The 144,179-nt window shown below is 45.9% G+C and overlaps 2 protein-coding genes and 1 long non-coding RNA gene across 4 annotated transcripts in view; 1 reads left to right on the top strand and 2 right to left on the bottom strand.

The window, feature by feature from the left end:
* Positions 1-13,807: 13,807 nt before the first annotated feature.
* On the top strand, positions 13,808-23,281 carry IRF1 (interferon regulatory factor 1). Its single transcript, XM_054038587.1, has 10 exons — positions 13,808-13,913; positions 16,852-16,943; positions 17,905-18,004; positions 18,189-18,365; positions 18,838-18,887; positions 19,009-19,144; positions 19,381-19,503; positions 20,462-20,505; positions 21,310-21,439; positions 22,047-23,281. The coding sequence occupies exons 2-10, from the start codon at positions 16,857-16,859 to the stop codon at positions 22,151-22,153; spliced, it is 954 nt and encodes a 317-aa protein (XP_053894562.1). The 5' UTR covers positions 13,808-13,913; positions 16,852-16,856; the 3' UTR covers positions 22,154-23,281.
* Positions 23,282-49,361: 26,080 nt separating this feature from the next.
* LOC128841442 (uncharacterized) lies at positions 49,362-129,539 on the bottom strand. Of its 2 annotated transcripts, none has more exons than XR_008445840.1 (3): positions 129,260-129,539; positions 53,530-55,509; positions 49,362-52,412 (listed from the first exon to the last, which is right to left on the bottom strand). It is a non-coding gene; the product is annotated as an uncharacterized LOC128841442 (long non-coding RNA). The 2 variants fall into 2 exon arrangements; XR_008445839.1 differs by having other exon boundaries at positions 49,362-52,409.
* A 9,089-nt stretch (positions 129,540-138,628) lies between these two features.
* Positions 138,629-144,179, bottom strand: part of LOC128841408 (organic cation/carnitine transporter 2-like) — a 43,377-nt gene continuing 37,826 nt past the window's right edge. Inside the window, exon 10 of the mRNA XM_054036380.1 lies at positions 138,629-144,179. This exon is cut by the window's right edge and continues 262 nt beyond it. The gene's annotated coding sequence lies outside the window, so the exon portion shown is untranslated.

The following is a 144,179-nucleotide window of genomic DNA, read 5'->3' as shown; positions in this document are numbered from 1 at the left end:
TATTTAGAGACGAATCCAAAGTCAGTGAAAAGACTCTCATTGGCCTCAGAGAGCTTTGGTACAGGCTTTTAGCACTAAACAGCATTTCACCTCTTCAAAGCCCAGCACAAAGATAATTAACCCTCACAACCCCATAGAAGAGCATTCATTGTATATAAGAGCATAGGAGTCTTTGCATTAACTTCAATGGGCCTTGGATCAAACCCTTAGTGTCAATTTTCAAAAGATCTCAGGCCCAGATTTCCCAGTGCTCAGCAGCTAGAACAAGGGCCAGATTTTCAGAAGAGCTCAGCTCCCATTGAAGCACATGAATAAGGGGCAGATTTTCATAAGTATTCAACACCCAGCAGTTCCCAGGGCCAGATTTTTCAAAACAGCTAAACACCCAATGTGCATCCAACATGGTGAGCGGTTGAAAATCTGGCCTTTTATTGTGGTGCCTAAATGGGAACTGAGCTCATTTGAAAATCTGGGCCTGGCTAAGGGTGCGGAGCCCTTCTCAAATTTCTGTTGCGAATGCCCAAAGTGTGCTAGGCACTGCACAAGAAGCTGGCAGGATTGTTAGCCGTGTGCATATACCTTTAAATCAATATTGGGAAGTTTGCCACAAGCAATTTTATACCAAAGCCAAGTCCTGTTGGGTTGCATCTCTTTTTCCAACGTAAACTGACTGGGAATACAATGGCAATGAATAGCCATCGGCACCAGCTATACCAACTGGCATCGGCCCCATGTTTTGCTTTAGCAGCAAGCAATCATTCAAACAGTCAGGGCCGGCTCTAGGATTTTTGCCGCCCCAAGCAAAAACAATTTTTGCTGCCCCTTCCCCCCCCCCGTTTTTTTCTTACCCCACCCCCCGGCCCCGCCTCAACTCCGCCCCTTCCCCAAATCCCCAGCCCTGCCTCTTCCCCCCAGGCTCTCAAGCCTAGGAGGGAGAGAGGGAGAGGGAGAAGCTGCGCATGCGCTGCGGCCACTCGGGGTCTCCCCCTCCCTCCCAGGCTCTCAAACCTGGGAGGGAAGGGGAGATCCCTAGCGGCCGCGGCGCGCGAAACAGCTGATTCGTACGCCGCTGCTCGCCCTCCCTCCCAGGCTTTCAAACCCGGGAGGGAGGGGGAGATCCCGAGCGGCTGCGGAGCGCGAAACAGCTGATTTGCGCGCCGCTGCTCGCCCTCCCTCCCAGGCTCTCAAACCCGGGAGGGAGGGGGAGATCCCGAGGGGCCGCGGCGCACGAATCAACTGTTTCGTGCACCGCGGCTGCTCGGGATCTCCCCCTCCCTCCCGGGTTTGAGAGCCTGGGAGGGAGGGCGAGCAGCGGCGCGTGAGCTGCAGCAGCGGAGGTGAGTTAGGGCGGCCGGGGCACATTTTTAGGGGCGGCATGGCCCGCGCCAGAATGCCACCCCTAAAAATGTGCCGCCCCAAGCACCAGCTTGTTTTGCTGGTGCCTAGAGCCGGACCTGCAAACAGTTGTTTGCAAGCTCTCTGGTGTTCAGTTGCTTAGGTTATCCCCCCCAAGAGGTTTCCACTCTAGACAGGAGTCCCCTCACTGTACTGACTGAAGAATGATGTTTGTTTAGCAGCCACAACTGCAGATAGTTCGGCAGAACTGGGTTCATAACATATTGTGGACTGTCTTTGTGCACAGAGACCAAACTACATTCATCCCAGTGCAGAAACTAGTCAACAGATTTTAAAACATTGAATTAATACAGTCCCCATGAAGCCAGTCACACTGCATCATCAACTGGTTCTGCTCCAGGTTTGGTCCATGTTGAAGCATGTGTTCTGAGCCCAGCTGTTTGGGGTCAGAATCAAACAGCAAGTTAGTGGGAGAGCTGCACCACACTCCAATTTTTGTAATATGTAGTCCAGGGCTCTGTCATTTGGAGGCCAATCTCTTTACTGCACCCACATTCCCAGAGTTGCAGACATAAACCTTCTTGTTCCTTGGCACCCAGCTGCATTACAAAATCACCTTAACATTCTCGATGCAAATTTGCGCTAGCTGCCAGTCATGTCATGTCCTTGACACCATACATTTCCCTAATGCAGGCTAACAAAACTTAGGATTGAATAAGGACTGGGAATGGCTGAGCCATTACAAACACTGAATCTATCTCCCCTTGTAAGTATTCTCACACTTCTTATCAAACTGTCTATACTGGGCTATCTTGATTACCACTTCAAAAGTTTTTTTTCTCTTACTTAATTGGCCTCTCAGAGTTGGTAAGACAACTCCCACCTGTTCATGCTCTCTGTATGTGTGTATATATATCTCCTCAATATATGTTCCATTCTATATGCATCTGAAGAAGTGGGCTGTAGCCCACGAAAGCTTATGCTCTAATAAATTTGTTAGTCTCTAAGGTGCCACAAGTACTCCTGTTCTTTTTGCGGATACGGACTAACACGGCTGCTACTCTGAAAACGGTTGTGAAAATTTAACAGCCTAGATACCAAAGCTACTCATCTGTCCTTGACAATATAAATGATATTGTACCTACCCATCAAAAAGATTCACTCTCTGTGCAGCGAGTGGGTGAGTAGAATTTTGCAATGCGGTAAATACATCGGTCAGACTGTTTACCTAACACAGCGGTAAACTCCATTACGTAACAGCAACAGTAACATACAGGTTCTGCTCCCAGGGAATTTAATAGCAAAATTCCCTATGGGCCAGTACTGCACAAAGCATTTTGCGATCCTTGAACATAAGGCTCATTTATCTGTGACTACAAGGAGTGCACTCCAGACAGAGCCTTTCTCAGAGACCGTTCACTGCACTGGTCATGATTAAATTATACTCATTATTATTTCCAGCCCACCTCAGCTCTCCAAAGCTTGATTCTCTAGGCTATGCTGTGCTTCTTTCAAATCAGAAAGAGAGGGTGCGGGCAGTCGAGGGGATGCAATACAATAATCTCTTGATTTGAGCATATCTGCCTTTTGGACCCACAAAACCATGAGCTCCAAGTTGCTGAACCCTTTCTATGCTCTACTCTCGCATCCTATCACGTGCTTTTTCATTTGGGCCAGCTGTTCTTACAGCTAGCAAAAGCGAGCGCCCTCAGACTTGGGCTATGTCTACACTACAGACCGTACAGTGGCACAGCTGTACTGCTGCAGCTGCGCCACTGTAAGGTCTCCTGTGGAGCCGCTCTATGCCGACGGGAGAGAGCTCTCCTGCTGGCATAATTAAACCACCCCCAACGAGCGGCGGTAGCTATGTCGGCAGGAGAGCGACCCCTCCCTCCCCCGACGTAGCGCTGTCCACGCCGGCGCTTTTATCGGTGAAACTTACGGCAGTTGGGTGGGTTGTTATATCTTGAGATATTTAGAAATTGAGGGTGAGGTCATGACATACGAGTCGCTGCTTGTGGTTCGGGAGGAGCACTGGCCTAGCAGAAGGTCCTGGACACATTGCGTGGGCCTGGTTTTCCTCTTGCTTAGAGCAGTGTACATCAGGAGTAAGCTCGCTGAAGTCAAGAGGGTTACACTCTTGCAAAAGACGTGAAAGAGGAGAGCTCACAATGCCTGAATCAGGTGCAAAGACACCAGGAGCACAGGACTAGTGACACTCCTTTCTCAGCCAGCCTAGCTCCAAGAACCAGTGAGGAGGGACTGTGTCTCCCACAAAAAAGTTAGAACTGAAACTCGTGTAGAAACTCCGGGGAGAGGTGACCTTTGGTGCATTGTCTCCCTCACTACCCCCTTCTGCTCTGATGCAGGGATAACTACAGTCTTCCCCACCCCTGGCCCATTGTCCTCAATCAGCTAATGAGTAAGGATGTGGTTTTTAGGGTGGTGCAGATATAAGCAATAGGCCAATGACCTAGCCTTGTAAAAAATGTTAGAGACATAACAAGGCAGCTTTTTTGCAAACAGTAAGACAGACAGGCATGGCAGAGCCTGGTTCATGCCCTAAGTGAGCTCAAGCAGAATGGGAAGGATTCAAATTCAGACCTGGATCCCGAGCATGCAGATTGCCAAGATCCCTCAAACCACATGAGGAAAATGCCAGGACAGGGTACTCAGCACCTCCCAGGATCAGCCCCCTTGGCAAATTTCCCTTCCTGCTGCACAGGTTTGATAAGGGATCCAGCCCTTCCCGTGGAACAGCATTACAATGCAATAGAGGTGACATTTTGATGGAACTGGTAAAATTCTCTAATTTTTCCCCAAACAGGCAAAACAGCAATTTTGAAAATAAATAATAATAATACTTATTTGTGATTAAAGTAGGAGCCCGATCCAAAATCTATTGATGTCAATAGAGAGACTCTGGTAGATTTTAATAGACTATGCATCAGGCCCTAAGATAAGTCATTTGGATTCTGGGAAATTGTCACCACCCTCTCAAGGCATATTTATTATAGTCTGAATAGCTCAGCCCCCATGGATATCACCTAGTGCCAACTGGGCAGTACTTCAACATTCTTGGAGTTATTTTCCTACATGTGCTGCAGTCAAGCTTCTTCCTTGTACAAGAAGCATTTATAAGAAATGGAAACAGTTTAAAGCTACCTTGCGGCAATTCACCATCTGGACGATTGGAGGGAAATGATGACCCTTTGTTCTTTGTCTCATATAGAAGTCTGTGGACAAATTTTGCACTGATTTAACCCCACGCTGCTGTGTTAGCACCACGGGTGGGAAACGTACATTGCTGTGGGTGACATTGGATCCTAAATCTGGGAACAATTATTGGATGCTCAGTATTAGGGAATGGTGGGAGCTGTTCCATAGCTGAGATTGAAGGTAGCTTCCCATTTTTATATTCCCAGCCTAACTCCTCTAAATTGGGGGCAGGATGAAGGGAGGGAGAGAAGGAGAAATGCAGGAGAGCAGGAGGTTGGAGGGTGAAGAGATAATAGAAGAAGGGGACAAAGAACTCCCAAGTGGGGTAAGAACTGGGGGTGGGCACCATGTTCCCTGGACTCAGGATGGAGGGCTCTTGGGGAAGCAAGAAGAGGGGTGCACAGGGCAGGTGTAGGAGACTTGTTGAGCATGGAGAGAGTTAAAGGTGGTTCAAGGCACACCAGTGATGTGGGGGCACAGGCAGACGGAGGGCATGAAAAAGGTGCAGGGGAAAAAAGATATATGTTAAAGGGACTCGGGAACTGCAAAGGACCTGTGAGGAGCATGGAGAGGGGTGACAGGTGGGTGGACTGGGGAAGACAGACAGGTGCTTAGAAGGAGGGTGCGGGGAATGGAAAGCGGGATGTTGGGCATAGAAAGGGTCAGGTGATGTGTGTGTGGGGGGGAAGGAGATGAGATGCGTGATGATTTGGGGAAGCTGTGTATACTTTATGAATTCTGGTTGATATTAGGAAGTTCTTACCATGAAAACTACTTTGTCATCATGAATGCCCCTCTGTATCTGTAGGTTCCCCCATTGCTGAAAAGGCTGTGTCATGTCTTCTCCAGACCACGGACAATGGAGAGTGGTCAACCTTATGACTGTGCTCTGACCATACAATAGTTACTAAAAAAAGTGCCTGAGTAGGGAAAAAAGTTTGGCCAAGTGATCTGCAGTGGTGGGGCTTTGGAGAGTGGAAATTCTCCAGCAGGACAGAGATACATGACCAAAGCAGGAGGGAAGGCTCAGGGAGACATGCAGGAGAGGGCATGGGACAGACAGGCCAAGTCAGAGAAGAAGAGCTGGGAGGAGAAGGCGCGATGTTTCAGAACACAAACTATGCACTGGCAGAGAGGACTCTGGATGGTCCCAAAGGACCTCAGCCCAACGAGTGCTTCAGAGTGGTGAGGAAGTTGAGGCAGGGAGAGCTGGGTAGGGTTTATTATTTGTGTACAGATCTATGTATTTCTCTTGTGATTAAGTAAAGAACAATAATACTGTAGATTCCTGTGCAAAGACAGGGGCAGTGCCTGTTCAGATTCTGGAGGCTTAAAACAATCAGGATCCAGCTGCTAGGTCCCCTCACAGCAGTCTGGTGAGTGGCATGGAAGTTTTCCAAGTGGATAAAGCCTCTGTCCCTAACACTATCCTCTAACCCAGGGATCGGCAACCTTTGGCACGTGGCTTGCCAGGGTAAGCACCCTGGCGGGCCGGCCCGGTTTGTTTACCTGCCACGTCCGCAGGTTCGGCCGATCGCGGCTCCCACTGGCCGCAGTTCGCTGCTCCAGGCCAATGGGGGCTGCGGGAAGCAGTGCGGGCTGAGGTATGTGCTGGCTGCAGCTTCCCGCAGCCCCCATTGGCCTGGAGCGGCGAACCATGGCCAGTGCGAGCTATGATCGGCCAAACCTGCGGACACGGCAGGTAAACAAACCGGCTCGGCCCACCAGGGGGCTTACCCTGGCAGGCCATGTTCCAAAGGTTGCCAATCCCCGCTCTAACCCCATGTCCCACCCCACTGTATCTTATTATCCCCACCAAAATCACGCACTCAGGCCCCTTCTATGGGCTTGCTCCAGTTTGCAGGAGGGAAGCCCTGAACTGGCAGGCCTCATTCAACTGATCAGAGCAGGTGTCTCCTCTGCAGAACTTCTATGCCAACAAGATTCCAACTGTTGGTGCCATTAAAGAGGGAAGTCACAAGCAAAAAACGTCATCATATAGGGTTGAAATTAACAACGTGTTTCAGCGATGACAACTGAGATGCTGCCCGCCAAAAGAATCCTTTCCTTATCAAAAAATCAACACCTTCATTAAAAATAATATTAGAATACCGGGCTGTGCACTGATAAGGGATCCTGTTAGCTTGACAGAATCACGTAATCCTCCATTACTCATGATCATACCACCTGACTCATGCTCCCCTTCAGCCTTAGCTTTACTTCCTTGTTTTGTTCTGTCATTGAGATATGCTAGAGACAAGGTAGATTCATAGATTCTATGGTCAGAAGGGACCAATGTGATCATCTGGTCTGACCTCCTGTATAACACAGGCCATAGAACTTCCCCCAAAATAATTCCTAGAATATATTTTTTAGAAAAACACCCAATCTTGATTTTAAAATTAGAAGCGATGGAGAATCCATCACAACCCTTGGTAAATTGTTCCAATGGTTACTTACCCTTACTATCAAAAATTTACACCTTATTTCCAGTCTGAATTTGTCCATCTTCAACTTCCAGCCTTGGATCATGTTATACCTGTCACTGCTAGACTGAGGAGCTCATTATTAAATATTTGTTCCCTATGTAGATACATATAGACTGTATGAGGCAATATCTTTTATTGGACCAACGTCTGTTGGTGGCCGGGACAAGCTCTCCAGCTTTGCAGAGCTCTTTCTCGGGTCTGGAGAAGGTAACCAGAGTGTCTGAATGAAATACAAGATGGGCCAGATTGTTAAGCAGAAGAGGTTCACGTGGGCTGTAGAACAGTGGTTCTCAAAGCCGGTCCACCGCTTGTTCAGGGAAAGCCCCTGGCGGGCCGAGCCGGTTTGTTTACCTGCCGCGTCCACAGGTTTGGCCGATCGCAGCTCCCACTGGCCGCAGTTCACCGCTCCGGGCCAGTGGGGGCTACGGGAAGCGGCGCAGGCCGAGGGATGTGCTGGGCACCCTTCCTGCAGCCCCTATTGGCCTCGAGCAGCAAACTGCGCCCAGTGGGAGCCGCGATCGACCGAACCTGCAGACGTGGCAGGTAAACAAACCGGCTCAGCCCGCCAGGGGCTTTCCCTGAACAAGCGGCGGACCGGCTGAAACCACTGCTGTAGAAGACCATTTACAATGAAGTGGGCAGTTAAGGATTAGCAGCCAGTAGGGTGTGTTACAAGTTGTTGTAGTGAGCCATAAAACCAGTGTCTCTGTTAAATCTAATGTCTAGCAGAGTTAGGAATTTAAATTCCCAGGCTCATCTTTTGAAGGTGGTGTGCAGGCATCCTTTGCGGATGAGGACTGAAGTATGCTGTTGATTATTTACTTAAGAGGATGGCCCAGTGGTAGGGTTACCATATTTTGAGTGTCCAAAAAGAGGACACTCCACGGGGCCCCGGCCCTGCCCCCAGCCCAGCCCCGCCCACGCCCCAATTCCACCCCTTCCCCAAAGTGCCCGCCCCAACTCCGCCCCCTCCCCTGCTTCCCGCAAACATTTGATTCGCGGGAAGCCTGAAGCAGGTAAGGGGAGGGGGTGGGGTGGGGAGAGGAGGCGCGGCCCAGTCTGGCCCCCCTGCCATCTCCAGCCTGGGTCGGCTCGGGCCCTGGGGTGCTGGCCCCGGGCCAGCCCCCGGCCGAGTCCCCCGGCCCGCCCAGCACCGCCTGCCCCGGCCCCAGCCCCCGGCCCAGCACCGTCGGCCCGGCCCCGGCCCCCGGCCCAGCACCGCCGGCCCCAGCCCCCGGCCCCCGCCCAGCACCGCCGGCCCCACATGTCCCGATTTTCCCGGACATGTCCGGCTTTTTGGGATTTCCCCCCGGACGGGGATTTGAGGCCCAAAAAGCCGGACATGTCCGGGAAAATCCGGACGTATGGTAACCCTACCCAGTGGTTAAGGCAATAGCCTGCAACTTAGAAGAGCTGAGGTCAATTCCCTTCTCTGCTACAGACTGCTTGTGTGACGTTGGGTGAGTCATTTAGGGCTAGACTTTTAAAGGTATTTTGCACCTGCTTTTAAAAAATTGGCCTTTAGTCTCTCTGGGCCTCAATTCTGCATCTCTAAAGTGAGGATAATAGGTCTACCCTACCTCACAGAGGTGCGTGCAGATAAATACATTCAAGATTATGAGGTGCCCAGATACTACAGTAATGGGGCCATACAGGTACCTAAGATAATTCAATATCAAATAAAGTAGGACAAAGGAATGTAGTTCCTGGGTACATTAAGGAATGTGTGAATTCATAGTTCTCAGTATACACAACATGTGCTACTCCACTACGTGGAGCAGAGTACTTTTTTATGACTGATCCATCTGTTTCTCGAAGTGTGTTGATTACACCGTGTTTGCTGGTTTGTGTAAATATAGTGTGTCCACATTTGTAATTTTTACTGTGTTAACTATATTGTTCAGTAATTACCCTAAGCAGTTTTGTTTGTTTGTTTTTTGTACTGAGTAGGGTTGTTAGTATTACTGAGTAGGGTTGTTTTAGTATTGTCGGAGAATAACAGAGTTCTCACTTTTTGTGCTTCCACAGTATATAAATGGGAACAGGAAATAGGATTTTAGTTCTCGCTGAGTCTAATTAGAACATAGCATACAAAAGTTTTTTTATCTGATTTTTTATTTCTTGGTCCCACGCAAGAAGCAAACAAATGAAACAAAACAAGCACCACTCTGATTTGGGTAAAATCCTTTACAGGTCACTCTGAGTGGGATTCTGCAGCAGAATGTGGATCTATGGGCCAAATCCTGCTCTCACTTAAATTGCATTGCACTGAGTGGAGTTACTGCTGATTTAACTCTTTATAAACAAGAGCAAAGTTGGGATCAAGGTGTTACTCTCCCTTTGTGCATTCCTACTCTGCATTTATTTTGATTCCCAGTGTAAATGCCTACTCACAGCTCTATAAGCACCTATAAAGGTGATTTTATAGATTTAAATACATAGCAAGGAAGCTTACATTATGCACCCCACATCCCACACAGCACAGCTGCTCAAAACACAGTAACATTAACACTGAAGAATACTGGTCCACCAGACCTGAAAGGCCCAGAATAGCCATTCTTAAATTGACCTGCAAAAAGGAGGGGGGGGGGGGGGAACCAATTTGTGCCCTTTTTCCCCAATCTTTATTATGTATAAAGAAGCTTGTAATGTTTTCCTATATGAATTTTGCATTAAATCATCAGATCATAGCTACTGCCCCCCCCACCCTCGAAAGATTATTGGATGACTGGACATACATAGGATGACGTAAAACCCACTATGCAAATGAACCCTAATTAGTTCAGCTAATAAGTGATCTATATTTACCCTGTTTACAGGTCTTGTTTTGCATGCCTGCTTTTGTTAGCACCTGTTAAATTCAAATGCCTAAGAAACAACTGGGAGAAAAGATGTTTTCATTCAAAGTTCAGCATCTTCAGCCTCTCTGTTCAGAGATGAGAAAAACGATACAATCATAAGAATTTTAAAAAATAGTTTTTGGAAGCAATATAAGCATTCATGCTTCAAGGCAAAAAACAAACCTCTAATGCAGTAGTTCTCAACCTGTGGTCTGTGAACCACTGGGAGTCTGCAGACTAAGCTCTGGTCTACACTGGGGCAGGGGAGAATCGATCTAAGTCATGCAACTTCAGCTACGTGAATAACGTAGCTGATGTCGACGTACTTAGATCGACTTACCGTGGTGTCTTTACCGCAGTGAGTCGACTGCTGCCGCTCCTCCGTTGACTCCGCCTGCGCCTCTCGTGGCGCTGGAGTACAGGAGTCGACGGGAGAGGCCTCAGGGGTCGATTTATCGTGTCTAGACTAGACGCAATAAATCGATCCCCGCTGGATCGATCGCTGCCCGCCGATCCGGCGGGTAGTGTAGACATACCCTAATTCTAAATTTTCCAAAGGGGTCTGCATTTCCATTCAAAAATTTTTAGGGGTCTGCAAATGAGAAAAAGATTGAGAACCACTGCTCTAATGCAACCTTTAGGAAGAAATTTTCCCTGTGGGCAGATTATTGCATAACTACCGCCTGTAGGTTTCTTGTAACCTCCTCTGAAGCAGATGGTACTGGCCACTATCAGTGGTGATAGGATACTGTCCTAATCTAGAATGTCAATTCCTATATACCTAAAACTCATGATCTCTCTCTCTCTCTCTCTCTCTCTCTCTCTCTCAAGACCTCCAACACCTCCAACAAAGCCAGAGAAGGTCATACTCCACATTCTGGAACTTCTAAAGTTTACAAGCGAGCAGAAAACAGGGCTTTAGAATAAAACAAACAAATCTTTCAGGCCAGCTTTACATAACACAAGTCAGTGAAAAAAGGTAACTAAACTTCCTCCTCCTTTGCAGGTCACCTTTAGAATTGAATGTTACAGCATTTCAGATCCATTGTAGCTCATTGTTTGGAAGTGGAAAATGTGTTTGTTGCCCCTGATTGGGGAAGAATTGCACATAACCTCTCATTTTTGCTGCCTTGTCTCCATAATGACCTGCTTATTTGTCTCATCTACCGGTTAGGCCTGGTCTTTTAGAATGTAAGCTCGTTGGAGCAGGGACTGTCATTTTCTGTGTGTTTGTACAGCATTTTGCACAACAGGCTCTGATGAAGGTTCTACCATAGCATAAATGTTAAACAATATATACTAATACAATTATAGGCTAAAAAATTAAGAAAATTTGAGAGATTTTTGATTTTTGCTTCTTTCTTTAGACTCTAAGCTTTACTTTTTTAAAGAGCGTGTTTGTGTTTTTCATCATGAAAAACAGCAGGCAGATGCTGTTAACCTAGATTTGCAAAAAAAAACCCAAACCTACCTTCCTCTTAGATGTGAACTTCATACCTTACTTGAGGACCATTCAAATGCTAGCATGAAATGACTAATGACATTTCAAAATTACCTCACTCTTTGCTAGACTCAAGTCACCAGTAAAAACAGCAGTACCCAGTTCTGCTCTCAGGGCCCAATCCAATTCTCTCAAAATAATTGGGAGTCTTTCTGTTGACTTCAGTGGTGTGGATCAAGCCCTCGCTTACCCCTGTGCCTGCCCAGAGGCATACAGGAGGACAAAAAATGGTTACCCTTCTTTCTTTAGGATAGTTATTTCAAAGCAACACATCCCTGACACACTGCCGAAGCTGGAGAGACCGGGGGATGCTTTCTTTCCCAGTGTTTGCAAAGTGTCCTTGTTTCCCAGTCCCCTCCCCTCCATAGTGATCGCTTTGGAGGGCAGATACATAGGATAAATTTTAAAATTGCTGCTACAAGCAACTGTACGTACCACCTGGCAGAGGGATGCTGTGGAAGTAAAAAGTGTCTTGGGACTCACTGGAGAACTAAGCAATGTTCTATAACCGTATGGGAGTGAGAGACTGAGACCAGATCTCAACTAAGAGCTTTATGAACAGAGACACCAAAGTAAGACCCCATCTATGTTACAACTATAATCAAATTAAAGGACCCAATTAAGATTGTCCAGGTTTTTAACCTGGCCACAGAGCATGGTCAAGTTTTGTCTACACTACCACTTTTCACCACAGTGAAACCAGATGGGGACTATGTTATCAGCAGCTCCCCTGACTTAATTATTTTTATAGTATACACAGAGACTTGTTTGGTGCCTGCATTCACAGAGGCCCCTACCTGCTTCTTTTAGACCCAAATGTGCATTCCCCGAACATTCAACCCTGCTAGATTTTGAGTTCTCAGTTAGTGCAGGATCAGACCCTTACTAAGATGGATTGATGTACCTGCTTGTCATTTTAAAGACACACCAGTAACTTCACATTACTTTGACTCAAGAAACTGAGCAAACAGGCTCTTAACTATCACTACATGCTGCAAAAGTTTAAAAAGAAAAAAGGAAATCAGGAACATTCCCCACACACTCCTTTTTCCTGCTATTTTCCTCTGGCTTGATTTCCGGGTCATCATAGCTGCTTTTTATTCCAGCTGCTGCTACATACTTTCTTATGTAACTCTAATATCAACTAAATATATTCATAGTTGCAAGGTCCACCTTAGGACTCATGAACTGTGTTATCGGTGAGTCTTTCTTTCTAGTTTGTACTAAACTGATGCCCTAGAACAGTGTTAAGGGGCAATCTTTTCAATTCGATGTCAAAACAGCATCAATCCTTGCCAGTTGGTTATGATCCCACAACCCTTTTTTGTAAGAGTTTGGAATGTTAACCCTGAAGTCCTGGCCAAATAGGGTTTTTTGCCATTTCATCTGCATGCAGTATTGTCATTCATTTCCTGTTCTAAATTGTTAGTGTTGTTATGTGCTTTCAGACAAGCTGCTGCTCTCCCCTGCCACCCCCACTGCCATATTTCAGGGGTGGATTCAACAAGCTTTGTGTGTAGCATCCTAGTCGGTCTGTTAAGCACTTTAAGAGCCGTTAGAATGAAAGCTAATTATTAGCATGCAAGATTTTATGCAGAGGGAGCTGGTCTAGTGGTCTGAGCATGGGACTAGGAGCCAAGTTCTCTTGATTTCCAGCTGTGCCTCTCTGACCTTGCACAAGTCATCTAACCTTTTATGCCTTGATTTCTCTCTCTGTAAGATGGACATAATACCTGGCACACACAGAGGTTATGAGGCTTAGTTCATTAGTGTTCATGTAGTGCTTGGAGATCCTCAGATGGAAGGCACCCAGAGCACCGAGTATCACTAGTAATGCCAACACACCTTGCACTGCATAAAGGTGCGCAAGAGACAAGATCCCTGCCCCAAAGACCATGCAAAAGGGGCCCAGAACTGACAGCGGGACACAGCACCCAGATCCATAGTTGGATTCAAGCCCCTCAGAAGTACAGGGATAGATCTGACCAGTTGGAGAAACTGGGACAGTGGGACCCAGAACATGTCTGCCCCCCAGGGATGGGACCCAGCTGCAATGGGACAGGACCCAGGGGTCACCTGCTCCTGTGACACTGGTGGGTGTCCGGTGGGTGGGGAGGCAGTTTCAGAGGGCTCCCAAGGAACCTCTCACTTCTCCTCCTCACCCTATCCCTCTGCTCCCACACCCAGGGAGCAGCAGGGAGACGGGCGGGGGAGGGGGAGCCGTACTTCCCCTTCAGCCGCTAGTGCTACAACAGCCTGATTTCCCCGAAATGATGCTCGCCAGCCAGCCAATGAGCGAGGGCGGAGCATAGCCCGGCCTCTGGGCGAATGCTGATTGGTCGGCACGAGACGTTCATCTAGGCAAGTGGGGAATCCCGACTAGTGTAAGGATATACCGAGACCACCTCGCTTCGCAGCCTGCAGAAGTCACGGCTCGTTCACCGGAGGCGGATCTGCTGGCTCACTGGGCACCTTTGCAAGGCAGTGCACTGGGGACCGGAGAACAAGGTGGGTCACGCCTGGTGCAGCTAGCAGCCGCCGAGTCAGAGGTCTGCTTCCGCCTCCAGCCAGGAGCACTCGGTGCAGGACAGCTTCGGAACTGGAGTTGCAGGACTTTGCAGGACTCTTAGCAAACAGCACTCGGTCCTGTAACCAGAGTGGCCAACAAGGAAATAATAGGAAAGCAGCTTGTGTACGGAGGCTTGGCAAGACAAGGGATGCCAGGGGACAGAGAGCAAAGACCAGTCGCAAGAAGTTTGCACGGCAAGTAGGATGCAATAAATGGCCTTAGCCCTGCAAATCAACTTCTGAACTGGTAAACGAGGAGTTTAGTGAATTTGCAGACACTTAAGCTGCTGTGCACGTTAGAGGTTCAGTCACATTCTGGTGACAGAATTTATCTTGTTAGGGAGGAAAGGGTGTGTTGTTGTTTTAACTTGTATATACAATTATGTGTAATGCAAAGACACAGGAAGGAGCGCCTCTAATTCTGTGCTTGGGCATCAGATTGCTTTCTGAGGTGATGGTGGGGGAAAAGAGTAAGACAAATACGGGCAACTGTGTGACAACAAAGGGTGCTGTTGCTGCTCGCTGATACACAGGAAGTAAAGGCTGAAAATAAAGTCATGCTTTTGGCTTCAACACCGGAGAGCAGCGTTCATAGGCAACAGAGAGAATTAAAGCATTTGAATGCAGATGAGGTTGGGAAAAGCTGAAAATAGTCAAGGTTTATGGGGAAAGGTCGGTGGGACCAACAAATAAAGAGTCAAATCTTCAGGCATTTGCAGAACTGACCACAAAAGAGATGATTCCTGTATTTTATGATTTTGTGAATTTGAGGATTATTTGTTCAGATGAGCCATGTTGCAAATTAACATTTAAGTATGTGAAATTCAGGTGTATACTTACAAGCTAGAGAAATATAAGATCACGGGATGTATTTTGAAAAGTATTTTGTACTTTGGAAATATATATTGTATAAATATCCATATAAATACAACTTTAAACAAAAAAATCACAAAAAAAATTTTGGAGCTAGCACAGTTGATGGCATCCTTTTAGTCTCACAAAAGCAATAGTGAGTAAAATGAACTCTCACAAACGGTGCAAAATTAATGGCAAAACTCTAACTTTACACCTAACAGTGCAAGGAAATGCTGAACTCATGCGTGCTTAAGTCACCCACCTGAATCTGAGTAACAGAAGGGTCTTGGAGAAAAGTATAACATTCTGTATTAGAATTTGCCCAACAGGGTGAGATAGTGAGAGTGGAAGTCAGAAACCTTAGTGTATTGGCTGCTTAGGAATCAAAATTGTTGCAGAACATTTCTTCATGTTAGCATAATCTATTGTGTCAATACATCCCTGAGGAACAGTAAGCATACAGTGACAGGACCCATGCCTTTCTGTGTCTGTGTGCACAGGGCCTGATTGTGATGCTATTATCAGACACCCTACCTCATAAATATAATTTGCTGTTCAGGATTGCTTGCCAGTGTTTAGTAATGCTATTCTCAGTCACAAACATTGCATTCCTGTTTCAGTTTATATACTTGTCATTAAGTACGAAGGAGCTACATAAAGGTGAAAATAATGTCAATTGAGGCTTTTTTAGTCAAAGTCAAGAACCACTACTAGCTTGAAATTGTCTAATTAACTGTGTTTTACAATAGGACTCCAAGCATCATTCCTTGAGTTCAGTTTTGCAGCCCTTCTTTAAGCCTATCCTAGCACCAAAGCTAAATGCTAATGTCCACATGGAGGCCATACAGGCAGGAATGTGTTACAGGAAAAGAGAAGGAGCCCAGTAGAAAAGCTTCATGGTAACTTGGAGAAAGTAATTGATCTCCTCTCCCATTATAAAGGGGGGTTGGGTTATGTAAGCCTAATCCTACTGCCAGCTCACTGAAGCTGTCGAGGAGGGTCTATTATTTGTAAAACGGTGAATTCTGTTGTTTTGGAAATGCTGATATTTCCATATAAAAACCAAGGCAAGAAATATATTTATGCCAGTAGGTCTTAGTGCAAGGAAAACTTTGTAGCAGAGTGCAACATTTATAGACTAATCTACTGCACTGTTTTTTTTTAAAAAGGTAAACATTAATGAGAGGGGAAACTTGGCACTGAAATAAGTGGCAACGAAAAGACAAGTAACAAAGACACTCCCTCAGAAAGAATTTTTTTGCTAGTCTATAATTCCTCTGGAGCCTAACACTCACGCTTCACACACACACGCCCCCTCAGTCACTTACAAAGATTTTAAGAATTTTTTTAAATTTAGTGTTCATGGGCCGCACGGGCGTGATAGCCCTGGAGACTGACGTCCATCCTTTGGTATGGCACAGGACAAGTTCAACACAGGACTTAGCAGTTCACACTGCCCTGCCAGTGTGCCTTGGCCACAACCCGGAGTGACTAATATTGTGGGTGCAAAGAGAGAGTTCAGAGTCCATGAACCTTTGACTTCTTGGCTTCTGCACCAAGTCTGGGATGCAGAGTACCAGAGGTGTTGGTGGCTCATGAGATGTGGCAATTTTGCTCACTGGTTAAAGGTCTGAGACTAAACTCTTTTCATGTAAGCCACCAAACTGCACCTGACAGTAATACGTCTCTCTCACTACAGGGCTGAGTTCTGAATGGTATCGTGGGGGGGAAGAGCTCTGCATCCCAGTACCAACCTCCAGAGCCATCCAGTTTCCCAAATTCTATAATTTGACTTCTCTATTTGAGGGATAATGTAGCCAGATTAGAACAAAAATTGCCATTCAGAAACTGCCAAGATGTTGGAAGAGAAATGGTTTATTGATTCTGGACCAAGTTTGGGTTTTGTTGAAAGCATACTGCCCATGAGTAGTAGTGTTAAGAGTAAGCAGCGAGGGATGTCATTACAAAATGACCAGCATATTTACTCTTTTGCTTACCTATATTTATTCTTTTCCTTTCACAGACAACATGCCAGTAACAAGAATGCGCATGAGGCCTTGGCTGGAGTTGCAGATTAATTCCAATCAAATACCAGGATTGGTGTGGATCAACAAGGTGGGTTTCTTTGTCATTACTTTTGTATCTTTAATCATCCTCATCCTTGTATTCTTAGCTGATGTTATATAAAAATCAAGATCACATCAATAGATTAAAAAAAAAATGGAAAGAGTTTATACACACTACATAAAACAGCATTTTTTGTTTTCAGAAAACAGTAGCTGTAATTGATCATGATAAATGGAGTAGACCTGACTTTTATTGGGGAAGTACTAGGAAGGAAAAAAAAATGAGAGCAGTCAGACCATAACCTTGGGAGCCAAGACCATCTGAGGTCTGCCTCTAACTTGGGTCAAGTCATTTATCTCAGTTAAGGAATCAGTGTTATAGTCTCAACCACTGAATGGGACTTTAGGCCAAATCTTGAGAGATACTGAGCATCTGAACTTCAATACTGTATTCCCATCACTTCACTGAGAATTACAACCATACGAAACTCACCCACAATAAGATTATTTAGGTTTATCGTAATTGATTCCGGATTTTTTGCTCATTGAATATTTTAAACTGTAAAGTGTCTTGAAGTGCGTATGAAAGGAGCTATCTGAGCTAAATTAATGTTGCACTGTAAGAAATAGGTTTCTTATGGTGTACATAGGTCCTTACTGTTAATATTTAAAAAGATTCTGTGCAGAGAAAGACACCTAAGAATTTTATGATAAACATAAGGATCAGAGACAAACCAACAGACCAAGGTAGTTCTGAGATGAGGCTGGCAGTGTCCCTCATATCTATTATATCTTGTTATACAGCTCTCTGAAACTCAGAACCCTGGGGAACGTTACATGGGATGTAGAACATAGATGGTACTAAGTGAATGCTACATTAGGAATCTGGTGGTAGCCTTAATGCAGAGTTCCCTTGGTGTGGCTGAGTTATCTTGGATTAAGTCCATATTTAGTCATGAATGGCTGTATGTTATATTCCCTGTATTCAAAACTGCATTGTTTAACTACAGGATAAGATGATGTTCCAGATCCCATGGAAACATGCAGCTAAACATGGCTGGGATATAGATAAAGATGCCTGCCTTTTCCGAAGCTGGGCCATTCATACTGGTACGTGCTGGTTTTAAAATTCTGTCTATCACATAAACAGGTAGAGCCTAATTCTGCCCTAGTCTACATCCCGTGTGACTATATTGACTGCCTTATATGACTGAAGAATGGAACACAAATTAGTTCTTTTGGGAACAATGTCTGCAGAATCTCTGAATACTTACGCACCATCTCTTATTTATAGGGAGATACAAGGTAGGCGAGAAAGAGCCGGATCCCAAAACTTGGAAGGCAAATTTCCGCTGTGCCATGAATTCACTGCCTGATATTGAGGAAGTGAAGGACAAAAGTATCAACAAAGGCTGCAGCGCAGTCCGGGTTTACAGGATGCTACCACCCTTAACAAAGCTTCAGAAAAAAGGTAGGTGTATTACGGCCAATCCTCAACATAATTTGCCTTAAGGGGACCATTAGTGCAGTTAATAGTCTGTTTACGTTTCCTGTTCTGCTTGTGAATAGGTACAGTATAAATTCCTTGATAGAAGTAGAGTATTGCTGTGAATAGGCAGTATTATTACTATTGCTAAATATTACTTCGGATGTATAGCTCCTTTCATCCCAAGATCTCATAGCAATTTTTTGAAAATTAATTCATTCTCACAATACCACTAACGGGATCACTTCATCAGGCACAGAAGTGCGCTCCCCTCAAGGGTGGGAAGAATACAGCAGTCACTGCTGTCACTGAAATCAATGGCAAAACTCCCAGAGTATGATCATGCCCTTGCAGCGCAAAGCATCACTACACAGAGCAATTGCGGTCATGTAAGATTGGAGCCATCAGAAGTGGCTGCAGGCTTTTTCTCACTGTCACCTTGTTTTTGCTTTCACAGAAAGGAAGTCAAAGTCATCTAGAGAGTCAAAAAGCAGGAGTAAGAGAAAGGTATGTATTAACTCTAGCAGCTAAAGGAATCAGAGGTTTGCTTTGAAGTTTTGACATATGGGAACAAATAGATCACATCTTGGTCTAATAGATCTTTCATTCAATGCATGTGTCTTTATAGTCATATGAAGACCAGAGGATGGATGAGGCAGTAGAAGCACTGAACAGCAGCAGTCTACCAGATGACCACAGTGGTTATACAGTTCACAGCTATGCAGAACAGGAAGTGGAGCTTGAGAACGCCTCCATCACTCTAGGTGAGATTCAATTTTAGTTCTTCAAACTTAGCAGAATGTGCTGCACTTACCAAACCCCAGTATATGAGATCTCAGCATTATAAGCAGAGGAAACAGTGGCTTTTCCTGGGCATCTATATAATGAGATATATGCAATGTGCTGTAGCGTGGACGGTGAGGGATTGGAGGCTATTCTGAATCAGAAAGCCTTTGCATTTCCTAAAAATTCTAACTCTTCCTTTCTGCGCATTCCACAGATCTCTCACCGTGTGATATGAACGCACTGACAGATTGGAGGAGTCCAATGGAAATAGCAATGGCTGACAGCACAAATGACCTTTACCAGCTTCAAGTGTCACCTTTGGCTTCATCTTCTGAAGGTTGGTATTTTATTGGTTTAAACCTCAGGTCAGCCAGATGGAAATAATCCTACCATTGCTGGTTTCAGGGGGACATGCAGCTGTATGGGGTGCCAGAAAAAACAATAGGCCCTTCAAGTACAAGTGGCAAGATCTAGCATGCGTTCCAGGGTTAATGGGATCTACTCATCTGTAGTCAAATTTATTACAAAAACAAAAAGCTTTCGTTTGTTAAAATTGAGGGGCCTTATGTTGCAGCTCTTATATGTGCAAAACGCCTGCTGAAGTCATTGGCAGTTTTGCATGCACAAGGACTGAAGGTTTGGATGCATAATATTTTCATTAGCTGCCTGAACTGTGCTGGGATATTACATGTCTCAGACTCCTCACTTCCAGGTATAAAAGTGTCACCCTCAGGGGTAAGGAAGAGATCTCTGATCTTGATGCATTGTTGCACAGTGCTTTGTACTTGAGAGTTCCAGGGGGAAAGAGTTCTTCCCCCAACCTGCTGGGAGGGTGTAGAACAGATGCACAGCCAGCCTACAATTGTCACTGAAGTTCATGACCTCTAACAGTAACTGAGTTTATAAGAGGGCAGGGGAAGCTTGAGAGTGATGGAAGCATCTAGTTGTGGATCAACTGTCCACTCCTCTGATGTGATCTACCCCCAAAAACCATGTCATGTCACTGCAGGAGGAGGGGTACACAAGGGGCTCAGAGTTTCCTAGAGTGGTGACCTCTATAGCCTGCAGAAATTCCTAGGGCTTCCTGTTACTCATAGAGGTGGCAGAAGTGACCCTGAATCTGCTGGCGTATAAGATGTTTTAGTGCTATTATGTCGCTAGAAAACGTGAAGTAATCTCTGGTGATAACGGAGTGGAAAAGCAGGGAAGCTGATCTGTGATTTTTGCCAATGAGGACACCGAGTTAATGGAAACATGTTTTTTTCTTTTCCCTATGTCTTTATAAAACCTAACAGTAACAGATGATGATGCAGAAGAAATGAAAGAGCAACTTTACAAGGTAAAAAGATGATGTCTTCTTTTCAGAATAATATTGAATAAGTTGCTATTTGTATCAAGGGAGGAGGAGAAAACAAAGCATATAAACAGAGTTAGGTGCACTGAGAACTTGTAAATAAAAATCCTTTGTACAGCTAGGATATGGAGAACACACACAGGTGGAAATACTTAATATTCTTCTGTCACTTTGAGAGCACATGTACCATTTTAGAGACAAACACTGAAAAGCTGAGTGATGGATCAGAGACTGAGAAGACATTTACACTCTAGAAGGAATCTCTTCTATATCCCCAACTAATGTGGTGCATTTAAATCGATTTAGCTATACGTCTAGGCACGTAACACATTTATAAGCACCTTCCTTCTTGGGGTGTGCTCTTGGCATGTGTTCTGCATTAGCTTGATCCTTACTTAAATTAATAGGAATTTTACATATATGAGCAAGGAGGGAAGTGAGTTTAGCATTTATGAAAGTGAGGGGCTATTAGCAGTAAGCATAGTGTGGATCTGCTTTGTGCAAGCTTCCCTACAGGGGTCCTCAGTACTGAACTGCAGTACTTATGCTAGTCCAGTGAAAATTGACAATGCCAGCAAATTGTGAGGTGGTTTTATGATGTGTATTCATAGTTAGTTATCTACATCATGATGAAATCTGCCCTTAGATTTAACTGCAATGCCAGCTGGCATCATCAGCCCTATGTAGGAAATATTATTGTTGCTGATCTGTTTGTCCAATGAGGTTTGATTTGTTCTCTTGAACATTGTAAGGCCACACATTTCAAACCTTCCCCTTTGTCTCTTACAGCTGTTTGAACAAGACTGGCATGCAACCAGTGTCGGTGGGAAAGGATATCTTACCAATGAGCCCGGCACACAAAACATCTGCAGCAACTTCAGCTACAAGGAGCAAGATTCTGAAATAGATACAACCTCAGGTACAACTCCCTTAATTTCTGAAGCAAAGTTACTTAGAATACAACCAGAGGCAGAGGGAGAAGCAGATTAAGCTCTTTATGCAAAATGGCTTTAAGTCGGGTGAAAAACCAAAAAGGATAGAGTAGTTCATGCATTACTGTGCTTTATTTTAGATTTCTGGCCAGCACATTCATTTCAAATTGAAGGAGTTTGTTGGGGATTTTTTTTAAAGACAATTTGTACTAGAAAATGTACCACAGATTTGTGTTTAAAAGTTATATTTATATGCAGCCTTGGCCTTATTAGTGGGAATTCAGCACCGAAATATGTGCTTAACTCAATTTCCATTTTAGCCTTACAGATTACTTTTAATCTGTGTCAGTTTCCAGAGTTAAAGTTACCTAGCTGTAGCATCAGTGAGAATGGTTAAAAAAAATGGAAGTTGTAATAAGGATTTCAGCAAATTTAAAGCATTTTTAAGATAAAAATCTTGCCGATATATTCAATTTTAGTCAGAGCTCATTTGAATAACGTTTGCATTTCACTATAGTATTATTAGTATACATTAACTATTTTGCTGCTGCTGCCACACATAGTACATTTCTTTTCATTTCTATTTTTTTTTAGGGGAAATAGAGTTCAGATTTTGTACTGATCTGAAAAGCAGTCTAGAATTCTCTTGGCTGGACACCGTTCGATCTACTGGTATACAAGCCATTCCATGTAGCTTGTAAACCTCTCTTGCTTCCTCAGACTGTGAACTGCTTTACTTCTCCTGTTCCTCATGGATGTGAACAGAGTGGGAGGCATTGTTTGTTACTGACTGTGTGAGAAGAAAGAACCTGTACTTTCCGTTTAGCTTATGGGACTGAAGAGATTGAGCCATCAAAACTCCATTATTAAAAAACCTTCTTAGCAGAACTGTGTGCATTGAAGTTGGTTGACTAAGCCATTGTCCTATAAAACATAAAATTGCTTCCGATGTGAAGCTGTTCCTACATTAATGTGAAATGGGGTTCTGGCCTTTTTGTTGGGATACAAGTGACAGGTGCTGTGAGTCAGTAGAAGCTGGGCTAGGATCCCCATTTCTCTCTCATGTCTTTTATATTATAACTTAAAAGCACGGCTTTTGGAGGAGATCATCTACAGTTTCATTTACTCTCCTTTACTAATCCGGTGCTTAGGGCACCCAGGGCAAATTTGCCTATTCAGGTTAGCTCTGTTGATGCCTACCTGGTGAAGTACTTCTGAGCTTGATGACAATCATTACAGATTTTTGGATTCAACAAAAATTGCACTAATTGACCCTCTTTCCTGTGATCATTCCAGCAAACATTTGACCGACAAATCAAATTCCTCATGTTTGTAAATATGTTTAGGCCAAGAAAATGTGACAATCAGCTACATGCTTTGCTTCTGCATATTACAGTTATTCAGAAGATCTGCTCATAGGACATTCTATTCTGTTGTCATTATGCATGACATATACCAATTTTCCATTTAATAATTATGAAAGAGTTACCACACTTTGGGACCCATACTTTTTTGCACTGATGGGCATAACACTTTATTTATACAGTGCCTTTTATGGCAGCCAACGTAATGCTCTTCACTGCAATAGAGAACATAGACTACCACGTCCAGTATATACCCGATGAACTGTGTAGAGAAGATCTTTAGAGAACCAAAAGATATAAGCCTATGCAGAGCAGTACAAAGTACAAAAAGGAGGGAGGTCTTTTTGATTTACGCCTAAGTGTCCGGAAATACATCAAATCACTAATTGTAACTGAGCATTTTCCTGTACATAGTTGTGTATATAAAAAGTGTTGTACATTTGTTTTAATAAAAGTGTTTTATATATGAAATGTATTTGATTTATTTGAAAGCTAATGAGAAAGTGTATTCTGGGTTGTTTGGGCATTTCCTGAGAGTCAGATTGCTGGCAGAAATACTCATAGTGTCACCAGGTTTAAATATGGGGTCTATTGTGATCCTATTTGGTATCCAACAGAACACTCATTGACTTAAATGGGATTCCTTCCATCACTTTCAACGAGAGTCAACTCGGAGCCGCAGGCCTGGTCTGCGTTGGAGACATTTTTAAAAATTCCCCATCATTGGAACCAGTGGCTTATCTTTATCAGGATTAGCAACATTGAGAAACCCTTTTTTAGGTGGGCCACTTGCTGTCACTGATGCTTTAAGTACTATGCCATTTAGACCTGCTCTGAGAAGCACTAGAGGGCATGGTACTTAAAAGCACCCATGGCCTGTCTGTGCTCTGGCTCCCAATATTGCTAATTCCAGTGGAGTCAAGCTGGTATCAGTGAAGATGAGACTTTTTAGACGTGTCCTGACTGTAGATATAGCTGGACAGGCTAGACTACTTGAAGTAGAAAAGCAAATAGACATTTAGCTGCAAAAAAGAAGCGTAACTTTGTACTTGGTTTTGTTTTTCCACATGCTGGATTGCAGTAAGCGCTATGCTGCATTAGAAAACACTCCTTCTGGGGCGGGTGGAGAGAAGGGGCGGATGGGGCAGCACACGTAGCCTGAGTTAGAGACACTGAAATCCGATACTGCTTACAACATGGTGTGTGGTACTATTGCTTACAGCACGGGGGTGCAGCCAAGTTTGGGACAATGCAAATTTAAGCTCCAGCTGAGGAAGACGCTGGGTCAGATCAGTCTCTGGGGTCGGTGACATGTTTGAGGAATAACACCCTTAGCCTGAAGTGAGACAAGAGATTGGAGAAGTCAGAAGACAGTTGGCAAGGATGCACACACAGACACAGCCAGTAAATAATGCTTCTATCCCATGGCAACTGGCCTTGATATGCAGTGGGACTAAGGTCATGGAAAATGCTGAACAAATATCAGCACATTTAGAGAAATTACTCCCTTGCTAAGACTTGATGCTTCATTCCTTGCTTACTCAGGCAAGATCCTTATGGACTCAAATGGAAAGTTTGGCTTAAAAAAAAAAAAAAAAAATACTGCGGCATCAAGCCCTTAAAGAAACACCAGGAAAGGAAGTTCAGGCTAAGAAAGACCAAGATCTAAACACTCAGGGCCTGATCCAAAGCCTACTGAGGTCAATGGAAAGATTCCTATTGACTTCAGTGGAGTTTGGCTCAGGCCCTTATTGGGCATGAAACAGAATGTAAAGCAACATGGGGAAGTATACCCCAATGGTCAAAAGTGGGTCATGTAACTCACCACTAATGGGGATACAGAGGAAAATAGAGAAATAAAAGTGAGGCCATAAAAATTAGGGGTTTACTGAAAACTAGCATATTTGTGCAAGATTGATGGCATCTGGAAGCACAGGGAATGAAGTGGTAAAGAAGATTATTTCATTATCACCAACCCATACATTAACTTTTATGCAACTCAAAGTGGCAGACAACTGTGGGCAGTGGAGAAAAGCACCTTTCCCCCAGCCAAGTATCAAAAATGTTGCAAAAGGCTTTCCCCATCATCCTGGCATTGCTTGTGGTGTAGCTGCAGGAGGGGATATTGCTGTTAACCCATTATGGCGATCAGCCTCTGTGCTTGCTGATGCCCAGTAGTAAAGGTAAGAATTTGAATGGTGCCAAGATGGATGTTCAGTAATTAGGTGGAATCAGTTGATCCATGTGAAGGGTTTTGCTCAGATGCAGAGTACAAGTCCTTTAAGTACTGGGTTCATTTACGTGGTCTTACATGCCGTTGCTGCTCATAGCAGATAGCTTCTTACCTGCCTGATGTGAACTGTATCTACTAAATAGATATTGGTGACTAAGACGTGTTCTCCGATGTTCCCCACGAAAGGGGCTATTTCCACTTGCATGGTAACGAAGCACTCCCACAAGGCGCACTACGGAATCTTCATGGAAGCCGCCTAAGAGAACACGCTGGCTGTCCTCTGGCTTAGATCACAAGTAGGACTGGAAGTGAGGAAAACATTTTTGCTAAGTGTAGCGCAGCATCGATATAAACCTAGAGAGAGATTAGGCTTCAGCGTGTAGCAGCGGAAGGAAATCAACTTCGTTTAAAAACCTAAAAGCCTCATTACAATTTCTTATGTAGCAGGGAAAATGAACTAGATTAATGCAGATTTTCTTCAGCCCATAACAGTTTATTCAGTTGGGTAACTTCATCTACACATTAAAGGCGAGAAAGTTTCTACAGGTTACACTATGCTATAGGAGGATGGGCACTTGGGAAAATTTTTTGGAGCTTACAGGCTGGAGACATAGATTTGGGGACAAAGTGGGCAAGGCTGAAAGGGGGACACTACCTTGCAGCTGTGAGTCACAAAAAAGACCTTCTAAAATATCCTGTGATTGTCTCTAACGAGTTCCCACCTTCCTTAGTGACTTCCTAAATTATGGTATAATATAGCTCAATGCAGCTTTTTTAGGTGCTGTTTTGCCAGTCAAATCAGCTTGCATGTCAAAGAGCTGGAATTGGATGTGGTGACTATGAAACGGGGAATATTTTCGGGCAATAACCTCGGATGGAAATAAACTGAGCTCTGACCTCAGAGGAGGCTATGTCGGAGAACAGCTCTGGCTGGAGTAGTATTAAAATAGAACCCTAGAACAGTGCCACAGGAACTGAACCCTCCGGAGGGTGCCATGCACTGCTATGCCACTTGTTTAGCTAGGCCATCATTTCCAGTATTTCACTGCCCTTCCTGGGTCTTTAGCAGATCTCTCCTGGAAAACATTTCCTTTGATGTCACCAGTTTCTTCCCAGTACATTTTTAGGAAAGATCCCTTGCTGCTTGAGAAGCATCCTGAGCCCTTTGCGTTGGACAAACTTCATGCCACTAATATAAAATGACATTAATTCAAGAAGCTTGACCCTTGGAGCAGCTGGCAAGGCTCAGAAGCTGCACTCCTGAAAGATAAATGCAGAACTTGCCTCGCCTGAAGATTAGATCTATAATCTAATATAGATCTAATGTGCATTAAAATATTTAATATTATTTGTATTGCAGTAGAGCCTAAGAGGTTCAGACATGGACCCACTGTGCTAGGAGATGTATAAAAACAGAACAAAAAGATGGTCCCTGCCCCAAGGAGTTTGCAATCTAATAAGGCTCCATGTGACTTGCCCTAACTAAATGAGAGCCATTTTGTGGCTGTGAAGTTGTCATAGGAGTTTGCACTGTGCATATATTTGGCATGGGGAAATTCCCACACATCATTGCAGTGAATCCAATTCCGCTCTGATCTCAGCCGAAGTAGCTAGATGGACATCTTTGGATGACATGAGAATACCTCCCTCTCATTTTGCATAATTTGCAGCAGTGGAGTTTGCTCTCTTTGTTCCCCAATAATGTCACCATTTAAAATAAACAGAACCCCTCCCCACCCTCTTTCCCCCAAAGGATAAATCAGTGTCTAAAGTGTTCGGTACCAACTGCCCCACTGTAATCAATGGGAGTTTTGCCACTGCCTTCTATGGGAGCAGAATCAGGCCCTCTCTTTCATTCATCTTCATCTGCAGTTGTTTTTATTCAGGTGTTTACTGTAGTTCCCCTCCTCCCCCCAATCAGTTCATTTGCTGGAGAAGGAACAACAAAATCTACTGGAAACAAATTCCGATGGACTCCCGTAGATAGTCCCACAACATGACACCTCATGACATAACGTTGAACAACAAACATATACACCTTGTTGCAGGGCCTACAGAGACTTTGTGACTTTAAAGGCAGAATTTCTGGGGCATTATATCCAAAGGTTTTCGTTGCTGAGGATACACTGCCATGCAAAGATTTTAGAGAACCGCCTTTGGATATTATTGCATTTTCTAGAGATACCTGTAAAATAATACAGTAAAAGGGTGCTGCTTTTCCCTGTGTTTTAACCCAAGCTGCTCACACAACTGTACCTGCCGTGATTAAAAAAATGGCATGTGAAGCCTTGTTAATCTGAAGGGTTTGGTGAGAATTGTACAGCCTACGAGACTGATCCTCCCCTGCCTGGCTCCTTGGGCACTCAGTTACACCTATGCAAAGGGAGTGGAAAGTGTTATCACCCACTTTGCATAGGAGTAACTGCACCAGGCAGTAGAGACTGTAAATAACTCTGTTTGCAGTATCCTGAATGCTTTTCCAGTTAATCACGTGACTTGCCATATCAGCTCCTATAATGGCTTATGATTCTTCAGACTAAAGGTGTAAATGTACAATGGGGAAAACAAAAGGGACATATTTTAACTTGGAGCTGCAAGACAAGCGATTTAAATAGCAACGTGTTGAATAAGAGGGCAAACACTGATTTTCTTTACAGTGATGGACCTTCCCCCCCAGCTGATGTAATCTGATAATTTTGTAGTGAATCATTGCTTTTTGCTCCTTCTCCAGAATGATACCCTATGTTCCTATGTGTTATTGCTTTCACCAGGAAAACCAACTTAAATGCCTTTATGCCTTAGTTACTTAGATTGGAAGCTCTTTGGGGCAGGGACCAGTTTTTGGTTCTGTGTACAGCACCTAGCACAATCAGGTCCTGGTCCATGCCAGAGGCATCATAATAAAAATAAATACATAATGTGTAAAATAGAATTCTGCAAAGTGGATTACAGAGATTTATTTTAAATAAAGCCACTTTATACAGAAGTCTCATTCAACATCTCCTGACCAATGCAAAGAGAAACCACAATATTAGTTTGATCAGATTCCCAATGGTTGGATTTTTAAGTGCATCAACTGTCTGGATATTAATCATTAATTTCGCAGAAGAAAGTGATGGGCAGAACAGAGTGAGGATAGGGAGGCGCTAGAACTCCTGGATTCCAATCAAAGTGCTGCCTCTGACTCATTCTGCCTCAGTTTATCCACCTGCAAAATGGGGATAATATTAACTCCCTTCACAGGAGTGTTGTGGTGGGCTATAAAATTAATAGTCTAAAAATGCTAATTAGTTGTCTCCAAAGTGCTATAGAAGTCATAGGGGTTTTTTTTACTATTGCAAATAATTTCAGAGTACAGGGGCAAGTTCCCATAAGCACCATGTCATAGCTACTCTGATGAAATTAACTGTATGGGACAAATTCATTGTAACTGCAAGCACTTGAAAAAGTTATTCAGCTGTGATAAGTTATGTTAAATCACATTCATATTGCGGGCAAGATCCCCAGCTTGTGTAAGTTGGCATTCAAGCTGAGCGGGAGCTGGATTTTCCGTTTTGTGGGAAATACCACCATTTTGAATTTTTTTCCCCATTCCAAAATTGAACAAAACCTAAAAGTTTTGAAATTTCCCACGTAACAAAATTCTGAAAAAAATTATTTTGGATCAACTGAAAAGTTTTGTTCTGATAAAGTCAAATCATTTCATTCCAATTTTGACTTGTATAGTATAAATGTTTTATCAAAATTAAAAAATTAAAACAAAAAGTTGCTTCGGAACGAAACATTCCATTTGGAAAAAGGTCAAAATGGAATGTTTTGATTTGATGGGAACGTTTTGTTCTGATTTTTTTCCATAGTGGAATTTCATCAAAATTGGTGTTTCCACCAAACATTTCGATTTTGACGACTCAGCGTTTTTGACAGGAAAAACGGTCTGTTGGAAAATTTCTGACCAGCTTTAATTGGTATAGCTTTGCCATTTAAACCCACTGAAGATCTGACCATTCATGTCACCATAATGGTTACATTCAAGCAAGCAAAGAAGCTGAGAAATAAGGCTGCCACGGTGCCCTAATACCTACCTGGGATCCCATCTCCAAGAGACCCACAATACAAGACACAAGTCCCACAGCACATGACAGAGAGGAGTCCAAACTGTAAAGTTTGGTTCAGGATCTGGATTCAAACTTTTCCTAAATGCCAATGATTTTGCTTTAGGGATTATTTTTAGTTACATTCCAGGACAGGTTCATGGCGTTTGTACATTCATGCCAGAGGAATACACCATTGATATAGAATCATAGAATAGCAGGGTTGGAAGGGACCTCAGAAGGTCATCTAGTCCAACCCCTGCTCAAAGCAGGACCAATCCCCAAATATAAATCCTACCATTTGAGGTGAGTTCAGATAAAAACAGAATAAAAACAATTTCATTTTAGAAACAATTCTTCATGCTTCATTCCAAGTATGGGGAGGCGAAGCACTTCTTAATGAGCTTTCAGGTTACAGCGCTGAACAAGCTGTGATGTCTGCCAAAATGATTTAGTCCCAACTTCACGACTTCACCGTTATGTACTTAGGAGGCTGATGTTTTGTGTGCCTCTTTGCTGAGAAAGCCCATCCATGTGCATACTCAGCCTGTGCACACAAACAGGGGATTGGGCTGGGGAAATATGGGCATATACACAAAATAGATGCATCCTTTCTCTGCTGATTGGCTGTTTGCTCCACCTCCCTCCCATCCCCTTCTTCACAGTCCCTTACCTCAGCCTCACTTCACACCTGCCTTCCACCCTCCGGTGCCTTCTCCCTTTTTCAGTCCTTTCTTCCCTTCAACGTCCCACTCTTTTCCTTTGTCAGCTTTGCTAATTCCTTCCCAACAAGGCTTCACCCAAACAAACAGAAAAGAAACAAGCCAACAACAACAGAAGATGGTGGAGCTAGCCTGACATTTGCGATCATCACACTGTTCACTCTGCTTGTATGTTATATCCCTTTCGCAACCTTGGTCTGTCTTTTCTGTTTTGCTAGCAAGCTCATGTGGGCTCTAAGTTTGTACAGTGTCTAGCACAATGGGGTCATGATCTTGGTTGGGTCCTTCGGGGCTACCGTAATACAAACAATAACACGGGGATGGGGGATCCTAAAAGCATAGCTCCCATTTCCAACTGCAGGTCAGAATATCTGCTCTCTGGCTTCACTGTAGTTAAACTTGGCTTTAACAGACCAAAAAATAAACCCAAGAAGACTGAAACCATAAAGCATCCAGCAAGCAAACAAAGAGTTCGTCCCCTGCCAAACCTCATGACTGCCTAGTCACTGAATCCCAGAATGCCCTAAATCAGTGGTTTTCAAACTTTTATTCTGGCGACCCAGTTGAAGAAAATTGCTGATGCCCACGACCGAACGGAGCTGGGGATGAGGGTTTGGGGTGTGGGAGGGGCTCAGGGCTGGAGCAGAAGAATGGGGTGCGGGGGTGAGGGCTGCGGGGTGGGGCCGGGAATGAGGGGTTTAGGGTGTGTGAGGGGGCTCTGGGCTGGGGCAGGGGGCTGGGGTGCAGGAGGGGTCAGGCTCTGGGGTGGGGCCAGGGATGAGGGGTTTGGGGTGCAGGAAGGGGCTTCGGGTTTGGGGGGAGCTCGGGCAGGGGATTGGAGCAGCTTTCAGTCAGCGGCACAGCAGGGGTGCTAAGGCCGGCTTCCTGCCTGTCCTGGCACCATGGACCGCGCTGCGCCCCAGAAGCAGCCAGCAGCAGGTCCAGCTCCTAGGCAGAGGCATGCAAGCAGCTCCGCGTGGCTCTCGCCCACAGGCACCACCCCCCTCCAGCTCCCATTAGCCGGTTCCCAGCCAACGGGAGTGCAGAACCAGTGCTCGGGGCGGGGGCAGCGCACGGAGTCCTGTGACCCCCCTGCCAAGGAGCTGGACCTGCTGCTGGCCTCTTCCAGGGCACAGCGCGGTGTTAGAACAGGTAGGGACTATCCTGCTTTAGCCAGGCACCACCGCTGATGGGACTGTTAACAGCCTGGTCGGCAGTGCTGACCAGAGCCGCCGTGACCTAGTGCCTTCCATTCTGCGACCCAGTTTGAAAACCACGGCACTAAGTGTTTCAGAGTCATTTCTAACTGTTGGCAGGAGGCATGCCCAGTCCCTAATTGGTGTATGCAGATGCCAGATAGTGGTTGGCACCCATAAATGTGTACAACTACTAGCAATCAGCTGTGCTCACTCCCCTATCAAAGGCATCCGCGATGACACAATTCCAAATGATCTAACGTTTGGTGTGTGCAACAAAGCTGACCCTTAGCTATGTGGACAAAGAGTGACGACGACTGAAAGTTACACTGTGCCATGGGATAGCTGGGGAAGTGCAGACAACTAAACAACTGATCTTGTCAATGTAGTGATTGTCACCAGCAATAACCATCTAAAAACCTCTACCACTACGGGATTTGGAGGGTATGAATCACAGGGACCAATGACTACAAAGCGAGCTGATAATGATCCCTTACCCAGCCTTTTGCTGCATAAGTGCCAGTGAAATACCCAGGTTGAAACCATTTTTATGCTGCCCACATGCAGTGGAGAGATTAATAGGAGTTTCTCTCGAAAAATGACAAGTTCTGCTGGCACGCGCTGTCCTTCTCGCCTCCTCCCATTCTGCAGGAACTAGGGTGAAATGTGCTTAAAGCAAAGACAGAAAACAACATGAACTGCCTTGGTAGAGATTTTCCTTTCAGAATCCTGGGTATGTCTACACTGCAGTTAAACACCCAGGGCTGGTCCATGCCAGTTGACTCAGGGTCGCAGGGCTCAGGTTAATGGGCTGTTTAACTGTGGCATAGACATTCGGGCTCAGGCTGGAGCCCTGGTTCTAGGACCCTGCGAGTTGGGAAGGTCCCAGAGCTCAGGCTGCAGCCCGAGCCCAAATGTCTACACCTCAGTTAAACAGCTCCTTACCCCAAGCCCCACAAGACTGAGTCAGCTGGCATGGGCCAGCTGCAGGTGTTTAATTGCAGTGGTAGACATACCTGAGAGCTAAGAAAAGTAACTGAAAATGATGGGGTTATCTTCACCCTGACAGCCAGGCTTGCTCTAGGCAGTCTCCTCCCAGAAGAAGAGTGAAATGTGCTGATACACGCTCTTCATTTTACTCATGATTCATAGAGAAACTTCTTTATGAAACTTAAGGAAACCCACATAAAATCAGCACCCTGGCACAAAGTCAGGGCAGGCAATGGCATCTGCACATCCCAGCTTAACTAACCTGCATGCCCATCCTTTGAGGAAAGCTCCAGATTTTCACAAGGACTGAGACGATCCTGAGTGGAGTTAAACAGCCGGGCACTGCAGCATGGAGTTACACCAGCAAAGAATTTGGCCTCAGAAGTCCAGAGTCTCCACTAACTGTCTTTTTTAGTTATAGGAACACTTGTTCGAAGAAATTACAGGCAGGGCACTTTTCACATGCACCTGATGTGTGTCTCAACTATCAATACCATAGTTTTTGGATTCTTCACCAGTGGGATGGAATTAGTTTCAAAAGGGCTTCCCTCCCCCCCCCCCCCCCCCCCAAAAAAAAAAAAATTACCAAAAAACAATCAAAGAATCTCTGCCAATATTGATACAGTATAAAGCATCAGTTATTAACTTCTGCAGGCAGCATATTCGATTATACAGACCAACAACCTGCTCTGGTATGGCAAATCCTACATCCCTACTGTCTGGCTCCAATGCATTGTGTTCAATATTTGTTCATTCAAGAAATTATTAATCTGTCGTAAGTGACAGGCTATACATTGCCATATGCACAGAACCTTGGTAGCAAGCCATGAAATATGCACCTCCCCTTAGGGATTTTAGGGGAAATCCAGATGTTTTCATATAACTGTTTGATCAGAGGCTGCTGCTTCTTCTACTACTGCTGATAATGACAGCCTTTGCTTCCTTTGTTGCAACTTATCCTGTGAGAGAACACGTGAGTCAGTGGTCAGAGTGTGAGTTTCAGTGCTCAAAAAAAAAAAGGGGGGGGGGGGCTATAATTGGCTGTATAGCTTTGAATTTGAGCAACAGGAGAAGACAGAGCTGTTGCTCATTTCAAATCAAATATTTCTCCAAAGGACACAGCGTGGGAGACAAGACTGGGCAAAGAGCAGGCTGAGTCCGGCCATCATTCAAAGTTCAACAACCAGCATCTCACAAAGTTACTTGCAAGCCGGTGTGTTCAGCAGGAGTCCCGTTGTTTTATAGAAACCTGAGCATTCGAACTTCCCGTGTTCTACCATGCAGATAATGACAAAGGTATATTTCATTCTGTTCGTTCTGTCAACCACCAATGGATACTATCAACAGGGGTGAAAGTAACTTAAAGGACTTACCGGTATGCAAGGCAAGGGGGGGGAAGGATCTCTGGGGCCCCAGAAGGGGCGGGGCCTCAGGCGGAGGGGGCGGGTCTGGGGCCAGACTCCCCCAGCCAGCTCTTCAACACTGCCCGGCCCGTGCTGCCCAGGGTTCCGACGGTGATTTAAAGGGCCTGGGACTCCGACCGCTGCCAGGAGCTCCGGGCCCTTTTAAAATCGCAGAGCCCCAGGGCAGCTGCCCCTTTCACCCCCGCCCATCAGCGGCCTGCCAGTATGGTCCTTAAAGCATAGTCGTGACAGCGCTTTAATGTTGGCTGTGTACCAGCCTGTACCGGCTTACTTTCACCTCTGACTATCAAGGTCCTTAATCCACAGAATCCTTAATCTTTTTAATAGCATACTGTGTAGGGGGCTACGTGTCAACTCAATTGTCAAGCCCAGTCAGGGGGCATCTGTGTTCCAAGATGTTTTTTGTTTATACTGTGGGCAGGACAACTGTCCGAAAACAGCACCAGGGAACAGACAGGAATGGAGCTACCACAGAGTAGCTATACAGAGGCCTGCTCCCGGATACGTCTACACTGCCCACCGGATCAGCGGGTAGCGATTGATCTATCGGGGATCGATTTATCGCATGTAGTGTAGACATGATAAATCGATCCCTGATCGCTCTCCTGTTGACTGCTGAACTCCAGCTCGGCGAGAGGCGGAAGCAAAGTTGACGGGGGAGCCACGGCGCACCGCGAGGACGCAAAGCAAGTAATTTTAATTCGATCTAAGATACATCGACTTCAGCTACGCTATTCTCGTAGCTGAAGTTGCATATCTTAGATCGATCCCCCTGTCCCCCCCCAGTGTAGACCAGGCCTACAGTCTCACAGACAGCTGCTGTGAGTCTCAGAACAGCTGGTTGTTTAAGATAGAATTTTTCAAATAAAAAACAAATTAAAATTATTTAAATATACATCATCCATGGAGGGGATGGGGAGAGGGAAAGAATTTACATATCAATATCAATTTGTGGATGACAGAAATTGAGACTGGCAAACAAACCATATTTGCAAGTCTACATATCATATTCCACCTGGAATCAAGAAGCTCACCCCCATGTAAATGTTCATTTAGACCTTTAAAAAAACCCAAAACATTATTTTAGTGCCATTAGATAGACTATGTAGCATTTACGCCGCGCCGTTCGTTTCCTCTTCAAAGCTCTGCACAAACAATAACCTTCTGTAGACTATAGGCACGTTACTATAAATGGGCTTTACTGCTCTGTTGTGAGCAATTAGGTTAACACTCAACAACTAGCAGAGTTTTGGGTCACATTCATCCCTCCCTAATGTAAGTCCATTTGCTTCAATAGTTTTACACCAGGGTTGGATTTGACCCAATGTAATAATTGACCCAACCACTTTCTCCACCAGGTTTTATCATTCCATGATTCCATCAAACCATACCATGGTTTACTCATCATGAATCTATAGAGTATCTTCTGTATTAACCCTTCCCATTCCAGGACGATACTTTGCTCATTCTGAGCATCGCAGACTGTAATTACTATCTAACAAGGCAAACAGTACAATGACCTAAACAAAGTTGTTTGCCACGATACAATGGCTCACCCAGCTCTCATTACAAAGCGCACAGCACCGCAGCAGGTCTCGCATTGTGCACTGTAACTTGCTGTGTATCCTACAGTGAATACAAGTTCCAGCTAGTGTGTGTGAAGGAAAAGGAATTTCCTCTCAGTGTTTATTTCCAGCGTGCTTAGCCTTTTCTGAGAAAGCCCCCTTCAAAACCCACTTCAAGTGAGCCATGTAGAAGAGAGGGAATGAGACGGAGGGCTCAGATAGCACTACAAAACTGTGTTTAGATCAAGGAAAAAGCATCTTAAATGTTGCCTACAGAATATTACTTATAAAACAGGGAGTGTTAATGCTTCATGACAGCCACTAATGCCGGACACATAGAGGACCCCTTGCAAAACGGTCCCACATTATTTGGCAGCAGTGGTCCAAACCACTACAGCTTGTATGGGTATTTTGCAAGTGTAGTAAGATCCCCTCCATGTGTGCACACATGAGTTGTTCAGATCAGGAAATACGGATTCCCCAAATCATCGTGTTAAAACAATGAGTGAGCAAGGTCACTACCCTGGACTACACTTACTTTGTAGTATCATGTTGTACATGCCATTATTCAACTCCATTGACCCAGGGGTATGTCTGCACAGGCGGCTAGCCCGTACCAGCCGACTCAGGTTCACGGGGCTCGGCTGTGGGACTTTCATTGCTGTGTAGACTTCTGGACTCATGCTGCAGCCAGGCTCTGAGTCCATCCCGCCTCGCAGGGTCCCTGAGCCCAGGAGTCTACACAGCAATGACACAGCCCGAGCCCCAGGACCCCAAGTCCCCCATGGGCAGGGTTTTCTTTGCTGTGTAGACATACTCCAAGAGACTTTGGAGGGACAGAGAGAGAGAAAAAAAGAAATACTTTGTTTTAAAAATATCTAGGAACCATCCCTGCTACATAGCGACAGTGGCTCTTATGGGCTTGATCCTACAGTGTGCTGAAAGCCCCCCTACTGCTACTGATGTCAACTGCACCAGGTCCTTACTTCCCATCAGTCAGTGTGGCTCTACTGGCTTCAGCAGAGCTGTACCAGTTTACAGTAGTGAGGATCTGGCCCAACTGGCTTCAGTGGGAGCTGAACGCACTCTCCCCAGCTGCTCACCACCTTCTGATAGCAATAGGTACCCAGGAGTTGCATGCAATGCGCACATCACAGGGCATCTTTGCAGGACATAAACCTTAAAGAAATGTTGTCAGCAGAAAAGGCCCTAATCTGTCTGACTTGCTTTTTTTTTAAATGAACAATTGTTTGCGTGTAACACAGAAGAATTACTATAAATGAAACAAATTAAGTGCGGGGGAGAGTCTGTGTTACGTTTCACAGCATACAAACAGAGAAGTTAGATAAAGCAAAGTACTCTTGTTGGAAGGTTGCAACATAACTCTATTTCTTCAATTCAGAAGGATAAACACACAAGAACCCCAAAACAGAGAGAGAGAGAGAAAAAGAGCAGGCTACTTCCTAAAACAGAGAGGCACATCTCACGCCACCACCTTACTCTAGACTGGCTGTGTGCAGACTGACAGCTAGCAGACCCAGATCGCAGCACGCTTCCCAGCAGAGCGCCCTAATCTGCAAGCAGGACTAGGAAACTCCTCTAAGCATTTAAAGTGACAGCCCACAAGTTTCAATGCATCACATTCTTTTTAATTTGGTTTGTTTACTTTGACATTCAACAGCACACTGTGTATAATCAGTTTCAGTGGTTTCCCTTATATAGTCAGTCCATTTCCCTTGCTCTGTATGTGTGTATCTTTCACTCCATAACAGAGGCAAGAAAATAAGTTCTTGCAATAGAAAACAGGGCCGGCTCCAGGAAAACCAAGGAAGCAGGTACCTGGGGCGGCACATTCTGAGGGGCGGCATTCCGGCTATTCAGGGGACGGCCGTTTGTTGGCCGGCTTTTTTTTTTTTTTTTTTTTGCTTGGGGTGGCAAAAAAGATAGACCCGGCCCTGATAGAAAAGATTTCAAATTGATGTTTTCCCTTTATTTAGAAGCCACTGCTATGACTTGTAGCATCCTTTCTTAGCTGATTAAGTGTTATCTTCACCTGTGATCTGAACCAGAGTCCACTGAAGTCAATGGGAATCTTTTAATTGGCTTTTAATAGACTTTGGATCAAGCCACTAGAACCTGCTCCCACTTCCTTTAGGGGGCATCTTCACTGTAGAAGTAACTTTAAATTCTATTCTTGGTCCAAAAATCACATTCTTTGCAGACTTCACATTGGAGATACACCAGAACTTTGGTGTCAGCTCTGGCCAGCTGGCTGCATGCTGGGAAGATTTCCTCTTGGTCACCATTCCAAATAGATGGAGTTCTGTACTGGAGCTGGAGAAGTGCAGTTACTGGTCCTGGAAGCCAGGTGTGAACGTGGGGTTCGAACTATAACATATTTTTGCAGCGATTTCCTCCGCATTCTGTCTGAGTTAAACCAGGTGTGGAGCTGTCAATTAATCTGAATGCAACTCATCGTGGAGTAAGCAATGACTCAGAGTTTTTTGATTGTTTGTGGTTTTTATTTCCACCCTCCACCCCCAATCATCACCTTTTACAGGTTATCTTGCCATGCTGTTCGTTATTAATAGCATTCTGCGTGATAGGTTTTTAGAATCTGAGACAAGTAAAGGCAAAGGCAAAATTCCCATTGATTTCAGTGGAAGCAGGATAAGTGTTCTGAGGCTTTGGGTAGCCACCTAGACACACTTTGGGCCTGGTTTTCAGAAATGCATCCATAGCCCCAGCTGAAGTCAGAAGGAGTTGCAAGTGATCAGCACCTCTGAAAAATCAGGCCCCAAGTTTAGCGCCTAAGAACTGAGACACCTAAAAACCAGAGGTCACTTTTGAAGTGACTTGTTTAAGGTGGCACAGTGAAATTGAAGAGCAAAATTATAGTTACCACCTCACTTCTCTAGTTCAGAGGCTCTCATTCTTTTACTAACTGGATCATGTCTCATGGACAAAGCCCCAGCCATTCGTGATCACATAATACCCTTGAGCCAACTGTTTACATGGAAACATGGAAGAATAGCGTTAGGAAAGTAATGTGTTTTAGCTTCTCTTAATGCATTTTGGCAGCTGAAAATAAGGAAGAGAACTCAGCTCCCAACAGGCCACAGTTTGAGAACCTCTTCTCTAGAGCATGCTGCCCTTGAAGGAAGTGTTCATTTAACGAGAGTCAGTCCACGTTTTTGAGTACGATTCTTTGAAGAAACTGCCTCTGAATTTCCCAGCAGGAGAAAAACTAACTTCCTCTCTGTCCTATCAAGAGATCCCATAAGTTGGAGCGGCACATGAAGTAATACCTTCTTGGCAAAGGAAACAGTGAGGGAATCTTGGATGGTTAGTGAAGAGGTAACAACTAGGGTGACCAGATGTCCCAATTTTATAGGGACAGTCCCAATTTTTGGGTCTTTTTCTTATACAGGCTCCTTATTACCCCCCACCCCCGTCCCGATTTTTCACATTTGCTGTCTGGTCACCCTAGTAACAATTGAAAACAGGTGATATCTGCTGTGATAGCTCAGGGAAAACACCCACTAGGTTTAACCATCTGTAACACATGGAGTGTAAATACGTATCTCCTTCTTTTATAAAGTGCTTGACATTTTTAGAGCCCTGTAGAGACACTGGGCACTTAACTCTTGTGACTTCCTATGAAGGAGGCATGTTCTATAGATAGGAAAAACATGGCACAGACAGGAGAAGTAATTTACTCCAGGGCACCCAGCAAGGCAGTGGCAGGGCCTGGATTAACTCTTGAACTACTGAGTCTCCTCTCTGCGCTCATTCTTCCAGATCACGCTGCCAGAAATAGCTCAGCTGTGGCCTACGTCAGATGAATTTGTGGCCTACCCTAAAGTTCCTAGTTGTGATGTGCTTTCCCCAAAGAGTGCGGGATGTTGCACGCCGGGTAATCGCCACACCAAGACAAGCATTGTCAGATGAAGTCCCACCCCATCTAGACTGAGGTTTCACAGAAAGAAACTGGCCAGTGCAACACACACACCAAATACCTGATAAATCTCAAAACGTTCACCAAACCCATAGGCACAGTCATAGAAACGAGCAAGTGCATAACTCCTTGGCTCCGTTGGGCAGTCTCAGCAGAGAGAATAAGGCCCGACCTGAACGAGAGGTAGTTTTTAAACAGCAGGGGCACACCAGGGGGCAGCAAATGTGGGAAGCTGGCACTGCATCTACTGGATGATCAGATGTCCTCAGTCTCATGGGACCCCTAACGAAGCAGGGGAGGAGGAAGGAGTCTCTCTCTTTTGTTAAGTGGGAAAGCAGCACGGGACGAGACTTTGGGCATGTCTAAACTGCCATAAAAGTCCTGCGGCACCAAGTCTCGGAGCCTGAGTCAACTGACCCGGGCTTGTGGGGGGCTTGGGCAGCAGGGCTAAAAAGAGCAGTTTAGATGTTCAGGCTTGGGCCAGAGCCCCAGCTCTGAAACCCCAGGAGGGTGGAGGGTTTCAGAGCCTGGGCTCCAGCCCAAGCCCGAATATCTACCCAGCTATTTTTAGCCCTGCAATCCCAAGTCAGTTGACCTGGGCTCCGAGACTTGGTTCCATGCTTCTTTTATGGCATTGTAGACGTACACCACCCCGCCCCAAATTCAGGTTCTGACAAGTGTTTCTCAGTTTTCCCAGCAGTGACGTAATCAGGTAAGAAACACGTAACTTTAATGTTAGCAGCTGAGAAACCAGACTATCATATCAGCTAGCAAGCCACAATACCTGGCCAAGAAACATGTGGGCTCAAGCCCTAAATAGGTCTCTCCACTACCTATAGCCTGCAGTCACCTGCTTCATCTGATTTTCCAGTAACTGTCTGAAAGGAAGTTTCCTTCAACCTGCAGCTAGTCAGTCAGCTGGAGTTAGGTTTTCACCACTGTTTCACAATGAATTAGTTGTGGTTTGCCACTCTCACATTACAGGCACCTCATGTTTTATACAGAGGAATAAGAACCCCCAGATGATTTAATTCACCAAGACATAATTAATGAGTGCCTAAGCCAGGCTGTTTGCAGTACTCAGTTTATCCACCTCCATAACAATAAAAATAGAAGAAACTTTAACTAGAAGTTCACCTCCTTATAGATCTTTCTAGCTCTCAGTAAAGTATGTGGCAGATGGGATTCTATTCAGATTTCTTAGCATTTCCTCTAATATCAGACTTTTGTGAACCGGAAGTTTCCTCGTCACAAGGATCGTGTTTCCCTCAGTGTCTCCCCGCAGATCCCAGCGCAGCTCTTTGCTTTGGAGGAGACAGACTTAGCAAATGGTGGAGGAGTCATGAGAAGGCCAGTGTGACTTTTGAGAACACTTACTGCCTTCTGTACCTCTGCTGAGCAAACCACAGTGTTTCCTGAGCTGAGGTGTGAAGCATAAAATACTTGACATAGGCACAGCAGAGCAACCGTCACTGGTAACGAACAGAACAGTGATCGTTTCCTGGTATTTACTGTATAAATCAGGGAGCACCTATGTATCTGTTTGCCAGTGCATGATCCTTGTTATCACTTAAGGAGGGATGTTCAAGGAGTTTTACTCCCTATGGGTTTGTCTAATCCCTTTTTAACCTATTTCCTACCTAGGCATTTCTAGTGTGGCCATTACCATGGCATCTAGGCTCAAGGAGCCTGAAGCCAGCAGGAGTCTTTCCCGTGACTCCAATGGGCATTGGATCAGACCCTAAATACAGAATTAAGAATCACCTAATTAAGAATCACCTATCAAACTGTCTACAGTGGCATCCTCCTCTTCCCTACCTCTTGTGAGGTTGTGATGCAGGTGCTTAGGTGCCAGCTCATGCCAGGGCCCCTAGGCATAGGTGCCATCTTCCTCCAGACCCTGGAGGTGCTCAACTCCCCACTCCACCTCAGGCCCTGACTCCTCCCGACCCCTTCCCCCCATGCCTCCACCTCTGCTCCGCCCCGGGTTCTGCCCCCACTCTATCCCTTCCCCCAAGTCCCCAGTCGGAGCTGGGAGGGCGGGGGAAGCACTGATGGGTGGGGCAGCAGGCAGGAAGCAAGTGCTGATGGGAGGGGGGAGCCAGTGGGTGCTGAGCATCCACTAATTTTTTTCTGTAGGTGCTCCAGGCCTGGAGCACCCGTGGAGTCGGCGCCTATGCCCCTAGGCCTCAATGAACACTGACAAATGCATAGCTGGAAACTAGTCTGGCTCCCCTGTGTGTTAGCATTGTTAAAATAGATGTTAAGTTGATAAGAATGTGTTTAGACTTTATGAAAGAGCAGGGAAAAAATTTTTTTAATCATCATCTGGCAATGCCCAGGGATGAATAACCCTTTTTTCTACAGAGCTCCTGATACTACCACAACACAGCAATAATATATGTAGATCCCTTGTAATCCTCCAAAACGCTTCACGGCTATTCATTGATTAATTCCCACTACAGCTTTGTGAGGTAGGGCATTGGTACTTTACAGGAAGTATGGCAGAAAGCTTAATTGAGTCAACTGCTCAACACCTCAGAGGGAGTCAGTGTCAGAATAAAAACAACAAGGAGTCCTTGTGGCACCTTAGAGATTAACAAAATTTATTTGGGCATAAGCTTTCGTGGGCTAGACCCCACTTCCTCAGATGCAGGGAGTGGAAAATACAGATTAGGGATGAAATCCTGGTCCCATTGAAGTCAATGTGAGTTTTGCAATTGACTTCAATGGGTCCAAGATTTTACCCTAGAATTCAAAACTTCCTTTGTCCTGGTCCTGTTCTCAGAACACCTTTCAGCAGAACTCATTAACAAGTGTGAACTAAAGAGAACAGGACTAATCTCTTCAGAACCCAGCATGAAGACTTCTAGAAGACATTCTACTGCATTCTTCCAGTTACAGTGGGGAAATTACCACAGGTAAGGTGGTTCATGAGAAACTATCCTGCTTTCTCTTCTTGGTTACAGTGTTATCATCTTTTGAGGTTGGCTTCTACATCAAAGATGGTGTAGAAGAAGGATCCATTTCCTTGTAAAACCTTGATTTTATTTTGAGCAAAAGCTGGGCAAGGCCTCTCCTGTCTCCTCACATTTTAATATCCAAGGGCTATATTTATCAACAGGAATTTGTTCCCCGTGGGATGCATAAGCCAGATGCAAAGCATCGCTGTTGCAAAGCACAGAACAGTACATATTTTGAAATAGAACAAGACATTACATTGAGGCGTGAGTTTGGTTTTTGAGGGAGCCTCTGGGGCCCATACAAAACCACCTGTATAAGTTATAACAACTGATGTGAGTCATTGCTGGATTTCAGACAAACAGCTTTTCTATCAAAAGCTTTCATGCTTAGCGAAGGCGTTTGTGAAACAGAGACACTATTTTAAACATGACACGTGTTGTTGTTATCAAGTATCAGGCAAAAGAAAACTCCAAATCCATCATCCAAAAAGTCAATGAAAGATGCAGCAGCATTAACAGGAGTCCACATCTTCCCTCCGGTTAGGATATTCCAAGGTGGTAGTTCCCCATAAATCACAAGCAATGTCTCAGTTATGGGTTTACCTTCTCCATACTGCTGGAATGTAGAGGAATAAGACTGTCAATTGAAATTGAAATTTCCCTGTTATTGGCACGTGTGTTTGGGGAAGGTATAGCTAGAGATTTTGCCACGTTGCAGCCTCTACTTATTAATACCTCTAATGCATTTGGCCTGTATTTGCAGTGCACCCGCTCACTAAGCATAGGTTTTCTGAAGCAGAAACCCTAAGAGTTAAATGACCCAGATACCAGAAAATTAAAGTTCAGAAGAAAATGTGCTGTCTGCAGCTGGAGGGTGCTGAACATGGGTCTTGTCTACAGATCCATCTTGCCTATTTTGAGCCAGATAAAGGGGCCTAATCCTCCAAGGTTCTCAGAGTCTTCAGTTCCCATTGAAATCTATGGGAGTTGAAGACAATCAACCTGTGGAAGTGGAGAGATGGGGAGACATTCAGGGCCGGCATATTCTCTGCCCATTTGCGTACATTGGCTTTGCCTAGCCGCAGCAGAACTTAATTGCAGAGTTCATTTTTTCCTATCAGATCAAATTATGTTACAAGCCAAACATGTAATTTTAAACCTAATGGTGGTTAATTAAAAGGTGAATAAATCTGAAAATCTATGGCTCGGCAGCACTAATAATTGGTAAAAGACTAGTACTACAAATACAGAAATCCAAAAAGCAACCAAAAATTGAAGACTGGAGCACAGACATTGTTAGCTTGGCCACCATGGAAAGAAGCTGTATACCATAACAGAAATGCCCAAGAAAAGCTCTCAGAAATATGCAATGTCTTCCTGGAAGAATCTGAATGATCTTATTGAATACATGGGGCCCCCCTTACCCTCTCCTCCTCTTTACCCAGTTCCTTCCCTCCCTTTCTCTATTCCCCTCCTCTGAATTTTGCTTCTATTCTTTATCTTATTTTAATATTTTTAAACAGTTGGATTTTTATAAAAAATTTTGTCTGTAAATTGTTTCATATAAATACATTATTTGTATTTTAACTATTCACATTAGGTTTCAAGTACAGCTAAGTTTAGGTAGCAAATGGTTAATATAGGAAAAGTTTATGTATTTTGAGACGTTTACATATAGTTTGTTTTTTCGGTATATATATATTTTTAAAAAATTAAAAGTTAATAGGATTTTTTTTGCCTTGTCTGTCAGATGTCACCAGCCTCCATTGTTCTGCCACCATTCAGGGCAATGCAACAAGGGGCCCAACACACACAAGAGAAATAGGCTTGTAGGGGGATGGGCACTAAGTGCAGCATAAGGGGTGGAAAACCAAGGCCCAGGGCTGAAAAAGTAGCCTGCAGAGAAACAAGCAGAGCAAACACCAGCTCTGGCAAGCGTTGGGCACCTCTGTGCAAGGCCTCACATACCACTGGGAGGAGGGAAAAGGCAGCTTCTTCCCCTGGCTATGTTACAATGCAATGTTTTGCATGGGAAAGACACACCACAGGGTATAGCTACCTTATGCAGTTTTTACCCCTCTCTCTTGTGCAAGGCACTCCATAAAATTCTCCTCCCAGAATGGTTAACAGCACAGTATTTCATAGCACTTCAGCTTATCAGTCGGTGCTCTAAGGTCAGCCACCATTCTGCCAGATAGCTATTGCTACAGGCTGTTTCCTACCAAGCCCATACATCTGCGATTTATTAGTTATCTGTAACTGCTACTCAGGGAAGCAGAATTAAACCCACATTGCAATGTTATTGGTCATTTAAACTACAGACAATTATAATTAAAAATATGAACATTTACTAGACACCATGTTATAAAAACACCAACATAGCCAATTAAAAAACAAACAAATAGAATCAACTGTCACTCTGAAACCAGGGCTGAGACATAACCAGGTGAGTGTTTTTCTGCCTGTAGGTGATTGAAAACCATGGGACAAATCTTGAAATAGCAACTTGCAGGAAGAAACATTTCTGACCCAGGGTCTTGAAATTTCCCCTACCCCTTTACTGCTCTTGTTGCCTTCCCTGTGCCCCTCATGCCTCCACCCCCCCAAGCATGGGAAACACTTCTGTAGTGCATTCAGTACACCAAGGTTACATTTCTAGTTATATGCGACAGTTTGTATCCTCAGTGAGCAGGTAATTATGTAACACATTCAGCGTTTAAGTGATGTCAGAGTACTTGCCATGAACTGGAGCATACAGGCCCTTCTGGTCTGTCTTTGTAGAGGCCACCATCAAAATCCCAAGAGAGCGTTTCTCAGTAATCTCTCAAGGGAGTAGTACATAGATTATTAAGGAAATACAAAAGTGGGTATTTTTTGAGGGGTAAACTGTTGAGGGTAAACTGTTGTTTTTTGGCCATACACAGCAAGGACAAGCTCTCACCAAATTGAATAGCTTTATTGCTGTGGCCTTATATAGCTGACTCAGCTATCCCAGAATCCCCTGCATTAGGCTAACTCAAACTGCTGGTTCATGCCTATCCCTACTTAGTGCTATGGAGCATCAAACTGAAGCCCCTACTGATGATAAGAAACAAAAACCCCTGAGGACTCTCCATTACCAAAACATACAGAATCTGTAGCTAGTGAGAGTGTGCTGGATTAACACTGAAGGTAAAGAGACTCACACATCCACTGATTACATCATTCATATAGGAATGGAGAGAAGGAAAACCCTAGCATAAACAGCAACATATTTTAACACACAGTGCTCTGGCCCCAGGTAAGACTTTCTCATAGCATTCTCCCTCTGGTGACAGCCTCCTCTTCCTTGCAACTTTAAGAAGAAAAAGAAACATGACCTTCAGTCATGCTTGAGTGTTGACATGGTAGTGCCCAGAAAGGGACTGCTTGGGAACAACCAAACTCTTTCTTCTAACTATTTTTTAATATTTATGTTAAGGTAGAGCCCAAAGGCCCCAACCAGAATCACGACCCCATTGTGTTAGGTGCTGGACAAACTTAGGGTTAGATGTGGTCTGTGTCCCAAACAGCTTTTAGTCCAACCCCCCAGTCTCTTACCAGTCAGTGGAAGTGGTACTCCACTGAAGGGATACTCAGATCTAGCAAATGCAATGAGTTCAAATCAAGACACACATTTCCCTTGTGTTCAGCAGCACTGTATTCCCGAATTATTTGGCATCTTCATTTATGGAAAATCAGGCCGAGAGTCGTGTATTGTAGACCAGTATAACTGAAACCATCTGACAAGCCATGTGCTTGGGCAATAAGAGGCACAGAGGGTGATGCTGCAATAGTATAATCAAATCCCTTGAACTCCGAATTAACTTTATTGCCAATCTCTGAACAGTTTTCTAATGCTCTGGGACTTACTGTTTGTACTGGCTGTTTGGGGTGGGAGTCACCATCACAGCCTAACTTTAAACAGAGGGTGGGAGGAGAGACACAAGAGCCTCCGAGGCAGGACAGAAAGAGCAGAGAGAGGATGCTGACAGCAGAGACAGAGCACAACAATTGGGGGTGGGGCCTGGCCAGGTAGGGAGAAAGGTGGGGTTTTATTTGCCTTGCTGGAGAGACGCAACTGTAATATCCTGGTGTAACTATCTCCCTCGGTCTAATGTTTGTACAGCTGATCCAGCACTTGTCAAAAATAAACTGCCCACTTGAAGCCGGGATGGAGCTTAACCAAGAATGGAAGGACTGCAGTTAAAACGACTGAAATGCACTTCAGTCCAGTGCTCAGAAAGCAAGTGACAAGCAAGCGAGTGAGAGAGAGAGAGGATGAGCTGAAACAGCCAGTGCCAGGAAAAGAGAACTGAAGCAACCACCGTTGTTGGGAATAGAGAAGTCCTTGGGCCTGATTCTGATGTTTCTTAGCCAAATTTGAATCAGCATCAGTGGGTGAGTTGGAGGGCAAGCCCGCCCCACGCTGACCTCACATCAATGGCTACTGTCCTGCAGGGCTGGGCCTGGTTCCCTGTGTCAGGCGTTATGACCCACTGCACAGGGTTGCAGTGCCTCACGGGTTTGGCCTAGCTGTTCCAGGCCCAATTTGAGTGAGTGGCCAGACCTGAGTGGTGCTGTGACCCCCATGCACCAGACTGCAATGCTACTCATTCAAATTTGGCCCAGCTGCCTCTCTGTCATGAGGAAGAGGTGGCTCACTCTCCATCCAGCATGCCATGGCCTCCTCTCTGCACTGGGACCAGGACCCTGTAGAACCTTCCTGCAACCCACTGTTTGGAAATCACTGACTTGGACGACTCTTTGTGCCTTCCCATCCCTACAGTCTTCCATAACACAGATCTTCCAAACGACTGCAGGCCCCTTTCTCACACCCGAATCATTTAAACATGTTAGTAAAATGTACAGAAGAAGTGACAAGATCACTGAACTTATATTCACCTTTGAGAAGCCTGGGAAATGCTAACCACAAACGTGAAGCGTACATCTCTAAAGCCACAACCTCTCTCATCAGCAGTCATGTCATTTTATTTGAGCTTATTACATTACAGAAAAGAAGAAGTGAAAAGCTCAAAGGTCCATTTTAACACAGATTGAAATATAATCTCCCTCCAGGTTCACAGTTTGTTAGTTAGGCCTTTTGTTCATTCCTATGTGATATTTAGATCCAGGGAAGCTCTCAGATAATGTGAATGAATCCAATGTGCAAGGGACGAATAAATCCATCCCAGCAGTTTTAACATGACAGATGGTCAGAACATTTTTGAAGAGTTCAAAACTTCAGTGAAAACATGGGGGAAAAAATTGTGGAATTTGTTGTCAAATTCTAATTAGCATGTCTAGTTTCACCTTTAAAATGGAGTTGTCATATTTTTATACACTCATATAGCAGTTTTCATCTACCAAGTGCTTTGCGAACATTAGCTAATTATGAAGAAGCATAGTCTATTGGTTAGGGCTACGTCTACACTACCACTTATGTTGGTATAACGTATGTCGCTCAGGGGTGTGAATAAGTCACCCTGAGAGACATACGTTTTACACCGACCTAGGCTTCTCCTACTGACATAGCTGCCGTTGCTCGTTGGGGGTGGATTAATTAAGAACATAAGAACATAAGAAAGGCCGTACCGGGTCAGACCAAAGGTCCATCTAGCCCAGTATCCTGTCTACCGACAGTGGCCAATGCCAGGTGCCCCAGAGGGAGTGAACCTAACAGGCAATGATCAAGTGATCTCTCTCCTGCCATCCATCTCCATCCTCTGACAGACAGAGGCTAGGGACACCATTCCTTACCCGTCCTGGCTAATAGCCATTAATGGACTTAACCACCATGAATTTATCCAGTTCTCTTTTAAACGCTGTTATAGTCCTAGCCTTCACAACCTTCTCAGGTAAGGAGTTCCACAAGTTGACTGTGCGCTGCATGAAGAAGAACTTCCTTTTATTTGTTTTAAACCTGCTGCCTATTAATTTCATTTGATGACCCCTAGTTCTTGTATTATGGGAATAAGTAAATAACTTTTCCTTATCCACTTTCTCCACATCACTCATGATTTTATATACCTCTATCATATCCCCCCTTAGTCTCCTCTTTTCCAAGCTGAAGAGTCCTAGCCTCTTTAATCTCTCCTCATATGGGACCCGTTCCAAACCCTTAATCACTTTAGTTGCCCTTTTCTGAACCTTTTCTAGTGTCAGTATATCTTTTTTGAGATGAGGAGACCACATCTGTACGCAGTATTCGAGATGAGGGCGTACCGTCGATTTATATAAGGGCAATAATATATTCTCAGTCTTATTCTCTATCCCCTTTTTAATGATTCCTAACATCCTGTTTGCTTTTTTGACCGCCTCTGCACGCTGCGTGGACATTTTCAGAGAACTATCCACGATGACTCCAATTGTTGACAGGAGAGTTCTCTCCCATCGGTTTAGAGCAGCTCCACTGGAGAATTTACATCAGTGCAGCTGCATCGGTTCAGGTATGCCGCTGTACGTGCTCTGGTATATCCTAAGCTTCAGATTTGGGTTTCACCATCAGTTCTGGGGCAGAGTTCCTGTGTGATCTCAGCTTCCCCCTTTGTCAACTGGGGATAATACTTCCTTAAATCACTAGATGTTGGTGTGGAGTAAATCATCATTGTTTGTAATAATCGTGGGATCCAGTAGGAAGGCGCTGTATAAATTCAAAGGATTACAATATTATTGAGGAATTTCATACTCACTCTATTAACAATTTAGGACCTAAAACAGCTTACATTGTTTTCCAAAACACATTTCAAGTGAAAAACAAAAAGCTGAGAATCAATGTTTTACAAATCCCCATATTCCCAAATCCACTTCCATTGTTCATGCTGCAATGTGTTCTGTTCTAGAATCCTCGCAAGGGAAACAACCGAATAGAACCTGGGTGAGCGAGGGGCCCACTTTAACAGGCTGTCACCCAAATGTGATTAAAAAGGTCTCCTTTCACCCAGCCTTTCACCTTGTTACACAAAAACACACTAGTGATCACTAGGAAAGGAAACTCAGAAAAGGAGCAGGAGCCTGTATGGAGCTTTGCGAACATATTATTGCCAGAGCATTTTAGGGTTTTTCCATGTCCCTGCTATGCTCAGTCTGGGCTGTAACCTTAGCTGGTATAAACTGGAGGTGATTGACACCACCTGAAGACCTGGCCCTCAATGTGTAGCTAAAAGGAAGGCTTCATCAAGCTTTGATGGCAGCAGCCAGGGGTGTTGGGAAGTCTCTCAAATTGTTCTGTGTCCCCTAACATTTCTCTCAGTGGTTAAGGTCTTGTGGGAGTGATGGTCCCCCAGTGTTTTAACGCCTGTGGGGTCTATCCCTGGGATTGTAATAATCTCAATAATCTTGTGACAGTGCAAGACACAAACAGAGAGCCCACACTCACAAAGGTGTGTTTGTAAGATAATTAACTTTATTTCCTAGGCCTAATCATACCAAACAGATCAGGGACCACTGTGGCTACCGTTACCATTATGAGCTAGATCCTCAGATGGTATAAATTAGCATAGCTTCATTACAGTTAATAGAGCTGCATCGATTTGCATGATATGAGGATCTGGCCAGTTACATCTACATCTACAAGAATTACCTAAAGTCACTATGGGGAGCTCTTCTTTCTATGGTTTGCATTCACTCAACAGCCAGGTGTCTCATTAACAAGGTGGATCACTGAAGGCAAAAGCCATTCCATAGAAGAACAAACATGGGAATATTTAATTTAGCACAGGTCTTTACTTTGTTTTGGGCAGGGAAAGGCCTTGCTAAGTGCCATTGCTTTTGCCAACGCTTTCCTAAGGCCAAATCTACACACTACAAAGTTACGTCGGCATACAGCCGCCAACGTTTGTATATTGCTCGGTCACATGGCTACTTGTGTCAGCACTGTGACTACTCACCAGGCATGCTTGTGTTAATGCAAAGTGCAGTGCACTACGGGAGCATATTCCAAAGTGCCATGCTCTGCCATCTGGCACCATGCCATATTGGCCATTTTTGCAATGTGTTGTGAGATAGTAATGACTCATCCGGGGATCTCTGGGAGCTAGGGGTTACGTTCCCAGCAGATAACTTTCTCCATCCCATCATGCCATCCAGAGCCCATAATTTTCAAACCTTTTTAAACGCCCCCCTCCCAAACTTGCATGACACTTTTCAGTCTCTGCCATCTCTGGCTGAAGCCCAGAGTCTGCAAAGCTCTATAATGTTCTTGTGAATGACACACACTTCTCCTGTATTCAGGGCCGGTGCAACCCATTAGGCGACCTAGGCGGGTGCCTAGGGCCCTACAATTTGGGAGGCGGCGACCGTGGCGGTATTTCGGCGGCGGGACCTTCCGCTGCCTCTGTGGGGGGTGGCATTTCGGGGCGGGATTTTCCGCTGCCTAGGGCGGAAGAAAAGCTGGTGGCGCTCCTGCCTGTATTTGAAGACCTCCAGGAAGCACAATAACCAGGAACATGATAATTTCTTTGAGGACAGTTTGCTGAGGGACATAGTGAAAAACAATTCAAGGTTGTTGGTGACTTTCACAGAGCAGCTGCAGATGATGGAGTGCTGCTTCTGGACCCGAGCAAAAAGCACTGACTGGCAGAATCGTATCATAATGCAGGTTTGGGACAATGCACAGTGGCGGTAGAACTTTTGGCTGCACAAGGCCATATGACTGGATCTGTGCACTGAGTTCTCCCCAGCCCTTCAGTGCATGGACAGCAGAATGAGAGCTGCATCAGCAATGGAGAAGTGAGTGGTGATCACACTCTGAAAGCTTGCAATACCAGATTGCTGCTGGTCAGTGAGAAATCATTTTAGAGTTGGAAAATACACAGTGGGGCCATTGTTATGCAAGTGCATAGAACCATTAATTATCTCCTGCTATGCAGGCCTGTAACTCTTGGCAATGTGCAGGACATAGTGGGTGGATTTGCAGCAGTGAGCGTTCCTGAACAGTGGTGGGGCGATAGGCAGCATGCAACTCTCTATTCTGGCACCAGCCTATCTTGCCACAGAGTACAACAGAAAAGGAAACTTTTCTATGGTTATGCACGTCTAGGTGAATCACTGGGGTGGCTTCACCGACATCAGTGTCGGTTGGTCAGAGAAGATGCATGACACTCGTATCTTTAAGAACACACGGTTGTTCAGAAATCTGCAAGTAGGGACATTCTTTCCTGACCAGTGAATTACCACTGGTGATATTGAAATGCCAATAATGATGCTAGAGGACCCAGCCTAACCCTTGCTCTTGAAGCTATACACTGGCTACCTGGACAGCACCAAGGAAAGATTCAATTACCAGCTCAGCAGGTGCAGAATGACAGTTGAATGTGCTTTTGGTAGATTGAAGGGATGCTGGCAGTGTCTACTCACTAGTTTGGAGCTCAGTGAGAAAAATATCCCAATGTTTATAGCTGCCTCTTGTGTCCTGCATAATATCTATGAGGCCATGGGGGAAAAGCTGCCACCAGGGTGGAGGGCAGACGTGAAGCAGCTGCTGACTGACTCTGAACAGCCAGACTCATGGTTCATAACAAGACCCCACTATGGAAATATGCAGTTGAGAGCAGCTTTGAAACAGCACTTGAACTGTCAGCCACAGTACTGGTCTGTGGGCCTAGATCTTTACGGGTTGCTTGAAGTGCTTACTGTACATTTATGAATATAACTGGGTGTTTTTCTGTAGCTATGAATTCTATGATGCTTGGCGTGTATTTACAAATACTGTCTGCTTTGTGTACCACTATGCATTCTGCAATGTTTGTTGAGAACTAATAGAGGTGATTTGATTCTCCAAAAAACGCAAGTTGAGTGGGAAAAAAGAAACAATGCTGCAGAAAATCAATGTGCAAAAACCAGAAAACACATAGGCCCTGTTACACAAGTTTTTAACATAACGGGGTGAAAGTTTAAAATTATAAACATGTGTGTCCTGTTGAGGAAACAAGCATAGTCCAGTGTGGCTACACATACACCTGCCGTGGTTCTCACAGGTCAGTGTATGTAAAGCTGTGGTTTTCCTTACTGTCCCTGGCATGGAGTGGAAGGGGTAAGGATGTGCCCTGTGATGCCATGTGGTATATTAGGAGTTGCAAGGAGCAGCGACCATGGAATTCTCCAAGGACTGCAAAAGATGGACAGGTCTGGGATTTCTGGACCCGTAGGTCAATCAGGGCCTGCAGCACTTGAATTTGCTGACTGAGAAGACCTACTACATTCTGCTACATTTCCTGCTGCAACTCCTGGAGCCTTTTACTTGTTCTCTCTTTCCTTCTCCATGCTGTTCGTCACGCTGGCTCTCCAAGCCCTTTGTTCATGGTCTGATGCCTCACTGGCTTGCAGGATCTCACAAATCATGTCCTCCCTCATTCTCTTCTTTCTCCTCCTCTTCAGGGTCAGGTGTTCTGCTGGCAAGGAGGGGGCATCCCTCAAGGCCACCCTGCCGAAAGCTGCTGATAAAAACAGACAGATGTGCCACTGGATTTACGGTCACAAGAGAAAGGGAAAGATAAATTTCAAAACTCTTCCCATATACACTTTTAATAAGCTATGCTTATCGACACTTCAGCTTTGGAGTGCCTCTGCACAGCACTGCTCTCCAATCCCAGACGTGGTGAGTACAGCCTGTCAGGGATGTGGGGGGCTGGAGGAGAGGAAGGATTTTGTGTGTCCTTAAGGTATAAAAAAGACACTTACTTTTTTCCATAACTGGTGTTCTTCGAGATGTGTTGCTCATGTCCATTCCATATTAGGTGTGTGTGCTCACCACATGCACTGGTACCGGAAGTTTTTCCCTCAGCAGGATCCGTAGGGGACCAGCTCTGGCACCCTCTGGAGTGGTGCCCACATGGCGTGGTATAAGGGGCACCGCCGGCTCTCCCCACTCTCAGTTCCTTCTTGCCGGAAACTCCAACAGTGGGGAAGGAGGGCGGGTTGTGGAATGAGCATGAGCAACACATCTCGAAGAACACCAGTTACGGAAAAGGTAACTGTTTTTTCTCTAACCCTCTTGCTTCTGTGCTTCTCTGTCATGACTGACACTCATCTCCTATGCCTGAGCACGGCCTGCCATTGGCACCCAGCAGTGCAAGGGTATTGATTGGCAGTTTTCCACAGGCTGTGGGGATTCTAGCTAATATCCAACTCCCCAGGGTCACAAAGGCACAGAGAACACAGCTGCTGATGGACCATATGATGCTAGTCTGTTTACTGCAATGGTGCCAGCTAAATTTATCACACATGGTGTGGGAAAGTCTCTTACCATGGGGGAAGAAATAAGGCTGCCATCACTAGAAACTTATGGAAGAGGATTACAGAGTATCTCTCAGGAGGATAAAAGAGACATCCCTATGTACATAAACACAGTGCTCTGCGTGTCCCCTTTCTCCACCTAACCCAACAAGAAAATGAAAAGCAGATGCCAACTCTACCTCTGTTGTACCTCTGTCTCTTCTTATACAAGTAAAACAATGAAAAGTCGATACCTTTGTCTTGTTAACTTGGGGCCTGGCCGGGTGCCATCTTTAAAAGTAAACATTGTAAGGGAAAAAAATGTATGCGTACACTTACCTGAGTTCTCTTCCCCCTTCATTAGGCTCATCTGTGCTCGCCTGGTAGGACTTGGTAGACTTTGGTGGAGCCTCAAACAGCTCCTGGCTCACAGCATGGCTGGAGTCCCCTGCTATGTCTCCCCCATCCCATCCTCCTCCTCGCCATTCACAGCTGGGGTCTTGGGCTCCCATGAGGAATCCACAGTGGTCTGTGGGTTGCTGGTGAGGTCTCTACCATGGATGGCATGCAGTTCCTTGTAGAAGTGGTAGGTCTGTGGCGCAGCACCAGATCCATCATTGGCCTCCCTGGCCTTGTGATATTCCTGGCAAAGTTCCTTCGCGTTTACACAGCACTGCTGCTGATCCCTGTCATAACCCTTTCCCTGCACCCCCCCATGCAATCTGCTCAGGGATGTCCACATTTCTACAGCTGGTCCGTGCCCAGGAAATCCAATACTTTCTGTCTACTCCAGGCAGGACTGTGTCTAGTACGTCTGTGTGCATGGAGCTGGCATGGTCAGTTAGGCAAGGCAACTGCATGTAACAAAGGTGAGCTGTGTGTGCTCGCCAAGCTGGGCAATCAGGAAGAGGCATTTCGAAAGCACACAGGGGGAGTTAAGTGGGGAGCAGGGCCGGCTCCAGGACTTTTGCCACCCCAAGCGGCGGCGGGGGGCGGAGGGGGGGAGTCGCGATCACAATCAGCAGCAGCTTCACCACGCCGCTTCATTCTTCGGCGGCAGGTCCTTCCTTCTGAGAGGGACTGAGGGATTCGCTGCCGAATTGCCGCCAAAGAGCTGGACGTGCCGCTCCTTCCCGTTGGCCGCCCCAAGCACCTGCTTGCTGCGCTGGTGCCTGGAGCCGGCCCTGGTGTGTGTGTTTGTGTGTGTGTGTGTGTGTGTGTGGTTTCCAGTCTCTGTGACTCATAGGCAGCGGAGTTTAAAAATATAACCAGGGTGGTCACTGTCCATTGGGACAGCTGGTGGAGGTTGTTGGAATTGACACATGTCATGCAGTGGCTACACTCGCTCTGCATTGACCTCAGTAGGTCAACCATGGCTCTCTGCAGTTCGGGCAGGTGTTTTTACTGTGTCGCTGTACTGGGGCATTTACATCAGCCAGTGACAAATTTGAGTGTAGACACATGCGCAAATAGGCTGATCCAAGATGACTTGCATTGAACTAACTTTTTCGCGTAGACCAGGCCTAAGCACTCAGTACCAGACAAGCAAATTCAGCATGACCCTGAAGTCACAAGAAGTTCTTACTTTGGTTTTGATGTATCAGGATTTGGCTGTTAATGAAGTCATAGGAACAAGCCTGCCAGCAGAGTTAAAACAAAAGATGTCAGAAGGTCCAAGGTGAAGAAACTTTTTCAGCTCTTTTGTAATTTAGCTGCTTACAGGGGTCTATACCAAGTTGTTCAGAAATCATTCATCACGGCATGCAACCTAACAAATCCAGGACACCTGGCATTAGCCTGTCAGTTTCCAGTCAAACCTTTTGTTCAAAGCATAGTATGGAAGCCTGGTTATTCTTTGGCTGGAGAAGGCACAAAGTCATGGCAACAATAAGCACATGGGATTTTTACCAGGTCTGAGGAGATAAATACCACTTGGGTGAATTAGTGGAGATTATAATTCACCATAGAGTGTTAACTGTCAAGACAAAGTCGAGGGCCCTCTGAAAATAAGGCACCCAACAGATGTTTGTTTGCCCTCTGTATCTAGTTTTTAATTGTAGTTATCCAAGTGAGAGCCTGAGCCAAACTGATTCATCCAGTTTCCAGCATAAGGGTTGTTCTAGATGATTGACACGTGGGAGTTTAGAAATACAGGAGCAGAAGGGGGGGGATCATATTTTCCCTTATAGCTCCCAAATGGTGAATTATTCAGCTCCATTGCAAATGTGCTCTGCATCCGTGGTCCCACGAGGGCAAATTCTCAGGCCTACGTCTCCCCCCGTTTACTCTTCTGGATATACTTGAATTTTGTACTGAGCACTGTAAGAAAATGAGACAAAGTTAGTGTCTAATGGCACCCAGGAAATTGTACTGTTTCCAGCTCCTCCAGTGAAAACAATACTCTTGCTATTTCTTTCTCTGTTATGATGCATTCACTTCTTCACATGCTGGTTTCTGTTCTCCCCGCACAGTACAAATGCAGCCCCATTTGTTTTCTGTACTGTAGATTAGAGCTCTGGGTTTATTAATCATCTTGGGGACGTTTCATGTTTCTGCCTAGGTACTTCTATATCCCTCCAATTCCTATAATAACTGAAATCAGTGGGCGTTAGGCACCTACATACCTTTGAGGATCTGGGCTGAGTGCCTCCCCAAGATTAATACATTCATTCTGACACCATCCCCTGAGGGAGGCCAGTTCTATTGTCCCCAAGAGTCAAAAATCCCATGGGAGAGTATATACAGCAAGGAGCATGTTGCAGATTGGATCTGAATAGCCTGGGATGGCAGGCTACTCAGGTGGGGGCTAGCACTTTTCAAATGGCACTACATTTGAACAGGTTTTCTAAAGCAACACAGTCTTCCCTCTCCCCACCCCAGCTGGAGGCTGAAGTCTGTGGGAGAGCAGCCCTATGGCCTGAACTGCCTATGACCCCCAGCAATAGGGCAGGGATCATGAGTATTCAGATAGCAGCTCCCCGAGCTTTCTCCAGCTCCCCATATTCAGCTGTCAAAGGAGATTTGCTTTCCCTGTGATAAAGTTTCAAATACAGAAAAGAAATGGAGGAGTTTCAAACACTATCTAGCTTGTAAATAAAAACCAGCCAGCAGCGTCAGACTCTATCTCCTCCGCTTCCCACCAAGCTTGTCCCGGCTAACAGCTTGGAGTGTCATGAGGTGATTAATGGAGAGTTCAATGGAGGGGGGAGGTGTCTGAAGCACCAGAGCCTGGCTTTACAAGTACCGCTTCCACCTACAGCAGGGGTGGGCAAACTTTTTGGCCTGAGGGCCACACTGGGTTTCGGAAATTGTATGGAGGGCCGGGTAGGGGAGGCTGGGCCTCCCCAAACAGCCAGGCATGTCCTGGCCCCCACCCCGTATCCAGCCCCCTCTGCTTCTCGCCCCAATGCTCCCCGCAGACTCCTACCCCATCCAACCCCCTGTTGCCTGTCCCCTGATAGCCCCCAGAACCCCCACCCCTGACTGCCCCCCGCCACCCCATTCAACCCCTCCTCTCCTTCCTTACTGCCCCCCCCCGGGGCCCCTGCCCCCATTCAACCCCTGTTCCCTGCCCTCTGACCTCCACGACCCCTATCCACATCCCCGCCCCCTGACCACCACCCTGAACTCCCCTGTCCTCTATCCAACCCCCCCGCTCCCTGCTCCTTTACCGCGCTGCCTGGAGCACCGGTGGCTGGTGGCACTACAGCCATGCCTCACAGCACAAAGCACCAGATCAGGCCGGGCTCTGCAGCTGCGCTGCCCCAGGAGCTCACAGCCCCACCACCCAGAGCATTGCGCCAGTGGTGGGATGAGCTGAGGCTGCAGGGGAGGGGGAACAGCAGGGGAGGGGCCGGGGGCTAGCCTCCCAGGCCAGGAGCTCAGGGGCTGGGCAGGAGGGTCCCGTGGGTCAGATGTGGCCTGCGGGCCGTAGCTTTCCCACCTCTGATCTACAGTGATGTAGGCCATGAAGCCCATGCATCTCTATGTCAAGGGGAACATGAACCCACTAGGGGGGATTCTTCACTTTCTTAAGATCTGAGCCAGAGAGAAGCTGCACTGGCATCCCCACTCCCAGCTGGGGCAGTCCCCCTGACATAAGGGGCCTCTGACAGCTTTTCAACCCCTCCCTCCCTGCCTGTAAGGGCCCTGATGTAGGAGCCATTCTAGGGGCCAGAGGGACTATGTCTGTATCTCAGCCCTAATGACCTGCTGCAGCAGGAGCACAAGTCAGAGTACCACTCAGAGCTACTTTCACCAGTGCCAAAGGTTGAACCAGCTCCAGGCTAGGGGAGGCACGTTGCCACCCTGAACCAGGCTCTGCCCTGGTGCAGGGATACATTTAGGCCTCTGACTGCATGTGTGTCAGCGCTTGCTCAGATGCAGTTGCCCAGATTCTTTACGAGACGGTACCAGTACAAAAGCACATTTCAAACAGAAGGCGCCAGCGTGACAGGATGTCGCATTATGAGAGGAAGGTATATCCTAGGTCCTGACTCCCGCACAGGAAACCTCATCTGGCAGGAAAACAACACACGATGGGGCTTTCTGAAGCCTTCCTCTCAATAGCTCTGGCGGTTTCTTGCAGTTGTACATTGCAGGAACCCCACCTCTAACCTTCTACCGAGGCTGCTGCAGCTCTTCGGCGACAAGAGCGATTCTCTAGCTGCTCACACCTTTCCCACAAGCATCTCGAGGAGCCCTTCAATTAACAGCCTGCGCAGAGTTCAGCTTCCGCTTTCAACCCACCACAGAACTATCACATTCCCTTCACCACACACCATGAATTAGGTGTCTATTATTATCCCAGATAATCCTGATGGGATGGGTGTCGAAATGCAGAGAGGTTCAGCAGCTTGGCCGAAGTCACAGGATGTCAGTCTGTGGTAGAACCGGGAACACAACCAAGATCGCCTGACGACTCAGCTCATATTTCCGGTCTCTACAAGTCATTACCAATCTGATAACGGTACATACAGCCAGAAGAAAACACTAAGCTTGAATAAACATCCCAAATTAAGAAAAAAGTGCATCTTCAGGAGCCCAGAGCACCCCAACAAATCTGTTGTAGGAGCAAAAAGGACAAAAATAGTATGTTCCTGAAGAGTAGTAACTCTGAATCCATCCAAAGCAAACCGTTCTACGTTGTTGTTATTACTTATCTGTTTATGCTACTTGCAAGCCTGCCACGCAGAGCTGGTTGGGGGGAAAAAAAAAACCTCAACAAAATCAATTTGTTTGTGTCCATTTTCAGTGGAAAATTTTAACAATAAAAAAACCAAATAAACAATTTTTTTTAAGTTTTTGTTTGCTGAAGACTGAAAAAAATTGAAGAAAAGCCAATAAAAATAAATCATGGAAAGCAAAACAGTTTCCACACAAAAAAAAATAGTTTAGTTTAAAATTCAGTTCTCCATTGGAATTTTTTTTCCAGCCAGCCCTACTGCAAAGTACTTTTTGGGGAACACAGATCAAATCGTTGCTCCGAGGAGCTTACAGTCTGAATGGTTTTAACTCTGATCGGTTCATGATGAACCACACAATATGCAAAAATTATGCAAAAATAATGTGGAGATACAGGATAGCTAATCGGCCAAAAAAATTAACCAACCAAGACAATGACCCATTTGGAAAATCCTACATCAAAGACTGCAGCAATGTTTGATGTCTGAGCCATGCTCCATCCCAAATATAATCAGAAAAGACTGATATGCAACCACTGATTATTAATTGACTAACAATAGCCCAACAATCAACACACTCACCCCTACTCGGAGATGATACAGCTGCTACAGCGAGAGAATAGGTGGTTCTAGCAAGCAGTGAAAACTAATGATGTCCTCTCATCTCTGCCTGCTAGAAGCTAAAAGAATCCTTCCTGAAACACCCATTACTTTTGGATTGCTGATCCTTGGGCCACTAGAATGACTGTGGAGCCCAGAGTGAAATATTAGTAACTGAAGTTCAGGTCTGTACTTTCCCTGAGAGTCCTTGAGTTATATAAAGGCGATTAAAATAACATATATGTTGGCCAGTTTAACATTTATGTTACAGTGTCTGATCTTAAAACTGGGATGACAGTGTCACAGATTAAAATTTGGGCATTCCTCATTCCTGCTCCAACTACTAAACCACAACTCTCTCAAACTGGGAATTACCTATTGAAGGTAAATTTTGAAACAAAATATTTTTTAAAAATACAGACTATCAGCATAAGCCACACTTCTTCTTGATGTTGCTGAATCTTCCAAAGAAAAATTAGAATCAGTTAGAAATGCAAAAGGCCTGCTAGGTCATTGAATCCTTTCACACCAAAAGCAGGATATAGTCCATGAGAGATTGTACCAGAAACTCAATTGATACTATAACTTTGATCTTAACCACAATAACCAGCTCTTCCGTACACAATGCCTCCCAAAATATTACACAAAGGATGGATGAAATGATTTGGATAAAAATGATCCAAACCTTCCTCAGACCTCAACTAACCTTTCATTGAACCTGTATGGGGACACAACAAAGAGAGACATTACAGCAGACATGTCTAACCCGCGAAAAAAACACAGAAATTGGGCTTGTTTTGGCTTAATTGGCTTGTGAGTTGCTTGTTGGCTAGTTTTTGGCTTGTGGCTTGTTTGGCTTGTAGCTTGTTGCTTCTTCTTTTTGATCGGCTCCCGCCAAGAAGGGGCAAGGGGAGGAGGAGAGAGAGTCAGGGGTGCACAGCGGGCCCACCACAGTCCCAGACTGCAGGCTGTGGGGATCTAGTCACAGAGTGTTGGGGTTCTTAGGGATTGGTTTGTTTTGAAATGGGATTAGCTGGATTCTTGTCTTATTGTGAAAGTCAGGGTGCTTATTTACTCACGTGAAAGTTGGAAACTGTGCATTAGAGACGCACCTCTGTTCTGGTCCTGACCAGAAAAGTCGTTAAGAAATACTATCCCCACCCCACATTAGTCCCAGTTCCAGCCTAAATAGACAGTAAATACCCAAAACTCCCATCCTTGTTTTACAGACCAGAGATGATGAGGCTCAGATAAGCATCTGATCTTTAATGTCTATATCCATTCCAAGCCTCCGAACCATTCGATGTTTGCTTATGCCCCAAAAGTGACCATTTAATAAATGAGCTCAAGATGCAACATTCAACATCCAGCTCTGGGTTCAGATTTCAAACAGCTCCCTTTGGCCATCTATCTCTGAGGGTAAATATTTTTGGCAACTAGCCTGATCTCACTACTGCTCAGACAATCGGAAGCCTTTTTTTGTGTAAAACACTAACTTGCACTTCGTCCTTTATGGTCATTGCAGAGCTCAAGTCTTTGAAACTCAGATATGAAGATGTTAAAAGTTATTCCATAAATCACAGGCCATGTAAATTCTGCCTTCTCACGGCATGCCAGAGTCTAGCCAGGGTCTCTTGGGGTCTCTTAGGGGATTATCCTGTGCCTCGTAATCAAAATGTCTTCTTCTTCGGTGACTCTTGTATTCTTGAATGGGTGGGAAAATAGCTTCAGTGTGAAGTTCCTCTGCCAACTTCTGTGCACTCTTCAGAACGTTTTGAAATCCCTCATTTGACCGGTAAGACTGTAAGTATGACTTTGCTTTGTCCAGTTGTTCCATTGCTCCAGATATATCAAAGTCAACACCTTGGAGTCTCTTGCTTACAACATTTATTTCAAACAGTATGTCATGCCACAATACTAAGCCACACAGAAATTTGAAGTTATGTATGTTTCTGGTGATTCCATTTCCCTCTGCCACTGTTCTCCCACGAACAGTTCCTGTCATAGCATTATCCTCCATAATGACAACGATGGCATTATCTATCTTCCCAATTTGGTGTTTGATAGGCTTTATCGCCTCCACTTGACTTTCCCATCGTGTGGCACTCAGTGGTTTCAGTGTCAGAGAGGATGTTCCCAGTTGTTGCTTCAAAATTGGCCATCGATGAGTTGATGCAGGGAAAAATACATAGATGCTTTGAATTATATTAAAAAATTCAGCAGCCTCACTAGAAGCTGATGCTGCATCACTGACACCAAGTTCAATGAATGAGAACTGCATGGGACAAAAAAAGCTCAAGGGTTTAACTCTCAGATCCGTGTCTGCACTCCTCTGTTCTTTCCTCTCATGTTGGCACCATTATCGTAGCCCTGACCTCTCATGTCGGCTATCACAATTCCCATATCTTCCAGCTTTTTAAGAAGCACATTTGTCATACCGACAGGTTTCAGAGTAGCAGCCATGTTAGTCTGTATCCGCAAAAAGAACAGGAGTACTTGTGGAACCTTAGAGACTAACAAATTTATTTAAGCATAAGCTTTCGTGGGCTACAGCCTACTTCATCAGATGCATAGAATGGAACATATAGTATCTGATGAAATGGGCTGTAGCCCATGAAAGCTTATGCTCTAATAAATTTGTTAGTCTCTAAGGTGCCACAAGTACTCCTGTTCTATTTGTCATACCAGCTCCTGTAGTATCATCAATGTCAATAAATTCTAGAAAATGCTCTCTGACAGTCACCATTGCAGGGACATTTTCACTAGGTTCTGTTGTTGTTACAAAATGCACCATTAAAGTAATTTGTTCTGTATGGCTGATGTCAGGTGTGTTTGACTTTGTTGCCAGTAACTGTATGATCTCATTTTGAATTGTTTTTCCAAGGTAGTGGCCTGTGTACATTTCTTGGGTGGTGACTCTTTTTAGATGCTCCTGGAGTACAGCATCAAACTCAGCCATCAGCTCCACAATTTTAAGGAAGTTTCCATTGTTTGGCACATACAGCTGATCTGAAGTGCCACACAGTGCTAGGTTTTGGGTAGCAAGCATTCTCACAATGGCAATGAGCCTTTTCAGAACATTTTGCCAGTAAAGAGACTCTGATGCAATCTTCTCTTGATGGTGATCATCTATTGTGGCCTTTAACCTTAGTCTCATCTCAAGCTCTTTCCACCAATGGAATGCTCTCTGGTGATTTGCTGCCTTCTCATGACATGCCAGATTTCTAGCCAGATTTTTCCAGTTTGTTCCTGTAGAACCCAATGTGGCTGGAACATTAGACTGGAAGAGTTTGCAACAAAAACACTATGCAGCATTCTGGGTTTTTGAATACGTAAGCCATGGCCTCTCCATTTTGTCACCATTGGGGATTTCATGCCAGTAATGCATTGAATGGAAACTTTTATTTTCATTGTCTTTGGGGAACATGAAGTTTTTCACTTGCTGTGGCCCATGGAGTACAAGGAAGTCCCTCAAGCTACTGCTCAAGTGGGTCCTCAGTCCTGGATCATCTAGACTTCAAGAACTAAACTCAGCAGCAGCTGTTTCTTGCGCCTCCACCGCACTCTTCTCTGATCTACACTTTTCTTCAGGAATGTGCACGGTTACATCCATTTGAGATGGAGATATGGATGCTGCAGTAGCTGCCAGGTCACCTGCACTCTGACTAACTGGAAGATCAGACATCTCCTCACCACTCTCATTCTCACTGGGGCCGGAAGGCTCACCATGAACATTTGTGTCTATGTATCTCAGGACAGCTCCTTCCTGCTTAGATAGAAAAGCTTCCTTTGCTTTCTTTCTTTTTCTGAATGTTGCCCCAGAGGGGTGTTTTCTTCTTTCACTCATGACTGCTGTTCTGTGCCAGCTGTAGTGGCTCTCAACACTCAATTGAAGGGGACAATAAGCAGGCTGGTAGCAGGGCCTGGGTGAGGGAAGATATCACCATCTTAAGGGCCTAACCGGCTCCTACTACTTCAGTTGACTGCCTGTACTCCTCAAGTGGGTTCATGGAAGCAGCAGGAAACAGGAAGCTCCCTGAGAAGCTGATGTTAATCAGTCCAGGCTCCTGGGGGTGCTAGAGAGGTCCATAAGAGTCTCCTCCTCCTGTCTCTCCCTGCAGCTCCTGCTGCTTTCTGTTATCCCTCTCACCTTTTCTCCTACCTGCCTGTTATGTCTCTTGTGCCCTCCTTCCTCCAGTACAGCACTCCACCATCTCTCTGCATCTAGAGCAGAGAGAATACATATGCACCAGCAGCAGACACAATTTTCTACACTCTGGGTCCTAGTGGCGCGTCTCCCCCTCCCCCCCCCACACACAGTCTGGCACCTGAGGTGGCCGCCTCAGTTCACCTCATGTTAAGGCCAGCCCTGAGCTGATCCTGAGCAGAAGTGAACAGTATTGTGGGAAAGACATAATACAACTTGGTTCACATAATTGCCTGCATGCTCTTTGTGATACAATATTAATGTATCATTGGTATGGCCTAACATTGGTATGGCCTAACACCATCTTTCAAGCACTGCACCTCTAACAGAGGTCATTGTGCTTTTTTGCTGCAGCTGGGAGCAGTCTGCTCTCGGAAAGATACCAAGATTCTAATGCTACTCTGAGACCAGTTCCCAGGAAACTCTAGGTGTTGAGCAGCCATTGCTGTCTCAAACACAAACACATTCACATTCACACACCAGCTACTAACTATACCTGCACTACTTCAGCCCAAGGAATGAAAAGCCCATTATCAGTCTCAGCCTCTGGTCTCCTATGTCACATCTCATGGTGCTGTAGCCAAAGAATCAGGCCAGCAAATCAGATCCTTTCAGATCGCAGTATCAGCATATTAAAGTGGATTGATGCAGTTCTGAGCATTCCTAATTGACCAAACTAAGCAATTAAAGCATCATTTCAGTCTGCAGAAAAATACAATGGGCATACTTCTGTCCTCATTTACGCGGGTGCAAATCAGGAATAATTCCACTGATGTCAACGATGTTCCACTGGTGTAAGCCAGTGGAAGTGAATCAGAACAGATCAGAGTTCCCTTGTGACTCAGCATTTCATATCCACTCCTGTGATGACTGATGACCAATGGAAGCACATTTTCCTAGTGCAGAACTTCTAAACTCTGTAGAAGAAAGCCAAGCCATGGAGGTCTTCTGTTTCATAAGAAAAGTCTCATACTTCAAAGAACTGGTGTGTGAAATATAGCAAGAAAACTATTCAGATATGAAGAGCTGTAACTGAACAAAGAAAGAATTAAAGATCAGTGGGAAAGCAGTATATAATAGCGATGCTTCTCTCACCTTATTCTTAGCTGACTTGCCTAAACTCTATGTGCTCTGTGAGAGATGTCTGGTGCTTTTAGGAAACTAAAATATTTTTTCTTCATTAATGAGAACCCGCTAGCATAGGACAAGAGTTCCATGGTGGGAGAACAAGTTGGGAGCTATCCAGAGAGATGCTTTCAGCTTGTTCCAAAATCCTAGCATTTGCTCTAGCACTCCGCTGTAAATCCAGGAAGCTACAGTACAGACCGACAGGGCTGACGAAACATGTCTTAATTATCCCCTCAGAATGGTTAACCAGCTTTGTAACAGCTGCTGGGCCAACTGCACAGACATCTGTTAAAGAAGCATAAATCTCCCGCAACAAAGCCTTCCCTATAGGATTTAATGCTAACCTTCTTCTCATGAGGGTTTGGTATCAAGCAACCAAGGAAAAGAAAGTCATGTGTTTTTTTTATATATTCAGTAAAGCAAGGTGTCTTTTTGGTGCTTTTAATATTAGGGTGGAAGGAGGAGTGTTTGATGGGACAAATCTTGCACAATTAGAAAGGCTTAGACAGCACACGGGAGGGCTGCTACGTGTGAAGAGTACTGAAAACCACAGACTGGCTGTGGGCAATGAGACATTACATTAAGAGGTTCACATTACCTTCAATGTGAATCTCATGAGTGGGACTGAGGGCACAATTTGACCCTAAAAGGAGAATGGAATTTGAACACTGGGGCCACTTACATGACTGTATCACTTATATATTTGTGTGGGGAAAGCAAACTTGACAGTTTGACCATGCTCCCAATCTCTTACAAAGACAGAATTAACTGAGTCACTGGAAAAACAGAATTGCCTGTGATTCCAAAGAAATATGAAAGCTATGGTCTATGGGTCTGTAAAATTAGGCTTCTCAAAACAGTTCAACGGTATGTGCTCTAGAAACCATCAACAGTCCACTACACCACATGTCCAGGCACTTCCTGGAAGAAATGAAATGTGTCCTATAGTTCATACTGTAGTCAGTGCAGAAGTTGCTTTAAAATTCTTACTGGTGTGGAAGTCTTATGTTTGTGCATTCTCCTGAATAGGGGGTCTTTTGGCATAACGAAGATAGCTGAATGAGATGAAGCACCTTACTTGCCTTCATTAAACCCCAAACTGTGCACTCTCAGTCCTGGTCTACACTATGAATTTAGGTCAAATTTAGCAACATTAGACTGATTTAACCCTGCACCCGTCCACACGACGAAGCCATTTTTGTTGACTTAAAGGGCTCTTAAAATCGATTTCTGTACTCCTCCCCACTGAGGGGATTAGTGCTGAAATCTACATTGCTTGGTCGAATTTGGGGTCGTGTGGATGCAATTCAACGGTATTGGCCACCGGGAGCTATCCCAGAGTGCTCCATTGTGACCACTCTGGACAGCACTTTCAACTCAGATGTACTAGCCAGGTACACAGCAAAAGCCCCAGAAACTTTTGAATTTCATTTCCTGTCTGGCCAGCATGGCGAGCTCATCAGCATAGGTGACCATGCAGTCCCAGAATCGCAAAAGAGCTCCAGCATGGACCGAATGGGAGGTACTGGATCTGATCGCTGTTTGGGGAGACGAATCCATGCTATCAAAACTCCATTCCAAAAGACGAAATGCCAAAATATTTGAAAAAATCTCTAAGGGCATGATGGACAGAGGCTACAACAGGGATCCGCAGCAGTGCTGTGTGAAAATTAAGGAGCTCAAGCAAGCCTACCAAAAAACCAAAGAGGCAAACGGCTGCTCCGGGTCAGAGCCCCAGACATGACGCTTCTATGATGAGCTGCATGCAATTCTAGGGGGGGCCCCTACCACTATCCCACCCCGTCCGTGGACACCTGCAAGGGGGGAGTCTCATGCAACAGGGATGAGGATTTTGGGGACGAGGAAGATGAGAAGGTGGAGGAGGATGAGGATACTGCACAGCACGCAAGCGGAGAAACCATTCTCCCCGACAGCCAAGAACTGTTTATTACCCTGGAGCCAATACCCTCCAAACCCTCCCAAGGCAGGCTCACAGACCATGAAGCCAGAGAAGCCACCTCTGGTGAGTGTACCTTTGTAAATATAATGCATGGTTTAAAAGCAAGTGTGTTTAATGATTAATTTGTCCTGAAAACTTGGGATGCATTTGCGGCCAATACAGCCCCTCCTTTTAAATGGCCAATACAACGGGTGCTTGGTATGGGAAAGGAGGGCGCTGCTGTTTGAAACCATTCCCACAAGTTATGAAGGTTGAAGAAGCCAAAAGACTGTGGCTTACCATGGCTGCATGGAAGCCAAATTCTGTTTCCCGGCCCTGCGTGTGTGATCTCTCACACCAAACCAGCAGGCCCTCAATATAAGAGGCAAAATTCGACCTTGTACCGAAAGCACATGTGCTATTTAATGTTAACAGCTTGGTTCACCATGAAAGAGTCTACCCATTGTTCTCTAAAATGTGTCTTTTTAAATACTCCTCTCCCTTTTTTTCCTCCCGCTGCTGCAAATGTTTCAACGCTCCCCCTATCATCTCTGTCCCAGAGGTTGGCGCAGATAAGAAGGCGAAAAAAACGTACTCGCGATTAAATGTTCTCTGAGCTCACGCAGTCCTCCAGCACTGAAAGAGCTCAGCAGAATGCATGGAGGCAAACAATGTCAGAGTCCAGGAAAGCAGAAAATGAATGTGAGGACAGGAGGGATGAGAGAGATGAGAGGTGGCAGGAGCAAGATGAGAGGTGGTGGCAGTGCGATGAGAGGAGGCAGGATGCAATGCTGAGGCTACTGGGGAATCAAACAGATATGCTCCAGCATCTGGTGGAGCTGCAGGAAAGGCAGCAGGAGCACAGGACGCCACTGCTGCCCCTGTGTAACCGCCCGCCCTCCTCCCCAAGTTCCATAGTCTCCTCACCCAGATGCGCAAGAACGCAGCGGGGGGGTGGGGGGAGGAAGCTCCGGGCCCCCAACCACTTCACCCCAGAGGACTGCCCAAGCAACAGAAGGCTGGCATTCAATAAGTTTTGAAGTGCAGTGTGGCCTTGTCCTTCCCTCCTCCCCTCATCCACCACCCCACCTGGTGCTTCCCTCCTCCCCCACCCCTCCCGGGCTACCTTGGCAGTTATCCCCCTATTTGTGTGATGAATTAATAAAGAATGCATGATTTTGAAACAATAATGAATTTATTGCCTTTGCAAGCGGTGACCAAAGGGGGGAGGGCAGTTGGCTTACAGGGAAGTAGAATGAACCAAGGGGGCGGGTTTTCATCAAGGAGAAACAAACAGAACTGTCACACCATAGCCTGGCCAGCCATGAAACTGGTTTTCAAAGCTTCTCTGATTCGCAGCGCGCACTGCTGTGCTCTTCTAATCGCCCTGGTGTCTGGCTGCGCGTAATCAGTGGCCAGGCAATTTGTCTCAACCTCCCACCCCGCCATAAACCTCTCCCCCTTACTCTCACAGATATTGTGGAGCACACAGCAAGCAGCAATAACAATTGGAATATTGGTTTCACTGAGGTCTAATTGAGTCAGTAAACTGCGCCAGCGCGCTTTTAAATGTCCAAATGCACATTCTACCACCATTCTGCACTTGCTCAGCCTATAGTTGAACAGCTCCTTACTACTGTTCAGGGTGCCTGTGTATGGCTTCATGAGCCATGGCATTAAGGGGTAGGCTGGGTCCCCAAGAATAACTATAGGCATTTCAAGTCCCCAGCAGTTATTTTCTGGTCTGGGAAGTAAGTCCCTTCCTGCAGCTGTTCAAACAGAGCAGAGTTCCTGAAGATGCGAGCGTCATGTACCGTTCCCAGCCATCCCACATTGATGTCTGTGAAATGTCCCTGATGATCCACCAGTGCTTGCAGCACCATTGAAAAGTACCCCTTGCGGTTTATGTACTGGCTGCCAAGGTGATCCGGTCCCAAGATAGGGATATGCGTTCCGTCTATCGCCCCACCACAGTTAGGGAATCCCATTGCAGCAAAGCCATCTACTATGACCTGCACATTTCCCAGAGTCACTACCCTTGATAGCAGCAGCTCAGTGATTGCGTTGGGGCTACTTGGATCACAGCAGCCTCCACAGTAGATTTACCCACTCCAAATTGATTCTTGACTGACCAGTAGCTGTCTGGCGTTGCAAGCTTCCAGAGGGCTATCGCCACTCGCTTGTGAACTGTGAGGGCTGCTCTCATCTTGGTATTCTTGCGCTTCAGGGCAGGGGAAAGCAAGTCACAAAGTTCCATGAAAGTGCCCTTACGCATGCGAAAATTTTGCAGCCACTGAGAATCATACCAGACCTGCAACACTATGCGGTCCCACCAGTCTGTGCTTGTTTCCCGGGCCCAGAATTGGCATTCCATAGCATGAACCTGCCCCATTACCACCATGATGTCCAAATTGCCAGGGCCCGTGCTTTGAGAGAAGTCTGTGTCCATGTCCGCATCACTGTCGTGATCACGCTGTCATCGCCTCCTTGCCTGCTTTTGCAGGTTCTGGTTCTGCACATACTGCAGGATAATGCGCGAGGTGTTTACAATGCTCACAACAGCAGCGGTGAGCTGAGTGGGCTCCATGCTTGCCATGGTATGGCGTCTGCAGGAGAGCAGAGTTGCAGTGGAAGCGGTGGATGATGACGGATGCTATGAGAATAGATGCTTATACCGAACGACGAGAGGACCTGCGAGGTAGATTCATCGCACGGGGAGAGCAGGAGAGCAGAGTTGCAGTGGAAGCCGTGGTTGGATGATGACGGTTAGCAGTCCTACTGCACCGTCTGCTGAAAGCAATATGGCGTCTGCATGGAAAAAGGCATGAAACGATTGTCTGCCATTGCTTTCACGGAGGGAGGGGCGACTGACGACATGTACCCAAAACCATCCGCGACAATGTTTTTGCCCCATCAGGCATTGGGACCTCAACCCAGAATTCTAATGGGCAGCGGAGACTGCGGGAACTGTGGGATAGCTACCCACAAAGCAACGCTCCGGAAGTTGACGCTAGCCACGGTACTGTGGACGCACTTTGCCAACTTAATGCGCTTAGTGGGAACACACACAATCGACTGTATAAAATTGCTTCCTAAAAATCCACTTCTATAAATTCAACCTAATTTCGTAGTGTAGACATACCTTTAGACTCAGTTCAGGAGCTCTGATTTGGTTTGGCAAAACCTCACTAGTCAGGGTTTGGTTTCACAAAACAAAATCCCACAACAGGCATTTTTGGGGTTCTGAGTCACCAGAGTGTGAAGGCTTTTCAAGAAAATGACTTGCTGGTTGTCAAAGGCATGAGCCAACTCAGGAGACATACTAGAGCTTCCTCTGAGACTCAGAGTTTCCCCATCATTTTTTTTTTTTATAAGAACAAGCAAAATGCCAAAAGGTCAGAATTTGAGCTTGGGTAAGCAAAGCTCTGAAGTTTACATTTAAAACTGAGCCAGACAATGCACAGTAAAATGCAAGGAACAATCCAGCACTGGCCTAGAGGATGTACTAGATGTCACAAGATCTGGACCATCTCCAATTTCTAGGGTTATCTGAATTTTTAACTTGAGGCTGAAAAACTAAGCTGAAATCTCCCAAGAACCACCTCTCTTGGGGTATTCTGGCATTTCCACTCTCTACCCTCGCCAGAACCAAGATATGGAGAGGGACGTGGCTATGACAAATAATAGGTTTGGGGAGGGAGGCGGGAATAAACCTACTGTGAGCCTCCACAACTCTTGGATTTGGTACCAGTTTTGGGGTTTTGTTTTATCCGGCCCAGCCTCACTCTTTGGACGAATGTGCCCTGTTTCAGTTAACAAGGCAAAACCTGAAGCTATCCTGGCAATGGTCACACTGACCCAGTTACTCTAACACTCAACACGTCCTTCAACCGATGGAAAATTCATTCAACAACATTAAAAAGCGACACCCGCCACACAAAACCTTGTAGGTAAAGAAAGAACAACTTCCTGCAATACCCGCAGGCAGTGATGTTGGGACAATCTGAGAGGTGAACGGCACAGAAGGGCAAAACCTTGCTCTGCATCAAATTTCACAGCCAGGACTCGGCTTCTTGGCCTCGGTCCCAGTTTACCTCAGGCAGAACAGCGTGGAAACAGTTTCATTCATTCTGTTTTGCTGATAGTGGCACACTGGGAGCTGAAACTTTGGCACTGGCCATGTCTGCCATTAAGATCAGCTCAAAGAAATTCAGTGCTGTGTCAATTCAGTCTAATGGGAGAAATATTTTATCCTCATGCAGGGGGCAGGACTCCTCTAACTAGATCTTGGTGGAAATATTTTAATCAAAAACTAATTTAGATGAAAAATGGCTTATTGTGAACAACAAAACAAAAAATGTGGAAAAATTGCTTTTTGACATTTTCCCAAAAGAAAAATTTTTGGATCAAAAACACTTTTCAAAAATTGAAAATTTTTACTGAAACCCAAAGTCCGAAAACAGTTTTTTGAAAATCAAAACATTTTTAGTTTTCAAAAACAACCCTAAAATATTTTCATGCGGGGAAAAGGAAAGAAAATAATTCCCCTCCCCACAAAAAAAATCCTATGAAAAATAATTGCTATTTTCCGACGAGCTCTACCTCTCACCGGTAAAACAGGAAAAGGGGTGGTCCCCTTACTGATGCACCACTGTTATCTTGTGTCTTCTACATTGTGAAAGCATTTCCCAACTAGGGTGAACAGACAGCAAGTGTGAAAAATCGGGACAGGGGGTGGGGGATAATAGGAGCCTATATAAGAAAAAGACCCAAACATTTGGACTGTCCCTATAAAATCGGGACATCTGGTCACCCTATTCCCAACACTCAGCGTGATTGGTTTCACCACAGAAATGTAGGACAGGACTGGAAGGGACTGTGAGAAGACAGCCAAGATAGTAATAGCCAGGAGTTAGACCATGAGCCCAGTCCAAGGACCCCTGTAGTTCACTGAGTGTTTCCCAGAACAGTAGAGCTAACTGATCATGGAGGCTGCTTTATCCCAATTCAGCAGATTCAAACACCAGCAATGCTGAATCAGCCCTTCATTCTTTGCAGGAACCTATGATGGGCAGAATGTTAAAATCCAAAGCTTTGGGCACACTTGCATCACAGCATCTTACGTATCTGCCGCTGGGGTGGGAGGCTGGGGAACAGAAGATCCCATAAAGCCTGTGTTTTCCCTTTGCCAAGATTTCTTTTCCCATCTACTATCGTGAAGGCTGCCACCTTCCACCCCCACGCTGGCTGTACTTCATGGGTTAGTACTTTGAGACGGAAGAGAAGATAAGATTAACGTTACTGCAAATAATCATGTCCCTCAAGTTCAAGGTTAACAGTTATAAAAGCAAAAGTTTATATTAATTTTATTTCTTGGCTCATTTTTGTTCAAGTAGTTGCTTCCTGTGTGTGTTGGGAATGGATGATCTGTGCTGGGGAAGAGGTTAATAGAGAGTTTAAAATTATGATGAAATTGATGCTTCGCATTAGTGATGCTTAATTGTTGAATGCTTTTGCCAGAAACCAAAGACACAGTTACCCCCACTGTAAGGTAGTACCAACTTACATACTGCAGGACAGGCGCTTTTAGAAGCTTGATCTCAATTCAAACCATTTGTATATGACTGGGATTGAACCATGAAGCCTGTGGGGAAGACAGTTGTATTTATATTGGTTATTTATTGGGTATCAAATTATGTTTGGGCTGAGTTATCATACACAGTACTAATGGCTGGTGGGTTTCTCCTTGTTTATGCAGCTAATGGAGAGTCATGTAAACTGTCACAGCTCTGATTTCTTCCATCAGCTGACACAGACAGAACACAGGGGACACCTGGGGGAATTTACAGGGACTAAATTGCAGGGATTGACAGTAAACCAGGCCTTCATGCTCCAGCTAAGGCAACTCACACCACCAAATACAACAGGGTTATTCAGATACAGTTAAGATCAAAACCAATGCCTGTGCATTCCAAGTATCATTTGCGTTACCAGCCTCACACCCCTGATTGTCTAGAACAAATGCTCAGTTTAGAACTAATTGGGAACTATCTCTCAATCTTTTTTTATGTGGTTTCCACACAATCAAAATTTTCTGGGGGTAATTTTTTATTTTGATGAAATTTTTTGATTTGCCATTGGGAAAAATCAAAAGGTAATGTTTTGTTTCCCAACTTGAAACAGTTTGGTTGGTTCAACTGTTTTTAAATGTTTTGTGTCAGGTCAGTTAGACATTAATCTGGGTCCCCCACAAGTACTCCTATTCATATTGCCTCATGGGAGTTGTAATTCAAGTGCCTTATGACCCTATTCATCTGTTGGCCAGCTTCCCTGACAAGACAACATCTTTCATAATGCACTCCCGTCTCACTTCTGGCTGAGCCATCATAGGAGTCTGATGGCCATGGTGCATCTAGTCTGGCCAGGGAGCCTCACCCATAGAGGAGAATATGGGCATGCAGCACCTGAACTACAACTCCCATGAAGCAATGCAGCAGCTTAGGCAGATGCTGTTCAATGTCAAATTGAGCCAAAATGCAATGTTTTGATTTGGGAATGTAACAAATTTTCATTTCAATAAAAAAGGTGTTGAAACAAAACATTCTGAAAATTTTCTTTTCACAACTTTTTGTTCCACAAAACATTTTATTTTCTCTACTTTTAGTCCTGATTTGGGATGAAAAATGTCAAAGTACAGGAATTGCCCATGGGATGGAAATTCCAATTCATGCTGAGCTCTAAACAGGACAAAGTGTCAAGCTACCAAAGAAGTTCCACAACAGATCACAGCCAGCTAGGAGTGCATTATACACCAGAGAGAGCCATATGCAATATTTTCTGACTGATCAATCAACTAGATCTACTGAGAACTGCGCTTTTAATGCTCCCTTACTGTTCTGCAACATTCACCTTTATCTACATGAATTTCTTTGTTCCCATGTAAATGTAACATGTTTATAAGACAAGCAAAAAAAAAAAAGTTATGGCCTACAGTTATCTAACTAGGACCCAATATTAACAAGTAGAGGAGGCTGAAAAGTAAAAAAAGAAAAGAACAATAATTTTGTCAAAACTTTTTATGTGGGTCTCTTTTTTTTTTTTTCCAAAATGTTGATGAACAACTGAATACACGAACAACCTGATCAATGCAGCTCTAAAGTGAAGTATTGAATGTGCTACAGTCAATCATTTTGGGCAGTTGTCAGAGATGGTGGATTGGAATAACGTACTCATCTCCTGGGCCAATTCTTTGCTTAGCCCATACATTAAGCATTAGAAATGCTGCAGCTAGATCTTGTCAAGTACTGAGCATCTTTATCTCCCACTGGCTTCAAGAGGCAGTGAGTGTGCTGACCGCCATATTGCAGTCTGAACCTGCAAGGTACTGAAATCAGACTTCTAAGGTACCTCAGCTATTAAACCATATACTGTTTTTTTTTTTAAATGAAGTGTGGCAAAACCTGCCAGTTTCTTTATTTATTGCCTCCTAGACTGAGGGAAAAGTTGCAGTGACCCCTGATAAAAACATGCTTCCTACACAGGAGACAATGGCTGCTCAGTTTCTCAGCTATTTTCAGCACCTCCGCCTCTGTGTGCGAGTCATGTTCTGAGACATGTTTATGTGGTTTAACACTTTCAAATAGTTCTTGTTCCATGCCAGGCCCAGCAGTTCTGCAGTTCCTAGGTCAGTGACTAGGCATCTTATTTCTGGCACCAAGCCTATCTGTCCAGCCCAGTTGCAGAAGGTTTCTAGAAAAGGGACCATCTCACATAAAGTGTTAAGGAAGGGTTTTTTTCTGGATTACTTGCTTAGAGACTGTCAAAAGTTCTCTCTTTACATCAGATTCAGATCCTTAAGTAGCTAAATGGGCAGAGATTTTTCTGCCTCTCCAACAATGGGTATCATTGGAGAGGCAAAAATGTTTATGTAAACCCTGGGAATTAAATCCCATTCTTCATTTATCATTGTACCATAATAAAATAATAATAATTAAAGATCTTTAAAGAACAATGGAGGTAGTAATGTAATATTTGAACACAGAAAGTTTGTGTTGCTAAGGTACTGGTATCGGACTCTGGGTTCAAGTCCCACCTCTGCAACAGGATTTCCTATGTGACCTTGGGCAAGTCACTTGATTGCTCTGTGCCTGGATTTCCCAGTCTGTACAATGGAGATAATTATTCCATACCTCACAGGGGTACTGCGAGGAGAAATTCACTAATGCTTGTGAGGTGTTTAGATACCATGGTGATGGAGGCTATCACATACGTACCTTTATAGAGTAAGGTCTTGTCTACGCTATGGGGGTAAGTCGACTTAAGTTAAGCAACTCATGAATAACATGAATAATATAGCTGGAGTCTATGTAGCTTAGGTTGACTTACTGCAGTGTCTACACCACGCTGGGTCGATGGGAGACACTCTCCTGTTGACTTCCTTTACTCATCTTGTTTTGGTGGAGTACCGGAGTCGACTATAGAGCGATCTGTGGTCGATTTAGCAGGCCTTCACTAGACCCGCTAAATCGACCCTTGGTGCATCGATCGCCGCAGCGTCGATCCCCGGTAAGTGTAGACATGCCCTAAGCCTAAAATGTGTTGTAGGTAAATAGAATACACTTGTCACCAATAGTCCATCAGTTAAGCCAAGAACTAAACGGGCCATGGAGACTGAAGTAGCCTCTTACCCTGACATGGTGCTTCCAGGACAGCTTTGTGGCAGCAGCATGAAGGAAACTGGCTGCCATCTGCACTGTCAGAAGGGGTCTCTAGGGTTGTATAAATACACTTTTAAAGAGCATCACATTCACTTATAGTACTTCCTGAAATTTGACATGCCTGAGTAATGCCTGTGATCAGTGACTAGCTGCCAACCAGCACCTCTGTCATGCCATAAGATGCCAGCACTCCTCCATTTTCTCATACACCCACCTTCGTAATGGGCTGGTGGGCAGCACTCTCTTTGGAGTTATCCAGCTCTGCATAAGGAGAAGCTGGGATGAGAGGGATGGAGGCTAAAGCTCTCCCATAATTGTTTAGACTGACTCTAATAAAGAGGTTGTTGAGGCTCCTTACATACGAGCCGGCATTGAGCAATGCCTCCCCGGTTTGCCTTGCTTTGCAGTGATCATGATTAAAAGACTGTTAGAAAACTAGATACTACAATCTAGATAAGGTTACTTCAGGAGTCCCTGGAAAATACTGCCACTACTGAAGTACCACAACCAGCAGAGAACTGCCTCAGGGCTCTGTGTATTATGAGCTTATGCAGCTGCACAAATGGTCATGTAATTGGATTATTTTTAAACTATCACATAATTTTGCACAGATCCTCAGCTGCAAATTAAGGTGGCTTTCTTCACTTGAGTGCAGCTATTGTCTGAGAACTACACCAGATAACAATCGGACCCTTTAATTCTCTAGCCCTTTAGATGGCGAAGAAAACCTTCAAAATAGGAACTCAATGTACCCAGACACATGTTTGCAGTCAAATGTTCTGGTTCATCTCTATGGGGTCCTTCTCTGTAACCCAGAGATGAACAATTCAAATGGCCACATTATTTCACTGCTGATCAGTTTAGGAGAAACGTAGAATTGATGTGCTTATTTGTTAGTTTTGGATCCCTGCCCTGAAAACCTTGCTGTCTAGTTTAAGGTAAGTGGTAATTAATATAACAAACAATAGGAGGAGTGAGGGAAGAATCATGAGAGCACGCAGTTAAATCAGACTAGGAGGGGCATAACCTGAATGCCCAAACACTATTAATCATTTTACTTTTTTAAAACTCTCTGCCTACTTCTTTTCTTTTTTGAACACTGCGTTGATTCCCTGACTCATCCCATTTCTTTTACATTTCAATTTTAGTTTAACACATTCCTGTTTCTAGGTCAGGGGAGTCTCATAGCAAAATTATCGATAAGCTTTTAAACTGTCCCAACCTCCACTCAACAGGTAGATGCTGGACAGCTCACTCCTCCACTGCTGGGCTGATGACCCTGAAGGTAAGAAACCTCTTTTCAAAGATAGGTACTAGATACAAATCCAACCACACTCGCTAGGTGCTGTATCCTTTATCATCTGCTACTAATTACATTCAAGCACAAGAGAGTACGCCCTGGAAATCCACTAACCTGGCCAACCCTTGGGCCTGCTCTGCTTCTTCCCCCAGTGCAGAACACCCACAGGCTTCATAGAGCCGGATGTGGCTTCTTGTTTTTGAGGTAGGTGGTGAAAGTGTCCAGAGCTCTCAGTTCAGTTAACAGCGTTGCCTGCTTCACATGCACATTAATCAGTTTGCCAGCTGCAAGCAATGTGTCCTTACTTGACTAAAATATCTAACAGTTATTCCCCAAAGGGCTACCCAGCACACACACAAAACCAAACACACACACACACTTTCCAGTTCAGCAGTGCAGAGACTGGCTCATTCACACAGTCTTGCCCTTGGCCACAGTTCTCATAAACCTTCATTGCTTTACAGCGTGCCCACTCTCACCTCTTGGCTCTTCCGACACAGATGGTTTTAAAATCCCTTATTTGCCCTTCTCCCTTCCCTATTTGTCACCCATTTGCACCTTTGGACGCTGGAGGGTTTGGTGCATTTGTAAAACACTCTGGGTGGGGAATAAGAAATAGGAAGCAAGCACTGAGGAGAGACATGTGCAGATGATTAGATTCTCTTTCCTCATATTACACCACCAGTGCTTGTTTGTTGCAGATATCTGACCCAGCTTTAATACCACCAACAATCTTCAGGGCACCCAAGATACTGCTATTACTATTTACCCCTTATTATATGTAATCAACCAACACCACCATGGGAGTAGGGAAGTATTATTATCTCCATTTTACAGATGGGGAAACTGAAGCAGGAGTGTTACGTGACTTGTCCAGTGCAAGGGCAGGAGTCATTGTTAGGGCATGTTAGAACTTTGTGGTTCCTGTTTCCCAGTCCTCTACTCAGGGCCAGATCACTAGAGCACATTCTGTAGTGACCCTACTAATGCCTAAGCACAGTCATGGCATAATTATGACTAGAAGCTTAAAGAGTAGCCACTTGTGGGGAATGAAGATGACACCCTTCTGTATGGCCACTGGTCATACAACCAATACCTAGTGCAAGGGAAAACAAAGCAACATGGATTCAAACCAAGGGAGACGTGAAGCAGACTCCCTAGCAATAAGCCAGAATAAACCAAGAGGAGCCAAGAATAAAACTACATCTGCTACAATGCCAAGCAGCACTCTCTGGCATCCCTTCCAACACGGGCTGTGGATATGAGAAACTGGCAAGCAATGCTGCACAGCTCCCAGCACACTAGGAGCACATTCCTGGCCTGCCGTGAATGTACCTCTTTTCAAAAATAATTTATCCATGTCTCTCCCTCTCTCTCCCCTCATTTCTTTCTGCCAGGTGGGCTAAGGCTAACAGAACCTAGGTCCCTGGGTGGAGAAGGAGTGAGTTAAGAGTAGTATATTTTAATAAATACCATATATCCCTCAGGTTCCGTTTGCCTGGCAGTCAGACAGGTTAAATCAAGAGGCTGTTAAAGGAGGAAGCAAACAGGAAAAGACAAAATGGCAAAGATAAGGCTCCTTAAAGGAGCAATGGGGAGACGCTGAGCTTGGCTCCCACTAGGCTGGCATGGTTTATTCTTCCCTAAAGCCTCTGAAAGTCTAGGATCAAAGGGGAACCTAAGCCTTAAAGCAGCTGGCCTCGGGAAGGAGGGGTGGAGGTGCCCAGGGAGCATCAGCAAGGGCACCCAACTGGCAAGGAGACACACAAAGAGGCCATGCTGCAAACAGGACAGTCGCTCAACCCAGCCAGAGATGAGGGTGAGCTGGGATGAGGGGAAACTTACAACCGAATTCAAGATAAGACTTGGGGCAAGTCTACACTACAAAATTAAGTTGACTAAGTTACATTGACATGCAGCCAACCACAGCAATTAAATTGCTTTTGCACGTGCACACGATGTTCCTTGTGTCGGCGGGCGCGTCCTCACCAGGAGCGCTTGCACTGATTTAACCATCGTCGTGAGGCATTGTGGGACGGCTTCTGAAAGGCAGCAACAGTCGAGGTAAGCAACGCAGTGTCTGCACTGACACTGACTTCACCTAACTACATCAACCTAAGCGCTACACCCCTTGCAGAGGTGGAGTTATTAAGTCGGTGTAGTGGGCGAGTTACATCAGTGGGAGTGACATTTTAGTGTAGATGCTTATGGAGTTAGGTCTACATAAGCTGCCTTACGTGGACCTAACTCTGTAGTGCAGGCCAGGTCTAAGTGTAGGTAAGGGGAAGTGTGTATAGAACTTTATTGTTTAATCCTTTGCTCTGCGTACAATGTACCTTTGGGTGAAAGAATAAATCCTGCCTTGCTGTGAAGAAGCTGTTTCTGAGTCACTTTACGCAGGTGCTGTCACAAATCTCTGGAGGTAAAGGCCTTTAGGGGCCAAACTCAGTTGGGCCTGTTGGGTTAACCTGGCTGGGAAATAGAGAATGCGGCCACCCAGAGATCCAGTTCAAGAGTGGTTGGACCACAGGAGTCTATCCTGAGGGAAGTGTAGGAAGCCATGGCCTGTCACCCAAGGAGTGCGCTCACGAGGGACAAAGGGGAGTCTGGAGTGCAGCTCACCCTATAACCAATACACACTGAAATAACACCGCCCGGGATGGAGTCTTGTTCTCATCTTACTTGTGAGCCTTGCCTTTCTTCTTAACTGAGGCAATCCAGTTGGCTTAAACCCGTCCCAGAAGGTAGCCTTCTAACAGCAAACAGCTGTGAGGCATCTTCCCCCTTTGACCACATCTCCCCGATTTATTCTATCCTACTCCTTCCTTGCACCACTGATTTTTTGTCTCTTTCACCTCTCCCTCCACACTTGCACCACTGGAGTCGCAAATATGTGCGTAACCTTACTACATTACACACAAACATAGATCATTGTCACCCATAAAACAACCCTGGATGCTGGCAGGCCACATTAATGCATGGACTCACAGTCAAGCTGGCTGCAGAGAGCCAAACTCAGAGGTGATGTAAAATACCCAACATTAAGGGGTGTGGAGGTAAATTACATGCCTGGTGTGTGTACGTGTTTAAATTATATGCCCCAGGAGAGGAAGGGTAGGGACGATAGCAGGAAAAACAACAAATGAGAGTGTAAGAAGGTGTGAGATAAACCAGAACCTCCATACTTTATCTTAGCAACCAACAGGAAAATGTCTCTTCTGCCACAACCTCACTTTCCCATCCTTTCAGCATGTGTGCTACACTAATTTGCACCCACAAACAGCTGCTTACACTCTCCTTTAAGCCATCTCTGAATTGAGATCAGAATGCTCAAGTCATATTATTGCTATTTGTATTGCTACAATACAAGACTCATCCAGCCGCTCAGTATTTGTACTGCCACTGTACAAACATCTCTCTCCCATCCAGTGTTTGTTAGACAGCAAACTCGACCGCTGACGGTGGGGGTCAAGTCACACACACACACACCCATTTCTGATGCAGCTTTGTAGTGATACTTACCAGGCAAGTGTGTAGCAGCAGAGTTGGAAAACCCAAGACACAGTAAACAGTGGTTGAGGCAGGGAAGCCCCAGACTTTCCTATTCATGCTAAATTTCTCTGTTGTGCAACAAGAAAAATGTTACTCATCAGCGGAGTCTTTGCGATTGCAAGGACATGTCAACACAGAAAGACTCCCTCTAGCAGCGACAACATCAGGAGGGTTCCTAAGTGTAACCTACTTGTTAGCACCCTGAACCAGGGTCCAAAGGACATGGGTTCTATCCCTGTCTCTAGGTGACCCTGGGCAAGTCACTTTATGTGCCTCAGTTTCCCCATCTGTAAAAGGGGGGTGATGACACTGACCTCCTTTTGGGCTAAATGAAACAAATCATAAAAGTGGCATCAGGCAACACAATGCTACTGGAAGTGTGATTTTTGAATGAAACGCAGAACTGAGGTTTTCACCTCCGTTGGTCACTGCAAATCCATATAGCCCTTTCCCCCCCAAAAAAGCAGGGGCCTGAACCTCTGTTTACATTGAAGCTTTTGGTCCAAACTTCCAGCATTAGCAATGTTAAGATCCCTTCCCTAGTGTAGATGGAGTTTCAGCTGATGACAGGTTTTCGGCATCACGTTGATTAGATTTCCTCCGAAAGTGTTAGTTGACACAGCCGTGATAACACAGCATTACAACTCTGTCTGCACTGGGCTTTCATTGTTAGCATTGCTGACATCAATTTAACTCAACTGCTGTTTTTCATAAAGTTCCCTAGCATAGACAAGGTCTTAGTGCCAAGGCTAACTTCCAGCTTGAGTAATTATATTCTGGCCTGCCGCCTGCATTCCCTTGCAGTTTCAGTGTGTGATCTTACCAGCCTAAGCACCTGACAACAGCTGCTGCGTGTTAATATCTTTTGTGTTTCACCCCAGAGCTGGCTATGTTTCAGTGGTGGGTGAAGTGAACCCAGCGTTGCTCATCAACACCTTTACCACCAGTTATCAACTTGATACTATGTATATTACCACCCACGGAATAGGAAATACGCTGCAGTCTCTCAGTGACAGCCATTGGTAACTGTTTATCTTTTAACGGTGATCAATACGTAGTGCAGTGTATGCTGCTCCACCAACGAGTGCTCATCTTAGCCTCTCTAAATAAACTTTGGGTCAGGTCCTTCCTGCACCGAGATCCACACAGCATAGGAGTGCAGGATCTCGGTGTGCGGGGAGAGGAGAGAAGGGAGAAAGGGGCCATTGGACAATTGGTTATAGCTCCTTGTTTCTATAGACTGACCTCCACTGGCTGCAACTCCAGCAACTGTAGCTTATGTCAGCTCAGTTTGCTCCCTAAGGGATGACTACACCAGCTGAAAATTGGTGGACCCCCTCTACAGCTCCTGACATGCCCCTACTCCAAGAGGTGTGTCTCTGTGTGTGGGAAGAGGGTTGTTGAGGTCCGACCAGGATGCACTGGGGCAATTCCCAGCTTTGGACAGATTCCAACTCCTTTTTACTGACACACTTTTTTTTTAAAGTGGGATTTTAATACATTGTCTACCAGAGCAATCACAACAGACCCCTTCCAGAGTGACACAGAAGGTTAAATCTGCTTTAAAATAAACTCCCCCTCTCTTGTAAATCAAGGAAAATACTATTTAGCATCTCTCCCTTTTCCTCTTCTCTCCTCTGGCCTTCAGCCAGCTGGAGCCTTTCAAGGCAAATTCAAGGGTTTTGCTATCAACACACAGATAAATATTGTGTAGACAGAGAACAATTTATGAGAAAGGCTATATAAATAAGTCAAAGATAAGAACATAAGAACAATGGTCCATCTAGCCCAGTATCCTGTCTTCAGACAGTGGCCAATGCCAGAGGCCTTAGAGGGAATGAACAGAACAGGGCAATTTCAAGTGATCCATCTCCTCTTGTCGCCTCCCAGCTTCTGTCAGTTGGAGTTTTAGGGACATCCAGAGCACAGGGATGCATCCCAGACTATCTTGGTTGATGCACCTATCCTCCATGAACACAGTTATACTTTTGGCCTTCACAACATCCCAAGGCACTGGCTTCCACAGATTGACTGTGCGTTGTGTGAAGAAGCACTTCCTTCAATACCAAATATAGCTGACATTATTCAGTGCTAATACTAAAAAGGACATTTTCCCCACTGAAGATCTGTAATTTTTTTAAGAAAATTTAGTTTAATGCTAATCTTATGGTCAGGAATTGTCTGAACTAACTAGCCCTCTAGAAATGAATTTGAAGGTGGACTACCCCTATCATATTTTTTATAGTTGAAAACGTGGCAACATTTTTGCAATCCATTAGTAGTTTTTCAACATTTTATCAATTATTTTTGAAAATTGAAATGTTCCAACCAGCTCTGCAGCTGGTCAAAAACTTTTAAAAAATAAATCCTTATGAAAATTTAATTGAATTACTTTTGAGTCCCTCCCCCTCTCCCCATCTAAAATCAAAATTGAAAATGAAAAGAACAATTGAAATGTGCAGAATTCCAACAGGCTCTCGTGAGTAATGAGAGCTCAAACAGATTTTTCAGGACGGAAATTGTATTAGGGCGTAAAGGAAGAATTCTGAAGTGCAGCCTGATGCAATGGGGAAGGATTTTTTTAAACCGATTCCTTCAGGGTCTTCAAGGTGCTAATGAGTTCAAGGGTAAGATTTTCAAAAGTGTTTAAGTTACTTACAAGCCTAAGGGGACGTCTATGCTACAGCGGTAACAGAGGCACAGCTATGGTGCTACAGCGGTGACACAGTAGCGCTGATGCTTCCTACATCAATGGAAGGGGTTTTTCCTGTCAAAGTAGTTAATTCACCTCTTCTGTCCACCTAGTTGCATCTGCAGTGGGGATTAAGTTGACCTAACGACAACATACAGGCACAACATTTTCCAAATCCCTGAGCGATGTAGCTTGGTCCATCTAATGTTTAGATGTAGACCAGGCCTAAGGGTATGTGTCCTCTACAGAGACTACGCCTGCATAGGTACATCACCACAGCTATGCCAGCAAAACCCCGTAGTGTAGATGCAGCCATTGGAACATCACCTTCCCAAACAACAGTAGGTACGTTGACAGAAACATTCTTCCATTGACATTGCTGCGTCTACACTGCGGGTTAGGTCAGCATAGCTAGGACAGTGAAGGGGCTGTAACTATGGGCTAGTCTACACTACCCGCCCGGATCGACGGGTAGAAATCGATCTCTAGGGGATCGATTTACCGCGTCTCATCTAGACGGATAAATCGATCCCTGAATCGACACGCTTACTCCCACCTCGTCAGGAGGAGTAAGCACCGTCGATGGGGGAGCCGTGGCGATCGATTTGCCGCCGTCCTCACAGCGGAGTAAGTCGACTAGAATACGCCGAATTCAGCTACGCTATTTGCGTAGCTGAATTTGCATATCTTAAATCAACACCCCCCCCCTTAGTGTAGACCTAGCCTAAGTCTACCTAACTTAAGTGTAGACCAGGACATAGTCCCATTTTCAAAAGTGACGAAGGTATTAGGGCCAGGTTTTTAGGGGTATTTAGGCACCTCGTGCAATATTCAAAAGCATCTAGGCACCGAACACCCATTAAAATCAAGGTCCAGATCATCAAAAGACATATAGACACCTAACTTCTACTGATTTCAATAAAAGTTAGAAGCCAAAACTGCTTTAAGGACTGGGCCTTAGGAATAAAGTCTCATAAAAAGTCAATGGCACTTAGGTGCCTAAATGTCCAAGTCACTTCTGAAAATGAGATGTAAGCTTCTAAGTCACTTACGCATTTTTGAAAATTTTACCCTTAATCCCCAGACCTTAAATAATCCAAATACTTGAGCCATGTTCTGTAAAAATTGCTTTGTTTCCTTCATGTACATGTCCATTTTATAAACTCAAGGTAGCTAGCAAGTTTTTTTTGGCCAGAGGGAGTTGAACTGTGGAAGCAGATGGAGAATATAAACTTTTTAGCAATTAATTTGAAAAACACCTCAAGTTCCTGTTTTCAGAAGTAGCTTTTTTACAATGATTCAGCAGTTTACAATACAAAGATAAGTATCTCCAGATGCAGGCTCAGGAAAAGCATGAAAACCAACAATCATAATAAATTTCGCAAAGAACCCACAAACCCATGTTCTGGAGGAGATGTTCTCCAAATGCAATGTTAAGGGCAAGCAACGTTTGCCTTTGTTAGGATTTCCAGTGGAGGCAATAATTCTAAGCATTCCTGGCACACTTTCCTCTCCTTGCCTGTCATTGGACAGAGCACATTAGAAACATTAGCGGGGAGGGATAGCTCAGTGGTTTGAGCATTGGCCTGCTAAACCTAGGACTGTGAGTTCAATCCTTGAGGGGGCCACTTAGGGATCTGAGCATTGGCCTGCTAAACCTAGGATTGTGAGTTCAATCCTTGAGGGGGCCACTTAGGGATCTGGGGCAAAAATCAATACTTGGTCCTGCTAGTGAAGGCAGGGGGCTGGACTCAATGTCCCTTCCACTTCTAGGAGATAGGTATATCTCCATATACTAAACTCACACTTTCCTTAACTTTTAGTGTGATTATTCTCCAAACCTCCCTGCAGCCTACCACAACACCCAGCCCTTAGGATTCCCCTTCTCTTTTTTTCTAAGTTATCTCCCTACACCAACCACGAGTGCAACACTCACCAAGAGTGTAGATACCAATGTTATTCCATGGCTCAGCCAGCAGCAAGTGCTCTTTCTGGGGACTGATGGTCTTGAGAATAACCCACTGAAGTCTGGAGGGTTAACTTTTATTTCTAGCGTTGCCGTAGACATCTTGTGTGACCTTGGGCAAAGTTTTAAAAATTGCCTTAGATTTTGGGGGCCCGTATTTAAATGCTTAGGCCTGGTCTACATTTAAAAATTAGACTGACATAGCGGTGATGTTACACCCCATATTCTTCATGGAAATATGGTTATGATATGAATATGGTATAACTAAGAAATACTTTATGCAAGATGGATCTTGTGAGGTATCATTGGAAAGGTTATAATTTACTGAATGTGTTTATCCAATGTGTATGCATGTATCATTTTTGTATCTGAAGCGGGAAATATTGACCATGTCTCTGTATTTCAAATGTGCTAGGTTGGATGAGGCCAAACAATGTTGGTGGCTTATTGAAGAAATGCACACAAGCATAAGGATTACCCCAGGAACTGTGTGCAATAGACACCTCTCAGAGATAGCTCTACACAATGGGAACTGTTTGATCCAAGTCACAGCAAAAAAGCTTACCAGCAAATGGGGGGAAGATATAAAAGAAGGAACAATGACAACATAGGGGTCGTCACTCTCCCTACAACAACACACCTGAAATCACCTGAGGAACAAAGACTGAACTGTAGGAAGTGATCGTCCCAGGCTGAAAGGATTTTTAGCTTGTGTAAGAAAACCTGGGAAAACCAAGGCAACTTGTGCCTTAAGAATCTGCCACCTGTTTATCAGTCAGGGTGAGAATTTATTAATTTGTATCCTACCGATCTAGTGTGTCAGTTTGCAGCTTTTGTTTATTTACTAAGGCAATCTGCTTTGTTCTGTTTGCTATCCCTCTAACCACTTAAAATCTATCTTTCGAGGTTAATAAACTTATTTTGTTTATTATTAAACCCAGTTTATGTAATTTCTAACTGGGGGGGAGGAGTCATGCATATCTCTCTTCACACTGAGGAAGAGGGCGGATTTTTATCAGCTTGCGCTGTGCAGATTTTTTTATACAGTGCAAGACAGTATTATTTTGGGTTTGTCTCCCAAAAGGGGTGTGCACGTGAGTGCTGGGGGAGTTCCCTCACACAGAGCTGACTTCAGTCTATGGCTGCAGCTGGGTGTGGCCCTGCCTGTGTGTATGTGTGCTGCAAGAGGCCCAAGAGCCTAATTCAGCAAAACAGGGAGTGGGAACCCAGGCTGGTGGAGCAGGAGAGGCTCAGTGAAATCCCAGTACATCAGGTGGCATCCCAGAAGCGGGGTCCAACCCGTCACAACAGCTACCTCACTCAAGGCTGGTAAAAAAATTTCACAGCCCTGAGTGATGCAGCGAGGTCGACCTAACCCACCGTATAGATGCAGAATTCTTCCATCGACATAGCTACTGTCTCTGAGAGAGGTGGATTAACTACATCAACAGAAAAACCCCTTCCGTCAATATAGGAAGCTTCTGCACGATAGTGCTACAGCTGTGCCGCTGTACTGTAGACATACTCTAAAGCTAAAATATTCAGACATAGGTGCCTAACATTAGTCACCCACACCCATCTTTAGCCACCTAAATAAGTGGCCTGATTATTGGTGCTATTGAATACTCACAGCCCTGCTGAAGTTAACAGAAGCTGCTCAGCAGTTCTGAAATCAGGCCACTTGTTTAGGGGCCTGTAGGGAGTCGGTATGGCTCCCCGTCGCCCCGGAGAGGGAAGAGCCCATCCGGAGGCCGCAGTGGGCGGAGTCAGGGAGCCCTGAGCCCGCCCCTCAGAGGGTCAGGCGGCGACTTGGAAGCATAAAGGCTGGCCCTCAGAACTCAGTCAGGCCCCAGCCGCCGAAGAGACCAGACGTCTCCAGCCTAGCTCGGGGCGGCGAAACCTCCGCGACCCGGGGCGGCCGCCAAGAGCCGCCGGGCCTGCCCTGCGCCCGCTACCCAGAGGAGTCACCAGGCCTAGCCCTGCGCCCACCACCCGGTGGAGCCGCCGAGCCTGCCCTACACCCGCTACCTGGAGGAGTTTCCGGACTTGCCAAACGACGCCTGGCCGGACGAACCCATGGTCCAGGACCCCGTCCTGAGGCCGACACCAGCCCCCAGGTAGGCCCAGATGGGGAGAGTGGAAGTAGCCCTGGGGCAGCCGACCCCAGTCTGGCTGCAGCATTACCGGAGCCTATGTCAGTGTGTTGCGGCCAGGATCCCCACTGACTAAGCAGCGGGCCTTCTGCCGCTGCTAGGGCCCTGGGCTGGGACGCAGTGGAGTGGGAGGGGCTGCGTCCCCCCTGCCACCCAACCCGTGGGTGGCAGTCTCCCCCTCTCCCAGGCCTGTCGTGGCTTAGGTTATACTGTTGCTCAGCCCTGACTGAGGGCCTGAGCGCCTGTCCCAGCGTTTGTTGCTCCGCCCTGACCTAGGGCATGGGCCTAAATACTTTATACTGTTGCTCGGCCCCAACTGAGGGTCTGAGCACGGACATAACATTGTTGTCCGCCCGAAGCTAGAGTCGGGCTTATTGTGCCCCTCAGGACAGCAAGGACCGCCGGGGAAACCCTGCCGCCAGACAGAGTGCCCAGCCCTGGTGGGTAGTGAGTCGGTGTGGCTCCCCGTCACCCCGGAGAGGATCGAGCCCCGGCAAACTCTTGTACATGGCCTAAGTAGGGATTTAGGTGCTTGAGATGAAGCACCTGTTTGAAAATGTTGGCCCCAAGACCTTATTTTCAGAAGGCCTGAACACAAATAGCTTACTGTCTTCAACTGGCGCTGTGGGTGATCAGCACTTCTGAAGTGAAGTGCGGTGTCTTAAGTGAGGCACCTAAAAACACTGACACCAAAAACTACTGATGAAACTCTAACCCCCCTGTGTCTCAGCTCCCTCATTCAGAAAGATGAAATTATTCTATATTAGACCTTGCAGGAGTGCTGAGAGACACAATTCATTCACAGATACCAAGGCCAGAAGGGACCATTGTGATCACCCAGTCTGACCTCCTGTATAACACGGGCCATAGAACTCCCCCAAAATCATTCATGTTTTTAAAGGGGCGGGTTGATATCATCATACGGGACATACTATACAATTGAAAAGTATTTTTATTATTATTTTAGCAGGAAGCAGCAGTCACCTTGTGACCTTCCACTTCCAGCTCTCATCCCCCAGACTTGGGGAATAAGCAACCCAAAGCAACTCCCTAACCTGATTCAGGTAAGAAGAGAACCTATGCTAATTCCTAAGCTATGTAGCACTGGAAGCAGATGAAGTGCATCTATCATAACATGCAAAGGGCGTGAGCAAAATGCAGATTCTTTTTGTGTCCTGCAAGATTCCCTTGAATATAGTGAATGCATATTAGCGTGGAGATAATGACGTGCCACTCAGCTATGATAGAGCATACATTGCTGACTCTAGTATTTGTAGTTTCTTATATTTGGATCAAAGCGGGACTGATTGCAAACTAAGTAGTGTGAAGGTTTTCAAATCCCCAGATTCTGTTGAAAACACATTTGAAGTTTATGAACACACAGGCGTTTGTACAGTGCCAGCAGCACTCGTTAGATAAACACATTCCTGGGACAGAGTCCATTTCATGAATACGGCAGGATCACTTCAAATACAGAAACAGACTGAGGGAGTCGTGCCACAACACACAGGCCACTTCAGCAGCCAACTTCTCACCTAGGAAATCCCACTTTTAGGCTTTTGCAGCAGTCGAAGTGAAATCTGGCTACCTGCCTGGCACATCTGTGCAAAGTATTGCATCAGCACTTCCCCTAACAAGTGCAAGTTCATGACACTAGTTCCACTTGTTTTCACACACAGCCAGTTTTACTGATAACCTAGCAACAGTTACACCTATCAGGGGAGGGAGGGAGAGAGAGAGAGAGAGATTCTTCTTATGAAGAACTAAAGATGTTTCTCATAGCAATGGTACATGAACACATTTTGCTGTGGTTATTAGAGGGAATCATCCTAGCTGATAGGTCTGTCACACAACAAGCACTACCATCATATATAGGCATACCCAGTGTAATGCACAAACGGGGGGAAGATAGGAGTTACTCCACCTAATTCACCTGCAGGGCCCAATCCCATAGGCGTGCTCAGAGCTTACCTACTAGATCTAGCCCCAAGAGGGGAACTTACACAAAACAGCTGAAGAAGATGAGGAGTAGGGGGCCCTCCCTCAAACTTGTAGCCCAGTTGTTAAGGTTCTCACTAGGGTGACCAGGTGTCTGGTTGTGGACTGGAACACCTGGTCAAAAAGGGATTCTGGTGGCTCCGTCAGCACTGCTGACCGGGCCATTGACTGTCTGGTTGGTGGCGCTGTCAATCCGTGCAGCAGGGCTGGCAGGCTCCCTGCTAGCCACCGCGCTGCTCCCGGGTCAGGAAGCAGCCTGCATGTCCGGCTCATAGCCTTAGGGGCGGCCAGGGGGGTCTCCCCATCCCACCCCACACACTTCCATTGCCCCATCACTGCATCCCTCTCTGTCCCAACCCCACTGCACTCCCATCCCCCTCACTGCATCCCTCTCCATCCCACCCTCCATTCCCCGTCACTGCATCCCTCCCTGTCCCAATCCCCCTGCACTCCCATCCCGTCATTGCATTCCTCCCTGTCCCAATCCCCCTACACCCCTCCGCCCCAATCCCCGACATCCTCATCCCCCTCACTGCATCCCTCCCCATCCCACCCCCCCACACACACTCCCATCACTGCATCCCTCCCTGTCCCAAACCCCCTGCACTCCCATCCCCCTCACTGCATCCCTCCTCCATCTTGTCCTGCCCCCCACACCTACCCATCCCAGCCCTGTACCCCTTACAGCGCTCTCCCACCCATCCTCTCCACCTCTCAGAGCCGCCACCCCTATGTCCCTCACCTCACAGCCCTGCACCCATTCACCTCCATACATTGCTACACTCCCATTATGTCCCTATACACTCCTTTGCCCCCCACATCTGCATGCATCTGTAGCCTTCTGCCTCCCCCTGCATCCCCATTCACCCCACATACCCCCCCCAACCCTCTCCTCTCTCCTTCACTGCCCCCTCCCACCCCCACCCTGCTCTCGTCCTTGGCTTCTTTCCCTCCCCATCCTCTCTCCTTCACTCCCACCCCATCTTTTCCCCTCCAGACCACAGCAGCCCCTGGAAAAGTGTATGAAAAAGTGTCTCTGTGTAGGCAAGTGTGTGCATGCATGCATTGTATATGTGTAAGAGACTGTGTATCTTTGTGTAGGGAGATGTGTGTATTGCTGCATGTGTGTATACCTGTGTTTTTAAAAGAGAAGGGAACTCTAAAAGAAATGTATTATTTCTTAAACAGTGAATGTTGTTGACTAGGAATTGCAGAAGGGCCAATATATCACACATTTCTCCCCACCTTTGTCTAGCTCCTTATAAACTCTTTATTGCAGACTCTTTCTTTTTATGTGTATGTCCAGCACCTACCACCCTCAAGCCCTGATCTTAGTTGGGGTCTCTAGGCACTAAACAACAATCGTAATATTAAATAATGTTGAAATATATGTGTTAGTGCATGCTAGATGTGTACACATGAATATATGTGTGTATCTGCACATAGGTGTGGGAGACTGTTTCTAAAGATATATTTATATAGGTATCTGGACAGGTGTGCATTTCTGAGGTTGTGCTCTATGGATTTGTATTTAGGCTTCAAGAGTGGGCCTTTAATGGACCCATTGCAGCTGTGATAATGTGTGGTCCTAATTCCACACATAAAATTACAATAACTTTAGTGAACAAAAAACATGGAGCTGGTCACGAAAAATGGGAAAAGGGGGGGGGGGGAAGAATCGTGGAAATCTTTGTGAATTTCATTTTTTTTGGCTATTTTGCTGCCAGCTCTAGCATTCTGTAACAAATAAAACCTGAACTTAGCATAAAACATCTGTCTAAACAATAAATATGCCCATTTGGGCCTTGCAGTGAAAATGAGCACGTAAGAGAGGGTGGGGGAGAGCAAGTGATGGAGGGAAGGGGGATGGAGTGAGCAGGTGCGGGGGCCTCAGGGAAGGGACGGGGCAGTGAACGGGCTAGGGTGTTTGGTTTCTGGAATTAGAAACTTAGCAACCCTAGTTCTCACCTGGGATACAGGAGACCCCAGTTCAAGTGTCCATCCCTCCCCCGCAAAGGGAAGAAGGAATTTGACCCGGGATCTGCCACCTCTCCGGTGAGTGCCCTAAACACTGAGCTATGGGCTATTCTGTGGGGCTCCCTCAGTCCCTCCTGTTGAAACTACTTTGGATAAAGAATGAAAGAATTATTAGGCCAGAGGGAGAGAGAAAGCATGATAATGACTCTGGAACCTGGTGGTTAGAGCACTCACCTGGGTGGTCCAGGACCAGTCCCTCTGTTCCAATGACTTTTAAAAATTATTTATTCAGCATACACAGGAGAGAATGAGGAAGCCCCACCTTAGAATATTCTGTAGTCCCGTGATTAGGGCACACATCAGAGAGGTGGCAGATACCACTTCAAATCCCTTCTCCCCATCAGGTGTCCTGCATTCCAGGTGAGCACCCTAACCACTGAGCTAAAAGCTAGGAGGGTCCCTCTCCCCCCCCCTTGCTAAAACAGCATAGGCATCTTAACACCAAGAGAAGGTTTGCAGCTGAGAATCCCAAGCACAGGGAGGTGCCTCCCTACACACCTGAGTTAGGCACCTATCTCTGAGAGGGGTGGGTCTTAGCACAACCCCCTCAACATGGCTTCTCCCATTGGCTGGTTTAGGCGAGGAGCTGTCTAGCATGTTGTCTTTTGTGAATCCCATTCAGAAGCACCTCTCTCTCCCCATTTATGCTATAGGCTTTGTGAATCACAGTGATTTTCTAAGCACCTAAAAGTTAAGTATGCCAAGGCCCAGCATCACTGCGCCGCAGTTCCTCTGGAATCTAGCCCTTAGAGGATATGAAACCCTCCTGCTTCAGGGTACAAGCCAACCACTAGCTAATAAGGGTCAGGAAGAAACTTTCCGTATAGACAGGATATTTCATAACTGCCTACTGCAGGGTTTCCTGCCCCTTCCCCTGAAGCAGCTGGTACTGGCTGCTACAGATAGGATACTGGATAAGAAGGGGGGAGGGATAGCTCAGTGCTTTGAGCATTGGCCTGCTAAACCCAGGGTTGTGAGTTCAATCCTTGAGGGGGCCAATTGGGGATCTGGGGCAAAATCAGTACTTGGTCCTGCTAGTGAAGGCAGGGGGCTGGACTTGATGACCTTTCAAGGTCCCTTCCAGTTCTAGGAGATGGGATATCTCCTTCATTAATTTAATTTAAAAAAAAAGGATCATTATTCTGATCCAGCCTGGCAATTCCCACATTGCAAGATAAATTGGATAGATGCTTATGTATCCATCTTCCCCCTCCACCCCCCCCCCCATATATACGTGTGTCTTTTGCAATGTTACATAACATCCTGCCTGGCCAGTACTTACTCTCAAAAGTAGTCCCACTGTGCTCACCCCATGAGTAAAGGATCCATAATCTAGTTTTCTATTAATAGCCAAGGATTTAGTATTTCAGTTCTCATTGCTTTGGCTACAGTGTCCCTCCTTTTATATAGTTAATGGATACTCCTTACCCACACATTTCTACCGTCACTGTATTTTTTAAAGGGATACCGTTTGTTAACTCTGGATTCATTCCGGATTCTGGGAAGACTGTCTAAATAGAAGATTTTAACAATGCCAGAATTGCTTCAGAAGTTCTAGAAATGCCATTATTCCAGGAGGGGTTTACATCAGGGCTGAAATGTACCACTGTGCCATGGACTAACATAAAGCTTATACACCACTTAAGTCTCATTTTGAGGATGTAAGTGGTTCATAGATCTTGTAAACTCTGCCCAGGGGTGAATTCCACCCACGAGAGCATATAAGAACAATGCAACACACAACTGATGAGAGGGAACTGAAAACCATAGCTTTGAGATTCAATGAAAATCCAGAAAAATGTGGAGATAGGGCTGTCTCTGCAGAAAGGCTCAAGCGTCTACTTTCCCTACAGGACATGTCATTTATTCTGTTTCCTGAGACTTTGCGAAGGCTTGCTTAATATCAGATACCTTATTATCCCATGTGTTAGGATTAGAGTTATTCTGATAACTACACAAAAAAAGTGAGGAAAAAACATGCAATCAATTTATGCCACTTGAACGGCTAGCTACATAGATGCCAGTGAGGCCAGTCTCATGAGTCAATGATGCTGTGAAAGAGTCTTCTCCCTTATGGTGAGGTGTGGTGTAGCAGCTCCCCGCCTCCTCCTCCTTTGGCGCTCCCTGTTTGGCCCACACCAGCCAGGTCACTTTTAATGCTGCCCCTTCTGGGGAAACCCAAGTCCAGCACATCAGTGGCCTGGCAGCATCACACCCGAGGTTTGTCCCAACTTCAAGGATTTGGTGCCCATCAGTCCTTGGCTCTAGGGTCTTCCTATCTCCACCCTAAGTGGGCCAGTAGGGGAACCCAGGCAAGCCCTCTGCTCTGGGTTCCAGCCCAGGGACCCTGCATGGAACAGAGGAGGTCTGTTTGTTCAGACTCCCGAGCTGTGTCCCAGGGCTGCTTCTTACCATAGCCTGCAGCTAGGCCTGTCTGCCCTGGCTGACTCTTCTGCCAGTCCCAAAATAAAGGGGAGCCAAACTAGTTATGAGACACTAAAAAGCTCCTGTCCCAGACCTAACTGCCCCAAGGAGGCTCCAACACTGTGTCGTCTCTATTTAGGTTCTAGCTCCAGCTGATCCTTCCTTCCAGGCAGCATCAAGCCAGTCTCTGGTGAGGCTCTAGCCCGGGCCAGACTTCCCTTCGTAGAACTAGTCACTCTTCCTACCAGCCACGGCTGAGTGGGCTTTTCTTCATTTATCTCTCTCCCAGCATGACAACTTGCACAGGTGTAATGGCCAGGGTGGCGCTGATTGGGATCACACCCTCTCATTAACCCCTTCCTGGTCAGTGTGAGGTCTGCGTGCCCATCCCAGATACGACCAAGACTTCTGCCTTCCGGGGGCACTATTGTGGGTAAATAAGCAAGCATAAAAGGAAAAAGAATTTTTAAAAATGATGAAGGAAAAGGAAACTTTCTGCAGTGGTTAAAGCACAGGGTAAAAGGAAATCTGCCACAATTCACAATTCTCTGTTTTGTACTTTCCTTCTCCGTAAAATGGGAATATTAATACTCGCCTATTTCACAGGGTTGTACTTACCATTACCATTTATAGAGTACCCTGAGCGCCTCAGACAAAAGCAGCCTCCGCTATGCAACAATAAAAAACAAAGATTATAAGCAATTTAGAACAGAAAGACACACTAGGGAATCATACGGAGCTCTAATTCTAGTGCTACCGTCAGGATTATTTGCAGGATTCCCTTGTAGGCAATGCACCTTTCAGGTTCATAGCACATCTCAAAGGTTCATGGTGTGACCTTCTTTTAAATAGATACTTGAAACATACTTGAACTGGAAGGGTAAAGTGTTCAACTTAAGAAACAAATGTTCCATTAACACGAAAAGGAAGGAAGCAACAGCTAATCACTCTTAAGGTTGCCCAACTCAATACATATACTGCTGTTTACTGTGTTACAGCGCTGTATAGTGATGTAACTGGAGGGCTCTATTTTCCCATCACTGCCTGAGAGTCACATTCACTCATGTTAATGTTACTCACACTAGTAGAGTCTGAGAGGAGAGAAGAGAAGAGTGAGTCTAGGCACAAAAAAAAAGGCCATTTCAGGATCAGTATAAATAAAGGGGAAATGAAACTAAATCATAGTAAATAAAGTTGTGCAAATATCTGCTGTAGCAAAAAAGTAGAAGCATAAAGCACCAAGTCAAGAAAACTGTGGCAAACAGCCCCATCTAATTCAAACACTTCCCTCTTCAATAGTGTTCACAACTTTGTATGCTTCTTAAAGTGGGTTTGATTTAGCAACATGGTCCAGTTCAGGAAAGGTCTCAACTCCATTTTTGGGTGTATTTTATAGCACATAGACATCTAAGTACTTTTCAGAGATGTAGTCAAGCATTCAACAGCTAAGTGCTAATAGCCTCCAATTAACTGTGCCTGCCATTTTTTGTGGGCCCAAGAATGGGAAGCTATTGGGCTCTATAGCTCTTAAAATTGCTCTTTGCGGTGGGCTAGGGCTGGTCAAAAACTTTCCATCAAAACTGCCTTTCCTGAGAAAACTGAGGTTTTAATTAAAAAAAAATTTTTTTTGAGGCAAGTTTCTGCTTTTCAAGGAAATTTTCACTTTTCATCCAAAATATTTTTTCAATTAAATGTTGACATTTTCTGCAATACAATATTGACAGACAGGGTTTTTTTTTTTTTTTAAGTTTTTGTCAAAAAAAAATTCAGGAAAATAAAACATTTTCTCAGCAGCTGTAGTATGTATGTCTATGAAATATGCAGACCGTGGGACTCCCAGTTCTTCACACGTTATTTTCATATGTAGCCAAAAGCTGCAGAACACTAAATGAACAATAACAACAGTGCTAGAAATTCATACGGTAGAACCTCGGAGTTACAAACTGACTAGTCAACCACACTCCTTATTTGGAACCAGAGATATGCAATCAGGCAGCAGCAGAGACACACCAAAAAAAAAAGCAAATATAGAACAGTGCTGTGAGAAACAAAAGCTACTAAAAATATAACAGGAAAGTTTAAAAAAAGATTTGACAAGGTAAGGAAATTGTTTCTGTACTTGTTTCATTTAAATTAAGATGATTAAATGCAACATTTTTCTTCTGCATAGTAAAGTTTCAAAACTGTATAAGGGCAACGTTCAGTTGTAAACTTTTTAAAGAACAACCATAACATTCTGTTCAGAGTTCTGAACATTTCAGAGTTCTGAACAACCGCCATTCCCAAGGTGTTCATAACTCTGAGGTTCTACTGTATTTAAAATACTATGAAAATCATTTATGTATGAAACAATTTTAATTAAGTAATGCACAGCAACTTGACTAGGATTACCATATTTGAACATTGAAAAAAGAGGACACTCTCCAGGGGCCCCCACCCTTTCCCTGCTCCCATTCCAACCCTCCCCCAAAGTCCCCCATTTTATTATAGGTTTCAGAGTAGCAGCCGTGTTAGTCTGTATCCGCAAAAAGAACAGGAGTACTTGTGGCACCTTAGAGACTAACAAATTTGTTAGTCTCTAAGATGCCACAAGTACTCCTGTTCATTTTATTATAGTAATGTATACTATATATTTTTAATAGGTTAAACTCCTGAGATGGCTGTTCAAATAATAATATTATCCAAGTAATCCAAACAACAGACTTTTCAACTAAAGGTCAGAGGAACAAATCCCGGATTACAAATTTGCAATGCAACACGAGGAAGACAAGTCACTGCCAACTAGGTATTCTTAGGAGAGAGATCTACAGGACAAAAATAAGCAATTGCCTGTCTTCTACTACAGCTTCCTTTTGCCCTGGAGGTGAATGCTCTTTAAACTGAATGGGCCCTAAAATCTGAGAGATGGAATTTTCCTCTTTAACCCCTTTCGTTTGCCTAGTGCAAACTCTGATACATTTAGACAAAATTAAAGTGACTGAATTTCGTGTGACCTTCAGTCCTTGTTCAAAGAAAGCAAACAAACTATCACAAGACTGCGAATTCAGCGATCATATAGTAAGCAGCAATAATCTTTGAACTTCATATGGTCTTTGATCTTCCCCTCGAGTCTGCAAAAGCCATTTTTAAATGGGTGATCACCTATGAGGTCTTTGAGAGGAGCTACAGCTAAGCATGAAAGTAACAATTTAGGATTCTCTATATCCACATTATATAGCCATCCAGGTAGGAAGCAGGGTGTAGCCACAGTGGGGCCTGGGCTACATCCACTGTTTAAGTATATAAATTTGTTAACCGCCTGTTTTAAAAATAAATACTTATTAAAGGGATGTACAGGGGTGATATTCAATGTATTTGGAGTTTTAATTGTTTTTAATCATTTACAATATAAATGATTTACTGAGATGTCAGACTATAGGTCATTGCCCATCCAACATAGGTTGGGGCCCACCTAAATTTCCATTTTTAGCTACATCACTGGTAGGAAGCTATATACATTAGGGTTACCATACGTCTGGATTTTCCCGGACATGTCCAGCTTTCTGGTCCTCAAATCCCTGTCCGGGAGGAAATTCCAAAAAGCCGGGCATGTCTGGGAAAATAGGGAGGGGTCGTGGGGCTTGGATCCAGGCTGAAGACACTGGGGCCGGAGCCAGAGACGCTGGGGCCGGCGGTGCTTGGCTGGAACCGGGGCCTGAGCCAGGCCGGAGCCGCTGGGACTGGGGCTGAGGGTGCTCGGCCGGCGCTGCTTGGCCGAGTCCAGGGCCGGGGCCGGGCCAGAGCTGCTCGGCCGGAACCGGGGGCCGAGCCAGGGCAGAGCTGCTGGGACCGGGGCTTGGGGTGCTCGGCCACTGGGTTGCCGGCTGGAGTCGCCGGGGCCGGGGGGGGGCGGAGCCGCTCGGCCGGAACTGGGGCTGGTGCCCCAGGGCCTGAGCCGAGCCGGGCCGGGCAGGAGACACCGGGGCCAGAGCCACTCGGCCAGTGGGGCCGGACTGGGCCACGCCTCCTCACGCCCCCCCACCCCAGCCCCAGCTTACCTGCTGCCTGCATTTGATTCGCGGGAAGCAGGGGAGGGGGAGGAGCAGGGGGGCGGAGCATTCAGGGGAGGGGGCAGAGTTGGGGCGGGGACTTTGGGGGAAGGGGCGGAGTTGGGGCAGGGCTGGGGGCGGAGTTGGGGCTGGGCCGGGGCCCCATGGAGTGTCCTCTTTTTGTTTTTTTAAAATATGGTAACCCTAATATACATCTTGAGTTGCACTCTGTTCTTCACCACCTAGACCTGGGGGACCAACATAGTTAAATGACCATGTACTGTATGCATACGAAGAAGTGGGCTGTAGTCCACGAAAGCTTATGCTCTAATAAATTTGTTAGTCTCTAAGGTGCCACAAGTACTCCTGTTCTTTTTGCATGTACTGTATGGCTTTGCAGTTGTTCCATATTTGTGCCTCTTTTTAACCAGTCTCTTTCAGTTCAGAATAGCAGATCAGTGAATGGAGCTGTCCAAAATTTGGGACCATTAGGGGTATTCATCCAAGATGGAACGCAAATCCCGACTGACCAAAATCCACTGACATTGAGAGTTAAACCATTGCCAGCCCTCCCAACTAGACCATGTCTACACTGAGAATTTTGGCCAATTCTCTCCCGCCACTGGTGTAGCTCCATTGTTAGTATAGACTGGGTACAGGTGCTTTTTCCACTGTGTGGTCTAGACCTGCTCAGAGCGATGACTCAGAGAACTGTAAGTGCAGCAATGATATCAGAATCTGCAGTTTTTCCAAAGGAATGGGAACGAAAAATAATGGAGACGTACAAACCTTTGCACGGCTTTTGTAAGGCTGGCAAAAAGGCTGGTTGAAAAATAAAAGAATAATTTCTCAATTTCAAAAGTTTAAAGTTGCGTGTGTTCTGCCTTTGTTTTTTATATTTTCAAAAAACGCTCATGAAATATTTTTCAAGTCAATTTTTGAAAACGAAAATTTCCCCTCAACTTTTCAAAAATGATGGGGGAAAACCCAAAAGGAAAGATGAAAAAGGAAAAACAAAGGAGGCAAAACCAAACACTCAACAATGATAAATGAAAAATTCTGAGAAAAATGTTAATAGAAAAAGTTGAAACCCTGAATTTTATTTTTATTTAATAAGCCATTTTTCAACAATAAAAGTCTAATTAAGTTGACCAGCTCTGTGCTGCGATTGTTTGGAAACAGGACAAAGCTAGAATCCTGGGGCCACATTTGGAGTTGCACCCATTTGTGTCAGCAGAGCGTTTGGCCTTTGGATGAAAAAGCAGTTGGAACAATGGCATGAAGACTAGTTGGCCATCAGTTGCATGTATAGGTTTTGGCTGCAAGAAGCCCACTACAGTCAATGGAAAGCACATAGTTAAAATCCCACACTGCTCTGAAATTTTACAATACGAGACCCCAACCCCATTAGAAACTGAGAGCCTATTGAAACTCTTCTCAATGCCCGCCACATTTGCATCATGCAGCAAGCAAGCTAGAGCACAGCCAACTGCAACTGGGGAGGCTGATTATATTCTGGTTTGGGAATATCTATGTTGCATCTGCTAGAGTGCTCAGGAAATTCTGCTGATACAGGCCAGAAAACTAGTCTGATGTGTAACAGCGGTCCAATCAGACAGGGCTGTAGCCTGAAACCAATGTGCCTCTGTTCATGGACGACGAGCCAAGCCCAGGAGAACATCCGGAGTCACGTCAGATAATTGTACTGCTCTTATGGGTTTGGGATAGGGCTTTTATGCTCAGCTTCATTAACCCAGGAATTATTTGCCTTCTCTACCCAAGGCAAACTTCTTAGCTGGTCTGTAGTTTAGCTCTGCCTTCCAATTTTCTGCTTTCCTGTGATTTCCTGGAAACGTAAACTATGTTTGCCAGCCTGATAATACAAAATTTACAGGAGATCTATGGCTAGGTGACCCAGCCTATCTGACTCCAAAGATAACACGATACTATATAATTTAATGTTTAACTTACACATTTAAAGGAACAGCAAATACTTTTCTTCTAGAAGGCCTTTCACAGCAGCCAACTATGTCACTGCCTGCTGCCTGACCACAGTTTAGTTTGTTCTTTGAAATCACATGATTTGCTGTCAGGGTGTCAAGTTACTGTTTTATTCACATTATCTAAGTTCATGTAGTCATGGTTATAAAAAAGAGAGCTACTAGGAGCATGGTTCTACCAGATACTGCCAAACTCAGAAGAGAGAGACAGAGAGTGTTTGTGTGAGAGAGAGCGCGCCACACATCCACTCATAGTTATTATTTTAAAATGCTTATTTTTCCACATGGTCATTGTCACAGTTATATTTCTTCAAAGGTATAATTAAAGAAAGCTCCGTGGCATTATTAGCTATTTCAGGAATAGCAAGGGCGAGTGGCTTTATCCTGGGAATAGGAACCAAGAACACTAAAGTTCTAATCCCAGCACTGTCACCAGCTTGTTGTTGTCTTGGGCCAGTCACCAATGGTGTGCCTCAGCTTATTCATCTGTAAAATGAGGATAATAATTCTTGCCTGCCTACCCAGGGTGTTGCAAACAGAAATGTGTGTAAATAAGTCCTAAATATTACTCCTATTTCTGTTTCCAGGCAGGAGTCCAGTGTGATGATGCATTTTGAGACAAAGGCAATGGCAGCATTTGGACACACGAGAAAGCAGGAGGCTTGGGAAATCTAGGTCTGCAACAGGTATCTTGAGTGGCTTAGACAAGTCATCTACTCCTGTGCATCAGTCCCCTGCCTGTAAAGTGGGGGTGATAATACTGTCCTTCCTCAGAGAAGTGTTGTGGGATAAATTCACTGATATTTGTGCAGGGCTCAGATACTCATCACCAAGAGTCTATGGCGGGGGTTTCCAAACTTCATTGCACCACAACCCCCTTCTGACAACAGAAATTGCTACATGACCCCAGGAGTGTGTGGGGGGGGGGGGCCCAAAGCTGAAGCCCAAGGGCTTCAGCCCCAGGCAGGGGGCCTGTAACCTGAGCCCCTTCACCCAGGGCTGAAGCTCAAGGTTCAGTCCTGGGTGGTGGGGCACGGGGGGCTTCAACAAGTCCAACACCAGCCCTGGCAACCCCATTAAAATGGGGTTGTGACCCACTTTGGGGTCCCAACCAACAGTTTGAGAACCGCTTGTCTATGGAGATGGGGTCATATGCATAGATAGATATTAGAGCTGGTCAGGAATTCTCCATCAAAATGCGTTTTGAACAGGAAATGCAATTTCCACAAAATCAACATTTTCCATGGGCACAGCTGTGGTACCTCATGGGAGTCCCAGGATCATGGTGCATCATGGAAGACGTACAGTCTAGACCAGTGGTTCTCAAAGCCGGTGAGTCGCATGTTCAAGGAAAGCCCCTGGCGGGCCGGGCCGGTTTGTTTACCTGCCGCGTCTGCATATTCGGCCGATTGTGGCTCCCACTGGACGCGGTTCTCTGCTCCAGGCCAATGGGGGCTGTTGGAAGGGAGGCCAGCACATTCCTCGGTCCACGCCACTTCCCGCAGCCCCCATTGGCCTGGAGCGGCGAACCGCGGCCAGTGTGAGCCGCGATCGGCCGAACCTGTGGACGCGGCAGGTAAACAAACCGTCCCGACCCGCCAGGGGGTTTCCCTGACCAAGCGGCAGCCCTTGTTTGAGAACCACTGGTCTAGACCACAGAAGAGAATGGGGATATGTGGCACCTGACCTACAACTCCCATGAGGCACCACAGCAGCTCAAGGTGACATAGATTAATACTGAACCAAGCCGAAATGAAACGTTTTGACATTGCTGTATCATAGTTTTTCTGAACTTTCCATTCCAAAAGAAAACAAAGATTGATATTTCTACTATTCATCCCACTTCTGCATAAAAACACATTTGAATATCATTCCCCATGGGATAGAAATTCCAATTTTTGACTAGCTCTCATAGCTCTAACAGCACTGTTAAATTAACCAATTAAGACATAATACTCTGGCCAATGTAGATGGCTTTACACCTGGCAGGTGATCGCACCCGGCCAGAAGGATTTCCCTGGTAACTGAATGCACCCCTGTATTCACACCCTACACATCATTGTAAAGGTATTTGTACAAAATATGCCTTGTGAGTTATCATTTGAAAACTAACAACTCACTGGTCAATATGGTGAAATGTACATAGCAAAATGGTGTGTAAAGTTATGAAATCCCCCATGTCTGATGTTAAAGGCGTGTTCACACTCATGTAGCCCCAATTAGGAAGAACTGGTCAAACAAACCTGTCTTAAACAAAGGGATGTGTGTTTACCTTAATTGGCAAATAAGCTGTAATAAATCCTCAAACAGCAAGAGCACGAAGAAAGAAGACAAAAAAAATTTGCATTTCAGCATACACAGGTGAAAAGAAACAGCATAACACTTCTTCCTCATTAGACTTCACGTCTCCTTGCTCTCAGCTGGAAAGAACTTTATCTAGAGGTCACTCTCAGAACAATGCATTTCAAAGGATGATAGAACTATAAAAGTGAGGGCAAAAAAACCCCAAGTTCTCTCTCCTTCTCTTTTCTACTAAGACAACAGAAAAAAAAAATGGCTGTTGAGCAGATCCTGGCCTGAGGATTTGGTCGGCATTGTCCTGAAAACCTGTGGTAAGAACATCAGCTTAAACCAAATCTAGTTTTTGTTGAGTTTAGTACTAGGAAGTATTTTATTTTCATTTTCTTGTAACCATTTCTGACTTTAATGCCTTGTACTCATTTAAAATCTCTTTGAATTTAAATAAACTTGTTCTATTGTTTAATCAAAACTAATCCACTATTGTGAATTGTTTGGGTAATTCCATTTGAGGTGGCACGCTGTAGTACCTTGATTCCCTTAGAGGGGCAATGGATTTAATATATCTGGACTAAGGGTATGTCTACACTACGAAATTAGTTCGAATTTATAGAAGCCGGTTTTATTGAAATCGGTTGTATACAGCCGATTGTGTATGTCCACACAATAAAATGCTCTAGGTGCTCTAGTCGGCAGACCGCGTCCACAGTACGAGGCTAGCGTCGACTTCCGGAGCATTGCACTATGGGTAGCTATCCCACAGCTATCCCACAGTTCCCGCAGTCTCCGCCGCCCCTTGGAATTCTGGGTTGAGATCCCAATGCCCGGATGATGCAAAACAGTGTCGCGGGCGGTTCTGGGTACATGTCGTCAGGCTCCTCCCTCCCCCGTCACAGCAACGGCAGACAATAGATTCGCGCCTTTTTATCTGGGTTACCTGAGTTACCTGTGCAGACAACATGGAGCCCGCTCAGCACAGCTGAACTCACCGTCACCATATGTCCTCTTGGTGCCGGCAGACGTGGGACTGCATTGCTACACAGCAGCAGCTGCTAACTGCCTTTTGGCGGTAGATGGTGCAGTAGACTGGTAGCCTTCATCGGCGATCTGGGTGCTGGCAGCCGTGGGGCTTGCCTTTTGGCAGTAAATGGTGTATTATGACTGTTAGCCGGCCTATTACAAGTCGGGTCATCGCACATTAGCAGAGTCTTCCCTGAGCAGCAGCTCGTGCAATAGGCCTGAAGACCATCGTCATACACCGCCCCGTATTTGCTGCCAAGCGCCCAGAAAGATGCCGAGGGCTATCAGTCACGCTGCACCGTCGTCTTAAGATGTAAAAAAATAGATTTTCTCTGTATTCATTTGCTTCCCCCTCCCTCCGTCAAATCAACGGCCTGCTAAACCCAGGGTTTTCAGTTTAATCTTTGGGGGGGACCAGTCTGTGACAGTTGTTTGTGTCTCTCCCTGATGCACAGCCACCGTTCTTTATTTTAATTCCCTGTGCCTGTACGCCATGTCGTCACTCGGCCCCCCTCCCTCCTTCCCCTAGGCCGTCAGATACTACGTTTGCGCCACAGCTCGAGCCGAGAAGCGGTTCGCGCCTTTTCTTTGAATTCTGGGTTGAGATCCCAATGCCCGGATGATGCAAAACAGTGTCGCGGGCGGTTCTGGGTACATGTCGTCAGGCCCCTCCCCCCTCGTCACAGCAACGGCAGACAATAGATTCGCGCCTTTTTACCTGGGTTACCTGTGCAGACAACATACCACGGCAAGCATGGAGCCCGCTCAGCTCAGCTGAGCTCACCGTCACCATATGTCCTCTGGGTGCCGGCAGACATGGGACTGCATTGCTACACAGCAGCAGCTGCTAACTGCCTTTTGGCGGTAGACGGTGTAGCATGAGTGATAGCCGTGGGGCTGGCAGCCGTAGTGCTGCATTGCACCAGCCCCTTCCAGGCGATGGTATATTATGACTGGTACCCGTCGTCGTCATACTGGTATGGCTGTCAATCATGGCCACCTGGGCAGACATGCTACTGTTTTGATGATGACGGTTACCAGTCATAATATACTATTTTCTGCCAATTGCCCAATATTGTCTGCTAAGCACCCAGAAGAGGCCGAGGGCGATGCTGGGTGCTGGCGGACGTGGGGCTGGCAGACGTGGGGCTGCATTGCTACACAGCAGCAGCCCCTTGCCTTTTGGCAGATGATGGTATATTATGATTGGTACCCATCATCATCGTACTGGTATGGCTGTCATTCATGCTGCAGCGTCGGCTGCCACCTTAAGATGTAAAAAATAGATTTGTTCTGTGTTCATTTGCTTCCCCTTCCTCCGTGAAATCAACGGCCTGCTAAGCCCAGGGTTTCCAGTTTAATCTTTGGGGGGACCATTCTGTGTGACAGTTGTTTGTGTTTCTCCCTGTTCCTGTACCTGTACGCCATGTCGTCACTCGGCCCTCCCTCCCTCCCTCCCACCCGCCCTCCTTCTCCTGGTCCATCAGATACTACTTTCGCGCCTTTTTTCTGACCAGGCGCCATAGCTAGCACTGGGATCATGGAGCCCGCTCAGATCACCGCGGCAATTATGAGCACTATGAACACCACGCGCATTGTCCTGGAGTATATGCAGAGCCAGAACATGCCAAGGCGAAACCCGGACCAGACGAGGAGGCGATTGCAGCACGGCGACGAGAGTGATGAGGAAATTGACATGGCCATAGACCTCTCACAAGGCACAGGCCCCAGCAATGTGGAAATCATGGTGTCACTGGGGCAGGTTGATACCGTGGAACGCCGATTCTGGGCCCGGGAAACAAGCACAGACTGGTGGGACCGCATCGTGCTGCAGGTATGGGACGATTCCCAGTGGCTGCGAAACTTTCGCATGCGTAAGGGCACTTTCATGGAACTTTGTGACTTGCTTTCCCCTGCCCTGAAACGCCAGGATACCAAGATGAGAGCAGCCCTCACAGTTGAGAAGCGAGTGGCGATAGCCCTGTGGAAGCTTGCAACGCCAGACAGCTACCGGTCAGTCGGGAATCAATTTGGAGTGGGCAAATCTACTGTGGGGGCTGCTGTGATCCAATTTGCCAGGGCAATGAAAGACCTGGTGATAGCAAGGGTAGTGACTCTGGGCAACGTGCAGTCAATAGTGGATGGTTTTGCTGAAATGGGATTCCCAAACTGTGGCGGGGCCATAGACGGAACCCATATCCCTATCTTGTCACCGGAGCACCAAGCCACCGACTACGTAAACCGCAAGGGGTACTTTTCAATGCTGCTGCAAGCCCTGGTGGATCACAAGGGACGTTTCACCAACATCAACGTGGGATGGCCGGGAAAGGTACATGATGCTCGCGTCTTCAGGAACTCTGCTCTGTTTCGAAAGCTGGAGGAAGGGACTTTCTTCCCGGACCAGAAAGTGACCATTGGGGATGTTGAAATGCCTATCGTGATCCTTGGGGACCCAGCCTACCCCTTAATGCCATGGCTCATGAAGCCGTACACAGGCAGCCTGGACAGGAGTCAGGACCTGTTCAACTACAGGCTGAGCAAGTGCCGAATGGTGGTGGAATGTGCATTTGGACGTTTAAAAGTGCGCTGGCGCAGCTTACTGACTCGCTCAGACCTCAGCGAAAAGAATATCCCCATTGTTATTGCTGCTTGCTGTGCGCTCCACAATATCTGTGAGAGTAAGGGGGAGACCTTTATGGCGGGGTGGGAGGTTGAGGCAACTTGCCTGGCCGCTGATTACGCGCAGCCAGACACCAGGGCGGTTAGAGGAGCACAGCAGGGCGCGGTGCGCATCAGAGAAGCTTTGAAAACGAGTTTTGTGACTGGCCAGGCTACTGTGTGAAACTTCTGTTTGTTTCTCCTTGATGAACCCTCCAACCCCCCCCCCCCCCCCGACCCGGTTCACTCTACTTCCCTGTAAACCAACCACCCCACCTCACCCTCCCCTCCCCTCCCGCTTGCAGAGGCAATAAAGTCATTGTTTTTTCACATTCATGCATTCTTTATTAGTTCCTTACAAAGGTAGGGGGATAATTGCCAAGGTAGCTGGGATGGGTGGGGGAGGAGGGATGGAAAAGGACACACTGCATTTTAAAACTTTAACTCTTATTGAAGCCCAGCCTTCTGATGCTTGGGCGATCATCTGGGGTGGGTGGACGGAGGCCCCCCCACCGTGTTCTTGGGCGTTTGGGTGAGGAGGCTATGGAACTTGGGGAGGGGGCTGTAGCGGCGGTCTCTGCTCCTGCTGCAATTCCTGCAACTCAACCATACGCTCGAGCATATCACTTTGATGCTCCAGCAGACGGAGCATTGCCTCTTGCCGTCTGTCTGCAAGCTGACGCCACCTATCGTCTTCAGCCCGCCACCTCTCCTCTCGTTCATGTTGGGCTTTTCTCATCTCCGACATTGACTGCCTCCACGCATTCTGCTGTGCTCTATCAGCCTGGGCGGACATCTGCAGCTCCGTGAACATCTCGTCCCTCGTCTTACGTTTTCTCTTTCTAATGTTCACGAGCTTCTGCGAAGGAGAAACATTTGCAGCTGGTGGAGGAGAAGGGAGAGGTGGTTAAAAAAGACACATTTTAGGGAACAATGGGTACACTCTTTCATTACAAGGTCGCATATTTCGGCTTGCAGGCAGCCATCGTAGGCCACAGTGTTTTGGCTTTTTTAACCTTCTTAACATGCGGGAAAGGTTGCAAACAGCAGCGCATTTCCCATATCAAGGATGAATTGGGTTGTCCATTTAAAATGGGGTTTCAATGTAAAAGGAGGGGGCTGCGGTTTCCCGGTTAACATGCGGCACAAACACAAGTAAACCACCCCCCCCCCACACACACACACGATTCTCTGGGATGATCACTTCACCCCTCCCCCCACCGCGTGGTTAACAGCGGGGAACATTTCTGGTCAGAAGAGCAGGAACGGGCGCCTCTGAATGTCCCCCTTAATAAAATCACCCCATTTCAACCAGGAGAGCTTTCTGGAGATGTCCCTGGAGGATTTCCGCTCCATTCCCATACACGTTAACAGACTTGCTTGCTTTTTTTTTGTAATGTTTACAAATATTTACAAAGTTACACTCACCAGAGGTCTCCTGTGTGCCCTGAGGGTCTTGGGTGAGTTCGGGGGTTACTGGTTCCAGGTCCAGGGTCACAAACATATCCTGGCTGTTGGGGAAACCGGTTTCTCCGCTTCCTTGCTGCTGTGAGCTACCTACAGTACCTCCATCGTCATCTTCCTCGTTCCCCGAACCGTCTTCCCTGTGTGTTTCTCCAGTGAGAGAGTCATAGCACACGGTTGGGGTAGTGGTGGCTGCACCCCCTAGGATCGCATGCAGCTCCGCGTAGTAGCGGCAAGTTTGCGGCTCTGCCCCGGACCTTCCGTTTGCTTCTCTGGCTTTGTGGTAGGCTTGCCGTAGCTCCTTAATTTTCACGCGGCACTGCTGTGTGTCCCTGTTATGGCCTCGGTCCTTCATGGCCTTGGAGATCTTTTCTAATACTTTTCCATTTCTTTTACTGCTACGGAGTTCAGCTATCACTGCTTCATCTCCCCATATGGCGAGCAGATCTCGTACCTCCCGTTCGGTCCATGCTGGAGCTCTTTTGCGATCCTGGGAGGACTCCATGACGGTTACCTGTGCTGATGAGCTCTGCGTGGTCACCTGTGCTCTCCACGCTGGGCAAACAGGAAATGAAATTCAAACCTTCGCGGGTCTTTTCCTGTCTACCTGGTCAGTGCATCTGAGTTGAGAGCGCTGTCCAGAGCGGTCACAATGAAGCACTGTGGGATAGCTCCCGGAGGCCAATAACATCGAATTCCGTCCACACTACCCCAATTCCGACCCGCAAAGGCCGGTTTTATCGCTAATCCCCTCGTCGGAGGTGGTGTAAAGAAACCGGTTTAAAGGGCCCTTTAAGTCGAAAGAAAGGGCCTCGTTGTGTGGACGTTTCCAGGTTTAATTCGGTTTAATGCTGCTAAAGTCGACCTAAACCCGTAGTGTAGACCAGGCCTAAGAGAAACGGACGGTGCTAAACCTGTTTTTCAGGAGAATCGGAGACTGAGAGTGCATTGGGGTCACCGTGCATAGGGTCACCCAGGCTGGGAAGCCAGAGTGTGACCGGAGGCTGTTTGCGAGCAGCCCAGGTGGGAGCTCCAACAGCAAAGCATTGGGAGACACCCAAGATTGCAGGGCAGGGGGTGACACAGCTCCTCACTGATCTGGATTGCATCCCATTATGTCATAGCTCCACACCAGGGCAATTCCCCATCTGGCTAGTTAAGCTGGCTTTAAGCTATTCTGCACTACTGCCTTTACAAGGGATAGGGTCTGGCCCATCATATCTGTCTGTCTACACACACTCAGTCTCTCCCCACTCCTGCCCCCCCCAATCCTGTAAGGCTGGTTTGACTAGTACTCTGTAGCTTTCCTCCCTTGTCAGGGGCTAGTCACAGTTATAGTCCTCACACTTCGCAGGGCCACTCCTCCTCCCATTGAAGCTAGCAACAAAACTCCCATTGGCTTGAGTAGTGCGAGGGCACGCTGCCTGCTCACGGATAACCACCAAGAGTATGATCAGTCTCCTCAAGGCAGGAGAGGAGAGCGGGGCCACACCCACGTATACACTCGTACTGAGCATGCTCACAGGCAGGGGTTAGATGTGCTTGGTGCCGCACATTTTTGAAGGGCCTAACTTTGGCCTGTGGTCATCACAGCTGAGGGCATACACTCAGGTCAGGAACATCAGCCGTGGGAGGTCCTGTTAGGGAAATGTGTGTCCCCGCACTAGCAGCAAAGAGTAGCCAAACAGCCACACTTTGGCCTGCATTTGGAGGACACAGTGTGTTTCAATCACTAAGTGTTTCTCAAACAGCTATTATTCCAAACATTAGAGCTGCCACCAGTCAGAACCTTTTCTATGGTTGATTCACTTATTATGGCTTCATCTCCCTGTTGTCATGGAAGCTGCTCTGAGAAACGGTCGCCAGTAAAGGAAACTAAGCGAGTTCACAACATAAAAGCCAAACCAAACAGAACTCAGCTCTAGAGTTGAGAAGCAGCAATCAGATGTGCTCTCTGGGGGCCATGATCCTTCCGCTACGCCAGACACGTAACACAGCAGCGCTCTGGCTCTCACCCCAATCCCAGGCAGCAGCGCAAACAATCTGTTCTCCAATGCGCCAGAGGTTTGTATTGTTTGTATTGCTATTTGTTTTGCGCCAGCACCAAGAGGCAGGGATCGGGGCCCTGTTATGCTAGGCCCAGTACACACACAGAACAGAAAGCCAATGCCTGCCCCAAAGAGCTTGCAGTCTCAGTGAACACAGCTGGGGACAAACTGACTTCACCATCATTTCAGTAACTGTGGTTAATACCTGCTCCAACCAGCTGACCTGGGCTAAGCCCCATTTGTTACCACCAGGGTTTTTGCCGCCCCAAGCAGCGGGGAAAAAAAAAAAAGCTGCGATCGCAATTGCGATCAGCGGCACTCCGGCGGCAGCTCCACCGCGCCGCTTTCTTCTTCGGTGGGAATTCGGCGGCAAGTGCTTCCCTCCAAGAGGGACCCGCCGCCGAATTGCCGCTGAACAGCCCGACGTGCCGCCCCTTCCCCTTGGCCACCCCAAGCATCTGCTTGCTGGGCTGGTGCCTGGAGCCGGCCCTGTTTACCACCAACCCACATGTTTCCCAATGCAAACCAGCCTTTTCTCAGTGTCTGTAGGCCCACTCACTCCAGCAGCTTCTCTCTGAAGATCTGGATCGCCATTGAGCAGGTTGATTTTATTTGTACAGTAACTCCTCACTTAAAGTCATCCCGGTTAAGATTGTTTCATTGTTACATTGCTGATCAATTAGGGAACATGCTCGTTTAAAATTGCAGTGCTCCCTTCTAACGTTGTTTGGCAGCCGCCTGCTTTGTCCACTGCTTGCAGGAAGAGCAGCCCGGTGGAGCTAGCTGGTGGGGGCTTGGAACCAGGGTGGACTGGCAGCCCCCTATCAGCTCCCCACTCCCTTAAGTTCCCTGAACTGCCTGCAGTTCAGCTATGTCCCGCCCCCCACTGCCATGTGCTGCTCCTGCCCTCTGCCTTGGAGCTGCTCCCCGAGACTCCTGCTTGCTGTGCGGGGGGAGGGAAGGAAGAGGTGGGCTAATGTCAGGGTGTCCCCCTCCCTCCTGATCCTGCACCCTGCTTACCCCATCTTCCATAGAGCAGGGCTCAGGATGGAGGGAGCTTGCAGCAGCTGCCCTCTCAGCAAGCTGATCTAATTAACAAGGCAGTGTACTTAAGGGAAATGCGCATATCTCCCTCCATTCCTGCTGCCTTGTGTAGAGAGAGAATTAACCCTTGAGGGCTCAGCCAATTGCTAGATCATCATTTAGCAGTAAGGGAATATCCCACCCTCTGACTCCTCCACCTCAGCCAAGCTTCACAATCATCATCACTGTGTACCAGTATTAAATTGTTTGTTTAAAACTTATACTGTGTGTATAATATATTAGGGTTACCATATTTCAATACTGCAAAAAGAGGACACTCCACGGGCCCCGCCCCCTGCCCCAACTCCACCCCTTCCCCAAAGTCCCCGCCCCAACTCCACCCCCTATGGTGACCAGATCACCCAGGTCAAATATCGGGATGCGGGGGGTGGAGCAGAGCAAAAAAAAACAACTCCCCCCCCATTCCTCCTCCCTCCGCAAGTGCTGGAGGGAGGCCCGGGAGACACAGGGAGAGCGCGGGGCCAGGGTGAGTGAGTCTGGCCTGGCCCCGAGCGCAGGCAGGACTCAGGCAGTACCTGGAGGGAGAGTAGGGGGGCGGCCCGCAGGACCAGGTGGCGGCTGTTCGTTCTCCCCACCTGGGCAGCCGGACTCGGGAGCAGCTGCTGCTGCAGTTTCCACTGCTGTGGGGGGAGGAAGCGGCCAAGCACGTGGTGCTCGGCGGCTGCGGCTCTGGTGCCCGGGCCCGAACCCTCTGAGCCCGGGCCTGCTGCGGGGATCCAGCAGCGCGCACGCTGCACCCAGCCCCTGGCCAGTCGCATCTGGGCTGGCTGCCCAGCTGGTGCAATCCCGCGGGCAGCCCCAAGGCGGAGGCATCGGCAGCCCCGTTCATTCCCCTGGAGGACCTGAGCGGGACAGGGGGGCTGGGGCCTGCTGCCCCCACTCCGGGGCTGCCTGCAGGATTGCACCAGCTGGATCCCTGCAGCAGGCCCGGGCTCAGGAGGTTCATGTCCCGGGCGCCAGAGCCGCAGCTGCTGAGCGCCACATGCTTGGCCACTTCCCCCCACAGCAGTGGGAGCTGCAGCAGCGGCTGCTCCCGAGTCCAGCTGCCCAGGTGGGGAGAACGAACAGCCGCAGCCTGGCCCCTGCGGGGAAGTTGCTTCGGCCCCCGCCGCGGTGGAGAGCGGCGGGAGCCGGGAAAGTTGGAGCCCGGGGAGGAGGCGGTCCCCTTACCATGCCTCCCTATTTTCCCGGACATGTCCTGCTTTTTGGAAATTCCTCCTGGACGGGGATTTGAGGACCAAAAAGCCGGACATGTCCGGGAAAATCCGGACGTATGGTAACCCTAACTGACAGGAGAGGGTGTTTAGGGCTGGCTCTGGACAATGCCCAGCCAGGCTGAAGTTGCAGCTTACATGGGAACTGGTTCTTTGTTTCAGTGCAAGGAGGTGCAGAGGCAAAAGTTCAAATCAGTGAAGTTAAGCAGAACCTTTCGCTCGTGGCTGGCTGGCTTCATCTGCAAAGCACTGTGCAGACACAGGCCTTGATTTATCCCCTGGTCCTGGCAGCTTCTGTCCCGGGCGACCCAGATGTGGAGCCCTTCCCAGGGATGGAAAGTCCACCTGGGGATTGGGGCAGTAGTAGGACAAGGTGCTTGCAACCTTAGCAGCCGCACAGTGGATGGGGCTGATCAAGGAGGAGGTACTTCTGCTCCCAGTCACTGCAGCAGCCGGGGCAGCCTGGGCTTGGGGCCTCTCCCAGCTCCAGCAAGGGGTTGGGGCAGCCCAGGCTGGGGACTTCCATCCTTCCTCCCCTGCTCCAGCGAGGACTCAAGAATTCCACACACCCCTCCCCAACGGCCGAGGCAGCCCAGGCTCCGAGTAGGCAGGGAATTGACTGTCTTCCACCCCAGCCGAGACAGCCCGGGATGGGGACTTCTGCCCTGCCCTGCAGCCCTGTCCTCCTGCTGCCCCAAGCTCCTACTGTGGCTCCCCGGGCTTCCTCCTCCAGCCTGGGATGGGGACTTCTGCCCTGCCCTGCAGCCCTGTCCTCCTGCTGCCCCAAGCTCCTACCGCGGCTCCCCAGGCTTCCTCAACCTGCGTCTCCTGCGGGCTTCCGCTCCTGCTGGCTGCTGCCAGGGCAGCGTGGGCTCAAGAATTCCACCCCCCTCCCCCTTCCAATCCCTCTCCCAACAGCTGAGACAGCCCAGAAGCTCCAGACTTCTGCTCCCTGCTGCTGCCCGGGTTCGTAGGTTCTGCATCTTCCTCCTCGCCCGGCAAAATGCGGGACATTTTGAGCTATTTAAAAATTCCTCCTGGATGGCAATTTAAGATCTAAAAATCTGGACATGTCCGGGAAAATCCGGACATATGGTAACCCTAAATATATGTCTTTTGTCTGGTGAAAAAAATTTCCCTGGAACCTAACCCCCTCATTTACATTAATTCTTATGGGGGAAATTGGATTCGCTTGACATCATTTCACTTAAAGTCGCATTTTTCAGGAACATAACTACAACGTTCAGTGAGGAGTTACTGTACCCTATCGAGCTGCAGTGGCAATCATTTCTGATTTGGGAACAGCTCGGTGCCTATCTATACAGTTTGCTGAGTAAGAGAACCACAGATCAAAGTTAAGTCATGTTTTCGAAGACTCACAGAGGCCCTATATTGCCCTAGCTCCATGTGCACAAAGGTCCCGACACAGGAATAAATAGCAAGCTGTAGCATGACAAAGCCAGCAGGATGCAGGAAAGGAATTCAGCAAATAGAAACACACACTTTGAAAAAGTATCCAGCTTAAACTTGTGGTTGAGCTGTTTAGGTCACAACATTCTTCTTTCTTTTCAAAACATGCCAAACAAAGGCTGAGCTAATTATAGCTAATGTACCGGTCACAAACTGAGCGCATAGGAGGGAGACTGGTCCTAGCATTCCCTAAAGAGCAATGGTTAATCCTATCCCCAGGCAAAAACAAATAAAAAAAACAACCTTCCATTAAACTGAAGTTAGGATTGTAAATACATATTAATTATTTCAAACAGCACTTACGAGAATACTGTTGCTCTCAAAAACAGCCCTAGAGATCATAGAATCATAGAATATCAGGGTTGGAAGGGACCTCAGGAGGTCATCTAGTCCAACCCCCTGCTCAAAGCAGGACCAATTCCCAACTAAATCATCCCAGCCAGGGCTTTGTCAAGCCTGACCTTAAAAACCTCTAAGGAAGGAGATTCCACCACCTCCCTAGGTAACCCATTCCAGTGCTTCACCACCCTCCTAATGAAAAAGTTTTTCCTAATATCCAACCTAGACCTCCCCCACTGCAACTTGAGACCATTCCTCCTTGTTGTGTCATCTGGTACCACTACGAACAGTCTAGATCCATCCTCTTTGGAACCCACTTTCAGGTAGTTAAAAGCAGCTATCAAATCCCCCCTCATTCTTCTCTTCTGCAGACTAAACAATCCCAGTTCCCTCAGCCTCTCCTCATAAGTCATGTGCTCCAGCCCCCTAATCATTTTTGTTGCCCTCTGCTGGACTCTCTCCAATTTCTCCACATCCTTCTTGTAGTGTGGGGCCCAAAACTGGACATAATGTCAAATAGAGAGTTATTCAACTGTAAGGCTACACTTAGATGAAAGTCAGTGGAAGAAATCCTGGCTCCATTGATGTCAAAACTCCCATAGACTTCAATGAGGCCAGGATTTCACTCCAGATTTGTTGGGCCTCAAACCAGTTTGGAATCTCAGAATATTATTACTGGGATGTCCCAGAGGCTATAAAGATTCCAGGGACGGAACGTGGCTGCTCTAATACCCTTCCATGAGAGAGACGTTCCTGAGCTACCAAACTCAGCTGTAGCAATAATGCCTCACATTAGCAGGTGGGACTCCTTGATTTAAAATGCTCCCTGCCCCAGTGCTGTGGAGTGCTGTGACTGCTCCAGACTCCAGTGGGGAAATTGAAAAAGGAAGTAGAGCTTGCTGACATTGAAGTACATGTTGCAGACTTGAGACAACTTGCCTCCGCTCATGCCCTGGGAATAAATTTTCCCAGCAGTTTCTCCAGTGACATTCTAGAATGCATTCGGAGGCTGTCATTTTAAGTTATTCGGCAGGTTAAGATGCAGACTCTGGTAGGTCCCAGCACAGGGACAACAAAGGAAAAGTGACCTTGCAGAAACTGAGATGGGGGCTGAGATTCTAACATTTCCAAAGGTAGGTTTCTAGAGCTAGGCTCCTAAGCCCACACTGAAGTCTCCATCAACCCTGAACCCTTAAGCACAGGCCTCTCATTTTGCATACCTCCCAGGAAGTAAAAATAGACCAAAACAGCCACAAGAAATCATGCACCGGTTTATAACGGTGTGCTTTTTAGCATATATTGGCAAAACTTAAAAATAGTCAAAGCTGCTGTGTATAAAACATTCACACAGCCCAACATTAAAAAAGGGATTCAAAGAGCAATGTCACAGACTGGCAGTGTAAAAAATGCCTTGGGCTTTTCTTTCCAAATCAGGCATAAATCAATTGCCAGCCATCCCTATTATCCAGGTAAATACACAGACGCGTCCCACTAAAGCAGCTTTTAAAGTCTATTTAGCGAAAGCAATTCCCGACCACACATCCCATGTGTATGGCACTGACTGAATAGGTTACATTTTTACCCAGCACAAGCTGTTCTTATTAACATGGAGAAAAGGCAAGCATCTAAGAATTCATTCCTACACTGCAGCTCTGGAGTAAGCAAAGATTCTTTTCAAGGGGTGATGGGAGATATTTTGGGGAAGAAGTAACCCAGCCCATCCTGCAGAGTGGCAGGGTGTGCCTCCCACATTCATGCCTGTATTGCAGACTTGTGCACATATTACTTTTATTAACCGCAATGCTTGTTTAGAGGAAGGTGATGCAACAGCTACATGGGTACATGCTTCTGAAAAGAGGTGCTCAGAAATCTGATGTTTGCTGCTCAGTTTGCTAACCCCCTGGTCTGTGGCTTTTGATAGCTGCTCAGGTGTAAAAGCATCGGGGAGCAAAAAGTAGTGTGTCTGGGTGGAGCTGCAGAGGGAGGGAGAACCATCACTGCCGCATACGCCCCTGGTCCCTAACCCTGTGCAAGCCCTTCAATGGGGACTGAGCTCTGGGAAGAACAAAGGACGGTCCTTTTCCTCTGCATCATTTCTTCCCTGTTGCACTGTCCCTGCAGGGGTTCTGGCGTAAGCTAATTCTGACCCAATCAGCATTAACAAATGCTGGTTCCTCCACTCCTCAGTTAAACATCCTCCCCCTGCAAAGGGCTTTGGGGTAGCAGCAGTTGGGGAGAACTTGCAGGAGTTGTGCTGCCCTGGGACACAGGAGGGGGCGGGATGGCCTTGTGTATCAGCAACTGAGCCATTTTCTTATTTCATGGAGTGGGGGTAACACTGCTTCCCCCCAGGAAGTGATTGAACAGAATTGTCCAGTCCATGGAAATAAACCATGTAAGGGACCATTTGGTCTTCTATGTTTTATAGCTTCAATGACCAACCTCCTCTTGCAAGGTCGTAAGTTCCAGCCTTGTGGGCAGTACTTGGTACTGGCCTGCTCCCTGGCCATAACCTTTAACAACTACCCATTGTTTTCAATTGCAGCAGCACAACTAAATCAAATCGAAACCCACAACAAGGGAATGGATTTAAATCAAAGCACAAAATGCCTCTAAATCAGTAATAAGAATTTATGAGATAAAGAGGAATTGGGAAATGCAAATTCAAATAGCCGAGTTGGACCCTCAAAAATTGGTTGAAAACAGATACTAACGGACCTCTAGCAACAGTTTCACTATTAAACCCCAGTACATTCGAATCCAGGCAGGTCTATTCGTGCGAGGCAAGCTGCTGGAATATTGATCCGAAGCAGTATTTCTTCTAGGACATAAAGCAGTACATTAAAGTTCAAATCAACAGGGTTAATATATGCCTCAACTATCTATTGTAAACCATGTGCAAGATGGAGAGAGTAGAGGGCAATTCTTTGAAAGTCAGTTGGCAGACACACCGCATTTCCATAAACAATGGGATAATAGTGTCAATAATGTAACTTTTCCACCAAACAGCCTCCTGGGAAGCTATTATCCTTATCGCCAACTGGGAATCATTAACCCTACAACTGAAAGTTCAGCCTCATGCAGGTTGGAACGTAGTCAATGGAGCTAGACAGTACCTACTTTTCCCACATTCAGATATTTAGGGTTCACTTCTCAGAAGGTTGAAGCCTAAGGTCTGTGTAAGTTTAAGCACATGCAGTTGCATGGCGACTCAGTTAGTGTCATTGTCCATGCCAGAGGGGCTAAGTATCCATTTGCACACACAAATGCATGATTTGCATTAGCAGTTCTGTGGTGATCTGCACTCAGGTGTGTGTGACCTCCCATTGAGTTCAACGGGAACTATGTCCACCCAAGGGCAGAATTTGGTGACAGACAGGACTGGACATTAATATGGATAGAGTCACACTAGCAAGGATGAAAAAGCAAACAAACAAAACAAACAACGCTCTCCCCTCTCCACCACCATCACCAAGAGTTTTGGAAGGGCTATAAACTAGAGCTCATCGGACAATGACTATTCCCTCTGGTGGAAATTTCCACTGGAACAAAAACTAATCTTTTGAATGTTTTCACCAAACCAGAATTGTGTCAAATGCCTGTTTTTGGATCGAAACCGGCATGTGCGCACATGTCCATGCAGTCGCTGGTGGTTAGGGCACTGGTCTGGGAGAATCTGCCAGATTCAGAGCATCTCTAACTTACATGCACACAACAATCGCTTTATGCTCCACTGAAATACAGCCACCTCTGGGGAGAAACATGGCAGCGTTGAACAGTTGACAGCAATGCTACACAATGGCTTTGGACAGGAAGTGAAGAGTACCACATTTAGTTGCCTCTACAGAGGAAATTTTAGGTGGACAGTATACAATTACCCAAATTACTGAACAGTAATAAAAATGCAGAAAAAAGAAACCACAGACTCAAGGTGCTTTTTGCTCCAATACTCTCACATTCTAAACATATTAACAGTCATGACATGATACAAAGGCAAAGCTTGTTTGACATGTAAAACCATGAAACAAACAAAGCAGCTGGATGGAATCCAGCAAGGGTGGCCAGTTGTTTTTCAGATAATTCAGCCTTATGAGAAACATATTAGAGATTGTCACCTTTCCCGTAACAGGCTGGCAGGACAGGTTTTACAGCACTTCAGGTCAGGTTACCCTGTGCTAATTGGTGGTGGCCCAGGGCAGATAGTAGTAAACCTGGTGTTTATAGCGCTTATGGAGAGACCTTTATTCAGGTTAATCATATGTCTCATTGTGATTAATTTTCATACAGGAAGAACACTTGTATAACTACAGCAAGACGCCTGAAGCAGAGTTCACTTAATAACACGTGCCCCTCCCCCACAAGACCTTTTAGCTTAGGGGAGTGTAGTATCACTTTAAATAGCTAAGAAGTCTTTTCTTGTTGGAGGAAGAACTCTATGGCCTAATGTGACTTTTCTATCTCTAACTGCTATGATCTTACAGGAGGTTCCTATTTGGGACATGCCCACTAAGATCAACACCCTTGAGTAGCTTGTGTTCATTTGAGAATGCAGACCCCCATTAGATTCCCTATTTGGGCTTCTAATCCTAGGGAACGAGAACAGCAATTTAGGTGGAAATTGAGGGTAATGCATCACCTAAATAAATACAAAGGTTGCACAAGGTGGCAAAGAATTGGGACCTGACCCAACTCCCATTAAAATAACTGAAAGACTTTAAATGGGACTTGGACAGCTTCCCAAATGGAGAAGGGGCTCTTGCCTTCATATCATTGCAGGATTTTTCTCTTTTGCCCCAGGCTAATGGAAGAAAACAGTGTTCCCCTTCTTTGTTTTCCATCAATAGAGCCGCAGGCATCTCTCTCTCTCTCACCCTCTCTCCATTCCCCCATGATGGATTTAGACAGCAGACTATTATACTTTCTCTACCTTGCGGAACTATAAACATTTAATTCTATCTTTAAAGCCTGAGTCCGACCTCATGATTCTAGGTTTTTCTTGTTCTCTTCTCTCGGAGTTGACAGAGGCTGACTACCCGTTTTATTGTCTGATTTCGAGTCTCCTAAGAAGTGCAATCTATCTAACCAGCGTAAGTCAGCCATTATTATATATCCAGGAAACCTGCTTGAATAGGTAAAGAACATCCTCGCAGCTTTGGCTGCACTTCACATGCACTTTAGGTTACAGCTACGTGGCTTGAGGACAGCTGGCAGTGTAATTAAACTAATAAACTCGCTTATTTGGGGGCTGTCCCTTATCATTAAGATATCACAAGTATTTAGCGTGCACAATGTACAGTGTGACAACGACACAGAACCAGCAGGACAAACAGCAACCATATGATGTTTAACTGGAAAGCAAGGCATTAAATCTAGCCCTACTTTATAAATAATACAAGGCTGGCTTCTACCACCCTTCCTAATGTTGAGTAGATCCTTATACTCAGCAACTAATCCCACCGAAGACAGCTCACAGGGTAAGATATTTCTGAATATGAGTAAGGATGGCAGAATCTGGCCCATAACAACGATATGGCAAGGACACCACCATAGCAAAAACACCTGTCCCCCATTGCATCTGTACATTTCATAGCTGAAGATGGACACCAACATTACTGCCATAGACAAAGTCAGTGGTAAATGATCCAGGAGAACTCAGTTAAAGTAAGGACCGCATTGGGGATTAAATAGTACACCTCATCCAAAATCTAATGCTAAGCCAAGACAAAACAGGTGATTCTATGGCAGGAAATATTACAAAAATATTCCCATTTGCTTTCCCAGAGGTCAAATGAGCACCAATTTCTTCCTGTACTGTCAGAGAGTACAAACTGTCCTCCACTTTGGAGGAAACCTTCAAACAGGCCCGCCAAGTTCATAATCAGAAGGAAGCTGCCCACAGACTAGGACCCACTGGCTCAAAGTAGCACCAGACACAACACTCGATGCAAAACCTGGCAACATATCTCCACAGCTACAATGAGCTTCCTGTGTGCAGGCCGAGATACAGACCCAACAGGAAGGATTCTGGCCGTGACAAGGAGGGCATTCCCACTAATGCAGCTCAGCCCACCACTCTGTTGGAAGCACCTCCAGGGTAGTTTGGTCTCCATACTGGTCATCTGACTTCCATTCAGCCTCAATGTTGAGGATGACAGCAAGAGTGCGAGTTGGGATGGTTGTGGTAACGATCTGGCCACAAAACCTATTTATTTTATTAGCTCAATGAACAGCCATTAGGAAGTGACCATCACTGACCTAGAGATGAAAGGCTGCATATCCCATATAGCGCCTATCCTCTCTTCCCTGCATTACAAGGTGTCAGCCAGAATGCACAGAGCTTGAGATAAGGCACAGGAAAGGACCCCAGGTAGACTTAAAGTCTCCTTTGTCCTCGCTTGCAACCATAAAGTCAAAGACTCCTCCCCTCCACCTCCCCAACAAGTCCCCTTTCCATTGTCAGGGTTCATCCCCACAGCTGATCACGTCCCCTTCCCGATGACATCCCATTTCCTTCCCCCGCATTGCAAGTTCACCTCCAACTCCACCTCTGTCCTACAGGGAATTCCTTTGTCCATGGGGAGTGGCTCTCAGGCTACAGTGTGCCTCGCTGCTGCTATGCTGAGCACTTTTCACCATAATACACCATAGCAGCCATTGCATTTGAGCTCATCTTTGTGCAAAGGCTTCCCAAGAGTACCTGACAGCTGGCACACGAGGCGTGGAATGAAGCCAGCCAGGGAAACGTGGTTGAAAGAGAACAGGGCCCTGCCACTAGAAAACACAGATGAGAAAGAGACCTATGGCCCTCAAATGAGTCTAGTGGAGTCCTAGGACAACCTCCCTTGCTTTGAGTGCAGCCCTCCTGTGTGTTAGTGGAGCACGGGACCTGCATACACACAGCATTCTTTCTGGAGGGATTTCTCCCTGCTACTTGCAACCAAGCAGCAAACGTTGGAATGTTTTCTCGATTACTATTATTGCTCAGTGAAAAACTGCCACAAACGAGAGAAAGGTGGGACAGCGCCTGTTCCTGGCAAGCGTCCACAGCGGCGGTGAAGTGATAAGTGTCGCTGCTACCGCTTTCTTTCCCCTGCAGAGGCTCGTGATGAGACAGGAAAGGGTTGAGTGGGGTGTCAGCTTGAGAACAAGCTGCAACTATGTGAGTTGAGAGACTCAAATGCCTGAATTCTCAGAGTTACTGACAAGGCACCTGATCTCCCCATGCAGCGTATGAGACGCAGTGCCACATTGCACCCGCTGGAATGTGCTGTTACAGAACTCTCAGTGGCATACGCCCTAAAGCAGTTTGCTGTTTTCCCCCTGGCATGACACACCATGCAACCATTATTGTATTTTCCAGAAAACAACATGCACATTTCAACTGAGTTTTGACCCTAGAAATGAAATATGCGGCGGGAGGTGGGGGGGGTGCTAGTCCTGTGGCTAGCTGGTAGGTCTTTGCCACCATACTGGAGAACTGGGGTTGGGCTCCAGTCCGGGGGCCAAATTCATCTCTGATGTAAGTCCAGTGGCTTCAAAGGCATTTTCTCAGGAATGCGTTTGGCTTTCTGGTGCTGAGCTCTAGTGAAGGTAGCACGCTCAGCCCCAGGGCAGGAGGGAGAGCTCAACACGGTAAAGGAGTTAATGTGGGGACAGACTTGGTAGTGGTTTAAGCAGTAGCTGCAGAGACAAGCCCAACCCCAACTGAATGTGCAGTGCTGGTTTCTGTTATGTAAAACAGCTGTTAATACGAGGTAAAGGCCAGGGAAACCTCCCCTCTGGGGCACTTCTGGGGCCGGCTGCAGCACCCCAGATAAGAAAGGGGAGATGAGATTCAGAGGACAGCACCATCTGGGGCACATTCTGATTCCGGTTACATGAGGGCAAATCTGAAGTCATGCCTCTGAACTCAACGGATTCACTCCATACTGGCACTGGTGTAAGTGATCAGGATCTGGTTAGACCATTTGGCAGACATGCTGCTCCAGAATCTCCATCCCATCTGAGCTTTACTTCATGTGGGAATGGAGTGGTGGGGCTATGGTGGCCATTAGCCACCATTGTTCCTTCCCTTCTGGAGTCATCCGGGGCCGATACAACTTACAGCAGCCTTGTGCCTGCTCTAAGTGGAGCTGACTCATAACAGCCCCTAAGTGGCTGTTACACTGGCTCAAAACTGCATTCTCCACAAGGGCTGTCAAGTGATTAAAAAGATTAAAAGCAATTAATCGCTCTGATAAACAATAATAGAATGGTCCTGCTAGTGAAGGCAGGGGACTGGACTCGATGACCTGTCAAGGTCCCTTCCAGTTCTAGGAGATGGGATATCTCCATTAATTATTATTATTATTATACTATTGATTTAAATATTTTTGGATGTTTTCTACATTTTCAAATATATTGATTTCAATTACAACACAGAATACAAAGAGTACAGTGCTCACTTTATATTTATTTTTATTACAAATATTTGCACTGTAAAAAACAAAACAAATAGTATTTTTCAATTCACCCAGTACAAGGAGTCTAGTGCAATCTCTTTATCATGCATGTTGAACTTATAAATGTAGAATTATGTACAAAAAATAACTGCATTCAAAAATAAAACAATGTAAAACTTTAGAGCCTAGAAGTCCACTCAGTCCTACTTCTTGTCCAACCAATTGCTCAAACAAGTTTGTTTACATTTGCAGGAGATAATGCTGCCCGCTTCTTGTTTACAGTGTCACCTGAAAGTGAGAACAAGAGTTCACATGGCACTGTTGTAGCCAGGGTTAAAAGATATTTATGTGCCTTATGTGCTAAAGATTCATATGCGTCAATCACCAACCCAGAAGACATGCATCCATGCTGATGATGCTTGTTTAGCATATCTGGCATGTAAATACCTTGCAATGCCGGCTACAAAAGTGCCATGAGAACGCCTATTCTCACTCTCAGGTGACATTGTAAATCAGAAGCAGGTAGCATTATCTCCTGTAAATGTAAACAAGAAGTAGGACTGAGTGGACTTGTAGACTCTAAAGTTTTACATTGTTTTGTGTTTGCGTGCAGTTATGTAACAAAAAAATTCTACATTTGTAAGTTGCACTTTCATGACAAAGGGATTGCACTACAGGACTTGTATGAGTTGAACTGAAAAATACTATTTGTTTATCCTGTTTACAGTGCAAATATTTGCAATAAAAATAATAATATAAAGCTAGCACTGCACACTTTGTATTCTGGGTTGTAATTGAAATCAATATATTTGAAAATATATTTGAAAATTTGAAAAACATCCAAAAATATTTAATACATTTCAATTGGTATTATACTGTTTAACAGTGCAATTAAAAATGCAATTAATCGCGAGTAATTTTTTTAATCACAAGTAATTTTTTTGAGTTAATCGTGAGAGTTAACTGTGATTAATTGACAGCCCTAGTCTCCAACCAGACCCGTTCTCACCCATCCCTGCTTCCCCCCCTATCATCCCCCCCCAACATACCCTGTATGAGAGGTGGCTAGGGAGGCAGTGTAGAGCTCTACACCAGCCAGGGAATTCCCTTGACACAAGGGTATTCCCCTGCAGGGCTTGATTCTGTTAGCCCTTTTATGCTGCCAAAACAGCATCACGGATCCACAGTGGAACACAGCATCTGGAATACTGTGTTTTGTTTAACGTAGACAGTAGGTTCCTTGAGGCAGGGAATTGTGTCTATTTTAGGTCAGGATGGTGCCTGGCACGCTGCAGAAGGCTTTGAGAATAAAGAAGCAACAACAAACATGACTAGTTTTTTGAAAAAAAAAAAATTGCCTTGCAAGTCACCTCTGATAAAGCAAGACAATGAAAACCGTTTGATAAACTAACATTAGAAAAAGAGCACAAACAAGGACACTCAATGATTTCCACTCAATTTCAATATTAAAGACACCCAGAAAATAAACACAAAGCCAGTAAAAGAGATCCAACATTACTGTCTGGAGCTCAGACCATTGCAAGCCCCTATGTGCCTACCACACACCACGGTGCCAGTTAAGAATGTGTGCATATTTCCTGACTGCCCTTTGTTTCTTTTATATAACCTGTTTTACCGTTGAATATGGATATTCTTGCAGGTGCTACTGCCCTCTACAGTTCCAGGAGAGTCATCACAAGAGCACGTTACAGCTCATTGCAACCATATCATGCAAGATGGTGCGTCTTCTCTTAACCCCTATTTTCAGTCGCTTATATCTTTCCTTAAGAAATCCTCTCCTGAGCAGACTCACCTCATGGTAAATCTAAGCCCCGGAGAAAATTTCTTATTCCTGGAAAATTTGAAGAAAATCCATCCAGGCATTTTTGGAGTTAGCCCAGCATGAAAAATTAAGTTGTGTGATAACCAGGGTCTCTGACTCACAATCCATTGCTCTAGCCAGGAGAGACATGGCCTAACCCAGATGGGATGCTTGTTAACCGTCCAGACATATCAGGAAAGCATATACGTCAATTTCAAAAGCACTCTAGAGCAGGGGTCTCAAACTCAAATGACCACGAGGGCCACATGAGGACTAGTACATTGGCCGAGGGCCGCATTACTGAAACCTCCTCCTGCCACCCTTGGCCCTGCCCCCACTCCACCCCTTCCATGAGGCCCTGCCCTCATTCCAACCCCTTCCCTGAAATCCCCACCGCAACTCTGCCCCCTTCCTGCCCCCAGGGAGGGCAGGAGGGGTGTGGGGCTCAGGGCAGGGAGTTGGGGTGTGGGGTACAGCAGGGGGTTGGGCTGCAGGAGGGGCTCGGGGGGCGGGCTCCAGCCTGATACGCGCTGGGGGCAGGGCACGCCACCAGCCTGCCTGTCCCCGCACCGCTCCGGGAAGTGGCTGGAACCTGGAGGAGGAGGGACACAGGGGTCTGTGTCTTGCTGTTGCTTCAGGCACCACCCCCAGCAGCTCCCATTGGCCGGGAATGGGGAACTGCGGCCAATGGGAGCTGCTGGGGGCGCTGCCTGAAGCAAGAGCAACACACAGAGCCCTGTGCCCCCCCCTTCCCCATGTTCCGGCCGCTTCCCGGAGCAGCAGGGGGCAGGGCAGGCAGGGAGCCTGCCCTTCCCCCGGTGCGCGTCAAGCTGGAGCTGCTCTAGGTAAACGCTCGGGGGGGCCGCGAGGAGCTCACGGGCCGCAGAAAACAACCCCACGAGCCGCGTGTTTGAGACCCCTGCTCTAGAGTGTCAGCCAGGTCCCTTACTCAGGTGTCTACTGACGGGCAGAGCACAAAGACTTTTCTCCCTCATGCAGCCCCTGTAGGGACTATGCATCATTGCAGCTCTTGTGCTCCAGTGCGGAAGCTGCTTTGTGTACTCCTCATGGCTCACATAATGTCCTAAAGAGGTGGGGAGGAGGCAGAGTCCCAGCCTAGCCCCCGGAACAGGAACACCACAGAGGGTGGGAGAGGCTGCATGCTATAATGGGGTGTAGAAGGGGGCATGCTCCCTCTACACACAGGGACGCTCCAGGAGACATTCCGCCTCCTGCTGCTCTGAACCATCCTTTCCTCTGAGTGGCAGCTCACAGGCCCAAGCTTGCCCTTGCATCAACAGGAATACGACAAATTCGTATTAGCTCACGGATGATCAGCCAAACCATTCAATGCTCCAAGTCCCCTAAAGCTTAATACAATTCTCCTGTGGGATCAGAAACTGCCAGGAAGAGTGTTTTTCTCCTAATGGTTTGTATTCTGAGCCTAACATTAACCCACTGCACTGATCAATACAGAATTAGACCCCTATTGAGCCAAGCTCATCCCGTCCCCTGGAGAAAGCCCACTGGCTTCAGTTTGTCCTATTGCTTCTCTCCTATCCCGAAGCCAGCTAACCGTGCAGTGATAGAAGGTGACAAACAGGTGTACAGCGTTGGCAATGCAGCCTTAACCACCTTAGTCCTAGTTTTAGGGGAAACAGATGAATTGATTTCTCTTCCCTGGTCCCGTTTCCCCTTCACCCCCACCCCTGATATCGACAGTCCTGTCATGCTGGTTGTAGCTCTCTAGCTAAGTGGGGTTTGCCAGGCCAAGACGGGGCTGGGACGCAGCCAAGAAAAACGGAGGTGTGCTGCAGTTAACAGTGGCAGTGACTCAGTAGGTGGCACCGACTTAGTACTGAATCAGTGCTCCTGCCTCAGGGTGCTGTTGCGCTTAGCTCGCCTGTTAGCAGCCTCCCCCAGCCTCCAGGAGCTGCTCTCTCTGTTCTGCTGTTGAAGGAGGCCTCCGGAGACAGTGTCTCCTCCTTTGGCACTCACCTGGCATGATCTCACCTACCACAATCTGTCTTGTCTCTGCTCCGCAGGCCGTGCAATTATCCTCCCTTTCTCTGATACACACATCATGCACCCAGGCCCGGGGTAACAGCCCTTCTGTGGTTCCTGTGGCACTCTCTCATTTGCTTTGCAGAGACTAAATGAGTGAGCGACATGTCAGAGTCCGTGAAGAATGGCCTTGTGATGGAGGTACTAGACTAGGGTTCAGAAGCACAGGGTTCGGTTTCTGCCACTGACCTAGGACAAGTCACGTCACCTCTCTGTGTCTCAGGTCACCATCTGTAAAGTGGGGGTAATCATTCTTCCTTCGTCTGTCTTGCTTAGTTACTCTGGGTTGATACAGCACTAAGCTCAACATTGGCCAAGCTCTGTAGGGGCTACTGTAATTCTTCCTGGGGAAATTCTGTGCCACTGCGTGCGCATAATTCATTTGCTGTGCATGCTTTGTGTGTGTGCAGAAAATAGCTTCTGCTGGAAAGTTGCAGTTCTGCCTTTTGGGGAGACAGAGAGTGTGGGGCTGCGGGGGCTGGGTCACAGACAGGGGTTCATAAGGGCTAGTGGGGGAGGACACACTGGAGCAGGGGCTGAATGGGAGTGGAGGTGCAGGGCCACATGGGAATCGGGGGGAGTGGCTGTCTGAGTGAGGGTAGAGGGATACATGGACAAGGGGTGCAAGGACACATGGGGGTGCAGGGACACATGGGAACAGGAGGAGGGAGTGCAGGGACACATGGGAATGCCGGGGAGTGGCTGTCTGAGTGAGGTTGGAGGGATACATGGACAAGGGGTGCAAGGACACATGGGGACGGGGCAGTTGTGCCTGACTGAATGGGAGAGGCTAGGGGTCAGCCAGGATCTGCATGGGGGAAGCTCTTTTACAATCGCTCCCTGTACCTGCCCCTCTCCCCAAAAAACCCAGTTCCACACTTTTCCCACCCATACTGAACAACCCTCCAAGTTGAAACCCAGGCTACATCCCAGCAATTACTTCCCTCTCCCTCAGCTCCTCCATTACCCCCGCCTTCACCAAGCCTTTTCACTGCTTCTGAGGGGTATGGGAAATACGGTTCTGTATTGTAGTTTAAATGAATTGTTATTCAGAGTTCTGTATTAATATGCCCATTAAGGAATCTATTTGTCAAAAAATATTTCCTGAATCTTTTATGTTGTCTATATTGTTACAGACATACTTGCTGACAGGTAATTTGGAATAAAGTACCAAAATAATTGAAACTGGTGTGATTATATTGTGCTATTTTGACAAATAAAATCTGCAGAATTTTAATTTCTTGGTGCAGAATGTTTAATTTTTTTGGCACAGAAATCCCCCAGAGGTATGTAATATACCTAACAAATGGAAATAGAGTGAGTGAGGGGCTACTTAGGAAAGTATTTGGGAGGAGCAACTAGGGCACAGGGGGAAGGAGGGGAAGATTGTTGGGGTGACATGATGAGAGGCTGGAAGTGGGGGGTAGAACTCCACAAAGAAGGGGAGAGAGACAGAGCGCACACCGTGTAGGGAGAGGAATGGGAAAGGGAAGAAAAAAGGTCGACTGAAAAGATTCCCTGGAGAAGAAGCCGAGCAGTGCAGTGGAAGAGGAGGAGCAGAGACAGCAGAAGCAGAGGGGATATCATTCCATTGCAAGATTATTAGAAAAGTGAAGGTCAAATACACCGCTACCTCGATATAACGCCACCCGATAGAACACGAATTTGGATATAACGCGGTAAAGCAGCACTCCAGGGGGGCGGAGCTGTGCGCTCCGGTGGATCAAAGCAAGTTCAATATAACTCGGTTCCACCTATAACGTGGTAAGATTTTTTGGCTCCCAAGGACAGCGTTATATCAAGGGAGGGGTGTATTACAAATAAAATCCATACAACACCGACGTGATGTAAGCGACAGAAACAGAGTGTTATATGTGTACAAATGCTGGGTGAGAAATACCTTGCGCTTGGAGACAAGTTAATAAAAAACACCACCGTCCCCAACTGAAATGCTTGGCACTTATAAGCACCAGCAGACACTGCTCTCTATAATTCTATTAAGTTTGGAATTGAAGGAGACTTTGAGAACGAAACAGAGTTGAGGGAAACCCCAGCAGAGGCAGGGAGATTTCTCCAATCTACCCTGCTAAACATGACATATCTGTGTCTCGTGAACGGAAGTTTTCTCTTCCCTTTAGAAAATACCAAATTGCACCATGTCACAAGTATTTCCAGAAGCATGTGCTGGAGGAAGACAGCCTCCAGCTGCCTTGCAACAACTTTCCCCAGATTACTGAAGGCCTCCTATTTTGTTCAAAGAGAGATTGCCCAGCCTGTTCAACCTGCCAGGCCAAAGCAACTAAGTGTATCCAGAGACTTTAAAAAGAGAGTCCTATGAAAGCATCATGCATTTCACAGCACAGTTCAGTGCTAAATGAAAGTCACAAAAAGCACCAGGAAAACTACTGTAGGCAATAGCCATGAACTGGCCAGAGAGATCGAATAATGGGCACTTTTCTCTCACTCATTTCTGTTGATGCAGTCCTTAAAGCCCTAAAAGTCGATACATTTTCCTCAGTGCAAGGACTATGGTATCTGGTTTTACAAACACACAATGAGTATGGCTTTAGAAATGTACCTGTTAATGAGGAATTGTGAAAATTGGCTCATGTGGGGGGAGGGAGGCGGCCACAAACTGATGCAGAATTTAAGGGCTTTTTTTTTTATATTTATATATATATATATATATATATATATATATATATATATATATATAAAAAGGCACATTACTGGCTCTTATGGTCACAAAGACATTCTAATGCGAACTGAGTGTAAACGGGTGTTTTCTTGAGTCTGTAATCAGCTGGTTCCCATGCTTCTGCTGCTAGTCATAGATCTGCCAAGCAACAGCAGAGTGTAACTACTAGAAATGATCAATTTCGTTGCCCCTACTCAAAAGCCTGGGGAGGGAAGTGGAGAGAGATGCTAGTTTCATGCTGCTTCTTGAGAAATCGCTGAGAGCAGCAAAGTGGAACACTGGAGTAATTCTACCCTGCACTAGCCTGCCACAGATTAACTGTCCACGAGGACTCTGTTGACATGCATCAACTGTTCCTTAGTGTGCTTTGATTAGTCCCATTTCAAAGAGGACTAGATCAACCCACACTAAAGAACCGTTGATCCATGTCAGCAGTGTCCAGGTGAACAGTAAGTCTGTGGCAAGCTAGTGCAGAGTAGATTCACATCCTAGTTTGCTGCAAACTAAAAGTTCGTTTAGACAAGCCCTAAGTGCTTCACAAACTAATTCATCTCTCTTCACAAAACCCATGTCCTTGGGAGGGAATCCTGATTTCTAATACAGTGTGATATGATAACTAGACATCCGCTCCACCCACACCTGTATCAGCCCAAGGCATGGGAAGAGAAATGGGCTAATAATGAGCAGCCCCGGCCTTCAAATGGACAATGGAAATTAGCTACAGGAACGGTTTGCTAGGAACAACAACAAAAACCCACCTTACACTTGCTGCCCTATAGAAATTCTACCCCCCCACCTTCCCCACCACTCCTTTCCCTCTGCCCCCTCCCTTCTCTCAGCCTCTCCCCACCCCCTCTCCTTTCCCTCTGCCCCTTTGCCCCCCCTCGTACCCTCCCTTTCCTCTGCCCCTCAGCTTCCCTTCCTACCCATCCTTTCCCTCTGCTCCCTCAGCCTCACACCACCCCCTCTCCTTCCCCTCTCCCTTTTGGCCCCCCTCGTACCCTCCCTTTCCTCTGTCCCCTCAGCTTCCTTTCCTACCCATCCTTTCCCTCTGCTCCCTCGGCCTCCCCTCCCATCCCTCTGCCCCTTTGGCCCCCCTCATATGCTCTCCCTTCCTCCTCTCCTTTCCCTCTGCCCCTTCCCTTCCCTCGGCATCCCCTCCCAACGTCCCTTCCCTCTGCCCTCTTTGGTGCCCCTTTGGTCCTCCTCCCATGCCTCCCTTTCCTTTGCCCCCCCCCAGGTTCCCTTCCCACCCCATCCCTTCCCTCTGCCCCCTCTCCAACTCCTCTGTCCTTTCTCTCTCACCCTTCCCACCCAGTTCCACCCTTTCCCTCTGCCCCCTCAACCTTCCCTCCTACCCCCTCCTTTCCCTCAGCACCCTCTTCTTCCTTGCCACAGTTCCCCTGTAGGATCGATGGAGGATACAAACTCTGAGCTGAGTCTCAGGTGCATGAGATCTCCTCAGGGCTGCCCCCAGTTGGAATCAAGTTAAAGAAACACTTTACCTGCACACGCATCTCCTCCTTTCAGCATAATGTTTAGGGAGCCCTGTGGCCAACGAGTGGGGGTGGGACAGAGCAGGCAGAGAGGCAGATGCTTAGTCTGATCCAGGCTGCACCCACAGATCCACTGCTAGTTCCAAATGTGTTTAGGATCCCATTTCTTAGCACTGTCCAATTCAGAGCCGAGTCTAGTCGCTTGTGTTCCCGAGGTGCGGACCACAGGCTGTGAACCCCAACTGGGCTGTTTTTCTCCGCAGTCAAAACAAAGGCTGGTCACTTTCACTTTTCCTTTAGGCTGCATCCTCCAAAAATATAGGTGGGGGAGGGAAGAGAGAGCTGTGGCTGGGGAAAGTGAAAGTGCGGAGGAGGGAGGTGGTGCAAGGCCTAGAATCTGATCCAGTCTGGTACACAGAACGTTCCCAGGGATTATTATACTTCACAATTTTCGGACTCGGAGACAGGCAGAATGGGCAGAGGAGGAGAGAAAAGAACCCAAAAGCATGTCAGAGGGACAAGATAGGAGGAACTCAAATTCTGTGGGGGTAGAAGACGGTATAATTAGAGTTTCAGGCTTGGTAGTGGAAGAAAATCCCTTCTACTAAGTCAGAGAAATGTTTTCTTGATGGGTTGCATGAAGCCTTTGATCTTATTGATCACCGTGCACAGTGGCCTGGTTTTGATGCAACTTTGATATCTCTAGGTTTCCTGTCCTCATGACTGGCCCTTGTTTCCAGCCTGGGAAAATCAGACAGACTCTCTTTTCCCTTTCTATTTAGAAAGTGCAGAGAGATTTTACAAGCATCTCCACCCAATAATTAAAATTCTTATTGTCCTTATTAATAACTCTAAATATCTTTCTGCCACACTACTCGGTTCATTTACAGATGACACAAACATTACTGAAAGCAACTGCACAAACTTTTTTTTTTTTTTAGGGACGGGCATATTAAACTGATCTGATGTCCCCAGCCGGCTGGGAGCACCTGGAAATTAGGGATCAACAAGTTGCATACAGAAATGTGGTCTGTGGGATAAGTTAGAAAGGAAGGAGAAGACATAAAACAGAAGAGGATAGGGAGCCGTTGGGAGAGACAAGCAGGGAGCGAGAAGTATGTCTTGAGTGGACAGGGCCAAAAAATAAAACAGACCTCCGAGGTGGGTCTGAGATAGATGTTCACTGGGAAACCGGTGCTATAAATACAGATACGTGATGTCTGGGTCCAAACATTTCCTTGTGAGCTAAAAGCATGGGACTGCCGAGGAATGCAGACCCCACACTTCTCTGCAGCCATTTTAAGCCCTGAAGGTGGTCATGGATTATCACAGCTAATCCCTCCCAGAATCATCTTCACAACTATGGAGGAGCCAGTGTATGGAGACATGGCTAAACAGCAAACATTGAGTCACAATAGTACATCAACAACAGCCCTGTCTACGTTAGGCTTCTTGCCAGAGAATCCTCCGCAATGCGAGTGCTAGCGTAGGCATGGAATTGGCTATCAGTGGGGTTTTAAGCACTGTGTTGGCTCTACCTGGAGCCCTGTTTCTCTTAGTGCATCCACCATTGGCAGCAACAGTGAGAAACAGGGCTGGTCAAACATTTTCCTTCGCAACGGTTTTTTCCATGGAAAATTGGATTCACAACTAAATGAAATTTTTCACAAATCTCTGCTTTCTCTGGAAAACTTTTTTTTTTGGGGTCAAAAAATTAAAATTTTTCAACTTTCAAATTTCTGATGAAAAAAATCAACTTTTTCTATGGAAAACCCTCCATTTTTGAATCAGCTCTAGAGAAAAATTGTTGACCAAAACAAAAATCATCTTAGCACCAACATCCTCCCTTGCCCTTATCTGTATGTAAATGTGGTAAAGGGACTCGACCCTGTATGGGGAAATATGACATAGGGTGTGTTCAGGGTGAATGCATTGTCATTTTTCTATGCAGAGGAGGTAGCCCCTCCCCTCAGAGGGAGGAGAAGTGACGACAGAAGCAGGCAGTGGGGAGCCGCAGAGAGAGAGAGAAACAAGAGGAGGGGAGAGGATAGCCAGAGAGACGGAGGGAAACTGGGACTTGAGAGAAACCAAGAGTAAGCAGAGACAATAAGGTTGAGCAGGATAGACAGACATGGAGAAGAAAGTCCCTTTAAAGTTGGCTGGTCAGTCCATGTTTGATGGTGTGCTCCTGACTGGTCGTCTCCTATCCTTGATTCAGGTGGTCCCAGAGATCTGGAACAGGAGAACCAAAGGTCCTTTACATCCAGTGGGTCTGGTCTAATGTGCACCCCCACAAGCAAGCACCGCTGGAGTCAGGTCTATCTCTTCAGGATGTCACGAGAGGTGCTTGAGCTCAAAGACTGACTTGGGCATTAGCACCCAGTGAGGGATCTGGGGAAAGGGAAACCTTGAATTAAATAAAATAAATAACAACAACAACCTATAATAGTCTATGCACACATAGATATATACATAATTCTTTATTGAGAGAGTTATATTTAGTTAAGTATGCTTAGTCGTAAATTGTGTGTGTGTGTGTGTGTGTGTGTATATATATATACGGTTATAATTTTTTATGTATACCTATTCTTCTATTTAATGTTGTCAGAGGTAGGTGGAATCCAGTTCTGTTTATTCCAGTTTAAATAAAGTCCCCTTTATCTTATTTTTTTGACAACCAATTGTATTAACTTGGCTACCATTAAATAATCTTTTATCACAGTGTAACACTTCCCTCAGCTCTCACATGCTAGATAAATTACATCACCTCCACGACAGACCATTACTAAAGCTTGGTTGGTGGTTTTAGGACAGGGTGACCCTTGAATGTATTTCAAATTATAACACAATAATCTTCCTCTGAGATGTCTGTTTACACCTATATCAAGCGATGGCCTAACCCTAACCCTGGGGAAAGAGTATGGAAGAAAATGACTCCTACGAAGGGTGAAGCCTGGTTAAAAGCAAAGCTAGTAGGCAACACTGATGAAATGCAGTCGGTGGAGCTGCAACCTACTGGTGATTGCTCTGAATATTCTGGTTCCACCCCACAAGTTACGTTGTCCAATTATATTTCCTAAAACCAAGCTTTCTTTACTTGCAAACTTGATTAACACATCTACACAGGTTCCCATCCAAAGAATAATTATCTTTCAAGCAAGAGCAGGAGGCTCTGTACATGGCTGAAATCTGCACAATGTCATACAGCTGCAGATAGTAATGCAATATGATGCAGAAGCCCTTAGGTAACATTGTAAAACATATTTGGGACCCTGGGTGTGCCACCAAAAGGACTTAATTCCTATCCAAGCCATATAAATGCCAAATTTCCCATATTACTTTCAGCTTTACAGTGAAAAAGGCACAAACCCCACGCTAAAGAGACAATCAATTAAAAAATAAAAATAAATCTACATGGGGTTTGTCCCTCTTGGGTGCTCCTGGAAGATACTTGTAGTACAGACAGCATGTGCTAAATAAGTCTCAGGGCTTAAAAGCGGATTTTTTTCTACCCTGAACTACAATTGTAAGAGAAGGAAAGACACTGTCTGAATCCTGGCGGCTTAGAGAACAACGTTAAGAGCCTTGAGATTGTTCATGGTTCAAGACAGTTAATGAGTAAATCAGAAGGAAATGAATTAAGTTCATCCCAGGGTCAAGAACCATTCTGCATTTCCAGATGGAAGCAATTAAGATCTCTTAAGAAACCAAACTGTTCAAAACTGCAGGAAGAGAGAGAAAGAACGTCTCCCTCACTCGCTGATATCACAGACTTAAGTTGGGAATGTCTGAAAAAAGAAAACTGGCACTTTAGGCAATAACCCAGCCTTCTCCTGTGCAAACCGCACGCTTAGTAGTGTTTTAACTTCTGCACTGCTCCAGGCAGCACAGTGCCATTACTGGGGAGTTCATTTAATGACTAGGTGCTTTAAAACCATTTTATTTAGTCTGAGGGATTAGTCAGTCAGTCAGTCAGTGTCCCTGGGCACTTCCTGTTAATCAGTCATATTATCTACCTAGTCTCTAAGTAAAGATAGGAGGAATTAGAGACAATGACAATATTTGCAAACTGAGATTGTGTCTAACTTTTAGATATGCAGGCAAAGAGATATAAGTGAGCAGGCTAAGTATTGTTAGCACAAGAGGTCACGGGGATAAGAAAGTGGTTTCCCTGGAGACATGTACATTCATCTCTAGGATCTGGCCTAGCTCAGATGCTGTTCTCGCTCTCTCTCTCTCTCTCTCTCTCTCTCGTGGGCTGTCATATCTTCACCTGGATTTTCAGAATGCCTCTCACTGGTCTTAAATTACCCACATTTCAAAGCAATAAGACAGCTCCTAGCAGGTAAGGTGATGATCTGAGACCAACCACATCACTTTCCCAAAACATGGCTCTTTTTTTTTTTCAGGGCCAGACCACAATGCTACAAGTCACAACTTTGGCCCGTTCATGCAGCTCTTACAGCAGCATGGCTCTTGGGTCGAAGCTCTCACACTTTGCCTGCAGCAGCTGTTTGTAACTGCTGTAGACTCCCTTTTTAAAATAAATGTTGCTATTTTGCTGTATACAGTTGCCCAACCAACAGATGTGTCCAGTACAAATACAGAGAGCAGAGCAGGGTCAGGATATAAACATTGAAACCACAGAATAAAATCCAAGAGGAAAAATGTTTTAAAAAATAAATCCAAAAAGCTATTTAAAGACTGTAAATCATTAGCAGGCTAAGTAAGGAGGAGGGATGGTCTTTGGTTAAGGTAGTAGACAAGGGATAATATTTTCAAAAGCACTTAAATGACTTAGGAGCCTAAGGCCTATTTTCAAAAACGACTTAGGCACTAGGCACCTAAGTCTCAGTGAGACTTCTGAAAATCTCAGTGAAACTTCTGTGAGGCTCCAAAAGTCTAAGTCACTTTTGAAAATGGAACAAGGCCTAGATTAACGTTCTACTTTTTCAGAAGAAAGATCTCATAGTCTGAGTTGCCTGCATGAACTAAATTCTTGAGAGATTTTGCTTAAAGATAGCAGAAATCTCACAATAACACACGATGGGCCTTGATTTGGCCTCAGACTGAACTTTAACCAGAATTTAATTTGGATACAAACCACTGGAGATCCTGGCCCATGACTAAGGCTTCTAGTCACTAATGGTAACACAAGTAATAATGATACTTCAAACCTAAACAGGAGTTTACCAAACTTAATTACAGTATCACAAATAAATTTCTTAGGCAAATAAGGTAACTGTGTTTAAAAATTATCTGCTGATTTAATACTTTGGAGAGAAGAAAACTTAAGTGTGGTGTGACTGTAGTAGGATCAAAGAAGTAGGGTCCAGAGACACAAACAGTGGCAAACCAGAAGAAAAAAAAAAAAAAAGTATGAACCACTTGGTTTCTAGTAACAGACCGAGAATTCAGACTGTGGGATTTAAAGAAAACAAAGAGATAAATCCATTAACCGCCACACTCTATGGGGCAAAATAATGAATGGCTGTTTAGTCCAAACTCATTCAGATTAGTTTAAATGTACAGTAATTACGTTGTAACAGGATAGCATCTAAGCACACACCTGGTAGCCAAGCCTAGTTTAAATATTATAGGACCCAAATCTGACATCTCTTTAAAACACTGAATCTAATGGTGAATAAATCTAATATTTTGATGTCTTTTTCCTCTCTGGGGAAAAGTTGCTCAGTTTCCATGTCTCTTCATTTTTTGGCCTCTCTACTAGATTACCAACAGAGATATCAATTGTAATAGTGGTTTTCTTTTCCTCAATGTTGAAGACACCATTTATCTATTAGGAACTGCTTGGATACCTTTTCCAGGTAGCAGCCACCTAACAGCCATCAGATTGCAACTTCGGGTCATATACCAAACTGGGTCAAATGTGACGTGATGATATAGATGAAAGTGTATGCTAGTTAGTGGTGCTGGAACAAATTTGTATAGTGGGGGTGCTGAGAGCCATTGAACCAAACTGTCAACCCTGTGTAGGATGGAAACCACTTCAAACCCTGGAATGTGACAACGCCTCTAGTTCCAGCACCTATGATGCTATTCCCAGTTTCCTGACCTCTCCTAGTTGCCTCCATTATATGAAAGACAATAACAAAAGCTAACCTTGCTTCTGGTAGTTATTTCTACTTTTCTAGAACTGTACAATATAATACAGCATGAGTCACAAAGACAAATGATGGGGATCTTGGCCATTCAGTGGAACAACTTGCATGACCCATCTATTTCAGGCTGTGCAAGAAACAACCCATCTAGTTTTGACCTGTACACCAGTGGCTCTCACCCTTTCCAGACTACTGTACCCCTTTCAGAAGTCTGATTTGTCTTGAGTACCCCCAAGTTTCACCTCACTTAAAAACTACTTGCTTACAAAATCAGACCTAGAAATACAAAAGTGTCACAGCACACAATACTGAAAAATTGCTGACTTTCTCATTTTTACCATATCATTATAAAATAAATCAATTGGAATATACTTATGAATATACTTACATTTCAGTGTATAGTATATAGAGCAGTATAAACATGTCATTGTCTGTATGAAATTTTAGTTTGTACTGACTTCGCTTGTGCTTTTTATGTAGCCTGTTGTAAAACTAGGCAAATATTTAGATGAGTTGATGTACCCCCTGGAAGACTCCTGTGTACTCCTGGTTGAGAACTAATGCCACAGGCTATCGCAGTAGCAGTTCAAAAAGACTTTGTATAGTGCATCTCAGAGCAAGATTTCCAGGAGATCTGTGGTGTTTGTAAGCAAATTATAATTACTGATGCTCTTGCTGCAAATGGCAATAGCAAAGGCCTAATGGGGAAACATCCATTGAGGAACCTGGCAGTGGGAATGGGAAATAAAGGGGGTTGGAAAGGGTATGTGCAGGAGACAAAGAAAGGCAAGAGAGACAGGTGATGCGAGATACAGATTTATCAATTCTAAAGAGTCATTTATGTCCTACTACAGAGTTACATGGTCGGATTCTCAAAAGGTGCTGAGCACTTGCCCCTCTCATTGACTTAAATGGGATTTCTGGCTGCTCAGAACCTCTGGAAGTGAGGCCAACAGATGGGCTCGTGTACACTCCCATATGTGAACCTTGAGTAAAATTCTTAATGATTTATTGGGTGCTATATGTAGAATGTCTGAATGGATGAGGTAAACATCAGCAACTGCTGTTACAGACACAGTGAGCTGAGCGAATGGTGCCATCTGTTGGTGGAAAATATACATACCTGACCAGATACCCTAGATTAAGAAACTTCCTTCCTCTTTTAGGGTTTGTCTTCATTTTAAGCTCAGGGTATAATTTGCAGCGTGATAAGATCAAGCTAGCATGTTACAAACAGAGGGCAGCCCCAGTGGCACAAGGGGCTAGCTGCCTGGAGGACATACGTTTCTGAGACATAAGGAGTGACAAGCCCCTCCCTCTTCTTGCACCACCCCAACTACTCTATTTTGAGCATACTAGCTCCATCACAGCTAGCATGGGTAGGGCTCCTTGATTAGGGTGACTAGACAGCAAGTGTGAAAAATCGGGACGGGGGTAGAGGGTAATAGGAGGCTATATAAGAAAAAGACCCAAAAACCAGGACTGTCCCTATAAAATCGGGACATCTGGTCACCCTACTTGACTTGGGAATTACATCCCGGGCTCGAAGCATAGACATACTCTTGGCTAACTAGCATCTGTGGAGGAAGGGCCGGTACGGAAGTTACCTGGCAAAGTTCAGTTTCTCGCTATTGTAATGCTGACAGACAGTTGTTGGCGGGTGGGTGCGATCAAACTTGGGACCTCTGAAGCTTAGTGTATGAGCCTCTATTGCATGAGCTAAAAGTCACATGGCTCTTAGCCAAGTCTGTAGCAGACTCCTCAATCTCTAGATCAGGGGTCGGCAACCTTTCAGAAGTGGTGTGCCGAGTCTTCATTTATTCACTCTAATTTAAGGTTTCACTCTAATTTAATGTTTTTAGAAGGTCTCTTTCTATAAGTCTATATTATACAACTAAACTATTGTATGTAAACAAGGTTTTCAAAATGTTTAAGAAGTGTCATTTAAAATTAAATTAAAATGCTGATCTTACGCCACCAGCCTGCTCAGCTCGCTGCCAGCCTGGGGTTCTGTTCACCTAGGCCGGCAGCATGCTGAGCAGGGCCTATGGCCAGGACCCCAGACCGTGGGGGGGGGTTTCAGGGATCAGGGCAGAGGGCTGGGGGAGGGGGTTCAGGGCAGAAGGCTGGGGTGTGTGGGGGGCGTTCAGGGATCAGGGCAGAGGGCTGGGGGTGTGGGAGGGGTGCAGGTCAGAAGGCTGGGGGTGTGTGGGGGGTGCAGGTCAGAAGGCTGGGTGTGGGGGGGGTTCAAGGGTCAGGTCAGAGGGCTGTGAGGGGTGCAGGGCAGAAGGCTGGGTGTGTGGGGGGGTTCAGGGCAGAGGGCTGGGGTATGGGGGGTGCAGGGCAGAAGGCTGAGTGTGTGTGGGGGGGGTTCAGGGCAGAGGGATGGGGCTGTGGGGGTGCAGGGCAGAAGGCTGGGTGTGTGTTGGGGTGGGGGGTTCAGGGCAGAAGGCCGAGTGTGTGTGTGGGGGGTCAGGGCAGAGGGCTGGGGTGTTCGGCTCCTGAGGGTGCTCCCAGCCCCCTGCCCTGAGCATCTCATGGCAGGGGGCTGGAAGGGATATGCCCTGTTCCACCCCCCTCCCCCAGGCTCCATCCCTACCTCTCTCTACGGAGCTGTGTGCACGCTGCCGCTCTCCCCCCCCCCCCACCTCGCTAGGGCCACCAGCTGATTGGCCAGGGACGGAGAAGAGGAGCAGGAAAGCAGCATGCTGGGGGAAGAAGTGGGGGCTGGGGGAAGCTTGGCTGCCGCAGGACCAAGCTTCTGCCTCCTGCCCCCGCAGGGGAGAGCGGTGGGCGGGGGGGGCGCGTGGGCCGTGGCCGTGGCAGGGAGCTGCGTCCCACTCAAAATCGGCTCGCGTGCCGTGTTTGGCACGCGTGCCATAGGTTGCCGACCCCTGCTCTAGGTGGTCTAAGGTGCCACTAGAGAAGGACAGAGAACCACACCAAGCGGGCATGGGTTACATAATTCCTTTGCATCCCAGTCACCTCTTTGCAAGCCTGCAGCCTGCACTCATTTGGCTGTGGAAAGTGGCAATACTCCCCTTGGTGAAGACCGAAGCGTGACATTTGTTTAGAGCAAACTTGACTTGAAATCCATGAGAAACGGCTTTGTGCCATGTGAGATGAAGCATGATAAGGCCTGCAAGGTTTGAAAAAGGGAGGAGGGGTGGCCAAAAAGGCACTGGACAGTCCATATTTCATCTGGCTAACAAAAAGAAAAAAACCATGAAGGCATAAAAGAACACCAGGACAACACTTCATATTTGGAGTTCTCTTTAGAATGATTTTATTCAGAATATTACAAATAATCATATCACAATTTTTACAGGAAAATGCTTTAAGAATCAACTATTTTAAATCAACCTTGTTCTACTTAAAGAGTATTTACATTCACCAGAAGAAACCACTCTTTGATTTTGAAAATATTTGGCTTTCTATATACAAGGCTCTGGGCATAAGTGGTATCATAAAGTGCCACAGGATGCATTTGCAAGCAAGGCACTACGCTATGTAAGCTGATTTCATGTTGTCATCAAATCATTTCCAGCTGTCCAAGTTTAGGGCCCCAATCCTACAAATAGTAACACAGACAACTTTATTCACAGGAGGAGTCTCACTGAGTGCAATAGGACTACACCAGTGAGTGAAGCTACTTAAGTGCTTGCAGGCTTAGGGCCTTAGAGAGCAATTTATAATAATGGATGAGCCACTTGGAGCCAGGACATAAAGGGCACAGTTGTGGTGTCAAGCCAGGCGTCTACCGCACCAATGGCAAGCACTTTCCAAGACATCTTCTACACCGTGGCAGTATTATTATGGATCCTCTGAACAAATGAAAGCTATTGAAAGAAGATAGTCTCACCATGCACTTGGGAGAATAATGTAAATTTTAAATGTGCCCTACATTCAAAAGGAAGCACTCTCAAAAGTGTGGTTTTACATAGCACCAGGGAAGGAGTTTGTGAGTGAAAGCATAGGATTGGGGACTAGAAAACCCAGGTTCTACACCTGGCTCCGTAACAGACTTTCTATGGGGCCCTGGCCACCTCCTCTTTGTGCCTATCTTTCCCAATCTGTAATTTAGGAGTACGAAAGGGGGTGGTGTACCAGCACTGGTGAAGCTAACGTCACAAGTGCTCTGAGATCAGCTGGTAGCAGGTGCTACAAAACAATAACCAATTAAAATTAACACTATATTATAATGTTAAATTCATAGCCAGATTCAGAAGTAAAGCTAAAAATTCTAACTGGTGCTCAGAAATGGCAGATAATCATCCTGAGCATTTACATAACTCTTCACAAGCATTCATTAATTCCAACACCCTTGAGAGGTGGTATTATCTCCATTTTACTGGAGATACTGGGAAACTGAGGTACCAAGGCCAAAGTGACTTGTCCAAAATGATAAAGGGAGTCAATCTCAGAGCTAGGATTAGAACTTGGGTGTTCCTGGATCCTAGCCCTGTGCTCATGACCACTACGCCATGTCTCTCATAACGATGGTGGGGGTTGTCTATCAGCAAGGAATCTTATGTACCATACAGGCAACGATTCTTAGCAGATGAGGAAAAGAATGCATGAGCCATTCTGAATTTTCCAGCTTTTGTAGATTTAAGACAGCCTGAATCCATTTTGCATGCTACCCTGGTGTAAATATTACAGTGAATTTACCATCTTAGCACAACCCCTCATTCAGGGGTAGATTTTGCCACCCTTCCAATGAGTAGTACTTTAATCCTTGGAAAACAATAGGACTACCCACAGACTAAGGTAAGGATGACAGAACAGGGCCCTCAGTTATTAACTGAAGCACAGTTAAAGTCTTCTTTATAGCCACACATTTATGTTCTGTATACTATATCTGCTGTTAACATACTTGTAAAAATGAAAAATGGTACAATTTTAAAAGCCTTTACATAATAGCAGACGGAATTACACAGTACACCTCGATGACCTCACCTTGGAACTCTACTGGTACTAAAGGACCCTGTTCTAATGTTACTGTCATAGGGGTCTTTCTGGTTTAGAAAGTAATTCATGGAAGGAGGAAGGCTTCTATTAAATGTACGTGTTGGCTTTTTTTTAGAAAGAATGGAGCATTTCCAAAAACCTCAGTTTGTAAAAATGTTATATTCAGATCAGAGCAGTTCAGAAGGGCCCAATGCCACCGCAACCTACAAAACACTAAAAATAAGTGACAGGCCAACAGAATCTTTAAAGACCATTACGGAGATGATGTCTTGAAGCTACAAAGGTCTGAACATGTAGCACTCAAAATGACTCTGCCAAAGTTTAGATACAACATGGTGCCACCAAAATGTTCTACAAGTATCTACAATTGTGCTAAGCACCTCCAGACCTTACCTTCTATTGCCATTACTGATGTCACTGTTGATTCAGGTAATCATTTTCAGTGTTCCTCTAGTCTAGATTTTATCTGTGACTCTCTTCACCTGCACATTGATCTTATTAACATACATCTCCAAAAGAACATAGGAGGAATATTTCAGTTAGATTCTGAGCTGGTTTTTATTTTACTAAAATTAGTGCATTCTTTTCAAGATCAGAGAATCCACGGAGTCATACCGAAAAATAACCCAGGTGGGTAGTGCCACCCATTAACAAAACCAATAGTGAAAACAGTGCATGGGATAAACTGTCAAATGGGAATCAGATTAATATACCGTATATACTTGTTCATTAGCCCATTCGTTTATAAGCCGACCCCCCCAAGATGATTAGGTAAAAATAGCAAAAACCGTATGACCCTTTCATAAGCTGACTCTATATTTCAGGGCTTGGCAAACTTTGGCTCCCAGCCTGTCAGGGTAAGCCGCTGACGGGTCGGGACGTTTTGTTTACCTGAAGCGTCTGCAGGCATGGAGCCCCTCAGCTCCCTATAGCCGCAGTTCACCGTTCCCAGCCAATGGGAGCTGCGGGAAGTCGCGCGCCACTTCCCACAGCTCCCATTGGCTGGGAATGGCGAACCGCGGCTACAGGGAGCTGAGGGGCTCCATGCCTGCAGACACTTCAAGTAAACAAAATGACAATGTATTAGATATTCAATTCAATGATTCTATAGAGTTTAAAATCATCAAATTTTGGTGTAAACCCATTTATAAGCCGACCCCTGCTCTTTGATGCGTCACTTTTTTACCAAAAATATTCGGCTTATGAACGAGTATATACAGCATTAATATCCATACACTTTACAGCAGCATGGAGGATATTTTGTGTTATATTTTCCATTTTTAGAAGACTAATGTGCACTAAAATACATGCTGTGATATCAGAATTGTTCATTATTGCCATGGTATATCTGCCTTGCATCACAACTGAGAAATTCCCCGTTCAGCTGGCTCAACCATTGTCCTCAAGATTGCTCAGTAAACATTGGAACATTTAAAAAAGAAAATCTCATTGCCCAGTGACATAATGGAATAAATCAGTGGAGGAAAGTAACAGCTAAATGAGGTGTTAAGGGCATTTCAGACCTTGGCCAGGAGTTAATTCCAGTTTTAGATTAGGCATCAGTTAAAAGCCCACATGCTGTAAGACTTCAAGTTATATTTTAGAACAGATTCCAATGATCTCATGCATAGGACACAGAAAGTCAGTATGTCTGCACTTTGACCTTGAGGTGTAATTCCAGGTGTTTGGTGCTATTAGCCCCTCTTGCCACACGCACTGCTGCAGCTACATTCTGTTTTTAGCAGGCTAGCTCACTGCCAGCTAACGCAGGCGTGTCTCCTAGAGTTGGGCATTACACCCCCAGTGCAAAGTGTAGACATATGCTCTCTAAGAGGCTGTTTGTGCCCTTCTGGTAGGAATGTTGCAAAGTGCAATTCTTAGGCGGGGAAAATGCAAATATAGTCAAAACACTGTAACCAGAGTTACCCAAAGCAGACGCTCTTGTCTTGACAGAGTGACAAGTCCCTGCCAAGTGGATTTTATAAGGCAGTGGTGTATGATTTGAGACCAGTGTAGAGTATGGCGTTGACCTGTGTCAATTTTGCAAATCTCACTCCAGATCTCATAATGGCCCTAACAGGACAAGGAAATGTAGAAGGGCAGAGCGAGAAACAACGAATCTCCCTTTAAAAGTTAATAGGGGCCTTGCATGTTCCTTGCAGCTCCCTTTTACATAGGATAATGTCAGTTCTATACCCCAAAACACAGTAATACTTGCCAACTTGTAGTTACTTCCATCAGATGATGAAAGACATACCAATGGCACATCTGATAGAGATTGAATAGATAGGGCTAAGGTACATAAAATCTCACAACTTTAGCTGTGGGCAGGCAGAACTACAGAATCAGATCAGGGTCAACTCACACACAAACAGCACATGCAATGTGCATGCACATAGTAAGGACAAGAAAGAGAGGAAGGGTCTACAACATACTTCTATAAGGCAGGAGGCACTGTACCAAACCTGTTGCTACAGCATGGTCTTCAGGGAGAGAATAAGGCACGCTGGCTATCAGGATAATTAGCTGCTGCTAAATTTAACACAGCAGTAAAATGTTAAATGTTTGTAAATAGCTGCTTTTCCAGAAAGAAAAGCCTCTAACAGCTTTGATTACTGAAAGGTAAGACTCTATTTATTAAACCGTTCCAAAAAAATTAAAGTACCACAGAATGCTTCATGAAATTCATTTCTTAAACCTGTCCCAGTGTGAAGAAATGTGCTTTCAGCATTGTCCAAATGAGAAAGAAACAAGTTTTCCTGAAAGAAACACAAATGCTACGAAGGCAGCTTCTGCAATCAAAGGAATTGGCTCTTGGCAGATTTTCAACACGATTTCTTGGTTTTGCTCTTTAATTTTTTTTCCACTGATTTCATGATATTTGTGAGAAAACAGAACATGTGAAATGACATTCTTGGCTCTTAGTCGAGCTTATGGCCAGGACTTGTGGCTAAATATTGATCTTAATTATACCCATGTAATCCCCGCACATTCAATTTTATGTGAGTGCACAGGGTACACCTGAGAGTGGAATTTAGCCCTCCATGTTGAGGAAACTGACAAAAAAAGAACAAAACAGGAAATAGAAAGTTTTGAAAATAGACATAATGCCCCGAATCAAACTGTACAAAAGATTTAGAAGGATTAGCTTACATACTGTATCCTAAAGGATAAAAGAAATACAGATGAAACCTATTTATAGTTTTAAAAATAAATAAGCACCTGGAATAGGACACACCCCAATACCAGATGTAAACAACTTCACCCTGTGGTCATATTAAAAAGATATTTGAAACAATCAGAATTACTTTGCTAGCAAAACTTAAATATTGCAAATGATTTGTGCAAGAAAATCTTCTCAATCCATTTCCAGCTAAAATAAAGTCAAGTTTTCAAATTCATTTGTCAAAGTTTTTCTTTTTTCATCCCTGAAGTTGTTCAGGAATTAATCTTGTGCAAAGCCACCTGTGTATGATTTAGGTTCTGATGTAAAATTGCCAAGCCAGGTATTTTCACCACCTTTGTTACTTTATAACAAGCTCCCTGCCTGCGGGCAGATATGTGTGTTGTGCATGTTGAGAAATCCAGTACTACTGGCAGCCTTTTCTTACAATTTGGAAAGAGCTGGCAATTTTTAACTCTTGTTAACATGAGTTATCTTAAGCTCGTTAAGGACTGAAGTCACTCCATCAGCACTCAGTAACAAGCACCTTTTAGATATAGAGGTCTACAGCAAGAGTGTCATAGTAATTCTTAAAATTATAAACTGGGTTTATCCAACATAGTTCTGTGGTTTTGACACATTAAACGACTGTGGATGGAGATCTCATGAAGGG

This window comes from Malaclemys terrapin, chromosome 8 (genome assembly GCF_027887155.1).
Source record: "Malaclemys terrapin pileata isolate rMalTer1 chromosome 8, rMalTer1.hap1, whole genome shotgun sequence".
Taxonomy (NCBI): domain Eukaryota; kingdom Metazoa; phylum Chordata; order Testudines; family Emydidae; genus Malaclemys; species Malaclemys terrapin.
Note: the sequence above shows the minus strand (reverse complement) of the source record. Positions and strands in the feature narration are given on the sequence as shown.

Bases quoted from the DNA above. Each gene is read 5' to 3' on its own strand.
- IRF1 (XM_054038587.1), top strand. From the start codon at position 16,857: ATGCCAGTAACAAGAATGCGCATGAGGCCTTGGCTGGAGTTGCAGATT. The intron at 18,366-18,837 runs GTAGGTGTATTA...TTGCTTTCACAG, and splicing joins AACAAAGCTTCAGAAAAAAG to AAAGGAAGTCAAAGTCATCT. The intron at 21,440-22,046 runs GTACAACTCCCT...ATTTTTTTTTAG, and splicing joins TGAAATAGATACAACCTCAG to GGGAAATAGAGTTCAGATTT.